The sequence below is a fragment of the Dama dama genome, chromosome 10, assembly GCF_033118175.1.
Source record: "Dama dama isolate Ldn47 chromosome 10, ASM3311817v1, whole genome shotgun sequence".
Lineage (NCBI taxonomy): Eukaryota > Metazoa > Chordata > Mammalia > Artiodactyla > Cervidae > Dama > Dama dama.
In genome coordinates this window covers 38,478,327-38,588,968 of record NC_083690.1, presented here as the reverse complement: position 1 = coordinate 38,588,968, position 110,642 = coordinate 38,478,327, and the positions used below count along the sequence as shown (strand labels likewise).

The following is a 110,642-nucleotide window of genomic DNA, read 5'->3' as shown; positions in this document are numbered from 1 at the left end:
AACCACTGGATCACCGGGGAAGTCCCTGAGCCTTTGCTGGTAGCATTAATTCCAGCTACCAGCTAATAGCTGAGAGGTCCCTATGACCCCAGGAACCTCTTCTAAATGGTTTAAAAACATTAACTCATTCACTATTTACAACAGGACTATGAAGTAGGTACAATTAATATTTCCATTTTACAGATTAGAAGTTAAATATGTCGCTTGTGATCTCACAGTTAAGTGTCAGAACATATATTCCCCAGCATTAAACTGTATATACATGGATTTACTGCAAGACCAGAAAAGGCTAGGGACATGGGATTTCCTAGGCAGATGGGGTAGCGTGTGCAAAAGCAGCAGTAAAAGAGAAGGAGGGAGATCTCAGTGTGTAGATTGTCTTAAAGCGCTGCTGGAGAAAATTCACAACTCTTTCTGAAAAATATCCCAGCTTACTACAATAAAGGAGGATTAAGGAAGTTTTGCTACCACCAGGGTGCTGTCTCTGACCTTGGTGTTGTAAGTGTCTGTGGCAGAATGAAGTCTCTTAGAAGAGTTGCTTCTAGGGCAATAAGGTAATACATACATCAGAGATAATAAAATAATACTAATACTTGTTATCATGGTATTATATGCCCAGTACATCTTCTGTATGTCTGAATTATATGTTAACTTATTTATTACATTCAGCAACACTATGAGGAAAGGATAATTAGATTTGCATTTTACAGGTTCCAACAAATACAAGGGAATGGCTAACAAACAGAAGTGTGAAAGATCTACTAGGCAAATAAAAGGAGTGTGGGGCACACTAGCATAAAAAGGTGGCAATGGTGGTCAGAAAGGGGGCCTCGTGGGCAATCATATTGCACAGGAGTACAAATCCACTCTTGCTGGAGAATCTGAAAATATTTTCACCTAAGTCAGTCATAGAAGCTTTGCATGTGAGTAATATATGAAATGCAGTAATGGGGGACTTCCCTGGTGGTCTCTTGGTTAAAACTCTCCATTCCAATGCAGGGGGCTCTGGTTTGATCCCTGGTCAGGGAACAAAGGTCCCACACGTCATGAGGTATGGCTAAAAATTAATAAAATAAAATGCAGTAATTAAAAAATTCTCAAAGTCACAGTATTGATTGATAAAGCAAGTTGTAGAACAATAATACAACATTCAGTAAGAATCCAGAAACTAAAGTCCAAAATATACATTTTTCTATGGGCACATGGCCAGGCACAGAAGTGAATAGAAAAAGATTTGGACAACGTGAAGAATGCTTAATTCCAGAAAGGGGAAAGAAGAGGGGACAAAATATAATGGCCAAATGGAACTTGACTCAAAAGGTTTTCTGGAAAAGTTTGCCTATTCTTTGTGCAGTACTATTAACAATAAAAATTTTGTTTTGCCAAAGATACAATTTTGTTTTAGCTTTCACTGTTACTCATCTACGCTAACCTCTAGAAGGCCAATGTCTGAATCCAGAAAAGAAATGCACCATTAAGGCATCGGTGAGTATAACAAAGAAAATGCCTTGAGGTAATTCCAAACGATAATAGACAAAATAATTTCAACAGTGTAAAATTTTAAAGGTTGGTTCTGGGATTCCCGGGCAGCAAATTTGTCAGCTCCCCGAGGAGCTAGTTTACAGCTGCTGGGAACAGGAAAGTATTAAATAATATTTAGTTTTCTTTCACAATTTTGTCTTTATGCCTTTATGTTTACAATCTTTGCTTACTAAGAGGAGTCATTCAAGACTTATTACAATGTTTTAAGTACTCATCTGAGCAATAAACTTATTCATTCACCCATTTAACTGCAGGGTCTTCCTTATGACGCAATGTGCAGACCATGGAGAAAAGAAATGATGGACCAGTTAGACATGAAGAGTTCTGCTTACTTGGGCAGGAAAGACCTAAATGGGGTCTGAGGGTCAGCGGAGGGCTTTAGCCTTCTCCAGGGCAGCGGGGAGAGGCTGCCGGGAGCGAAGGCTGCGATCAAGCGGGCGGGGGCGCACCCTGCCAGCCCAGCATTCCCGGCAGCCGCCCGAGGAGATGCCCACCTGGCCGCGAGCTCTAGAGGGGCATCCACGTTGGACCAACCCTGCCCGCCATATTCGACGGGTAGGGGCGGGGCTTCAGCCAGGGCCCGCCCCCGACAGCAGAGCGCGGGAGGCCGGGGCGGGACTTCCGCCTCGCAAGGTGCCATTTCCGGATCTGGTGGCGATAGCTGCCGGGTTAGTTTAGAGCCGCAATGCACTGGCGCGTGATTTGAGTTATGGCGCGCGTATCGCCGGGGATGTTGGGGCGCAGCTCGAGGCAGAAGGGCGAGGCAGTGGGCGACCTGGCGGGGACTGTGCCTGCGCCGCCTGCCATTGACTTCTCGGCTGAGAGCTCGGACCCCAAGCGTGATGGTGAGGGACGGGCCTGGGCATCTAGGTAGAAGGAGCAGCTCGTGGGTTTTGGAGAATGTGTGTCCAGTTCACTTCCGTTAACCTTTGAGTAGAAAAGCCATAACCGTCAGAAAATCCTCTCACCTTCACCAGGAAAAGAAGAGGTGTCAGAGGAAGACTCTCCCACCCGGTTCAGAGTTACTCTGGTTTGGAAAATGACGCTCAGCGCACGGCTCCTGGAGTCGTCTCCCAGGAGCCGAAACCGAAGGATCGAAGCTAACGGGAAAAAATAACGGCTTTGGGTTACAGTTACCAAGAGCTGCCCACAAATAGGTCAATTCATTTAATTCTCGTGTAACCCTGCAAGGTTGGGTGAAGTGGGATCTTTACAAATGAAGAACTGAGACAGGTTAAATAATTCGTTTAAAAATCATAGCTACTAGTGGTGGGACTCCGTGTAAACAAACTGGATACGATGTTACTTAGCGAGTTATTTGTAATATCGGAGACGCCTGTTTCTCCCTTAGCTGGAGGCATGGCCAAATTATGGACTATCAAGTTACAAAATACTATGTTACACTAAACATGGAAGTTGCCCAGGACATAGTTCGGAGTGGAAAACAAAATGCAAGTTTTGCAGAAAATGTGTTTTTAGCCATTGTTTTTGCAAAACCAAACCCTTTCAAAACAATGCTGTTCTATTGTAGTACACACTTATCTATGTAATTGAATAAAGACTGGAGTAATATACACTAAACCGACAGCTGTGTAGGGGAGGGAAGGGGGAGGCATAGGGATTTAAGAGAGTTATGGTAGAACAGAACTTTATTCTTACAAAGTTTAGTAATTTGAGAAAAAAATCTGCCTGATGGTGTGAGGATACAAGGGTTATGATAATATGGACATAAAAATAGAGGTTCTCAGGGGCCTCCAAAAGGACATTAAAAGTCATTTTTAACAGTGCAGTATTTCATTAGTCTCACGGAGCTTTGAAAAAAAAGAAAATTACCTCAAAACTGCCCTTGTTCTACATTACATGGCTTATATTGGATGGAAACTAAGAGGCGTTAAGTAAAATTAGATATCTTTTCAAATATGCATCCTGATATTTTCAGTTGAAATATTTTATAGCTTAACTTTATAAAATGGTGATTATCATTTATATAGTTATTCATTTTTAATATTAACAACTCACTGAAATCATATATCTGACTAGCCCTATATAAAAATTGTTAAAAACACTTAACATCTCTTGCATGTTGCACTGGGGTTGACGCCCCACAACTTAAAAGAGAGAAGTCCAGGGATTGAAATGGGAGTGACACATTCTTACTAGCCAGTATTCACGTTAAATCACCATTTCAGGTGTGTCTATTGACAAAAGGAATATCAAGAAACGATTTTGGCTTGAGGGTCCTTTAGTAATTGACCTTGTTTGGGGAAGTAAAGAGGAAAGCAGAAATAGATGTGCTTACCGGAAAAGTCTGTTCGTCTGGGACTTGTCGTCCCACATTGGCAAGACCAGATCGAGTGAGGGTTCTGATCCTGATGACATCACAGCTGTTGCCTGGTAGCCAGGCAGATCAACAGAATCTTCAGAAGGCATTACCTTAGGCTGTTCCTTACCCAGATAAGAGGCTGGAAATCTAGTTAAGCATGTGTATTTATTATTGCTGTGTAATAAATTACCCCCCAAGCAAGCATTTTTTTCCCCCAGTTTCTGAGGGTCAGGCATCTGAGCGCAGCAAAGCTTGGTGGTCCTAGCTCAGTCTCCCCTAAGGTTGCTGTCCAGCCATTGTCCTGCTGCAGACATTTTACGGTTGTAGGGAAGAAGACTCTGCTCTAAGCATACTTCCATGTTGGCAGGCTCGGATCCTCATCGCCTGGGCCTCACTCACAACATGGCATTGTGTTTCCCCCAGAAGGAGGGATGAGGGAGAGAAAGCAAGGTGGCAGTCCCAGCATCTTTTAAACTAATCTCAGACCCCTTAGACCATCAGTTCTCCATATGCTAACCATCATACAAACTAACCTTAGTACACCGTGAGTGGGAACTTGGAACGGGTGTGAAGACCAGTAGGCAGAGATCCGTGGGGGCCATCTGGAATGCTAGCTATCAAGGTGTCGTACCCTGGGTCAGACTCTCATGCTCCCTGAGCATCGCTAGATACCTACAGGTGGCTGGAGCTATGAGAGTGAAAATAGAGGAATTAGAGACAAACTAGAGAAGATTGGATCCCAGTGTGTCACTTGGACAATTCCTTACCATGAGATGAATAAATAGTTAGGAAAGATGATAAAATGGATCCAACCCCCAGTTTTACACAGTACACTAAGCACCTTATTAGTGACCTTATATACTTAAATATCTGTTTATTGATCCATCAAACAGTATCTTCTAACTCCCTATCATAGAGATGAGAAATTTATACCTTCTCCCATCTCATTACCTGCAAACATGCATGGATAGACCACTAATTCTATTAAGGTTTATAGCACTTTACCTTCTCTTCGGTAATCATCATTATTGATGTAACAGGATAATTGATAAATGTAGCTACTGGGGACATCCTCTGATGTTACTGCTGTGTCTTTCCCAATAGGTGACAAAATCCATGTGAATATCGATGTGAAGGTTTCACATTAGGGTGCTTAGTGATGGGGAAGGTGAGGGACTGGGTAGGCATTTGTGCATACACACCTGTACACACACATCCAGACACATACAAACACACGCATACTCTGCCAAAAAGAGGGGGCCTTCCTCAGGGATGCCAGCCCCCACTTTGAGATCCCCACCCCTGGCATGAAGAAATTTCCATCTCTTTAGAAAGTTTTGTCTTCGCTTCACCGAGAGGAAAAAGCTATACTGTACATGCAGTATACGTGGGGAAGGTGGGTGAAGACCCTTTGTGTAGCCAATGGCCACCAGTTGTTGAGTCACTAAGGTTTCTGTCCCGATCCTTGTGTGACTCTGTCCCTGCTCTGGAAGCTGTGACCTCAGCAACCATCGCTGCTCTGGCCCCCTCATGAACGCTGAAGTCATGAGTCTTAGTCATCTGTGTGGTCCCATAGACTGCTGCGAGAGTGATGAGTGAAGACCGCAAAGGAACCCTGGGGCAGCTCTTGAAAGGCCCTGTGGGCCTTACAGAGGAATCTAAATTTTGTTCTCACAAGGCCTGACCGGTTCTCCAGCCAGTCATGCTTCCTTTCTCTTCTCCTGGCCTCTTTCTTTCTTTGAAATGAACTAAATTCATTCCTACCCTGGGTGGTTGTACTTTGTCTCTGTCTCAGGATACCTCCTAGGTTTTAATATTGATGATTTTTTTTTTTTTTAAAGAAACATACGTTCAAAGTGTGCGTGTATGCTCAGTTGCTCAGTCACATCTGACTCTGCGACCCCATGGACTGTAGCCCACCAGGCTCCTCTGTCCATGGGATTCTCCAGACAAGAGTGGGTTGCCATGCCCTCCTCCAGGGGACCTTCCCAACCCAGGGATTGAACCTGCCTCTCCTGTGTTGCAGGTAGATTCTCTACTGCTGAGCCACTCAGCAGTAAAGCCTACAGGTACAGAGTAAGTACCCTTTATATTTTATTTCATTTTATTAAAAAAAATTTTTTTTTTATTTGGCTGTGCCAGGTCTTCATTGTGGCATGCAACTTTTACCTGTAACTAGTGAAATTTGTGCATCTTATCCTATGTTATGGGCCTTACCGGATTCCTTTTTGGTTACCCATATGTTTAGTATTGCATGTTTATCTGTATCATGTTTCTATTTTTTTTTTTTAATTAATTTGTAGGCAGCCTTGATATATTCTGGCCTCTCCTTGTGCCTCAACTGGTAAAGAATCTGCCTGCAATGCGGGAGACCTAGGTTTGATCCCTGGGTTGGGAAGATCCCCTGGAGAAGGGAAAGGCTACCCACTCCAGTATTCTGGCCTGGAGAATTCCTACAGTCCATGTGGTCGCAAAGAGTCAGACACGACTGAGTGACTTCCATTTTCACTTTAGATATATCCTGGATATGGAATAAAAATTGACTCATATTTTAGACTTGGACAAATGGGTGGATTATATGCTAATTTAAATAGATGGGGAAAAAAAATAGATGGAGAAGGAGAGTATAAAAGTGTTAGGAGGAACATTAAGAGTTCACTTTCAGACAAATTCGAGAAGCTTTTAAGCCATCTGAGAGAACAAGTCTGTGTTGCAGAGATACATTTGGGAGTTGTCAGGTTATTGGTGGTATGTAAACTGATAGTGATGCACGTGGTTATCTCCTGAGAATTCGGGGTGACATGACAAGAGCCCTACAAAATTACACATTTGGAGAAGGAGGATCCAGAAAGAGATACTGAGATGCTGCTGATGCTGCTGCTAAGTCGCTTCAGTCGTCTCTGACTCTGTGCGACCCCATAGACAGAAGCCCACCAGGCTCCCCCATCCCTGGGATGCTCCAGGCAAGAACAGGAGTGGGTTGCCATTTCCTTTGCCGATGAATGAAAGTGAAAAGTGAAAGGGAAGTCGCTCAGTTGTGTCCGACTCTTAGTGACCCCATGGACTGCAGCCTACCAGGCTCCTTCGTCCATGGGATTTTCCAGGCAAGAGTACTGGAGTGGGGTGCCATTGCCTTCTCCGGATACTAAGATGAAGGACCAGTAAAACAGAGAACTAGAATTGTGTGATATTGTGGAAGCCAAGAGAGGAACGTGTACCTCCCCCCCCACCCCAGATTTTTGCCTGTGTGTGGTTTCATTGCACGGTTGTAGCCTAACTGCTCTTCTATTTGGAATTTGGATTTCAATGCTTTTCTATTATAAACTATACCTTGGTGGAGATATATATATATATATATACACACACACACACACACACACACACACATATACATATATATATATACACACACACACACACACATACATATATATATATATATATATATTTGGCTTTTTTTTCTTTTGGTGGACATTCTTGTATTTATCTTTTTTTTAGCACTCTATTTGCTTTGGTTATACACCTATATATAGGTAGAAGTGTGTGCCTAATTAAAAGCTTTTAACTATAAATTTCATGTCATTTTCTTGAAAGGTTGCCTTCATTATATTCCCACCAGAATGAGTTTGGTTTTTTTCTCTATTCTGGTGGTGGTTGAAAAAAGTGGTGAGAATCAGATAATGCATACCAACATTTTTAATGGTTGCAAAGTGTGCCACTGTATTGATGTTCATCATTTATCTAACCAATTATATTGTCCTGTTTTGGGTGTCATAATTAGTGTTGCAATTAATACTTTTTAAGCTAAAACTTCTTGCTCAGTCTTAACCTGTTCCTTAGGATAAATTCCCAAAAGTGGAATTGATGAATCAGAAGTATTTGCATTTTTAAAGCTCTGCACATTTATTTATAGATAAATCACCCTCCTGAAAGGCTATGCCTGGTCCATCAGCAGGGCATGGAAAGGCTAATCCCTAGTCCCTGGGAGTTATTTGAAGAACTACATCCTTAATTGCTTCTACCAGGGTGAATACACCAGTAGCCTATAAGGAAGTCTTGTTCAAATACATTTTTTTTTTAAAGAGGTAGATTAAAAAGAATTCATGTGGGATCTTATTTCCCTGACCAGGAATCAAACCCTCACCCTGACACATTGGAAGGGTGGAGTCTTAACCACTGGACCGCCAGGGAAGTCCCTCAAATGCAATTCTTAAACAATACCATTTTTGCACATGGCACTGGGGTTGAGCACACAAATCTGAAGGGAATTTTTTTTGGCTGCGCCAGGCCCCTTGTGGAATCTTAGCTGCGACCAGGGATGGAATTCAGGCCACGGCAGTGAAAGCGCCAAGTCCTCAACCACTGGACCGCCGGGAAACGGCCTGACTGGCTTTTTATTCCAGCTGTGCCATCTGATCTGCGGTCTAAGAATTGACTTCCAACGGCATGGCGCCGGCGACCAAGTCATCAGAGACATCGGAGAGCAAAGAGGAGTTTTGCAGCCAGTGGCTTCAAACCACCTTTGTTGATCCGGTGTGGCCATGGGATCACTTCGAAAAGGCTGTCTAGGTTTGAAATTACCTCAGTTGAGAGTTGTCTCAAAACCAGCGGAAAATTCATTAGGCTGATTCACTCTGGAATCTAGCTGGCATTTCCCGTTTTGTGCTGATATAACGGTTCACCCAAACAGGTTCAGTTCTCGTTGAGACGAATCCTGTAGATGCTTCCGATTTTTCTAAAAAACAAAAACAATAAATGACAAAGTCACCGACGTGTCCGCAAAAAGTAAACATTTGGATCAGAGTCCCTGCAGACGCCGGATTCTTAGACTAGCACTGGAGTCCTGGCAGGAGGTGGGAGAGCGCTGACTAGCTGGGTGTTCAGGTCTCGAGGGCAGTGGAGCCGGACCGCCGGGAGCGCAGGCCTGGGTCAATCCCGGCGTAGCGGGGGGAATCCCGCCACCGCCACAGCCATGCGAGGACCAGCCCACCCGGCGCCGGCGCCGGACCAGCCCATGCTTGTCTCCACGGAAGCGGGGCAAGGCCCCGAGACGGGGCGTGGCCTGAGACGGCGTCGCTCGGGGCGGGGGCGAGACAGGTCTTCCGCCTTCCGAGGGGCTACTTCCGGATCCGGTGGCGACCGCTGCAAGGGCCGAGTGCCGCGACGCCAAGCTGCCTGGCGGGAGGGCTGGCTGACAGGCGTCCCGCGCGCGCGCGCCCGGCGATGCTGGGGGGCGTTTCTGGGGCCGCGGAGCGCGAGGCGGAGGGCGACGCGGCGGGGGCCGTACCCGCGCCGCCCGCCATCGACTTCCCCGCCGAGGGCTCGGACCCCAAGTATGATGGTGAGGAACACGGAATGCGGCGGCCTTCCCCGCCCCCGTCCACCTTCTTTCTCTGGGCCGGCAGGTGGCTGCGAGGTTCGGCCCAGGACCTGGACAAGTTGGGCTGGATCCGGGCCTGAACGCGGCCGAGCGGTGCAGTGTCGGGGGCGGGGGGGCGGGCGGGCAGTCTGGATTAGGAGAGCTCGTATTGAAATAGTTGTGTGCAACCCGCTCGATCGTTTCCCTTTCTGCTCCGCGGTTTTCCTCTGCGGCCTCGGGGCTACCGACGCGCCAGGCTGTTTTCTCTCTGGCTGTTTTCCAGCTCCAGAGCCCCGGGGCTCAGGTGATGCGCTTGAGCCTTGCAAACTAGTCGAATGCAACTTGGCAGACCCTATGCGCTGAGCAGGTTGGGTTGAGTTTTCATTGGTGGCTTCTCTTTGTCTTCTGCTTTACTTTCGCGTAGCTGAAGAGTTCTTATAGTGAAACAGTAAGGACATCATCCTCTTCTGTTAAGGAAGAAAGCGAAGTTTTCTGGAAGCTTTTGGTTACTAGGAGATAGGGCGTAAGTTCACCAAGTGGTTCATAAAGCGAGGGGTGCTTATAACATTGAGTCTAACCAGTTCAAAATACCTAATATGTTAATGAGAGTGCAGTAGGCTCTTCAGTGGTAGCCAGTTGTTTTGGCAGTTTTTTCTTTGTTCTTGAACATCGGGGTGATACCAGGAACTTTTCCAGAATTGCAGTTGGTGTCAGAAGGGAGGGTGGTTTTGTGTGGACTGTTTACGTTGTAACATTTGTAATTGCCTGAGCCCTTGCAGACATCAACAGAAGGATTTGTGGTGATCATGACAGCGGTATAATTTTGAGCAGAACTAAGATTAAATAGGGGCCCAAATGAAGCGTATGATAGGTAGTATTTGTTTGCTCTGCTTAGATATTGGATAATGATAAAAATAGTTAAATACTTTAAAAGTTTAATTTCCTCAGTAAATATATTGATGGTGATAGTATAGGTATCGCTATTCTGTAATCCAGTAGCAAAAAATACCCCAAGTGCTCAGAATGTATATTTTTTTAGTGAACACTTTGAAAAAAAATGAAGTATAGTTAATTTACAGTGTTGTGTTAATTTCAAGTGTACAGCAAAGTGGCTCAGCCATACACACACACACATATGTGTGTATATTCTTTTCCATTATAGGTTGTTACAAGATATTGAGTATAATTTCTCGTGCTGTAAAGTAGGTCCTTGTTTATATATAGTAGGGTTTATGGCCATTTTTTAAAATTGTGCCATAAATGAATGCATCATTGATTCAGGAAGGTTTTTACTTTGTGGTAGTTCAAATAGAGTGATTATAGAGAATATACGTTAAGTTGAAGCCTGAAACAAATATTAACATGTTGCAGGGGATTTAAAGGTGCAAGCTGAGTTGAAAAGGTCTCAATTTATTCCATAAATTCTTCAATTTTCACCCTTATTACTACCTACAATTCTTGATAAGGAGAAACGAAAGGAGACTGTGATAGTGATTTGGGTAGGCTCTTAGCATAGGACAGTTGTAAGATAATTATTTTTAAGGGAAAAACTGATTTTTTCCCACGTGTATTATATTCTGAGAGCTCGGTAATACATAAAGCGTTATGTCGAAGTCCTTGCTGTAAACAGGCAGGTCTGTTCTGTAACACTGTGATAAGGTTTTCTGCACACTGAAGATTATTCTTGAAGGGAGTGATCTTCGATAAGCTTCTAAAAATTTCCTTCTCCTTTGGTTACTCATGATACTGCTGTATTTACATATTGTCTTTTCTTTCACAGAGAAGAAAAGAGAAGCCCAGAGTGTCCAGACGTACACTGTCTTTTTATATGAAAGGTTAGATCTGTGAGAAATCCTAGTTTCATTTCTTTTTTTTTTTTTTTTTCCTAGTTTCATTTCTTGATGTAAAAACAGAATTGGTAGATGACTTCTCAGCGAGTGTCTGTGTTGATGTGAGGAGGTTACTGTGCCCAACAGTGGTAGCGTTAGAAAAGTCACAGTCTGTATGTAGCCAACGCCTGTGTCCTTTACAGCTCATCTAGTAGGGATTCTCCTCCAACCATCATCATCAGTCTTTGATCAAAGTTTTTGCATGTTTTTTCCCCACCCCTGTGGAAAAGCTCGCATTAGAAGGAGGGCCAACAGTAAGCCTATTGGCAGGCTCATTAATTTTTCTTCTCTCATCTGATACAGGTATTTCTGAATTTTTACCTCTGATTAACCCTTCACATTCTTTAATTTGGATCATACTTTCCTCAGGAGGTTGAATCAGATGATTCCTTTCCTGTTTGTCTTACTCCCCTCTTACTTGGCAGAATTCTAGAACTCTAATTCACACTGGGCCTGGATCTTATTTCTTCCTCTTTTATGGGAGAACTTGACCTCATCTTTCCTTTCAGCTCCTTACCTCTTTTCTCTGGACCGTAACTGTGAAGTGAGAGACTTTCAGCCTTCACCTTCATTTCCTGTCAGTTTTACTCCTTCCTGTGTTTGTGTGTCTGTTCATCATCTTTTTTTTTAATTTTTTACCATCTTCTTTTTAAAGTTGTCACTTTCTTATTAGGTTCAGTTGACTCTGATGAGCAACCATTTTTTTTGTTGTTTTTTATTAAAAAGTAGAATTTTCTTATCATAGAGGATAGGGATAAGGGTATATAGAAGCAGAAAACACTCCTAAAAAAAAAAAATCTCACCACTGTTGGCAATTCAGTACTTAAAAAATTTTTTTTCACATTATAGAGTATGTTGAAAAGGTAGAGAAGTCTGAAGAAGAAACTAAAAAAGCCATGATCTCATCCCCAGAGGTTACTGTTTGTAATTTCCATTTACAAGCAGTACGTTTTGGTTTAGCTAGGGACAACTTTTTGGGTGAATTTTGCATTTAAAATATTTGTCAAAGAAAGGTATTCTGAATAGATTAAAGATTTCTATCAGAATATGATAGAAACATTGTCTGAATAGGATAAAAATTTAGAGAAAGCATCAGAAAATTTAAAGGCATAATGGAAAGAGAGGGGAAGGTTCCCTTTACTCCCATCTCTGAGGAGACCTCACTGCTAAAAACTTGGTGTTTTTATTTGTAGTGTTTTCTGAAAGGTGCTATATACCAGGTAGATGCCTAGATACTAGTGGTCAAACAGGCAGACTATAAAACTGCTGCTCACTGTAATTTCACTCTAGTTTCTGTCGATGTGTCATTGAAAACACAGAGGGGCAGAGATTTTTGGCTGTTTTGATCTTTCTATTCTTTTTGTGTATATAGATCAATATAGCTATAAAATAAATATATTTTAAAATTGTGATCATAGTCTGATAAGCAGGTTGCTTTTTAAATGTGAACTTGTATTATCATTTTCTTGTGATAAATTAGCCTTTAAGAATGTTATTTTAAGATGATCACATTCTGTACTATCATTTATTTAATCTTTGCTGTTGTTGGAAAACAAGATTGTCTTTTTTTTTTTTTTTTAACCATCAGATATAATACAAGGTTTGACCTCTACTTGATATCTGTATTCATAAATCTTTGTTAATACATGATTATTTCTTTAGAAGAGATCTGTGGAAGTGGGGTTGGTTTGGTCAAAGAAAACATTTTTTTAAAAAGTTTTGATGTATTTTGCTAAAATGGTGACCAGAAAGGTTGTGTTGGTTTGTATGAAACTGTCTTGCCTCACCTTCATTAGCTTTACTAATATATGTAGCTAATAAATTAGTTACTAATTTATGTTCTGCTTCTTTTTGTTTTTTTTAAATTTTTATTTGAGTATAGTTGATTTACCAGGTTGTTTTAGTTTCAGGTGTACCACAAATGGACTCAGTTATACAGGTACAGATATTCATTCTTTCTCAGATTCTTTCCCCATATAGATTATTGCAGAATATTGAGTAGAGTTCCCTGTGCTATACCATAGGTCCTTGTTGCTTGGCCTACTTCTTTGACTTGCTACATTGTTATTTATGATTATCTTTCTGTATAGGATCATTTATTGATACAATAGCTACATAATATTCTATGTATATAACTTAACAAATTTTCAGTACTTTGAGGTGTTGCACAGATCACCTTGGACATATGTATTTGCTGTGCTTTCTTTATTTCCTTGGTTTATCTTTCCAAAAGTAGAATTGCTGGGTTAAGGTTTGCACATTTGAAATTCTACAGTGTATTGCCAAAGGTTGTAGACACTTACCCCCTTGGGTTTGAAGGTGTCAAGTTTTCTGTGCTCTTAACCATACCAAGGATTCCAGACTTTAATTACCAATCTGTGGTTGCCAAGGGGAAGGGTTTGTGGGAGGAATGAAGTGGTAGGTTTGGGTTAGCAGATAAGCTTTTACATATAGAATGAATAAACAAAGTCCTTCTGTATCACACAGAAGAACTGTATTCAATATGCTATAATAAACCATAATGAAAAAGAATGTTAAAGAAAATATATATGTATGTATAACTAAATCACTTTGTTGTATAGCAGTGATTAATCCAACATTGTAAATCAACTATACTTCAATAACAATAAATTTTTAAAAAGTTGTCAATCTGATGGCACTGTTTCCAAACTCTGGTACTGTGGTTATTTTACTGTTTATGTGTTACACATAATCTAAGGTCCTCCGTTTCATAATATGTATGTATTACTTACTAGCTATGTTAAGCCTTTTTGAATTTTAACTGTGCTTCATTTTCTTACTAGCGTGTAAGCGCTCTTTATAAATATTGTCGCCTTTTCTTTCTTGACACATACAGTACAGATTACTGTGTCTGATTTTGTGGTTCATGTTTTAACTTGAAGATACCTTTGTCTATGGAGATGTTTTTACATGGCACATTTTCCATTCTTTTTCTTTCTCATACTCAGATAATAATTATTCATTTAAAATGAATAGCACATCACCATTCACGCAGGTCTTTTTTGAGCCCACCTACAGGTCAGAGAGGAAATTGGTGAATGAACTCTCAATTTGAAAAACCTCGGCTCTTCCAGGACCTTCAGTGGTTTATAGAGAAGCTCGGAGCAGAGTGTGGAATGGGGACGCTTTTGTTAATAGAAGGTGTAGGGTACAATGGGCCCTTTTCTGCAGAGTATTTCCAGCTGACTGGGTCAGTAGCTTTTGAGAGTTTGAAGTGCCTCATCTTTCCTCCAGCAGCTCCTCTTACCAGGTTTCACTCTCATTAACCTCTCCTTCCCATTCCTAGTATTTGAATCCTGGCTAGTCCATTTCTTTCTTATCATCTCTGGGACTTGTTCTTTCCTCCATGTTTCTTCACTTAATTCCTCTACTAGGCTCCTCCTGACTTGGTGTTGATGTTTGCGTGTCTCCTTCCAGGCTCCCCGTCACGTGTCCGGAACAGTTTCCTCACTGTTTCCTGCATTGTGTTTTTGACCTATTAAATGATGTGTTTAATAAACGGTGCATGAGAACTTAGGACTTCCTGCTGTAAGTGCCAACTCAGCTGCCGGCTTGATCTTGTTTAGTAGAAGGAGGATAGGCTTGGGAGTCTGTCTGAGATGCCTGCTTACTTGTTCCTCAACCTCTCAATGCAGCGTCTGCATCTGTAAAATGGGAATGGTCACATAGGGTTTGTCCTCACATGAGGACTCACATGAGGATTAAATGAGATGTTGCATATAAAACACATGGTCCAAACGTATGTAGCACACATTCAGCATAAAGGTTCCATCCTTCCTCCCTTTCCTTTTCTTCACGGCCAGACTTCTGGTACCTCTGGTCGGAAGGAAGCCTGTTCCTGCTTGTTTGCTTGCTGAAATATTTATTTTCCATTTATTCATTTCTACCTTTGCACACATCATCACTAACCAAAACTTCCTCCTTGCCTGCAGTGGCATCTTTCTGCTAGTGCTTCCAGACTTGCAGATTTCAACTCAGCTCAATTCCAGATACTCTGTCTTGATTAACTCCAGTCACCTAATGTTATGCTTTTTATTTCCTTAAATTTAAGTAGAGTCTTTTACTAATTAGCATATGCTTTTTCTTTCATTGTGAGACATGCTTGTTGTTGTTCAGTCGGTAAGTTGTGTCCGACTTTGTGTGACCCCATGGACTGCAGCACACCAGGATTCCCTGTCCTTCGCTGTCTCCTGGAGTTTGTTCAAACTCATGTGCATCGAGTCGGTGATGCCATCCAACCGTCTCATCCTCTGTCGCCCCCTTCTCCTCCTGCCCTCAGTATTTTCCAACTTCAGGATCTTTTCCAACGAGTTGGCACTGGATGGTCTTCCCAACAGGTGGGCAGAGTGTTAGAGCTTCAGCTTCAGCATCAGTCCTTGCAGTGAATACTCAGGGTTGATTTCCTTTCGGATTGACAGGTTTACCATTTCTTAGATTTTTTTTCCTGTTTTCACTTGCAGAGTCTGATGTTCCCGCAGAACTCCAGGTGCTGAAAGGGCCCCTGCAGCAGCCCACCTTCCCTTTTGCAGTTGCCAACCAACTCTTGCTGGTTTCTCTGCTGGAGCACCTGAGCCATGTGCACGAGCCAAACCCACTTCGTTCCAGACAGGTGTTTAAATGTTAGTAAGAATGAATTAACTTTGCTAAATAAAACTTGTACAGATTCTATGTTGTTTAATGCCATGGGTCTGAGAGGCAGCCTGTGTATAAAAATTTGAAATAAACCTTAATAATACATCTTGTAAATTTATTTTGTATTTTCCTTTGGGTAATTCCTTATGAATGTCGTTGCTGGGAACCCCCAAAAAGATTAATCACCATAAAATTGTGTGTATCTGAATAAATAAAAGGTAGGTCTTTTTGATTTACAACGTGATAATTCATATAGTTTTTGAAGATCTGTTATGGTTTAGTTGGTGAGCAGATACATGAAAATCCCAGGTACTGATTCTGAACCTGTTCTTGACCAAAACCCTGAAACAGTTGTGACCAGTTGTCTTGACCCTCCAGCTGGGTGTCTTACAGTTCACTCCTGACACTGTTTCCCTGAAGTTCGAGTCAGCTCCCACAGTTGAAGGGCTTAGTCCACAAGACTGTCCTCACTTCAGATGCCAGTTGCAAGCAGGAGGTCCCTGGGTGCTTGGGTTACCCATGCTTGTGGCTGACTTGGTTCCAAATTGGGGGTTCCTGTTGCCCCTCAGGTTTGAGAATTTGCTGTGACAGCTCACAGCGCTCAGGGAGACATTTTATTGCTGGCCTTTCTAATGATTGTTTTCCATGTTCTTACAGTACTTTGTCAGACCTTTATCAAAATGGGGCTACTGTCGTCCTTCACCTGCAGTGATGAGTTCAGCTCGTTGCGGCTACATCACAACAGAGCTATTACGCATTTGATGAGGTCAGCTAAGGAGAGAGTTCGCCAGGTAAGCACTGAGAAATAAATGTACTCGGTGTGTGACAAAAAACATCCTAATTTTAAGAGAATTATATTTTAAAGCATTATGAAAACCTGATTATAACGTGTTTTTTTTAATATGTATGTAACAGGTTTAATATTAACTTTGTTTATTCAACAGGTATTTATTGAATGGCTATTGTGTGTTAGGCTATCTTATAGGAGCTGGGTTCAGGTAGTGAACAAAATCAAAGTCTCTGCCCTCAGGGAGCTTATGTTCTGATGAGGAGGCAGTAAACAATAGAAAGAGAAACACACGGGGTGTTAGTGGGTGGTGGTAAGGAGAAACACAAAGGAGTAGAGGGCTTAGAAAATGTTGGGAGGCGCTGTGTGAACTCTGCATAGCGTATTGGAGTGGGCATTGCTGAGATGAGAGGCAGGAGCTGCAGTTGAGGACTGAGCCATGCAGAGGGGTCTCAGCCTGGTCTTTGGGTGGCAAGAATATAGTTTATTCATGAGTGATCTTTCAGGGAGAAATCTTTAATTGCAAACTCTTAAGTGATATCGAAAAAGCCATTGGATGGGTGGGTGTATTTTTTTAAATGTTAATTTGAGCATTAGGGAGTAGTAATACAACATTGAATTTTGGTAGATTCCTTATTCCATGAAATTTTCAAAATGTTTTTTAAAAAAATAATTTTTTGGTTTTAGGGTCCTTGTGAGGATAATTCTCATATCCAGAAGATCAGGTATGTGTTGTATTGAGAAGTAATCCTGAGTTAATCAGAAATTAGTATTGGGATTAAAAATAATGTAGTTAGGGTAGTTCATGAAAGTTAAAAGCTTTGTAAGATTTCTCATTCTCTTTTTGACCCTCCCCCAATTCCTTAGGGATTCTGTAAGCTCCGCCCTTAATTCAGAGCACTGACATCCAGTCCCTGTTAGGGGAACACCACTGAATTTCAACTTCATGTAGGAAATGCTAGTTTAAAACCTGTAATTGTTCTGAATCATTAAGAAATTTAAGTAAATTTGTTGCTGAACTCAACTAATCAGCTGCTGCCTGTTAGTCATCTTTAGAATTCCTGTTTTAAAACAATAATAATTTCTAGTTGGAATACTAATTGCTGGTAAAATACTTAAAATTAGGTTAACGATCCCCTTGCTATCTCTGTTATGCTATTGATTTGCTTATTAGCAGATGCTTTCTTCATAGAGAATGAAGAATTTCATTTTAGCTCATCCTTTCCAAATCATTCCTGCTTAGTGATAAACGAGGTTTCCCAGGACAGTAATACAGTGAGCATGACCTATCTTAGAATGTTGTGGTTCTCTCATGTTTTGGCATTGATTGATTGGTTATGTTTAACTTTCAGAGCAAGGGAAGTAGCCTTTGAAGCACAGACCTCACGTTACTTAAATGAATTTGAAGAGCTAGCCGTCTTAGGAAAAGGTGGATATGGAAGAGTATACAAGGTGGTTTTCCACATATTTGTTCTGACTTCCTACTCTAAACAATGTATTGTATTTGAAGGTGTTTTCATTGTCATTTAAAGTGCTCAAAGGAAATTTCCGGAAATTGTGTATTTTTTTATTAAGATTTGTCATTTGTTAAGGATGTGGGCAGGTTTTAAGCTTCTCCTAACCATGTTGGTTATTTAGGGGGAGTCTGGGAACCTTTTGAGTTTTGTTCTATGGTTAATTTTTATTTAAAAATGTATTACTTGAAACAGTTATTTATGCTGCTGTGTTTTTCACAGAGCTTTTTTGCGAACATCCCCATTCTTCAAACATAGAGCTTCTAGGAGTTGGACTCTCCGTCCAACTCTCAGAACCACGACATTCTCAGTACTTGAAAAAACTTTTCGTCTGGCTGACTATGGCTGACTTCCCTAAATGTAGTTAAGAGGATTCATATCTGTAGTGTAATTTTATCTCTTTGACTAGTTTGGATTATCTAAGGTCAAGTTGAAAAGAACTGTCTTTATTCAGTTGGAATTTAATGGTATAGTTTACTTTGTCTTTTCATCTACTTTTTAGGTCAGGAATAAATTAGATGGTCAGTACTATGCAATTAAAAAAATCCTGATTAAGGGTGCAACTAAAACAGATTGCATGAAGGTATGATTTAAAACATTTACTTATTTTGAATAATTGAGTATTTAGGTCCTTTTGAAAGAGTTTGTGTGTGTGTGTGTGTATTTGGCAAATAGTAGGTTGTATGGATTAACAATTTACTAAGAATGCATTACAGTAAAATAAACATCAAGACTTAATTTTTTTATAGGCACTTCAGATTGACCACATTTCTGGGTCATTGCTGGGGAAGTTAATTTTTTAAGTAAACTATTTATATACAATATGTAACAGGTTTGTTAGGAAAAACACAGATGCTCAATTCAGGTCCAGCTCCTCCCTGACATGCTGGGTGGTCCTGAGCAAATGACCTAGTCCTCTAAGCCACTTCTGTCTCTTGCTCTTGAAATAGTGGTGACAAGTATGGTTTATTTACCTTGGAGGGCTGGACTTAACTTGTAGGAATGAAGTGAGAGAATGATTATGTATGAACCATGAGACGTGTAAAGTACCATATGCATGTAAGGTTTTTAGTTGCTAAACAACTGCATTTTTCTCCCACAAAACTATTCCCATCATTTTAAGATCGTTTAGATTCCTCGTACAGAGGGAACAAGTCATTTTACCCCATAAACATATAACAGATTTGTCAGTAGAAGTCAGCTCTGAGTATGTATCTTCTCCAGGTCCTGCGGGAGGTTAAGGTGCTGGCCGGTCTTCAGCATCCTAATATCGTTGGCTATCACACGGCCTGGATAGAACACGTTCACGTGGCCCACAGGCAAGGTGAGCGGCTTTAGAAGACACAGTTGAAGGGCTGGTGAATTTTGGCCTACGGGCCTGCCTCTCTTGCACATCCCACAAGCTGATATATATTTTTTTTAAAGAGTTAGAAGGAATCAAAGGAAGAATATTTTGTAAGGATTATGTGAAATTCAAATTTCTTTGCCAATAAGAAAAGTGTGTGAGAACCCAGCCTCACAGGAGTGCATCCGCCCCCGCTGCTTTGGCACTCCACAGCAGAGTGGCATGGGGCAGCGGAGCCCCCGGGGCCCACAGAGCCTGAAATGTTTACTGTGGGTCCTGGCCCGTGAGTTCACAGGGCCCTTGTATAGGTGAACAGCTCTGTGTTTATCTGTCCTAAAACCCACCAGTCATTTGACTAAGCTTGATGTATTTACATTTTACCAGAAGGTCATGACGTTTTTATCTTGTAGTCTCATTTGGTATTAGTTACATATCTTAGCACTGCCTTTGACTATAAATTAGAAAGTTGAGCAGCTTTGAAGACTTTTTTTCTCTTCAGCAGATAGACTTTCTCTCCAGTTGCCATCCCTGGAAGTGATCTCTGACCAGAAAGACCCCAGGTACGCGTGGGCTGCTGCATCTTTTCATGCAGTAGACGTTAACGTCCTGTCACCTCCTTGGGTTGCCTTTTGCAACCAAGGAGCTCAGGAGTGTTTTAGACTTTCTTCTTTTTTTTTCCTTCTTCTTATTTTTATTACAAAATGTTAAACTGTCTTCTTTCTCCTCTCAAGTGTTTCCTGTCAGTATTTTTTTTTTTTTTTAGTTGGAGGCTAATTACTTCACAACATTTCAGTGGGTTTTGTCATACATTGATATGAATCAGCCATGGATTTACACGTCTTCCCCATCCCAATCCCCGCTCCCACCTCCCTCTCCACCCAATTCCTCTCGAAACATCCCACCCTCGCCTTCTCCCACAGAGTTCAAAAGTCTGTTCTGTATTTCTGTGTCTCTTTTTCTGTTTTGCATATAGGGTTATCGTTACCATCTTTCTAAATTCCATATATATGTGTTAGTATGCTCTGTCAGTATTTTAAAGTAATTACTACTGCTAGACAGATTGGCTGTCTTTTTTTGTTAGTTTACCAGTAAGATATACATACAGCCTGGAAGGAACAGTTGAGGTAGTACTCGACCTTTTTTTACATTGATTTTTATCTTTACTTTTTTTTCCCTCTGCAGCACTCATTATGAGGTTAAAAGTGATGGAAGTAACAGCTCATCCATTATTTTTGCCGAATTGACCTCAGAAGAAGAAAAATCCTTACGAGAACCTGGTGTTGAAGACAATCAGAATAATGGATTGGTGAACTACAGCTCCAGTGTAGTCGCCAGAGATGCTGGTGACTTCGAATCCTCACTTGAGCTCCGTGAAAGTGATGTGACTGATGGGTCTTCCAGACCCATTGTTGGGCGTCGGCTGCCGCTTCGGCATAACTCTGACCCAGAGGAGAACTTCACATCCACTGAGGAATCTTCTGAAGAAAACCTCAACATGTTGGGGCAGACAGAGGTAGGTACCTTTCCCAGGAACTGCTGATCTGCTGTTTCCCGGTGGTGATGGCGTGGAGCCCTGTGGTTAGATCCGGCCGCCCCCTTCCGAGGCTGGCTCCCTCCTTGGCTTCTCCTCCCCATTTCTCCCGTAGCCCTCCTGTCCTCGTGGTCCGTGTCATTCCTCTTGTCCCCCCTAACCCGCGGCCCTGGTGTTTGGCCTCCCCTCCTTCCCGCAGTTAACGCGCGCCCTTTCCTGACCTCCTTGCCCAGGCCCGTTCCTTCTCTAGACGTTTCATATGTATACCTCGGGGTGGGAAGTATCACGCACACTCTGTTTTTGTGTTATGTTAGCTTCCTACTCTCAAAATGTATTTATGGAGAAAGATATTCTGTCTTTTGGAATCTGACTTTAGAAGACTGTCCTAGTGGGGTCACCTGGTCAGGGTCTTATTACACTAGTTAGGATTCCACTGACAATGCTTGTGAGACCCCCACGTGCTGTCACCTTCACTGAGTGACATTAACAGGGTCTACCCATAGTCTGTCGTGTTGGGATCATAAAACTTTAGACACCATCCATATATTCACGTAGAATTAATTCTGGCTGTCCAGGAACACGAGGCTCTGTGCATGTGTTTTCAACGAAGCACAAAATTTGGAGTAGGTCCCCCTGAATTTTTTTTTTTTTTTAACATTTAAAGATAATAGATTTATTTACTGAATCAATATCATATTTTGAACAATTCAAAATTTTTTCATGAGAGCTAATTCACCAAAAAATTATTCCAATTCTCCACAGTGTAGAGAGCTTTAATTATTGATTTTAGACATCACTGAGAAGTTAAGTCATGTAAAAAGATATTTACTAATACTTAAATGACGTAACAGTTTTCTTTAAATAACTTCCCCTGAATTTTAAAGGAGTTGAGTGTAAGGGACTTTTCATCAGAAATCCTTTCATTGCTCTGTAATACATTTGAAAGTCTTTCTGAATGGGCTGCAGTGAGCTTAATTGTTGCTTACTTTTTTCTTAGACAAATGGTTAATTTCCGTTCCACTGAAGTCAGACAAAGCGGGTGTACACTCTGGGGTATCCATAGAGTGGTGGAATACCATACAGTCAGTCCGATACTCTATCTTAGCTTTAAAAACTCTATCTTGAGAGCAGACTAAACAGCTTTGGGCCCACGGCCTCTGTTACATTTGAGAGCTTCTTCCGATTGCCACCTACCTAAGCCCAGCCGGGCCTACCCTCCGCCACTCGGTGATGACATCCCGTCTTCGGTATTGCTTTATTCCTCCCATCTCCTTCACTCGACCTCGGGCTTCTTGGGTAGGCCTGTCTGTCCGAGCGCTCTGCGCACAGCCCACAGCCCAGCGCTCAGCCCAGAGCAGGCGGGGAGCCTTTGGTGAGCGCATCTGCAGATGGGCGCCTGCTCTGTGTCGCCCCCTAGGTGCAGTACCGCCTGATGCTGCACATCCAGATGCAGCTCTGCGAGCTCTCGCTGTGGGACTGGATCGCCGAGAGAGACGGCCGGGGCCGGCAGAGTGCGGAGGAGTCCGCCTGTGAGTACCGCGGGTGTCCCAGGGCCTGGCCAGGAGAGACAGGCAGGCAGATCGTCAGCTCCAGATGCTTGAGATTGGGGGGAGAAAAGAAAATCACAGTTTTAAAAGCAAGTAGGTTGTTTGGAAGTTACTCAGACGATTAAGAATCTGCCTGCAATGCGGGAGACCCGGCTTTGATCCCTGGGTCAGGAGGATCCCCTGGAGAAGGAAATGGCAACCCACTCCAGTTTTCTTGCCTGGAGAATTCCATTGACAGATTAGCCTGGCGGGCCATAGTCCACAAGGTCGCCAAGAGTTGGACACGATGGAGGGAGTAACATTCACTGTCATAGATACATAGTTTGCTAATATTTAAGAGTAATACGGTGGCTCAGATGGTAGAGGATCCGCTTACAGTGCGGGAGACCTGGGTTTGATCCCTGAGTTGGGTGGATCCCCTGGAGAAGGGCATGGCAAACCACTTCAGTATTCTCGCCTGGACAGTCCCCATCGGCAGAGGAGCCTGGTGGGCTATAGCCCATGGGGTCACAGAGAGTCGGACACGACTGAGTGACTAAGCACACAGCACAGGAGTAATGTGCTAGAATTTAGGTTAGGGATTTTAGGTAGAAAAGGTCTTTAAAATGTTTTTAAGGGAAAAAATTTAAATATTTTATTTTAGCTTTTTAGCCTGAAAATGTGACACTTTTACAACAAGAGACCTTGAAAGAAACCCTTACAGAAGGGTATGTAGTCAGAAGTTTGTCTCCCTCAAGATCCAGAGCACCAGCCTCCCCCCCCCCCCCCCCCCGCCCCTGCAGTACTAGCATATCCTCTAGAAATAACTCCGTTAGGTTAATGTTTGTAAAATATTACCACACTGGTTCTCAACTTAGGCTGCACATTGAAATTACCTGGGGAACTTTTCAAAAACATGTCGATAAAAAAGAATAACTCTGCAGTGGGAAACCTGACAGACACCCTCTAAGCTGGTGGTCAAGGTCAACGTCAGCAGTGATAACTCATGTCGCTAGGATGTGCCCTTGAGAAGAGCTGAGGGGAAGGGCAGCGTATCTCTGTGGTCTTCCTCCCCAGAGCCCATAACCCCAGTCTAATCACGAGATAAACACAGACACATCCCAGTTGAAGGACTTTCTACAAAACACCTGACCAGTACTTCTCAAAACTGTCAAGGTCATCATAAACAGGAAAAGTCTGAGACCAGAGGACCCTCAAGAGGCATGACAACTAATTGTAATGTGGTGTCCTGGATGGAGTCCTGGAACAGAAAAAGGACATTAGGTAAAAACTAGGGAAGTCTGAATAACCCAGGGACTCTTAGCAGGATCAGTGCACTAACTGTGTCAAATGTACCAGACTGATGTAGGTGTTGACAGCAGGGAAGCTGGGTGTGGGGCAAGTGGGCACTGTCTCCTCAGTTTGTCCATCTAAGACTGTTTTTTCTTAAAAGTGAAATCCTTTTTAAAAAGAATGTTGTCTGAACCCACAGCAATAACTTTTATATAATTGGTCTTGGTTAGGGCTTGGCCTTTGGTCTATTTTGTGAAAATTCTCTTGTTGATTCTAACGTGTGGCCAAAGTTGAAATTCACTATTATAATAGATTATCAAAATAAGGGATGCGAACGACTTGATTTTAGGCAAAGACTCAACTAAGTATAATTAGTCATTTGCTGTTCACTCCTAATGACACCGGGATCCTTTACTTGGACTAAAACACAGGTTAGTTGGCCTACTCAGAATCTTAAGACTGGCTTCCAGCAGAGAGGAGGACATGCAGCGTCTCTCTCCAGTGGCTCCTCAGTGTCCCTGTTTCCCATGAAACTAGAACGTGCCAGACTCGGCTCAGTTCAGTCGTGGCCGGTGCTGCCCGGGGAATCCTGAGGGCCCCGCAGGAGTTGCGTGTGTTCTTGTCCTCTGCGTGTGCGTTGTAGTGCTGTGTGCTCATCTCTGTGGGAGGAGCGTGGCTCACCCCAGCCCTGTGAGCCGCTGATGTCACAGCTTCTGCTTGGGAAATGAGTCCTTAAGGAAGTGCTGAAAATCAGAATGTTGTATCAGTGTCACATGTTAATGTATTTGTAACCGCATTCATTACATTTTGATGTTAATGAGTGAAAAACTATTAGAAAAGTGAAACTTTTTTTTTTTTTTTTTAACTTCAAGGTCCTTATGTTATGGCCAGTGTTGCAACAAAAATTTTTCAGGAATTGGTGGAAGGTGTATTTTACATACATAACATGGGAATTGTACACAGAGATCTGAAGGTAAGAAGGGGAGATTCAACCATTGACAGCTGCTTACTGGGATGCCTTGGGTATCAGTTCACTGAATTAAATGAGACTGTGTACCTTTGTTCATTTACCTCAGAGGTTATCATTACATTTATATTACGTAAGTCCTCATTCCATAGGTCTGGAACATGAAAACTTGAAGTAAAATTTAAAAGGAATACTCTTTGGGCCTTTGAAAATTATAGCTCATTTCAGGTGTTAATACTGAGGGTGCTCTGAGTACTAATATAACTCATTTTGCTAAAGATATTTCATGCTGACAAAAATACTCATTTTTTTTCCACCTTGGAGGTAAAATCTGGTTCTATAATTATTCCTCTTAAAGGAAATTTAACATGGGAATTTTTTTTCCTGCTGTTTTAAAAAACTGCAGTAACTATGGCAATTTTTTATGAAAGACTGTCAAGAGAGAAAATGGAATTCACTGGTGGTACAGTGGTTAGGACTCCATGCTTTCACTGCCAGGGGCAAGGGTCCAGTCCCTGGTTGGGGAACTGAAATCTCACAAGCTGCTTGGCGCAGCCAGAAAAAGAGGAAAAAATATCTACTGCTTTGGGGTGCTTAGTTGCTCAGTCGTGTCTGACCCTTTTGCAGCCCCTTGGACTACATACAGCCCACTGGGCTCCTCCTCTCTCTCTGGGATTCCACAGGCAAGAATACCGGAGTGGGTAGCCATGTCCTCCACCAGGGGATCTTCCCGACCCAGGGCTCGAACCCCTGTCTCCTGTGTTTCCTGCATTGCAGGCAGCTTCTTTACCTGCTGAGCCATTGGAGAAGCCCTCCTTTTTCGGCAGAGAGTTTTAAACTAATTTACTTAGCTTTTGGGGGCAAAAGAGAAATCCTGGAAAATGCTCTTAAAAGACTTTTAGGAAGAAGAAGTTACTGTGCAAATCACTTTATTTTTTTGAAAAGCTTTAAGAACCAGTAGTTTGTACATTTGTATAAGGTGACGGTGTAGGTGTTTCTGGGTACATGTCTAGCCAAAAAGGGTAGTGAGTCACTGGAGCCCTGGCCCTGTGCAGCTTGGAGGTCTTATTTCAGGAGATGAGCTAAGTCGTGATAACCATAGACAGAATTCCAGATCTTCCCCGGGAGAAGTCGCTTTAAGAGCTGTTTGTGCTTCTCCCCGTAAATATTTCTGACACTTCTTTTACAGATGTCTTCCAGGGATAAGGGCTTCTGAGTTAGTTTTAGGAGGGTTTCCCTTAGGAGGTGGAATTTTGGGAGCAGGATTCCTGCAGGCAGGTTTCCTTGGTGGTTGGTCAGCCTCAGAGGGTAAGAGTGGAAGAGCAACCTGGCGAGAAGGGCCGTGTCTCGTATGTTGGAGCCACGCTGGAGGTACATGTATATCGGAGACTCCCCGTTTCTTGTTAAGATGTTCACGTTGGCTTCAAATTTGAGCAGGAGGTTGATGATCGCCTCCCTGCCTCCGAAACATGCCTCATGGATGGCGGCCTGACCGTCGTGGTCCTGGGCGTTGACCTGGGCCCCGTGGACCAGGAGCAGGCGAATGCAGCCGAGGCCTGCCGCCAGTAGCCGGCCGGCCTTGCTCGACGCGGTGCACACCGCCAGCTTCAGGGCCGTGTTGCCCGTGGAGGAGATGGCGCAGTTGACGTTGGCCCCCCAGGCAATCAGCGTTTCCATCATCTCCTTGTTGAGTTTGTCGGCAGCCATGTGCAGGGGCGTCATGCTGGACCCGTTCTGGGCGTTGACCTGGGCCCCGTTCTGCGCCAGGATGGGCAGGACCAGGTGGGTCCCGTACATGGTGGCCAGGTGCAGCGGGCAGTGCCTGTGGCCGCTGTCCACCTGCGCATTCACCTGGGCCCCATGCGCACACAGGATGCGGAGGCAGAGGACGGCGTTGCTCTGGATGTCCGTCAGCATCATCTGGATCCTGTCCCTCGGCTTCGTCCATGTGGTTGAGGTGATGGGCCAGTTCAGCAGCATCAGGTGCAGGGTGGTGAGGCCTTCCGTGTCCCTAGAATAGGCATTCGGGGCAGGTTACACTCAGCTCACAGTGGGGATGGCTTGGCGGGGAGAGCTACGGCTTATGAAGGAAATGATTACGATAGTCCCCTGTGATTACCTGAAAGATGGGTTTGACAGTCTGCATTGCTCTTTAGTTTCTTGGAGTATCGCACCATTCTGAGGGGACAGGGTGGTATGCCTCAGCACAGAGGGGCCCAGCTTCCTGTCACAGCTTGTGTCAGCTGCAACTCCTGCTAGATTCGTGGCCTCTTCCAGGCTGCATCTCAGTTACCTGTGTCCCAGCCCCTCCCCAGGGGAGTGTGCAAAGTTAGCAGCCAGTCAGTAAAACTGCCCAGACCCCTGCATGAGCCAGAGGTTCCCACCGAAGTGAGCCATGAAGGGCCAGGGCGCCCGCCGACTCAGTCAGGCCCGTGGTGGCCCCACGCCTGCTCCTCTAACCGGACATTTTCACCCACGTGTAGATGGCGGGGGCTGCCTCTGGAGTCACCCTCAGAACCTGCTCCACCCCAGGCCAAGCAAGGGTTTGACAACTCAGCCTTCATCTCTGTTACTGAAGTCTCTCATGATTGCCTTCAGAACTCCTTGATTTTGGCAGAGAAAGGGGAAGGTCTCTTAGGAACTTTCAGTTCACCTGTGTGGATTTAGCGTAAGCCCTGTGACAGGGAAGTGGGGAAATAGCAGCGTCCCCACCTTGCAGAGCTTCCAGTCAAATGTGGAAGGATCACGCCGACAGAGCTACTAAACAGGCTGGGGGCAGAGTTCTCCAGAGGTCTGCCGCCCCACCCAAGGCGAGGAAGGTGTACCCAGGAGTCCCGGTGGAGGGGTGGGGGAGCTGATGCTCCAGTCCTGGGAGGCCTGTGAGCGGTTCTGCAGACCCCGGTGGGGCTCATGGGGGAGGGTGACAGCGCGATGTCTTGGGGGCCCTTCTGGAGCACAGTCAGGATTTGGGGCTTTACTTTTCGTTTATACCGTGTACGTCTTCCATTCATTCAGATGGTATTTATAGGACACTTAGGAAGAATCAGCCTTGGTTTAGATGGTGAAGATATATTGGGAAGCAGGATAAACTTCTTTCCAAGAAAATCTCTGCCTATTTCTATTTTCTTGTCTCTCCTATCTAACTTAAGTCACTAAACTCCTTGAGGGCTGTGACCAGGGACTTCATTTTGCACAAACCATTGCTGAGCACTTAATACTTACGATGCTTTAAGTGGGCTGACTGAGTTGTGTTCTCACGTTATTTCCAGTTTTTCAGAGGCTCTCTAGTCAGTAAAGAAATTGATTTGTTCAAAACGTGGTAACCTGTAGTCCATCACTGGTGGAGAATGGATGAGTCCAGTCAGAAAGGACACTGAAATCCTGCGTGTCCTCGTTTATTCATATTTTCAGAACTGCGGCCTGCCGCGTTAACTTACCGGACTTCTGGGTCAGCCCCGTGCTCCAGCAAACAAAGCAGACTCTGTGCCTTGCGGTGTTTGGCTGCCAGGTGGATGGGGATGAAGGACAGCGTCTCCTTGGGGGGAGAAGTACGTTACAAGTAGCCCAGTGTAGTTGGAAATAACAGTTGTGTTAATCCCCCTCAAAGGGATTAATTATGTTTAGTATCTCTTTAATTCAGTATTTTTCTGCTATCTGCACTGGAATTATGCTTTTCTTTTGCTTGTTTTAAATGACCCCAAGCTAGTCAATTCTGTATTATAAAAATCTGTATTTACATTAATACAGATTTACCAAGGCAGCAGATACAATTTAAAGCTTTGAAAGTCGTTTCTTGTGATGAGCTCATTGTGTAGAATTAATGGTAATTGCTATCAAGTCCCTTTGAATTTAAATGAACCCAGAGGGTCATTGCCAAGTAGGTTCTGTGTTTTTTACGGCTTTGCCGTATCATTTTGGTATCATTAGTAAATTCTGCATTTTCAGGGTTTCCAAGTTAATGCCGCTTATGTTGTCTATGATTAGCAGAGCTGTTTACCCAAGTTCTTAAAAAAGATGTATGTAGTGGCCTTATAGCATGACTGCAAGATTAGGGCAGAGGGTGACTTTAAAAAAAAAGTGACAAAGGTAATACTCATTGTATAAAAATTTAGACAGTGAAAAAAGCATGTGCAAGAAAGGGAGACGTGACCCCGGCACACAGATGTAGCCTTGGCGCGCTTGAGAGGGTGACAGGAAGGCTCTTCCAGCTGGGCAAGCCCCGCCTCTGGTCACACCGCTTCCTGCGGGGTCCCTGGGAAGGGGGTGTTGCGACTCGGCAGAACACGGTCCGGGGCGCCCTGCGCGGCCCGGGGCATGCTGAGGGCGCTGAGCGAGCGGGCGGGGAGGCGAGTACCTGGTTGAGGTAGAGCCTGGAGTGGCCCATGCTACAACCCGTGGAGTCGACCGGGACGGTCACGGGCTGGTTGACGGGGTGGCTCCTCAGCAGGGCCCGGAGCGCGGCGCAGTCCTGCTGCATGATGGCCTCGCAGAGCCGGACGTGCACTGTGGCCGCCGTGCCGCCCCCCGGGGCCTGGGGCCCGTCGGCCGCCCGCCCCTTGCTGCCTCTCTTGGTTATGTTTCCCATGAGCACAGCTTCCAGTGGGGAGCCTGGGGATTCCGGGGAGGTGCAGGACGGAATCGTCACTCACACTCGCCGGGGTTCTTCCAGCTCAGTTCTAGAACTCACCTAGAACTGCTGAGAATCGTATCCATGAACACGACGCATTTTTACCTCAGAGTCCAACTTTTTCACCTGTTGTTCCTGTGTCTGTTGCGCCAATAGAAGCGCCATTTCCAGGACTTTCTCTTCAGTCATAAAAACGTATTCAGAATGTCATCTTGTACATAAAATTGTTTTTTTCTGTTTTCTCTTCCCATTCAGCTACTGTTAAAGAAAACTGATGAAGCTAAAATAGGGGAATTTATACATTCAAATAAAACTTTTTTTTTTTTTTGTCCAGGCCATGAGGCCTGTGGGATCTTTGTTTCCCAGTCAAGAGATTGAACCCGCGTCCCCTTCGGTGGAAGCTCGGAGTCCTAACCACTGAACCATCAGGGAAGCCTCCAAACAAATGACTGTGTGGAAATTAAGAAAACCTGACTTTTAACCTGAGCATTTTTCAGTTTTCAGTGGAATTCCTCCTGCCTCCAGCAGAGGGGTATTTTCGCACTGGTCTAGGGGTAGCTCCAAGGTAGACGTGTTGGATCTGCAGTGATTGCTTCGACAGAGCAAAATGTATATGTTCAGAGTGTGGCCTGGTCGTTCCCAGGCCTGGCTGACACAGAGGAGACATCTGGGAGCTGTAAAAAAAAGACCAGTTTTCTTTCTTTTTTTATTAAGAAAAGAAAAATCAACAGCTTTGACTTGTTGAAAGGATAGTAGTTTTTTAAAAGCTTCTCAGTGATTCTGAGGTCTCAGCAGGGCAGAGGTGCGCTTGTATACAAGCATGCTCTATGTTAGAAGCTGGGGACTTGAAACCAATGTCAGTGCCCATGCCCACCCCCCGGAATTCTGTCAGTCCAGGGAGCGGCTTGGACGCTGAGGTTTGTTTCAGGTTCCTCAGTGAAGTGCGGCCGAGTTTGAGAGCCACTGTTCTCATTGTTAATTCATGAAGGGCTGCTGACTCCTGAGTTGAGAAGTCTCAACATCTCATTTTCACTGTTCGTTTTAGAACACCAGGGAATTGACGTATTGTGTTTGTTTACAGCCCAGAAATATTTTCCTTCATGGCCCTGATCAGCAAGTAAAAATAGGAGACTTTGGCCTGGCCTGTGCAGACATCATCCAGAAGAGCACAGACTGGGGTGGTGCAGACGGGGCGAGTAAGTCTGTTTTGGTGGTGGTTTTTGTTGGTTTGTTTTTACATTAAAAAGAGAGACACGGTTGGACACTGTCAGTATTTAAAGAGAATCATAAAGACTTAATAGCAAAGGTGCGATTTTAAAAAGCAGCTTGGGAGCTGCAGTGTCTGCTCAGGGTCAGAGCAGACACTGGTCAGAGCAGGTCACGTGGACGGTGCTAACCCTGCCAGGCTTCATCTTTGACTTTTCAAATCACAGGGACGCCAACACACACCTCCAGAGTGGGTACGTGTCTGTACGCTTCCCCCGAACAACTGGAGGGATCCGAGTATGATGCCAAGGTAGGACTGGTTCCCTTTTACCCAGTTTGTGGGTTTACCCGTAGTCGGAAGTAACAGAAAGTACAGTAAATGGAGGGGAAGCTCTGACATCCAAGTGATTCTGGAGATGGTAGAGTGAGTTAGGTAGATTTTCTCTCACATCAAACAGCCATAGTGGGAAAGTCTCACTTTCTAACTGCATCGTTGGAAAAGACCCTGATGCTGGGAAAGATGGAGGGCAGGAGGGAAAGGGGGGTGACAGAGGGTGCGATGGTTGGATGGCATCATCGACTCAATGGACATGAGTTTGAGCAAGCTCCGGGAGACAGTGAAGGACACGGAAGCCTGGCGTGCTGCAGTTCATGGGGGCGCAGGGAGTTGGACATGACATAGCGAGTCAACAACTGTTTCGAAATCCACGGGTTTCACAGATGTCACGGTGTATCTCACTACTCAGTGACCGTCTCCCCTGTTTTCCAGTCAGATATGTATAGCTTGGGCGTGATCCTGCTGGAGCTCTTTCAGCCATTTGGGACAGAAATGGAGCGAGCACACGTTTTAACAGGTTTGAGGAGTGGACAGATCCCCGAGGCCCTCAGTAAAAGGTGTCCCGTCCAAGCCAAGTATATCCAGCACTTAACCAGAAAGAACTCAGCCCAGAGGCCATCCGCCATCCAGCTGCTGCAGAGCGAGCTCTTCCAAAACTCTGGAAACGTATGTACGACTTATTTAATACTGGGGAAAACAGGCAGTCCAACATGGAGTTGTTTTGTTTTTTCCCCATGGCAAAAACAAATTTATTGAAGAAAGAACAAAGAGTACCTCAAGGAAGAGGTGGGCCAAGCCAAGAGAGGCACTGGCCAGACGTGCTTTAAATTGTGAATCCCATTTTATGAAGAGCAGTTGAGCTTACAGTAAGGGTTACAGAAACGAAATATCTCAACCCATTCTCAGAGTTTCCAGTGGCGCACTTGTCAGGCAAGCCAGGTGACCGCTGCCAGCTGTCCATGCTGAAGGTGGTCACCTGGGGCTCCAGTTTCGAGCCTCATCCTGCTGTCAGAAGGTTTTGGTTTTCCTTTCCAGCCATGGTATGTGGCCTTTTATGAATTGTTAGAAAGTGTGTACTGGTAGAAGGACTTCCCAGGTGGCATAGTGATAAAGACTCCACTTGCTGTGCAGGAGACAGTGGTTCGATCCCTGGGTCAGGAAGACGGCCTGGAGGAGGAAATGGTAACCCTCTCCAGTAGTCTTGCCTGGAGAATCCCATGGACAGAGGAGCCTGGTGGGCTGCAGACCATGGGGCTGCAAAGAACCGGACACGACTGGGCGCACAGCAGAAAGGCGCACATACCAGGGGATCCAGGACAGCAGGGACGCCCAGGGGAGCCAGCCCGTCTGTGGCCGGGCCCTCCTTAACCAGCCTGAGAGAGCTCAGCGTTCGGGTGCGGGAGTCTGGCCCTCTCTCCCGTGAGCAGGTGTTGCCCCAGGCAGCCCCTCCCCGCCCTCCTTCCCAACTCGGTGTTTCACTACCGGGTATGAACAGAAACTTTCCAAGACTTAAAAAGTCTGCATTCAGAGAGAAACTCAGGTTCTCTGGTGCTTTGCTACTCAGAGTGGGTCTTCCGGCCAGCAGCAGCAGCCTCACCTGGGAGCTCGTTAGAAACAGGGGCTCCGGGGCTCTGCGCCCCCGACCTGTGTCGTAACGAGGTCTCCGAGGGCCTTCCCCCCAGCGTGTGGGCAGCAGTGTGCGAACGCGCTGCTTCCGGGGAGCAGTCTCCGGACCAGTGGGTAAAATCACCGCCAACTTCATAGAATTCTTGGAGCCCCTTCCCTCTCCCACTAGCCTGTTAAAAACGAAACCTGCGGGAGAAGGGGCTGCCATGAGTGCTTCCACAGGCTCTCCGAGGGGTTCTGAGGCTCACGAGTTGGGGACCCACTGGCAGCTGGTTAGTTAGTTTATCTCCTGTTTAAGGCTTATTTGTTTTTGAGTCAAAACAGGGAATTTTACTAGATTGAGTGGTAAATAGGCAGGTGTAGTGCCTTTCTCTGAGCCTCTGAAAAGAGCAGATGTGGTCGTTAACTTGATCTCCTCGTGTGGCAAGAATTTTCTAACTCCCCGTGAGGATGGTGAGTGGAGACCATCGTTACTTGGCATTAATGGTAAGGATTTCTCCTGGTAGCACTTTGCCACAGGAAGCCCCACACAGACACCTTTGTTTATACCCGTGGCCCTCACTCTGCACTCTGTATGCAGGGCTGCGAAGATGACCCGAGCTCACAGCGTATGAAAGGAGCTTAATTGTTGACGGGAAAAAGCCAGCAGTTACTCCTTGACCTTTAAAAATGTTTGTCAAAACATTTAAAACTCTCGCATCATCTAGTTACAGATGTATACGGACATGAAAAGTTATAAAACTACAACGGAGAGTTAAAGTGTTTCAGTAGTTTGAGCAGTGCCCGCCTTCATCTCGTCCCGTAATCTAGGATACAAGAGTGAGCACCTTTCACACGGTGACGGGCGACCCGGCTTGCCAAGTTTGCATCAGCTTCCGGCATTTTGTCTTGGGCACTTTTGATGCTGGGATCTGTCCCCAAGGGTTCTTTCTTGGGGACATCTGTGTCCTCTTCCTGTTTGATAAGCTGCCCTCACTCTGCGCTGGATGGTGGCACGATCTGCAGCCCCAGCATCAGCTGTTCTGTCTGGGACGCCGCGGGTTTGGTTTTCACTTCCAGCACCGTCCCTTCTCATAGCTCAGCTGTACTTTCATCTCTGTTGGCCGATTCCCTTTCAGAAAGGTCAGTGGGTTTATCACTGGGGGAGAGGAGGCAGCACGGCTGCGTGCACACTGCCGGTGCGTGAATTGACTCACACGCTCGGTGACCAGCCACCAGGGCTTTCGAGAGAATGAGCACTGTCCCCGATGAGGAGACGCGTGGTGGGTCACATCGCGTGCTGTGGACTTGCAGCGCTCAGGCAGTCACTCTACCCGGGTAACTGACGCGCGACCACGTGGCCGTGACGCGTAGTAAGCCGCGGGAACTGGAGTCCACGTGGGTCCGGACTGTGCAGAGAGGCAGCCTGTATGTTTCAAAGGAGAGAAAGAACCTGAGGCAGTGGAGCTTAAAATTTTCTCTCTTCACAGGTTAATCTCACCCTACAGATGAAGATACTCGAGCAAGAGAAAGAAATTCAGGAACTAAGGAAGCAGCTCAGTCTCCTGTCTCAGAACAAAGGGGTAAAGGGTGACAGGAGAGATGGGGGCGTGCCCATCTAGCCGCAAGGGCTCTATAAACGGGAAAAGTGGACTTGAACTCTGCTAACCGAAACAGTCAACTGGAGTGTGAATTTTCCATCTTTACTAGGACTTGAACTCTTCAATCTAAACAGTCAACTGGAGTGTAAATTTTCGATCTTTACTAGGGTGTAGCTGGTGTAACTCTAACTGTATGTAGAAATCCTCTACGGGACTCATCTGTAGAAATCCTCTACAGGACTCATCAAAGTGAGGTTCTGACAGTGCCTTCTAAGGCTGGCATTTTGCACGAAGACAGCTTCAGACGAACCCTGGTCTCGTCTTTCCCTTCTGCCCTGTGTGCTCCTTTCCCTGGATTTCTTACCTTAGTATCCCCATCCCTCCAGCCCTGACCGTGAAATGCAGGCCTGCTCCTCAGCACTTGTGAGCGCTGCCTGCTGACCACACCCTCCTCTAGAATGTTCTGCCGCAGAGACGCGGCATGCTCTGAACCTCTCTGCCGGAGCCCGGGCCCGTGTGCTCGCTGGGCTGTTGGGTGGACAGCTGCCGGCCCCCCCACCCTCCACACTACTGCCTGACTCACTACGAGATGTCAGCCGGCGGCATGGTGCACGTCACCCAGCCTGCTCCTGTTCTCTTCACCTTTGCACGGGCATCACCCCAAAACCCACCCCCTCAAAGCCCCCACACCATTGCCGGGCAGCTGTGCGCTCAGCGTCCCTGCCTTTGCCCTGCGTGGTTCCCACAGGCTTCCTCCTCACAGACCCGCGTCCCCCAAACCTACATTCCTCAAGGCAGAGACGTGACATTCATGTTTGCACCCCCACGTGCCCGCCGTGTTGCCGGCAGCTGTCATGGTATATCGCACACAGTGTCCATGGATTTTAAATAAAATGAAAGCCACAAGTTAATTATGTGATGCTTTTATTGATACTTGACCCTTGGCCTAAATAAAGGCTTTGATTTTAGTACGAGTCCCTTTACCAATAATAGGCACGAAGCAGCACCATTCTTAAGATCAAAACCCTTGAAGATCAGCGGCCGAGCTTCACTGAAGGAGCTTGAGGGCCGTGTGGAAAGCGGCCAGGTTTTCGCAGGCCCGCATCCACTTCTGCACGTTGGCTGGCACCGTCCCCCCACAGCCCCCCGTCTGCCGGAGCACAGACCACAGCACCACATCGGCCACCGTGAGCTCATCCCCCACTAGCCAGGGGGTCTTCCCGAGGGCAGAGTTCATGGAGCGGAACACGGCGGCCTTCTCTTTACTGCTGCCCTCTTTCAGCTGAAAAATAGCTATATCCACCCAGCTATCTATGAGGGTTAAGTTCACAGCATCCTGCTTCTGGCCAAAGAGCGAGAACAGGAAGCGGGCGATGTTCCCTTCCCCTTCAATGGGACACATCGTCTGAACGCTGAACTTCATCTGTGTCTTTGGCACTGAAAGGAATAAACACGAGACATCAGCAAGGGCGGCACCGCCGGAGGATCTGTTTGTGCAGCGTGGCATTGGGGTGTGGGGGGTGTGGGGGGACCCTGTCAGTCATGCACCCGGTACTTAAAAGGTTGATAATATTCAAGAAAGTTCAAACCAGGTTAGAGTGCCAACTATATTATCAAGTAACCATTTCTGGTATTTGATGATGACAGCATTCAAGCTGCAAGGACCTCCGACCGTCTGTTCCCACCCCTGTACCCCAGGATCTGGCGATGAGGACTGGGAACCAGGGGTCTCGTGTACCAGCGAGACCTCCTGCTGTCCTGGCCCTGACTCTTGGGCCTCACGGGATGAATGTGAGCTCACGTCCCTCTAGGAGCCTGACGGAGAGGCCCCTGCAGTGGGATACTGAACAAATGACACCCTGCCATCCTTTATCAGGTCACGTCTATTAGGAGAGAACGCCAGTTTGCATCACGACAGGCTTTGGAACGTGCCAGCGGCCACTCCCCTGCCCTGGCTGCGTAGACTGGCCTCCCCCCTGGACTGAGAGGACCTGCGCCTTCCCAGAGAATGGAGCGCATCTCTGGGGAAGGATGCCTCTGCCCCTGCAGAGCCCTCACGGGCTTCTTAGACTCAGGGAGGGTCAGACCTGAGGGCGGACGGCCGAGGACCGCCCCCCGCCCACTCACCGTCCTTCCAGATGAGGGTGAAGCCCAGCTGGTACTCGTGGCGGGGCCGCTGCCTCGTCTGCTCACCAAAGCACTGGAGGAGGTGGGCCGGCACGCCCCGGACGGCCGAGTGCGTGTGCACCGAGGACAGGACCCGGAAGTGGTCGCACAGCAGCCGGTGCAGCACGAGCAGGGACAGCGGCGGCCAGGCGGGGTTGGCGTTGATCACGATGTCCTTCAGCGCCCCGTGGTCCTGGGGAGCAGCAGACCGCCACGGGCAGGGACACCCACCGCGACGTGAGTCAGGACCCGACCGGGCTTAGCTCGCCTCCCGGAAGGCGCCACTGTCACCCCAGCCTCGGCGGAGGCGGGGAGGGGTCCCCGAGGGCTCCCAGCTTGGTGAGAACCGGGGACAGCAGCGACTCGAGTCCCTCCAGCTCTGCCCGGACGCTCCCACAAACAGAAGTGACTTTACCGTCAAGTCAGTACAACACGGTAGGAAAGACACTTCTGTTTTTCCCCAAGTTAAAAAAACAATTACACATGCAATTACTCCTTTTACTAAACTGAATGCCCAAAAGGATATAGTTTCTACAGCAATTTGGTTTATGTGCCAATGAGGAGCCCCTTGGGGCTTCCCAGGTGGCTTGTGGTAAAGAATCCACCTGCCAATGCAGGAGACTCAAGAGACATGGGTTCGACCCCTGGGTTGGAAAGATCCCTTGGAGTAGGAAATGGCAAACCCCTCCAGTATTCTCGTCTGGGAAATTTCACAGACAGAGGAGCCTGGTGGGCTACAGTCCATGGGTCGCACAGTTGGACACGACTGAGTGACCGAGCAGAGCACAGAAGAGCCCCTAGGAGAGGGTCTTGGCTGAGGGAGACTGTGAGTTAAAGTGCTGAAATACACTACCTTTTTGTTTTCTAAATTTAATTACAGTTGATTTATGACCTGCACTGCCCTTTTAGACGCAGACTATCTTGTTTCATAATGGATGAACTCGTCCGATACAGCAGAGGCCAAATGGCTTGGCTTTCTGTCCACAGCCCTGCCACAATCTGGCCTCTGGTCTGGTCTGGTCTGGCCAAGCCACTCCTGACTAATGCCCTTCACGTGGACCTAGGCTGGATGCGCTCCATTTCTCCAAATGTATCGTGTTACCTGACCCTGCCTTCTGCAGTATCAAGATTCATCTGAAGCAGCGTGCTTGGGGAGGCCCCTCCGGCCCTGGGACACCCAACACGGCTGTGCTCACCGATTTACCCCCTACGCAGACTGGCTCCCAGGGGACTGGCTGGGTGGAGTCTCATGCAAACGTGAACTGGGTGATGAAGAGACACGTGACTGCAGAGGGATGCATGTTTTCAAAAATAGCTCTGGGCCAGACACTGCAGCGCTGCTGCACTTGTTAGGTTTTCGAGCAGGACCATTTCTACCGTCAGTTCTAGGCGTGGTGCTAGCGGGGATTCTTGGGTCGAACCCTTTTGCACTCACTCGTTAATAAGACGTTCTTTCTCTGCGTATCAAATTATCACCTAAATCAGCTGCAGCAACTGAATTTTAACAGAGCAAATGGATTTAAGCAAAGTATGTCTGAGGTCTGAGACAGTGACTTGCTTTCAGCAACAAACTGCAGAAGGTTTGGTGAGATATCTGTGCCTGGGCAGCCAAAGCTCTGAAATTCAGGCCCCTCCCAAGGAAGAAAGGTTGACTCCGCTGAACCTCAGAGAAGCACAGATGAGCCACCCAAGAGCTGCTTCCCCAGGGCTCGGAGACTGCTCGGAGCTGCCACAAGTGGCAGGAAGAAGGGACTCCCGAGTCCCTCCTCTGCCTAAGGGTCCTCCCAGTCTCCTCTGCATCTGAGAATTGCAGAGCTGCATTAGCGCTTGCCTGGCTTCACTGACAGCTCATGCATCTGTTCCGTGCAGATACAATCAGAAGAGGAAAAAAGAAGGTGCTTTTTGCACCATCTTTGAAAACGTGGAAACCCAGGCTTCAGTCACACTAGCACGATCTGCCAGCACCAACCACCACCCAGCATCGTGATGTTCTTCGGCTTCCGGAATGAACTTACCTGTCCGAGCATGGTGTTTAAGTCCACCGCGCTGGTCGACAGAGCAGCTGGCTCGTCAGCCTGGATTATGTTGGTTACATCCAAGTCCGCATCTGGTGTCTGAATCATCTTGGACAGACCATCGACTGCAGCTTTCAACTCGTACAGACGTTTTAAAATATCATCTTGGCGGGACTCAAGAGCTTGAAGAGACGGGTCCGAGGCTTCCTAAACAGACCAACATCAGAACGTTCATTTCCTCTCATGGCAAAGCACTCTGTTTAAACTTGGCCACTTGCCTTCTACTTAGTTCCATGAATTCATCGAACTTCCTGCCTTTTGAAAGACGTCAAAATGAAGTAGCAGGATCATCTCATTTTCCCCAGTCCCAAAGGTCCTGAAATCAATCCCCAAATGCTATAAAACAAACATCGCTGCGACTGAGAACCACCTTGAAATTGTAAGCCTCCTACTTCAGGCACTTAAGTCTTTAAAAACAGAATGAGAAAAAAACAACACAGATTGTTCCTTCTGTCAAACTAGTCCAAAATACCTTACATAAATGAACAGAAGAAAGACGGGGTGGGGATGGCAATGAGAATGTGATCAATAATTTATACTAATAGAAGGAAAACAGGGGCACGCACAACTCAAAAAAAGTGTCTCGGTTTGGAGGTATATCCGGGGTGGGCAGGGTGGTGGTGGTAGTGTGTATGTGTGTCTCAGTGTGTGCGTGATCTGTGCCCCAAATCATTTTTGTGTCAGTACTAGCACTCCCTTATCTTAGAATTATCTAGAACTTCTTCACTGCTGAGATTATAACTTCATAAACAGGGAGTACTCACACCTTCATTCACTGAATCTCTGTATCTTTCTTGCTTGTTGGTGGACTGGTATACCTTAAGTAACTAGTAATGTTTGCTGAGGTCTTCCCTGGTGGCTCAGATGGTAAAGAATCTGCCTGCAGTGCAGGAGACCTGGGTTGGGAAGATCCCCTGGAGGCGGGAATGGAAACCCACTCCAGTATTCTTGCCTGGAGAATCCCCATGGACAGAGCCTGGCGGGCCACAGCCCATGGGGTCGCGAAGAGTTGGACTAACACAATATTTGCTGAGGAATGAATCTCTACGTACTTAAAAAGCAATCGTGAGAAACCTCCCAGGAGTAACAACATGCAGCCTATTTCCAGATTCTCAAGCTCGCACAAAAGATAACTCAGCTGAGTCAAGACAGCAAAGGACCCCTTAAGCATGAGTTAAGATGCTCACAAGGAGACAGAAGGGTCAACAGGCAATGACCTTGAGTCTACGGGAACATGGGCTCACTCTACAACGTGAGTGTGGGGAGCGCGCCTGCTCACATTGTCTGCTGGTGACTTTAAGGAACACTGTGTTCCTCCCCTCGTTGCTCATAACTGCCCTCCTCGAAGATCCCATTCATCACCAGCTACTGTCCATTTCCTGGAATCCAGTGGCTCATAAGCTGCCTCCATGGTCACCGCCTGAGTCCGAGACACCACTTTCCACCTGGCGTCCTTCCACCTGGCACCGTTCTGATCCATCCCTCCTGCCCATCCCCAGGATGGTGGCCAGAAAGCAAAACCACCTCTTAGGCTAAAAAGCACAGTCCTTAACCTGGCTTGATAAAGAGCTGGTACGGTTGGTCCTCTGGCTTCCTCCTCTCCCATCATTCTCCCCCTCGCTCTGTGAACAGGCCACACTGTCCTTTGGGTCCTAAAACGCTCAGGCCCCCACCTGCCCCAGGGTTTTTTCTCATCGAGTTCCCTCTGTAACACCCTTCCCCTGGCTCTCAGGTGGTTAATGCCTATTTACCCTACAGCTGGATCTCCACACTCTCAGCTCCCTTGCCTGCTGCTCTTGTTTAAGATCACACAGTGGAGAAATGCAAGATGACTGCGGTCTGGGTGGAATAAAGAAGAATAAAGAGTTCACTGTGCCAAGTACATAATGGGGTGCTGACCGGAAATAAGTCTGTACGCAAGGTGTGTGACCGGTGAGGCCACCACCTGTGAGATATCCTCAGGTTACTCAGTATTAGTCCTCCTGAGTAGTACTTCCAATCCTGTAATCCAGCCTGTATGTGTGCATCATCTGTGGGCAGCTTTGCTCATTTCTACACACGGCATGGACACCCCTGCCCGGCCAGGAGCGGAGTACCTACTGTATTCAAAACCCATCAACACTCACTGAAGACTGGACCCAGTACTACACGTGGAATGTGACCTGCGATCAAGAATCTAACAGCTTCATCTGAGGAACCTGAGATCTGCCTCACCTTTTTTTTTTAAGCCTTGCTGTGCGGCATTTGGGACCTCAGTTTCCCAACCAGGGGCTGAACCAGTACTCACTGCATTAGGAGGGCAGACTCTTAACCAGTGGACCCTCAGGAAGTCTCAAATCTACTGCTCTTTCCAACGCTGGCCTGTTTTGCTTGCTCGGGCTAGACTGTGACTTGGCGTGTTGTGTTTATCCATTTGTGTTATCTACATGTATTTAAAAGTCGTTCATTCTTTGTGTTGCTCACATTTCCCCTGGAGATGCTAGGTTTCTCATTATCTATCCACACTGCTATCATCTGCTAGGTTATTATCTTCTAGGTTGCAAGTTCACAGTTAAATGCCCAAAGGAAGTCAGGCAGCAGACTTTAAAAAAAGAAAAAAAAAAAGGACTTGGTCTCAAAAGAGATGTGACGCTCTCCACTCTGGGGTTTCCTTTCCAGTTCCAAGAGTCTGTCCAGTTGAGAGGCACTGGACCGTATGTCTCCATGGGGATCTTCAGGTGAAGAGACACTGGACCGTGCCTGCATTGTTGCCTTAGCTCTGCAGTGAGACAACACATGTGTTATTTGCTTTCAAACTAAACTAACCACCTCCCTTACAGTAGAGGCAGAAAACTCTTCAGACAAAGGATGACAGAGATAACGAGTCACAAAAGTTCTCTGTTCACTCATCTGAGTGAGAATGAACTAAAAGTTTCTCCCACAGGGAAATTAAGATGTTTGTAATTTATAAAAAAGTCAAAGCTGAGCAGTTACTTTACAAAGGAGAAAAAATCAAAACGCCCAATAAACATGAAAAGGTGAACTTATCTGGAGGTCTGGGAGATCTAAACTATATTAGGATGTCATTGTACTCCCACCAGCTTTGGGGAGAGTGTCAGCACCAGAAATTCACCTACCTCCAAAATTAAAAAATAAATACAACGGACTTCCCTGTCAGGACAGTGATTAAGACTCTGCACTTCTATTTCACCGGGCGAAGGTTCGAATCTGTTTGGGGAACTAAGATCCCGTGTGCTGCAGCACAGTCAAATGGTTTTTAAAAACAATTTTAAAAATCAATAGATAAAATGAATCTCTTAAAAAAGAAAAGTTCACCTACACTGCAGGGGACAGCATAAACTGGGATGACTGCTTTGAAAAGCAACCTAGTCCAGCTGAATATAGACCAGCCCACTGAGCCAGCAATCCCATGTCCATGTCATATACTCTATGCCTGCTCTTGTCCAAGAATATTCACTGCAGAACTGTTCATAACGGCCTAAAATAGAAAACCAGCGGACGCCCGTGGGCAGTGGGATGGATAAAGACGTGGCGGCACAGTTGCGTCAAGCAGCAGTAAGCCAGAGGATGAAAGCGAAGCTTTCTCATGCAGCAAAGCGATTCTTCCAATCACGTTTAGAAGGGGCAGCCAAACACCGCAGGGCACGCACTGCAGGCTCCCACTGACACCAAGACCCCACTGTCCAGGGACGCACACTCAGGGGACAAAGTAAGAGAGAAACGCAGGACACAATGACCGCGCAAGTTTTAAGTGGGGGCGCTGACAACGTGTTACCCTGAATGGGTGACCCTGGGATTCGCTTTACGATTCTCTAGAACTCGCCACTGATGTATTCCTCACTTTTCAGTGGGTAGAATTTGGTAATAAAAGTTTAAGCAGTCTTAAGCGCAGGGGAAAAAAAAAAAAAAGACGGGATAGATGTTCCAATGGGTAAAAGTTATGGTCACTCGGAGGCCGGAGGGCGCGTGAGGCTGGGGTAGGGATAGGCGATCGGGTCTAGTCGCCACGGTTTTGGTTCGACACAGTTCAGGTCGCACGGTCCCGACTTGGTGCGACCCGCTGACCCTAGACCCCAAATTCCGCCGACCAGCGCCGCAACGCCTGCGCACTGAGCAAGAGGGCGGCGGGTCGGCGACGCGGTGAGCCAGGGCGCCTGCGCACTGGACAGCCAAGGCGGTGGGACGGGGGCTTTCGCGCCTGCGCACTGAAATGGTGGGGGGCGGGGCAAGGGCCGCGCGTTACTACCTGCACGTGGTCGGCGGACGGCGCCGGGCTGCCGGTCCTGTCGTGCACGTTGGGGAGCCGGTACATGCAGGTGGGAAGCTCTACGCGGAGAGATCCGCTGCCCTCGTGATAGGGCTTTACCTGGTACATCGGCATCCTGGGAAGCAAAGGAGAGAGGGTGGCAGGTGAGAGACACGAACGCTCACAAACCGTCCAAGTCTACGACAGTCTGCTGCCACCTCCTTTCCGACCGGGCTGCGGGCTTTCGGGAAAGCGCAGTTCCTGTGCTCTAATTGGCCCCTGCTCTCTCGACGTCACGGACTCGACCTTTGACACCACCAATCAGCGAGAAGAAGCTGTGGGAAGCGTTCGCGGCTTTATCCGGAAGTGGGTGGGGCACTGTGTGGGAAGTAGCCAATGGGCGGCCCGGCGGCAGGGTGCCCGTGGGAGCGGCAGAGCGAACAGCTCCGAGTGCTGCCTCAGGCTCTGCATCCATGGAGCGAGCAGACGGGCCGAGGTGAGCCGAGCTTGCAGCGTTCTCTCGTGGTCCCCCTATCTAAGGCCCACGGCGTTCCAGCCCCTGGAACGGAGAGGAAAGTGACCGCGGCGCAGACCGAGCCGGCGACAGGGAGACCCCGGAGCGGGCTCCTTAGTGCGCCCCACACCTGCCGCCCTGTGGGTTCACTTTGAGGTCGGGGTCCGCGGGGATTTCCGCCCCCTGTCCGGACGCTGCTACTCATCCGCGGGCCTGAACCTGGAGCTTGAAATCCCAGTAGACAGAATTCTTCTCCTTTTTACCTGGTTGCGCGCGCTTTCTCTCTTTTTAAATTGAGGGTTGTTTTAGGGGCAGCTTCAAGACACATGCTAATTTGCATAGCCGCACAGTTTTAAAGGACGCAGTGCTTCTGTATCTCCTTGAGTATACGGTTACCCGCAGAGACACCGAATTCGGGGTTAGCAGATCTTCGGGTAGCATTGCTGCACAGTTGTCAGATTCGTGAACCCAGATTCTTTGTGTTTGTTTAAATGTTGTATCTCCACCTCTCCAAATGGCAAGGCTGGGCCCGTATAGGATGTCCTGCTAAGTCAACTTATTTTTAGAGGTACTTTTTTCCATTTTATGTGGTCTCGTCTGCAGTTTTTACATTTAATACAAACTTGAGTAGAATTTTTTGCAAGGTAAAATGAAGAGGAAGAATTTTTTTTTTTTTTTTTAAATAGGGGTCTACCGAGGATATGGGCTTCCCTGATGGTTCAGTTGCTAAAGAAGCTGCCTGTAATGCAGGAGACCCGGGTTTGATTCCTGGGTGGGGGGAGATCCCCCCTGGAGAAGGGATAGGCTACCCACTCCAGTATTCTTGGGCTTCCTTGACCGCTCAGCGGTTAAAGAATCCGCCTGCAATGAGGAAGGTCTGGGTTCGATTCCTGGGTCAGGAAGATCCCCTGGAGAATGGAAAGTCTACCCCCTCCAGTATTCTGGCTTGGAGAATTCCATGGACTGTGTAGTCCATGGGGTTGCAAAGAGTCGGACACGACTGAGTGACTTTCACTTTTGAGGATATACTATGTCCAGGTGACAAGTAGTGGTTAAAAAAAAAAAAATCTACCTGCCAGTGGAGGAGGCCTAAGAGGTGGTGGGTTTGATCCCTGGGTGAGGAGGATCCCCTGTGGGAGGAAATGGCAACCCAATATTTGGATAATTCTTGGAGAGAGGAGCCTGGTGGGCTACAGCCCATGGGGTTACAGAGTGAGACATGATAGCACACACACCTAGTAGACAGTGCGGTGCTAGTAAGTTCTTGAAAAAGTAAAATTGTTTGACCAGTTTTGTGGTTTCTAAAGTAACTCTGGTGGTATCATGGGGGATTAATTGAAGTAGAGAGAAAACAGAGACAAACCCTTTGGAAAATTCTGAAAGGAGGTAGAGTCAGGACTTTGAGGGCCTTTGCCAAGACAGGAGCTGACAGCCTGGATTCAGAGTGGGGATTTTTTTTTTTTTTTTTGGCTCCCTTTGGTCTTCATTGTGGCAGGCGGATCTTTTGTTGGGCATACAGACTCTCTAGTTATAGCTCTCAGGCTTAATTGCTCTGTGGGATGTGGGATCTTAGTTCCCCAACCAGGAATTGAACCTATGTCCCCTATTGCAAGGTGGATCCTTAATCGATGGATCACCAGGGAAGCCCCTGGAGTGGGTATTTGAAGGCAACCATAGGAATAGTTATCCAACTGGTACCTGATTTCTGAGATGGTTTTGATTTTGACATGAACACTGGATTTCCCAGCAAACTTTTGATTTTTCAAATTGTGGGGAAATGTTGCTTTCAGTTTTTAAGAAAGAAGGTCCTATTGTAAGTGTTTATTGACCCATAGCTTGGGGGGGGATATGTGTCTCCCCCAAGCAGATCCCAGTATAATTAGATTTTAAATATCTATTTTACTTGAAGTATCCATTCAGAAGATTTTTTGACATGTTTAAGGATTGTAGACCAACGTTTATATTTATGAATATAATTATTGGATATATTAATGTAATGGATGGATTAGACCATTCAGCTGTTAACAGAGATGAATTGTTTCCCACAGTTCAAACCAGGATGAAAATACATAATTGCCTACTTGCTTTGTCTCTTGTAACTGGTTTCTTTAGTTCAGAACTTGCTAAGGCCATCAAACCTATCGATCGGAAGTCAGTCCATCAGATTTGTTCTGGGCAAGTGGTACTTGGTCTAAGCACTGCTGTGAAAGAGTTGGTAGAAAATAGTGTGGATGCCGGTGCAACTAGTATTGGTAAGTCTGGGAGAGTTTTAAACCAGAAAAAATAATCAGGTTATGCTATTTTATTCAAGAAACAGTAAGATGATCATTGATATGCTGTGAAATTATTTTTTAAGCATAAAAAATAAGACTGTAGCAAGACAATCATTGATATGCTGAGAAAGTGTTATTTTTTTAAACGTAAATTTAGCACCTGTTATGTGCCTAGTACTTGGCTAGGTAGTAACCATAATAATAGCAGCTAACTTTTATTGTGTTCATACTATGTGCCAGGCAGGCATTGTGCTAAGAACTGTGTAGGTAACATTTAGTCTGCAGAGTAATGAGATTGGAAATTGCTATTGCAATAATTATTATCTCCATTTTACAAATGAGGAAATTAAGGCACAAGGAATTTGCCTTTTTTGAGCTTTAGCTAGTAAATCTGACCCCCGGGAGTCTGATTCCAGAACCTGTTCTTTTGAAGGCTGTGTTAAAGTTACCGTCTTGAAGGAAAGAGGAACGAAAAAAATAGAAATGAAACTACTTTATCGGGGCTAGTAAACAGCCAAGAAAGACTTTAAAGAATAAAATACACAAGATGACAGTAGTGTATTTAAATAAATATAGTTAGGACTCAGAGTTGCATTTTGTAAGTTATAACTATTGTCTTTCACTCTAAAGTCTTTTCATGTTGATCAATTTGAGAAGTCAGTACTTTAATCTTTTTAGATCTCAGGCTTAAAGACTATGGAGTGGAGCTCATTGAAGTTTCAGACAATGGATGTGGGGTAGAAGAAGAAAATTTTGAAGGCTTAAGTAAGTGGTATTTTGCTAATCCTATTTTAAAATATTTGGGCCCAATATTTGAGAATTTGGGGTAACACTGTTTTAGGAAACACAAAAACAGCTTTTAAAACCAGTCACTTGGGTGGGTACTCTGTGTGTTCATTGCTCTGTCGTTTTCGATATCTTGGACTTGGACTCTCCACCTCTCTCTCAGCTCTGAAACATCACACTTCGAAGATTCAGGAGTTTGCTGACCTCACTCAGGTTGAAACTTTTGGCTTTCGAGGGGAAGCTCTGAGCTCACTCTGTGCACTGAGGTGATGCAATGTTTTTATCCTCTAACTTGACCCCTTCTAAAAATCTCTCTGAAAATTTAGAAGTCTGATTAGAATTATTTTTTTTTACACTTTTCCATATGAATATTCTCAACTTCTAGCTTCTCTGTTCTGTCATACTGTCAACCTAAGTGGTAATATTTCTGAAATGTAAGCAATGGATGAATGAAATGAAGCAAATAGTGTATAATATTATAAAACAATTGTTATCCTTATTAAAGCAGAAACTTCTCAGTTTAAAAGTAACATAGCTAGGTTTCTCTGATAGTTCAGTTGGTAAAGAATCGCGCCTGCAATGCAGGAGACCCCAGTTCGATTCCTGGGTGGGGAAGATCCACTGGAGAAGGGATAGGCTACCCACTCCAGTATTCTGGCCTGGAGAGTTCCATAGACTGTGTAGTTCATGGGATTGCAAAGAGTTGGACACGACCGAGCGACTGTCAGATAGGGTCTTCCTTGGTGGTCTAGTGGTTGGGACTGGGTTCCATTTCTGGTCAGGGAACTAGATCTCACATCACTCAACTAAATATCCCACCTGCTGCAATGAAAGATCAAAGATCCCGAGTGCTGCAGCTATGACCTGGTGCCGCCAAATAAATTAATTAATTAATTTTAAAAAGTAACATATAGATAAATATAGATGCCATGTACTACTGATTTTAATTTATTTTGATGTTGAGGAAAAAATTTGCTAAACACTTATTTAATTGCACACATCTTCTAAAATCTTTGTTAGAGTAGTAGTATGATAGCTAAACAGAGAAATAAATCTTTATTGATGAATTCAGAAGTTTTACGATCTTTCATTTTTCAGTTTAACTAAAGCAAGTATCAAAGCTTTTCTCAAAGCGAAATAGTTACAGAACTCTCTCACTTTCTACTGGGGCCCAAGCTTTAGATTTTATGACGATTCCTCACCTCTTTAATCTCTCTTGATTATCTCGGAAGGATCAGCATCTTTTTAGGAGAGTTTTGAGAGAACGGAAGTGAGAAAACGAGCAGGTGACATCCACCACCTGGGCGTCTTTAGCTGACCGTGCTGTGCTGGCTTTTTCTTACAGCGATGTGACTATTTCTACCTGCCACACGTCTGTGAAGGTTGGGACTCGATTGGTGTTTGATCACAATGGAAAAATCCTCCAGAAAACCCCCTACCCACGACCCAGGGGGATGACAGTCAGCGTGCAGCAGCTATTTTATACGCTTCCTGTGCGCCATAAGGAGTTTCAAAGGAATATTAAGAAGGTACAGTAAGGGATGGTCCAGGGGCTGGGATGCCGCACCCCCAGCACCTGGGGAGGGGGGGGCGCCCAGGCTTGATCCCTGGTCAGGGAACTAGATCCCGCATGCTGCAGCTAAGAGATCACACACTGCAGCTAAAAGATCCTCATTGAAGATCCCGCATGCTGTAACTAAGACCCAGAGCAGCCAAAAAAAAAAAAAAAAGTACAATAAATCTAGAATCCCGACTTGCGAGAGCCTGGAGAGTGTAGTGACCAAACGTAGTTCAATCAGGTTGGTTTGCACATCTCTTCATTCTCTTCCTTTAATTTTTTAATATTTGGAGAGGTGCTTAGCTCATCTCGTTCCCTAAAAGACCCAACTTTTGGATGATTTATCCTTCTCTTTTCTTGGAATGAATCATCAAATTGTGTTTTAGAAGGTTTTCTAGTATGGGAAATGAGTCTTTTAAGACTATTTTCTGATCTTCTCTGTATTTTTCAAGAAGATAATTTTTCTTGGTTTCCTGAAAAGTGAATCAGTATAACTTTTATGAATTGGAATGAAAATGAAATAGCTGCATATTATATAACTGTTGTGTTTAAAAAGCAGTTAGAAATTGTCTATATATGTATATATGTGTATGTGTAAATATGTATGTATATAATCACATGTATGTAAGTTGTTTAGTTGCTAAGTTGTATCTGACTCTTTTGTGACCCCATGGACTGTAGCCTGCCAGGCTTCTGTGTCCATGGAATTTTCCAGGCAAGAATACTGGATTGGGTTGCCATTTCCTTTTCCATGGATGTATGTTTGTATATATATATATAGTCATATGTGTCTATGATTACAGTTTTATAAAAACAAAGCAACTGGCCTAAATCAGCATAGAAAAAAGGACTGGGAGAGTAGATGCATGAATGCTACCAGTGATTTTTCTTGGATCTGCTATAACTTTTGCTATCTTCCTTGAGCCTTTCCCTTTTGTATCTATGTTTTTTATAATCCAAAAAATTACTTAAACATATGCTGCTTAAAACTTTCTTTACCTCTAAAGCAATTTGTGCTAGTTAAAACTTTATAAAGTTTTGCAAAGTATAGAAAAACTTAAAAAATGTTTTCTTTTTTAATTTAAAAATTAAACATTTTTTGTACAGAGAAAACTTTTTTTTATTATTTTGTATTGTATGGTAAAAACATCTGTGCCTCAAAAACGTAGGCATAAGAGAACTTGTACTTGCCAGAGACGACTATGGTTAACAGTTTGGTTTGTCTTCCCAGTCTCCTCCTACTTTCATGTATTCATAAATCTTAGAAAAGTTTTCAAGATAAATATTAATATTAGGAAATCAAGTGATAGAAAATATGAAACATTTAAATCACATGGAATTGTGTGTGGCAGAAAGTTGATGCTGTTTCTGCTTGTCTTCCGGACTTTGGTTTGTATTCCTTAGACTTTAAATGCATACAAATGTTTCTACATATGTTTCTTTCTTTCTTTCTTTTTTTAACAATTCGGATCATATTATATACACTGTTCAATACCTTGACTTTTTATATAGTATATTGTAGATCTTTTTTGGTTGACTGGTACTGTATTATTCTATATCATGGTACCATTGTATGGATATACTGTAATTAATTAGCCCCTGCTTAGGTTGTTTTTAATTTCTCACAACTACAGATTGTCTCAGTAAACATTTTCATAATCTATTTTTGATCGTTTATGCCAGTGTTGTTTTTGCAAGGATAAATTTCCAGAGGGGAGATTCCAACGTCAAAGGGAACGTACGTCTCAATTTTTATAGCAGAAAACTTGAACATTTTGGAAAGGAAATGGCAACCCAATCTAGTATTCTTGCCTGGGAAATCCCTCGGACAGAAAAGCCTGGCGGGCTCCAGCGCACAGGGTCACAAAAAGAGTCGGATACGACTTAGTGACTCAACAACAACAAAAGTACCCATAAGAGTATTATTTCATTGGCTGGCACTGCACACACAAAAAAAGAACCTTATCCTCTGATTTCTCTTGGATACCATGTTGGGAGATTCAACTCATAAATTGTTTTGTCTTATTGGAAGATGATATGAGAACCTTGAGTTGGCTGTATAACTTGAATCATATGCTTCTTGTAAAACTGAAGTAACCTTGAGTCCTTGGGTTTGTGTTTTTTCAACAGGAGTTCGCCAAGATGGTTCAGGTGTTACAGGCATACTGCATCATTTCAGCGGGTGTCCGTATAAGTTGCACCAATCAGGTTGGGCAGGGTAAGCGGCAGCCTGTGGTGTGCACCAGCGGAAGCTCCAGCATGAAGGAAAACATCGGATTGGTGTTTGGGCAGAAGCAGGTAGTGGTGGGCGGTTGTATAAAACCATTTTCTCACTCTTGTGATTATTGGCAAGTTTCTTTTGTTCCTTTTCAATAGAATAGAGCATTGGAAAAGACCCCGATGCTGGGAACGTTTGAAGGCAAGAGGAGAAGGGGGTGGCAGAGGATGAGATGGTTACATAGCATCACTGACTGAAGGGAAATGAATTTGAGCAAACTCTGGGAGATAGTGAAGGACAGGAGAACCTGGTGTGCTGCCGTCCGTGGGGTCAGATACAACTTAGCGACTGAACAGCAATAACAAATAGAGAATAAAATCCAGTAATTGATTTTCTTTTAATTAGGCCCCTGTCACAAAAATTAATATTAAGAGCTATAAGTTTTAAAATAATCTTTTTTTAAAAAAAATAATAATAAAATAAAATAATCCTTTTACTCTCTAAAAAAATAGAAAGTTTTGTAGGCAGTGTATCTTTTTTTAAACATTTCTTTGGCTGTGTCAGATCTCAGTTGTGGCATGTGGGATCTCCCTTGTGTGGCCCACAGGCTCTCTAGTTACAGCGTTCTGGCTCAGTAGTTGTGGCTTGAATGCTCAGTTGCTCTGACGCATGTGCGATACTAGTTCCACGACCAGGGCTCGAACCCACATCCCCTGCATTGCAGGGCAGATTCTTAACCATTCCACCACCAGGGAAGTCCTTGTGGGCAATGTATTGATAATGGATAAGTAGGAGCCCCAAGTGTTTCACTTTGCTAATAAATCAAAATTACTCTAAAACTGCAGAAAGCCACTGTTGAGATTCTTTATTCTCTTAACATGGATAGCTTGACTATGAAGGAAAACACAGAACTCTCGTTATAGCTTCCTTTCTGAAGTTTGGAAGTTGAAGTTCTCACTTGGTGCTAAAATCACCATGAACCTTGATTTCTTTCAGTTGCAAAGCCTCATCCCTTTTGTGCAGCTGCCCCCTAGTGACTCCATCTGCGAAGAATATGGGCTGAGCTGTTCCCAGGCTCTGCATAACCTATTTTGGTAAGTAGATTGCTGCCCAGAAAATTACCATCAGTTTTTCTTTTTTTTTTGAGACTTTTTTTTCCCTTGATTTTGTTTTTAAAAATCGTGCTTTTAAAGTTTATAGTTTCTTATGTCCATCATAAAACTGTAGGCAGTATGATTGCTGAGGAAGCAGGTTTATATGAAGGAGTCAGGTACTAAATGCAAACAGTGTTCTGGGTAACTGGTACATTTTAGGGGGTTTCCTATTGAGTTAGCCCTTGTAGAAGAGGCTCTGTCTAGTGAACAAGTAGGATAACTCTTAAATTATGTATAGTGTTTCATTTTATTGGGATCTGGCAGAGATAGGTAGAGGCTGAGTTTATTTTCACTGGTGCCTTACTCAGAATCCAATCCAGCATCATCATCATTATTTTTTAAATAATGGTTTATCTACTTGGCTGTATTGGGGTCTTAGTTGTGGCATGCAGGATCTTTAATTGTGGCATGCCAGATCCTTTATTATTTATTCTTCGTTGCAGCATGTGAACTCTTAGTTGTGGCATGTGGGATCTAATTCCCCAACCAGGGATTGAACCCGGGCCTCTTGCAGTGGTCCGGTGGCTGAGACCCCACACTCTGGATCTTAGGGAAGTCCCCCAGCATCATTACTTTTAGTGTAAGAAAAATACAGACACTTTTCCATAAACAGGGTTGGCCTTGTGACAGCCCATATTGTTTACTATCTGTCCACTTGCCTTTGGCTTGTGCCTGAAATTAAAGATGAAGATTCACCTTTTTATGTTACAGTATCAGTCTTAAAGAAACTCAGATATCCCAGGGGTAGATCTCAGGTGAAATAAGCCCGTAACCAGTGCATTAGTTGATAGAAGTTTGCTGACTGAGAACAGATTTTAAAAGGGAGGAGAATGTGGGCAAAGAGCCTGGATTCAGGTCCCTGGGCTCCATGGACAGCTTGGTGGGGACTGCACAAAGGTTCTAGAATGTGAATGTGGGGTGAGATCTGCTCCTTATGTGGAGGCTGAGGACTTCATAGGGAAAGTGAGAGCCAGAATGAATCGGTTTTGAAATCACTGACCTACCCGTGGTGGATTTATCAATAACGGGATCTTGGGACACTCCAGAGGGTCTGTGTTCCTTTCATGCTTCACCAGAATGGAGCACACACATTACCTGAAATGTTAATACCTGTCAGCTTGTCACCGGGGATTATGTTTTTACTTTTCACTTTGAGAATGTGCTGAGTGATATGTGTCTGATCCTTTCCACTCTGGAATCCTGCGCTAATGGTATTAACATTGAACAGTATCTCAGGTTTTATTTCGCACTGTGCTCATGGCGTGGGAAGAAGTTCAACGGACAGACAGTTTTTCTTTATCAATCGGCGGCCTTGTGACCCAGCAAAGGTATTTCAAGATTTGGGGTGATTAGTTTTTTCCTTCTAGCCTTCACTTTTTATTTCTTATTAAATAACATTTTCTGACACAGGCAATTTACATGGAACTTGAAACTCTGATTCAAAAACATGAGTAAATCTTTTTTTTCATTCTTCTAATCAATTTTATTCTAAAAACATGTTTTTATGCAAATATATTATTTAAACCAACAATGCTATATTATTGTCATTTAAAAAATATTTTTAGAATGTCTCGCTATTAGTTTCTTTCTTTTTAAAAAGATTTTTATTTTACATTGGAGTGTAGTTGATTTGCAGTGTTGTGTTTTAGGTGTATAGCAGAGTGGTTCAGGTATACACATAACATATATCTATTCTTTTTCAAATTCTTTTCTCATTTAGATTGTTACAGAATATTGAGTAGAGTTCCCTGTGCTATATAGTAGGTCTTTGTTGGTTATGTATAAATCATCTTATTTTAGACCTTTAAAAATGTGTACCATACAGTGGTTTCAATTATACGTCTGTGTGTGTGTGTATACATATGGACATATGTTAATAACCAATATATTTATTATCATAAAAGTTATCACTATTAGAAGACAGTAAACATTTAAAATATCCACTATTATCTAGACTCTTTGGTGTAGAATGACACGTGTGCACGTGCCTCTGTATTTTCTTTTTATTTTAATGTGTTTTATCCATTTTCCAGGAAAATAAGGCCCAGATTGCTTCCGCTTCAAACTAAAACTGATCATCTTGATATGATGATAGTATTTTTTAATGGTCAGTTTTGATTTTACATCTTCAGCAGCGTTATCCCTCAGTCATGGTTTCTGTTTTCTGGTGATCATTCACAATCACTTCTTGGTTTGTTTTCTGCCATGCCACATGGCTGGGGGGGTCTTAGTTCCTCAACCAGGGACTGAACCCTGCACCCTCAGCAATGAAAGTAGGGTCTTAACCACCAGGCCGAGAATTCCTCCAAATTACTTCTGCCAACCAGATATGATTCAGCTTCTAAATTTTTAAACTATATTATAATGGGTGTGATTTTTATGACTTATCTGTAATGCCATTTGATAGTCTCATTATAAAGTCGTATAAATACACTTCTATGTACATGCAAATGTATTTTATGAGCATTTAAACTACATCACATTTTACTGACATCTCTTCAAGAGCATCTTCGTATTGGAAAAAGATTCAGTTTTATGAATCTGTGCTTAAAAATACCCCTTGGAGGGGCAAGAGGAAACCTTTTTGAGGTTATGGATATCTTCATTAGCTTGATTGTGGGGATGGGTTCGCGCGTGTATGTATATATCAGAACTTATCAAGTTGTACACTTTAAGTTCAGTTTGTTTTAGGCCAACTCTACCTCAAGAAAGCTGTTAAAAATGTATCCTTTTAATAGTTGATTAGAGTATTATTAGAACACTGGGGAAAGAAACATTTATTCTTTTCTAATCTTTGTTTCTTTGTGTAGGTTTCCAGACTTGTGAATGAGGTCTATCACATGTATAATAGACATCAGTACCCATTTGTTGTTCTTAATATTTCTGTTGATTCGGGTAAGTTCTGCTGAGGTTTCAGTAAAATTGGTGACTTACTCCTGAAAGAATAAAATGAAATTATAAAGCTCAGATATGACTGGAAAATTTTATACAACAGTTAATGGCTATATACATTTTTATAAACTAAAAAAATTTAAAAAGTATTTTATTTTAGACTTTTATTTTTTTTTAGACTTTTATTTTTTTATACAGGCTTTCCTGCTTTCTACTTGGAACTTTGTTGATTGTGTTATTAGGAAAATGTGATTTTTTCATGTCAGCCAAGGGAGAAAGTTGACTAAATGTTTTTCCTAATTTTGAAAATAATTCATTTCATGTAGGTATTTTTCTTCTGATAGCTGTTATTATGGTTTATTGTTATCCAGTGTTTTTTCTAGATGCTTAGAAATATATATTTGCACACCTTAAAATATATATATACCTAATGGCATGTGTGTGTATATATATATATATATATATATATACATATATATATATATATATATATACATATATATATATATCTCCATATTTTTTGGAACGGGAAAATAATTTTGGATAATTTTGTATTGTGCTCTTTAACCTTAGATGTAAACATTTCTTTTCAGAAACACGATTCTAATATTAATAGCTGTATTGTATTTCGTTGTGTGGATATATCTTGATTTGTGAACTTTTATGTTTGTGCTTATTTTAGTTGTTTTCAGCTTTTGGAAATTTAAATTCTTTTCTTCTAGATAAATCATTATCTATATCATTGATTGTTTCTTTAAGATAAACTCCTAAAAGTAGAATCATTGGGTCAGTGAATGTGATCCTGTTATACCAGTTTATACATCTATCAACAATGTACTAGGGATTGTAAGTTTTAAGCAGATTCAGTAGGTGATAAAAATGACGTTTTAGTTTGCAATTTTAACCTATCTTTTCATAGGTTTATTTGCTTTTTTTTCTTTTGCAATTTTCTTTTGCAATCAAGTGCTTGCGTAGTTCTTCTGTTTTGCTTAAGGTGGACTTAATCAGCATCTTTTCTATTTTGCTTTAGAATGTGTCGACATCAATGTTACTCCAGATAAAAGGCAAATTTTACTGCAAGAGGAGAAGCTTTTGTTGGCAGTTTTAAAGACGTCTTTGATAGGAATGTTCGAGAGTGATGTTAACAAACTCCAGGTCAGCCAGCAGCCGCTGCTGGATGTGGAAGGTAAGAAAAACACCAGCATGTAAACGGTTTCTATAGCCTGCAGCTGTCCTGGTACTGTCAGTTTTTTTGGAGGTAAAGTTTTTTTTGGCATGAAAGAAAATCTCCCTTTTTAGACAGAGAAGATTTGTCATCCTAGAAAGCATGTTGCTACAGATTTTAAGGTAATCTGGATAAAAAGAGACACGAGCTGCCTCTGTTATCATGCAGGGCTCCATTCTACCAAGACTCACCCCTTGTCTTTCAGTAAACATGTCCTGATTTTGGCAAGCCTTTTGTTAATTTCCAGAGTTCTGAACAAGTTGATTCTGATAATTTTTGCCATTTTCTCCTATTTCTTATGGAGTAGGGAATTTGGGGGGAGGTTCTTACTTTGCGATTTGCCTTCACATCCGCCGTGTGTTCATTGCTGAGTGGCACATTGAGATGAGACTTGGCCTAGAGAGTTTTACAAAGCGGTTGTACCAATGTCCCCACCACCAGCAGTATTTAAGCATCCCATTGGATCCTCAACCTTGTAAGCATTTTTTTTTTTTAATTTACCTGTTCTAAAGAGTATATAGCCGTATCACGTCGTGGTTTTAATTCGTGTCTCCTTCCTGGTTCATGTAGTACTGTGTTCATACCTTGGATCAGCCATACAGAGCTTCTCTTGTGCAAAGTGCATGTTCATGTAAAAATAGCCCCTTGTTCCATTTCTGCATGGGCTCCCCGGTGGCTCAGCGTTAAAGAATCCGCCTGCCCATGCAGGAGACTTGGGTTCAGGGCCCAGGTTGGGAAGATCCCCTGGAGGAGGGCATGGCGACCCAGTCTAGTATTCTTACCTGGAGAATCCCATGGACAGAGGAGCCTGGTGGGCTACAGTCCGTGGGGTTGCAAAAGTCGGACACGACTTAGCGACTAAACAACAATAATTCCATTTCTGCACAGCGTTTGATGCCCTTCTCTGTTTGCATCTACTTAGGTCACTTAATAAAAAGGCCTTCAGCAGAGATGGAGAATCCCGAGCCAGAAAAGCAGGATGATCCTGCTCCATTAAGGACTCACGGAGAAGAGAAAAGGGCAGTGACCATTTCTAGGCTGAGAGAGGCCTTTTCCCTTCGTCACTCGGCTGAGAACAAGTCCCGGGGTCCGAAGGCCACTGATCCGAGGCGTGTTTCTCTGAGGCAGAAAAGCAGTGCCCAGGTCCCTAGGGCTTCGGGGCCCCCCTGCTCCCAGAAGCACATCTCTGAACCTGGGGAGGAAGGGAGGACTTCTGCTCAGGGGCCCCATGACTTGATGGGCAGAGTGGAGATGGAGGAGGACTCGGGGCACGGCAGTGCATCTGCCAGCTCTGAGGAGATGTCCAGCACCCCTGAGACGAGCGGCCACGCCAGCACTGACCGGGCGGCAAGCTCCCCCGAAGGTAGGTTTTCCCAAGAAAATGTGGAGTCTCGGGAAAAGTTACCTGAAACTGACTGTCGTCTTTCAGGCACAAAGTGCCATTTAGACCAAGAAAGCGGCTCCACATCTAGAGTCTTGCCACAGCCCACGAAGCTCTCATCCCCAAACGCAAAGCGTTTTAAAAAAGAAGGAATTCCTTTAAACCCCGACGTCCTTCCAGAGTCGGTGAAAACCCAGAGTGCATCGGCGTCCGAGGTGGATGTAGCTGTGACAGTTAATAAGAAAATAGTGCCCCTTGATTTTTCCATGAGCTCTTTAGCCAAACGAATAAAGCAGTCGTGTCAGCAAGAACAGCAACGAGAAAGTCAACAGAATTATAGGAAGTTTCGGGCAAAGATTTGCCCTGGAGAAAATCAAGCAGCAGAAGACGAACTAAGAAAAGAGATCAGGTAACAATTTTTTTTAAAGAACTCTTACCATGCAATTCTGCAACCTGAAACCTTGCAATAATTTTTTTCCTTATATTTCATACAGATTTGGTCCAAATCAATCAAAGCCTTCTTGACTCCAATTTTATTCCTCTTCCTGGAGGTTTTCAGCCCATGGTATCTTCTCCCTGCATTGAATTCAGGACACCTTTGGGGAACATTATTGCTATTTTCCATCTTTCCATTTAATGAGGGAGAATTACCAAAGCTATGATTTCAAGAAGATGGTATCAGATAAGGTTAAGTAAAAAAGGCAATTTAAAGTAAAAAATCTGTATACAGATAATAATAAAAAACACTAGTCACTGCTACTTTCTTGACAATAATCATGTCTAACATTGTGATTCTTAAAAATGATGAATTCTCTTGAAATATTTAATTTTTAAAAAGACATTTGTTTGTTTTTGGCTGTGTTGGGTCTCCGTTGCCCTGTAGGCTCTCTCTCGTGGCAAGCAGGGGCTGCTCTAGTCGGAGTCCGCGGGCTTCCTTCTGTGTGGCTTCTTGTCGCAGAGCATGGGCTCTGGGGCGAGCAGGGTTCAGTAGTTGCAGCTCCCAGGCCCTGGAGCACAGACTCAGTTGCTCCAAGATATGTGCGACCTTCCTGGATCAGGGCTCAAACCTGTGTCTCCTGTACTGCCAGGAGGATTCTTCACCACTGAGCCACCAAGGAAGGCCAAAATATTTAACTTACACTTTTCTTATCATTTGTTTTAAAAATACTTGGACAGAGACAATTCTAGGGACAGAGGAGCCTGGCCAGCTACAGTTCATGGAGTCGCAAGGAGTCGGACGTGACTGAGTGACTGGGCACACAGCAAGCTGTAGAGCTTTGTTTCTTGAACCTAGATGCTCAGTTCTAGTTCTGGGTCGTGCCGGGAGATACACCTGCCAAAGACACGGAAAGACCAGGGTCTTCAGGCTGGCACAGGTTTTTCCTGTAGGGAATCTGCCTGGGGAACCAGAGCTGACTCAGACAGTTCCTGAAAGAGCAGTTAGATCCAAGGAGTTGGTATTTGTGCCATTTATATCAGTTTGTTGCCTCTCAGCTCCAAATCCACACTTCGCCCTGCTTTTGCAATCCTGATTGGTATTGGGTCGCAGTCCTGGAGGCTGGACCATAGGCGCCTTTCTCTTGGTGCACTGTTAGACATAACCAGCAGGGGGCGCTGGAGGGACTCTTCAAGGCCAAGTGGGAGCCGCGGCTTCCCCTCTTGCTTTCTGCCAGTCCCTGTCTTTTCCTACAACATCTGAGATGCCCTGTTAAGTGCTTGGAGCATGAAGGATTGATTCCATTTATTTTAAACAATGTACAGACAAAGGTCTGGAAGCATATGCACCAAATCATTAATGATTTAGTAACTAAGTCATGGGGGAGTTAGATGAATGCAGGAATAAGTAATGTTATCTTTAGACAGTGTGATTATTAGGGACTTTGTGTTTTTGTATTTTTTTTGTTTTTAATCAGAGAAAGAAACAGTATTTTATAATCAGAGAAAGAATCTTTTAAAATGTCTTCTAAAACGGGAATTCTCTAGCAGTCCAGGGGTTAGAACTCAGCCCCAGTTTAATCACTGGTGGGAGAACTAAGATCCCTCAAGCCGTGCAGTGTGGCAAAAACAAAAAACTTTTCTAATTGACATTTTCTACACACAGCAAAACGATGTTTGCAGAAATGGAAATCATTGGTCAGTTTAACTTGGGGTTTATCATCACCAAGCTGAATGCAGATATCTTCATAGTGGACCAGCATGCCACGGACGAGAAATACAACTTCGAGATGCTTCAGCAACACACTGTTCTCCAGGGTCAAAGGCTTATAGCGTAAGTGCATTTCAGTGCTCAGAATTCAGTGTCATTTCACATCCCAGACTTAGCGTATAGGTGTGTCTGTCTTTATCTCTGGCTTCCCTGGTGGCTCGGTGGTCCACCTGCCAATGCAGGAGGCTTGGGTTTGATCCCCGGTCTGGGAATATCCCCTGGAGGAGGAAATGGCAACCCACTCCAGTATGCTTGCCTGGAGAACCCCCTGGACAGAGGAGGCTGGCAGGCTACAGTCTATGGAGGGAGGTCATAGGGAGTCAGATACAACTTGGCAAACAGCAAATCTTTTGTCTATTTATCTATGTTTTTTGGTCCTAAATATCCTTAAAGCAGATTTCATACTTTTTGCATAATAATAGTCATACCTGCCCTTTATGTAGTGCTTATTTTGTGCTAGGCACTGTTGAAAATCTTGCATTTAATCCTCACAAACCTTTGAAATAGTTACTGTGTGTACCACCATCTCATGGGTGATAACACTGGACACACACACAGAGGTTAAATCACTTGCCCAAGGTTACACAGCTGATGGGTTCTTTAACGATCAAGCATTTTTAGCTATTCAAAAATGCCCATCACTGGTTGACCAGGAAATCCTTTTGATGAAGGACAGTTTATAGTATGTCTATTTAGAGTAGGTGGATCCCCCGGAGAAGGAAATGGCTACCCACTCCAGTATTCTTGCCTGGAAAATCCCATAGACAGAGGGGCCTGGTGGCCTGCAGTCCATGGGGTTGCACAGCGTCCGGCTCGACTGAGCGACTGACGCTGCACTTCACCTCCTGTGTTCAGAAGGTCAGCAGTGCCCGTGTGTCTGTCCTCAGCTATGGTAGAGCGATTCCAGTGATCAGTCACCACAGCATTTGGTATTTCTTTCTTTAGCCAAATTGAATGTTTTACAGTGACCACTCTACAAGGCAGTGTGGTGGTGTGGCATGTAAACCAGAAATCTTAAGTAGAGCCGTAAGGAGAGGTCATGGATTTTCATTCGGGAAATTATGTAATTAGCTCAGATCCCAACAGCAGCAGATCCCGTCATGAGGAAGTCACCGCTGAAACCGTCTCTCAGCTGGAACCCTTAACCTGGTTTATTTGCTGAGTACTCTGTTTCCTCTGTCTCCGGCAGAATGGTTTAATTACCTTTATTTCTAGTAGGAGTAGTAAAGACATTGAATGAGCCACTTTAGAATAATGAGTTACTCCTATCCCTCTCACAGAGGCCATTTATTTTTTAGCCATTTTGCATAATTACAGTCTTGTTTGTGGCATTTCAAGTTGACCTGGATAATCCCAGGCCACGGTGGGTTCCCAGTGGACCACACTTCGGGATGAAAGGGTAAAGACCACAGCTGCATCCTTTCCTACCAGGCCCTGCCTCGCTTGGCCCTGACGACCTCTTCAGCTGTCCTAAGCCCTCCTCTCCTCTTCTCTACACTTGAGCCACCCTGGCCATCCTTTGTTTTCCCTCAACAGGCCTGATGAATTCCTCCCTGGCCATCAAGCGGAAGGAAGCAGATCTGTGTGTGGCTCTGGGAACATCCGTGGTCCATCCTAAGGCCTTTATACAAACTATTGTCTCTGCCTAGAGCACTTGTTACCCCCATCCCCTGATAACTGCTTCTCACCCCCAGATCTCAGCCCAAAGGTCACTTCCTCAGAGAATCCCACTCTCCAGGCCAACTCTCACGTGCTGTGTGCTCCCAAGTCTCTGAGTGTCTCTTCTTCCTGATTCTCTGTGTAGTTTGTAATTAGAGTTTGTTTGCTTGACTGTTCATCAGTGTCTTTTTTCCCCACTGGACTGTTTGTTCCATGAGAGCAGAGAATGGGTCTGTGTTTGCTCACCTTAATAGCTCCTGTCTTTTAGCCGTTTCTGTAAACCGGTGGAGGGATGGGTGGATCGCTGGAAGGAGAGATGGGTGGATGAAGGATGCAGGCAGGAGGAGGAGCAGGATGGTGGCACAGATGTCATTTCCTCTGTTTTCAAATGTCTGTAATGACCGAAGCTGAGTTTTCAAATTCTCTTTATTGTGAGGAGGAAAAATAGCTTTTTTAGGTTATATTGTTATTGTTAAAAAAAAAAAAAGTCATTGGGGTGGGATGGCAGATTGAGGAAACAAACTACTTTTGGAGTTAACTCTAACTTCTAAGAAGATCTTTTAAAAAAAAAAAACAAAGTGAAAATTAAAAGGAAATGCTTAAGACTTCCCCAGCGGTCCAGTGGTTAGAACTCTGCACTTCCACTGCCAGGGGCACGGGGTTCAATCCTTTATTGGGGAACTAAGATCCCACATGCCTTGGCGTGGCCAGAAAAAATTGATTTTTTTAAAAAAGGAAATGGAGTTTTGTGACAGGTGAGGTTCACAGCTGAAAGCATGTTATTCATGTTTGAATAAATCACAAAATTGTTTTAATTTCATTTCTGTCTTCGAGCCTTCAAGATCTAGTTTGGCTCTCTGTTTTTCAGACCTCAGACTCTCAACCTAACAGCTGTCAATGAAGCGATTCTAATAGAAAATCTGGAAATATTCAGGAAGAATGGCTTTGACTTTGTTATCGACGAACACGGTAAGTTATTACTTAGAAGGTAGGGTTGCGTCCTCATAGAGCCGAGAATGATCTCCGAGGCCCTGCACAGTGTGTTTTTTAGAGGTGGACAGGCTTTCCCCCAGAGCGCTTGGCGTCCGCAGTGTCTTTCAGATGTTCCTGACAAGTAGCACCCAAATTAAATGCATTTTTTTTTTTTTTGAAATGCATTTTTCAAATGATGATGGCTTTCCCCCTGCATTGTCTTCTTTCAGCGCCAGTTACTGAAAGAGCCAAGCTGATTTCCTTGCCAACCAGTAAGAACTGGACCTTTGGACCCCAGGACATAGATGAGCTGCTCTTCATGCTGAGCGACAGCCCGGGGGTCATGTGCCGGCCCTCCCGCGTCCGGCAGATGTTCGCCTCCAGAGCCTGTCGCAAGTCTGTAAGTCAGGAGCGCTCGCCCGCAGGGTCCCCAGGGGTCTGCTCCAGCTCGAGAGTCCTCGGTTCAGCCCCTCGCAGCCCCGTTAAGTGTGGGCCGAGTACCTCACGGGTCCCGCCGTCCTCAGCCAGCGTAACCCTGAACCCTGCACGGCCGCTCTGACCCACGGTTACTGCGTCCCTGAGGCGGCGTCCTCCCGGCGCCTCCAGCGGTCCCTCGCAGTCCGCAGTTTGTCCCTGTTGTTCGTCTGTGGGCCTGATGGGTATTAATGATCCTGGTGGAAAAGGAGTAGGTGCTGCCAGTTCTTGACCCCGTGGGAGGTTGTCCGGAAGCCCGGCGGTCAGCGGGCGTTTTGCAGGGACCTCCAGGGCGGGCAGTATGTGTTTTCTGGTTGCCGCCCCCCGACGCTGGAGGGGCCCTGGTGCTGTCCCCACACAGCGCGCAGACTGGGGGCTGTCTCCTCTGCACCCAGGGGCCCATGTTCCTGCCCTTGGCTCTCGACATGCCAGCCATACCATCTCCTTCCTGCCGCAAGCCCTCTGCCTGGATGCCCTGCTCCACACGCCTTGCTCGCCCGCCCGGTTCCCTCCGGCCCTCCCTGAGCACCCAACTGAAGTAGCCTCCCCGCAGCGCTGCAGAGGACAGGCGGGCGCGCTGTTCCGCTGAGGGCAGGCAGGGACGTTTGAGCGGCAGCCTGAGGGAGAGGGGCCCTGAGACATGCAAACGCCTGCGGGAAGCGTGTGCCGGGGAGAGGGCGCGGCCAGTGGCAAAGGCCTGAGGCAGGTACTTCCTTCACGGGCTTGTGCAGGAGACCAGGGGGTGTCTGTGAGGCTGGAGTCGGGCGGGAAGGGCTGCTTGCTTGCAGATGTGGGTGCGAAGGCCGGTGAGCGCCACGTCACGTGGAGCACTTGGTCTTTTATACAGGTTGGGGCTGGCTGCGGGTTTTTTGTGTTTGGGTTGCTCCGGGTCTTCGTTGCTGTGTGCGGGCTCTCTGGCTGCGGAGAGCAGGGGCTCCTCGTTGCCCGGGGAGCTGTCGTGGCGCATGGCTGTCGGTGCCCGGGCTTCAGCACTTGCAGCAGGCCAGCTCCGTGGTTTTGGCTCGCTGGCTCTGGGCGCACAGGCTTCAGTAGCTGTGGCCCCCGGGCTCTAGTGCACAGGCCCACTCGTGGCATAGGGACTTGGTGGCCCTGTGGTATGTGGGATCTTCCTTGTCCAGGGATCGCACCCATGGCCCCTGCTTTGGCAGACGGACTCCTGTCCACTGCGCCCCGGGGGAGGCTCCTGACAGAGTTTTAAGAGGAATCGCCGGCCCTGAGTGGAGGATGGGTTGAAGAGATGACGGGGTTGGGGGAGCAGGGATACCTGTTAGGCCACTGCGATCGCCAAGGTGTGAGGTCACGGAGGTGGGGTTGTGAGTGCTGGTGGAGCTGGCGAGACTGGTTGGTCCTGGATGGGAGTGGGCCATGGCCCTCTCAACGATGTGCCACCATGAGGGAGCCACCGAGGGGCTGGGTTTCACAAAGGGGCCCGAGGGCTGGGGCCCTAGAAGGTGAGGTTCTTCCAGACAGGACTTTGCAGGGAACGCAAGACAAAGTCTTGCCCAGCCTCTCTGTAGAGAACACTGCTTCTGAAGAACGGCTGTGCTGTGCTTAGTCGCTCAGTTGTGTCTGACTCTTTGTGATCCCATGGACTGTATGTAGCCCGCCAGGCTCCTCTGCCCATGAGGGATTCTCCAGCAAGAATACTGGAGTGGGTTGCCATGCCCTCCTCCAGGGGATCTTCCCCACCCAGGGATCGAACCCAGGTCTCCCACATGGCAGGCAGATTCTTTACCGTCTGAGCTGCTAGGGAAGTCTGAAGTGTGGCTGTTCTAACCCAAACTAGTAAAGCTTTAACTGAAGCCATCGTGTCTCACACGCAGGTGATGATTGGAACTCCTCTAAACACAAGCGAGATGAAGAAACTCATCACGCACATGGGGGAGATGGACCATCCCTGGAACTGTCCCCATGGAAGGCCCACCATGAGACACATTGCCAACCTGGATGTCATTTCTCAGACCTGACGGCGCTTCTCGTTTTATAGAGCTGTTGATCGTATTGCAGGTTTTTCTGTTTTGCAAGGCAGGGCTTTAATGAGCCGTTTGGGGGGTGTGTTTCTAAATGCAACTGCTACTTCCAAAGGTATCAGATCCATTTAGAAATGATCTTGTGGATTTTTTTGATCCACGTGGAGCACTGCTTGCAACACTTTTTTTTGTTTTGCATTTAAACGCATGCCTGTGTGTATATAGAGGCAAGAGTATATTTTACAGAAATAGAGCTCTTTAGAAGTCACTGGGACCTCTGCTGTGGCCTGACGTATTTTGGTCTGTAACTTTCAGCCCTTAGTGATGATTAAGTCCCTAATGGTTTCACTTCATTAAGTTAACATTTACAGTTCTTTGGAGCTAGTCATTCTGAACCCTGATGCATATTAAATTTAGAAAAGAATCCTAGAAAACCCAAGGGGGTTTCTCTGTCCAGCTGGAAGAAGTCAAGCAGGTGGATTGGGGTCTCTCTTTTCTGTTTCTTTCTTTGTCGTTGTAATTTTTGTTTTGTTTTCGGCAGTGTCACGAGGATTTTGGGGATTGAACCTGGACCACCGTGGTGAAAGCCTAGGATCCTAACCACTGAACCGACAGGGAGCTCCCGGATCTCACTTTTTAAATGTTCCCGCTGCAGCCAGAATGGCAAAAACTGTTGTGGGTGCTCAGGTGCTCAGTTGTGTCTAACTCTTTGCGACCCCGTGGACTGTGGCCTGCCAGGCTCCTCTGTCCTTGGAATTTTCTAGGCAAGGATACTGGAGTGGGTTGCCTTATCCTTCTCCAGGAGATCTTCCCGACCCAAGGATCGAACTCAAGTCTTCTGCGTCTCCTGCTGGGCAGGTGGATTCTTTACCACTGAGACACCTGGGAAGCCCAAAGACTGTTGTAGGCAAGGGGAAATAAAAAATTCTGATTTTTCTCTACCTTTGATGCTGTGATTTGATTTCCTTGGAGTGTGGACTGCAAGATGCTTAGTTACTGACTGTACTGGAAGGAGAATCCCTAGTCTGTTGTCAGTTTTTCATAGAATCTCATCCCATTTGAACTCTGCCTGAAATGGAAGTAACCATGCCCTCTGCAGGGTCCAAATGGCGGTTGGTGGATGATAGCCATTGTGGACCTCCCACCCTAACCCTGCTCTCCACCTTTCTGCCCAGACAGTGGGCTTCCTTCCATTTACAGACTTAGAAGTCCTTAGGTGTGAGGAGACAGTCAAATAATAATTATAGTCACTCATGTAAGCGCTACGCTGGTGGACCTGAAAGATCTCATTTAATATTTGCAAGAATTCTGCAAATTGGGGTTCGAGAGGGAGGGAGGCCTTCCCCAGAGGCCCCCTGTGCTAATCCCAGAACCCCTGAATACTTGTTCTAGGTGGCCAAAGGGGCTCTGCAAGTTTAAGGGTGGGATGAGGGGGCGGGGGCGTGCCCTGGGTTGGTTCTGTGGCCCAGTCTAGCCCCTGTCTTCTTAAAAATGGAGAACTTCCCCCAGCTGTGCCAGAGAGAGAAATGATGCTGATTTCGCAGATGGAGGAAGGTGGCTTCTAGAAACCTGAAGATTGTCCCTGGAGCTGCCAAAGGAACCTGTTCCTTTTGGACTTCTCCTGAAACTGTGAGAGGATAAATCTGTGTTGCTTTAAGCCAGTAAGTTTGGGGTAACTTGTTTATGGCAGTAATGAAAAAGTAACACCTGAGTTCCTGAGTTAGTCTTGTGTTAAGGCGAAGATACAGCCTGAGAGAGGCCGCGGGGGCAATTAGCAGAGGAGGGAAAACCCAGGTGAGTTGGGTTCCAGATTGCTACCTGCTCTGAAGGGCAAAGCACGTGCCGCGGCCCCTTTAAGATCGGGGCAGGGCGGGGCCCGCGGTTGCCTGGAGACCGTCAGGGTCAGGACGCCGTGCTGCCTCCTTCCCGGCCGGATCCTCTGGGTCTCCACCGAAGTGAGTGTCTCCGGGGGTCCCGGGGTCCCAGGCGTGCGGCCCTGTCTGCGCCGCGGCTGGCTAGCGTGACGGCCAGGTCCGGCTCTTCCTCGGCCTCCGAGGACCCCGAGCAGGTGCGCGGTGGGCGGGGAGGGCGGAGGAAGGCACAGGACCGAGCTGGTAGCCTGGGCCCAGAGAATGCATGCCCCTCTCGAGCTAAGGAAAGTAAACGGTCCGTAATACAGCCTCAACTCAGGGAGAGCAGGCGATACACAGAAGTTGGTAAGAAGCAGGCCACGAGAAAAGAAGTTTGCTTTATTAGTAGTTCAGACTTCGGTGATGGAGGAGCGGAAAGCCTGTAGCAAAGACGAGTTTAGAAGCCTCAGCGGCTTGCTTCGCTGACAGTCCTGAGGTGGGGGTGCAGGGCTGGAAAGAGTGATGGGGTTTTGAAGGAAGAGGGGAGCAGGACCGTGTTGGTGAGAGCAGAGCCTGGGGGGTGGGGGGGAGTGAGCGGAAACCAGGCGGCCAGAGGATGCCAGGCAGGCAGAGGGCGTGGGGGTGGCCACTGCCCCCATCAGACACAGGAACAGGGGTCTTGCCTTGCCGTTCCGGACTCACCTCTGCCTCCTGCTTGATGTACTGGGATGTCTTCAGTGGGGCCAGTTTTGTGGGGCCACGAATACTATGGCTTTGGAGCCCCGCCCCTCAGCTCCGGGGCCTTGGGCAAATGATTAACACAAGGTTTCTTGTCTGACGTAGGAGGCCTCAATCTATTGTCATGCCGTCCCAGGGAGTAGGTAGCCGATGGCTTCAAGTTTGAAAATAGGAAAGTGACAGAATAGTTGATTTTGTGCATCATCTCATTTAATCCTTATAAGCAGACAAGTTACTATTATTCCTGTTTGACATCTGAAGCAGAAGGACAGTTGGGAAAGGGACAATGCAGAAGCCTGGGTTCAGCTCCTGAGCACTTTGCCAGGGGGACATACAGAGATGGGCTTTTACAGTATGAACTGGTGGTAGGTAAGATTTTAGAGGTTAGGTTGATATGTTTTCCCACAAAGGGTTGCCCTTCTTACTGGAACACTATTTGAAAAGAAATGATAGATGGTGGTTCCAATTTAAAAAATCTTAGGACAATGCAATATTGAAATTGTATTTTATAACCTGGTGATACTTGATCCTTGTAATTAATTTTTCAGGCTGTAGGAAGAGAATGACAATGACATTGGGGTTGTAAAACTAAAATTGTAGTGACTTTCTTGGTCCAGTGACGAGGACTCTGTGCTCCCAATGCCAGGGGCTCAGGTTCCATCCCTGGTTGGGGAAATGTATCTCATATGCCACAACTAAGACCTGACTCAGCCAAATACATAAATATAAATAACTTTTTAAAAAGACTAAAATTGTAGTTATGAGTGAAACCCTCAAGTATTCAGAGACATAATTTTTATTTTTCAGATAAAACTCCCCAACGCCTTGAAACGCACAGCTTTCAACTGAAGGAGTCACTTGATACTTATCGAAATAAAGTGAACCTTAGGTCTTCTAAAGGCCATGGTGAAAGAAAAGAAAAAAGCGGATAAAAAGGGGGACAAGTCTGCCCGTTCTCCCTCGTCTCCCTCCGATTATTCAGAGTTTGCCAAACAAGATGGCAACACCGCAAGGCAAGACGCGTCCCCGAGCACCGCGCCGCCACTGGACGTGCAGCTCAAGGACCCGGGAGTCAAGAGACAGGTCAAAAGCGACAGTCTGCCGAATGAAGATACCACCCAGTATGAAGAGCCCGTTCTGACCAAACTCATAGTAGAAAGGTGATTTTTCCTTTCTTTTAAGTATTTATTTATTTACTCGTTTGGCTGTGTGGGATCTTTGTTGCAGCATGTGGGATCTTAGTTGCAGCAAGTGGGGTCTAGTTCCCTGACTAGAGGCTGAACCCAGGGCCCCTGCGCTGGGAGCCTGTATGGAGTCTTAGCCACTGGACTACCAGGGGAGTCTTGACTTGTCTTTTTTCTTGAAAGGTGATTTAATGAGCTGCCTGTTCCACATTCCCTTGTCTCTGACTTCCATGCTGTCTGTTCTTTGTCTGTGGATGATCTCTTATTATAGCTTTACTTCCATCTCCCTAGATGACTATAAACATCTATGCCTTTAGCACCATTTTATCTCCGCAAGTTTTTGGTTCAAGTTTTTAATGCCCTACTAGACATCGTCCCCTGGACCTGCGTCCCAAAGCAAAGACTGCAGGACTTGAAATACCACAATCAATCAGGATTTGAGTCTTAGCTCTAGGATTTCAGCCCCATCGCTGATCCTTTTTGAGCCTCAGGTTCTTAATGGGGGAAAATAAATGAGAATTCGAACCTTAGAAGGTTTCTCTGGATTCTGCTGTTTCTCTCCCAGCTGGGGGTTCATCCCTTGGTCCCTGTTTCTCTTAGGGCATCACCATTTCCCTACATCCAGGCCTGAAGTCGTGGAACTAGTCTCCTCATCATAGGTTTTCTGATATTTTCTCGTCTCTGGATTCTTGGAATATGCCCACTGTGGTCATGGCTGTCACAGGTCCATTTGTTTTCCACCTCACTCGCCTCAGAGCCTGGAGGTGAGCAAGGTGATAACGTCACACGTTATCAGTTCGGAACTAAAAATCTGGGCACTGTTCTTGGCACCTCCCTTGCCCAAAGCCAGCATGTCAGCAAGCCCAATTGGTTCTACGTCCAGAATATATCTTTAAAAAAAAAAAACTTTTAAAATTATCATAGTGAAATATACATACTTTAAATCCTTTTACATGTAAATCGGAGGCATTAAGTACACTCTCCACATTATGCAGCCATCCCCACTGTCCATTTCCAGAATGTTTTCACACCCCAGATGGAAAACTGTCCGGAATATTCCAAACGCTTTCATCTCTCTCCTCGCCCACCGCTCCCTCCTGGCAGCTCACTGTCCACTCTGGCTGCTTCAGAGAACAGACTGGAGTGATCTTTTTAAGATGTAAATCTGATCCTGTCCAACCCAGTTCTGAAAACCCTCTCATGATTCCTTCTAGAGCTTTGTACTTGATGGCAAGTCTTTATCTCAGCCCACATGCCTGCCCACCCAGCTTCCTCCTCCCCTGGCCTCCCTCCCGTCACTCCCCTCCTCAGCGTGGTCCAGCCATGCAGCTGAACTTGAGTCGGCGGGCTCTTTCCTGCCTCAGAGCCCTTGCACCTGCAGTTCCCTCCTCCCAGGGACCCTCTTCTCAAGGTTCTTTGTTACCAGGTAACCTCCTCCTCATTCAGGATCACATTCCCCGATCATTTCTTTGACAAAAATTGAATGTGATCTGGAATTATCTTGTTCATTTGTTCCCTTTTTATTGTCTGTCTCGCCTCTTTGAACCATAAACTTCTGAGGGCAGGAACTTATTCACAGCCCAAGCCCCAGGTTTAGAAAGGAGCAGGCACACAGTGGTCCTGGGGCCGTGGGGGTGATGCTTGTTGAGGGAACGTGAGGTATCATTTGCACGTCTTCACTGATGTTCCTTTTGTATTTTAACCCCCAGTCACTGGGGTTTCCTCACATGATTCACTGCCTTGAGCTTTATTTCACTGCAGCTATGAAGGGGAAAAAGTCCGTGGACTGTATGAGGGAGAAGGGTTTGCCATCTTCCAAGGAGGCTGTACCTACCAGGTGAGTTACACGTTTTGGGACTGGGCAAGGCAGACAGTGTGGGGTGATCATCTTAGATTTGTGTCTTCAGAAACATCCTCTGATTCCAATTCCAGAAGGAATTGGAAATACTTAATGCTGATTTTATTGTGAACTCCAAGTACATATTTTAAGGCAAAAACATGACTCAGTACAATTGAAATAATCGTTTTAGATTTTTTTTCCTGATTTTTATTTATTGTACAAACAACATTAAGGTCATTAAAGTAAATAACAAAGAGTAAAATTAAAATCCCAACATCCTTTTGCCATAAATTTTTTCACTTTTCTATGTCCCTCTTATTTCCTGAATGGATGAATCAGTATTTTTACATGGACGTATTGATTTTGTAGATAACATCTTGAATCTTTTTTTACTTAGAACTATGTTGCTATATTGATGTATGCTTTTCATAAGTTAAAAGTTTGTGGTAAAATGTATATTAAATTTACCATTTAAGAAAAAAGATTTACTATTTTTTAGTGTAAATTTCAGTAATGTTGGGCTTCCCTGATAGCTCAGTTGGTAAAGAATCTGCTTGCAGTGCAGGAGACCCTGGTTCCATTCCTGGGTCAGGAAGATCCGCTGGAGAAGGGATAGACTATCCACTCCAGTATTCTTACCTGGTGGCTCAGCTGGTAAAGAATCCGCTTGCAACCCAGGAGACCTGGGTTCGATCCCTGGGTTGGGAAGATCCCCTAGAGAAGGGAACGGTGACCCACTCCAGTATTCTGGCCTGGAGAATTCCAAGAGGGGTTACAAAGAGTCGACGCGACTGAGCGACTTTCACTTCCGTAATGTTAAGTCTGTTCACATTCTTATGCAGCCATCGTCTCCAGAACTTTTTCATCCTCCCAAACTGAATCTCTATCCCCACTGAACACTAACTCCCCATTCCCTCTTCCATAATTATTATTTTAATTATAGCATAGTGCTCTGATTTAGCATTCAGAGCTATGCTACAATTGTTAGATACTTTGGGGGTATTTTGGGGGATTTTTTTGTGCGTGTTTATCCATGAGGCTACAGTGGAGGTATTCATTCATTCATGGAGATTATCTAAGAGATATGTGCTTATTATAGGAAAACAGATTTTTTTGTAGTTGAGGTCAAACGGCATGGGTTTCAATACCGATTTTTCCACTTAACATGTTTATTGTCCTGTGTAGTAAAAACTCTTAAAAATGCCATTTATGGGAATTCCCTTCCCATCTAGTGCTTAGGACTCCACAATTTCACTGCTGAAGGACCAGGTTCAGCCCCTGCTTGAGGAACTAAGATCCCATGAGCCAGGGAGTGAAGCCAAAAAAAAAAAAATCTATTTATTATGGTTGAATAGTATTCATTAAAATGTCCCATCTGGCCTTTGGGATACATACTTAGAATTTCCAATAAGAGAAAATAAAATGTGACACTGACAAATGTCATCATTTTTTATATCCAGATGATGGTTTTAATCAGCTCCGTCTAGTCTAGATGGAGCTTCCCAGGTGGTTCAGGGGTTAAAAATCTGCCTGCCAATGCAGGAAACACAAGAGACTTGGGTTTGATCCCAGGGTTGGGAAGATCCCCTGGAGAAGGAAATGGCAACCCACTCCAGTATTCTTGCCTGGAAAATTCCATGGGCAGAGGAGCCTGGCGGACTACAGTCCATGGGGTTGCAAAGAGTTGGACATGACTGAGCGACCGAGGACATCTGGTCTAAATAAGTTTCAAAAAAACCTTCAAAGTTTGAAATTCAAAGCTCAAAGCATATGAGTTCTTTTGAATGGTAGTTTTCCAATGCTCAGTTAGGAGTGGAAGGCCAGATTCAGAGTTCAGTTTAACAGCTGCTTAGCACCGCCTGGTGTCAGTTTTAGGGACCTGGGTTTTTCTGGACTCCTCAGATCCTTTTTAGAACCAGATGGACACCAGTGCAGTGCCAGCTCCCAGCTGAATGCTGGACCAGCATTTTGTGGAACACGGTTCTCTTTTAAGAGCTGAATCCCTGGGTAGCAGTTGTATGAAATCAAGATTGGGCCTAAGGCTTTGTTGTTCTGTTTTGAAGGGCATGTTCTCCGAAGGACTCATGCACGGACAGGGGACTTACATCTGGGCTGATGGACTGAAATACGAGGTAAAGCGTATAATATGCTGCAGTTCTAAACTAACTATGCAACTTAACAGTCAGGTTCCCACAGGTCCCCAGCTAGTATCAGGGTCTTCCCTGGGTGGTCCAGTGGTTAGGAATCTGCACTTCTACTGAAGGGGACCTGGGTTCGATCCCTTGTCGGGGAACTAAGATCTGGCCTGCTGCATGATGCAGCCAAAAGGAAAAAAAAAAGCTAGTTTCATAAAAATTGCTCAGCACATGGGTTAAAAAAAAATCCACAGACCCAAAGAATGGAGGTGACAAGTAAGTCGTTACTCTAGGGGCCCCTCTGTAATTTGTTACCAGTTTCCAGTTTGTATATTCTAGAGATATTCTTCAGCCTCTCCCACCTTTTTATAAACAGAGGTACTTTATTTACTTACTTATTATTTATTTGGCTGTACCGGGTCTTAGTTGCAGCCTTTGAGATCTAGTTCCCTGACCAGGGATAGAAACTGGGCCCCCTGCATTCAGAACTCAGAGTCTTAGCTATTAGGCCACCAGGGAAGTCCCAGAGATAGTTCATTATACCCTCTCTTCTGCCCCTGTATTTTTCTAGAGATCAAATCACATCCATTGACTAAGATCAATCAATTTTTACTGGCTGCTTACGTTCCGTGATATGGGTTTCACTTATCCCATCTTGCTGGACTGAGGGGAATATGTATTTTTAGACCAGTGTCTGCACAGTGTGGGTGGGCCTGAAACGCTGCTCTGAAAATCACAGTTGCAGAACTGCTAATGCCATGGTGTTTATAAGTCGTAATGAAAGTATTTAAAATAGAGGACAAAAAAAAAAAAAAATGGAGGACATAATGCACATATTCAAACAGCCAGGTTAGGGAAACAGGCATATGTGGGCCAGGTGGGCAGCTGAGTGGACTGGGCAGTGGGAGACGGGGCTGGGCAGAGAGAGGGGAGGGCATCCCCCTTCACCAGCATGGAGGGAAGAGAATACCGGAGGTCCAGGGTGGCCAGAGGATTGGATGCCAACTGCCATTTCAGGCCTGGCTTTCCCAGGAAACCCGTCTCTCCCCCAAACCCTGCCGCCTGGCCTGGCTTCCGGTTCATTTATCATCTCCAGAAGGTCAGGTGGGGCTGATTCCTGTAGATGTTGCCCCCTCCAACACACACACACCAGCCCAGTCAGGAGGGTTTACGGGCAGCATTCCTGCTCTCCCAGACGCATCCTCAGGAAGGTCCCTGGCCTCCTGGGACGTCTGGTGGTATCTCACCTCCAGAAGCTCACGTTCCTGGAGAAGAACCCGAAGCCTCCGGGCTGAGGTGTGCAGGACCTCGGGCTATGCACCCATCTGGGGCCCCGAGCACAGGGGATTATCTGGAAGGCGCCCCCAGGGCAGGTGGCTGGTTGACGTGACTGCAGAGTGTTAGGGTTTCCACCGGCCATCACTGAGCCTGGCTGATGGTCAACATCTCCTGGGAACCAGTGAATTAGCCTCCGTTGAGGCGGGTTGCAGAGTCCCGAGTTGCCAAGGCCAGGCTCGGGAGGCGCCCCTGTGCTGGCTTCCTGGTGCCCTGTTGGCACACGGCCTTCCCGGTCGCTCACTCCACCTGGGTTTCTGCTCCATGCCGGGACCCGGTAAGGGAGGCTGGGCTGTATGGGGATGGGAGGAGGGAGCTGGGGGCTCGGGGGGTACTCAGCTGTTGCCTTGGGAGGAGAGGCTGGCGTGGTCTCCGCGTCTCGAGCGGCCCACGAGGTGAGGGATCTCCCCACTGGCTTCTTTCTGATGGCCATGCTGCCACAGGGCGACTTTGTGAAGAACATCCCCATGAACCACGGCGTCTTCACGTGGCCAGATGGCAGCACCTATGAAGGAGAAGTGGTCAACGGCAAGAGGCACGGATTCGGCATGTTCAAGTGCAGCACGCAGCCCGTGTCCTACATCGGCCACTGGTGCCACGGCAAGAGGCATGGAAAGGTGGGTGAGGCTGCCACGCACTTGACCACATCCTCAATCACGGACCAGAAGCATGACCTGAATTTTATGCCTTACCGAAGATGTCGTAAGGATGACATCTTCCACATCCTTTAGATGCCCTAAAATCATGTGTTTTTATCTTTACCTTTTTAAAAAACCGGTTTTATGAGGTTTGATTTTTTTTTTTAATGGTATTCCTTGTTCTAGGGCTCCATTTATTATAATCAAGAGGGCACCTCTTGGTATGAAGGAGACTGGATACACAACGTCAGAGAGGGCTGGGGGATCAGATGGTAGGCATCCGCGGCCTCCTCCCCTCCCCTGCCCCACCGTGTTTCGGGTGCTAACGAGAAGCATTGGTGGGCCCAGATAGCTTTTCCCTAAGGCTCTTTATAGATAAGGTGCAGAACCTACAGAGAATACATTTGCTGTATAAGCAGGGTGGAGTATTTAGATTCAGCTGATGGAGGAAAATGTTTTAAGGATTAAAATATTTGAGGGCAAAAAAATAAAATATCTGGGGTCAAAATGTTAACCAATGTTTTGATTTTAATTATTTTAATTAAATATTTTAATTTTAGTATTAACCAAAATATTAACTGTAATAGTAGAGGGAATTGTTTTTAAAAGATTAAAAAAAAAACAAAACCCTATTCTTATCCACTTTGTCAGATAATTAAATGATCAAAAGGTTTTATACAGTGATCTATTCTCCCCCCACCCACCCTCCACAATCCCCACCCCTGGGAGAATTGCTTTTGCAAACCTCCTGCCTATCCACTGAATTTAAATACAGGGAAGATTGTATGGGCACAAGGGTTGGATTTCTTCAAAGGTGTTTAGGGAGAAAGTTTAAGATAAAGTCCTTAAAGGTGAATGAACATGAGGTAACTGGTTTTAATCGTTTGCTTTGTGGTCCTAGTTACAAGTCCGGGAACATATACGAGGGTCAGTGGGAGAACAACATGCGCCACGGGGAAGGCAGGATGAGGTGGCTGACGACTAACGAGGAGTACACCGGTCAGTGGGAGCACGGCGTCCAGGTACCAGCTGCTCGTCTCAGACCACGCCCAGAGGCGGGGCTTCCCTGGCGGCTCGGCGGTGAGGGGTCCGCCTGCAGTGCAGGAGACGTGAGTTCGATCCCTGGGCCAGGAAGATAACCTGGAGGAGGAAATAACAACCGACTCCAGTACTCTTGCCTAGGAATTCCCGTGGACAGAGGAGCCCGGCGGGCTGCAGTCCATGGGGTCGCAAAGAGCCAAGCGCAACTGCGCGACCGTGCCACAATAGCAGCCGCCCAGCGGCAGACGCTCTGCTGAATCTCAGCCCGTGAACTGCTTGTTGGGTGTTGTGTGGCAATCTGAAATCCAGGCAGTATTAAATCTAGAAACTCCCGTGATGATTACTCAACGAAATCAGCCTTTAAAAGTTTTTCAGTTTTCTTTTCCTTCTTCTCTTTTTTGGCCGTGCCACATGGCATATGGGGTCTTAGTTCACTGGGCAGGGATCGAACCCATACTCCCTGCAGTGGAAGTGTAGAGTCTTAACCACTGGCCTGCCAGGGAAGTCCCTAAAGCAGCACTTTTTAAAGAAAATTACTGAAGGATAGCTGATTGACAGCTTTGTGTTAATTTCTGCTGGGTAGCATGATTTAGTTATCTCTGTGTATATATTCTTTTTCATATTCTTCTCCATTGTGGTTTATCACTGATTACTGAATATAGTTCCCTGTGCACTGCAGTGGGAAGTTATTGTCTTTTCATTCTACATGTAGCAGTTTGCATCTGCTAATCCCAAACTCCCATTCTTCCCCTGCCCTAATCGCTCTTCCCCTCGGCAACCACAGGCCTGTTCTGTGAATCTGTTTTGTAGATACAGTCATTTGTGTTGTATTTTAGATTGCACATGTGATCTATATCCTACAGTATTTGTCTTTTTCTCTCTGACTTCAGCCCAGGTCCTGTCATCTCTGGGATCCATATTGCAACGTCCATCCATGTTGCTGCAATGGCATTATTACTCCATTCTGTCTATGGTTAAATCAGCCTTTTAAAAAGTGCTATTTTGTTAGCATTTCGTTTTCTCTAAAGGTCTCGCGCACCAGTTAGGTTCCTTGACTGGTAAATTCATCAGTCCCATGACTCCTGTGAGGACTGAGTCTGTGTGACCCCAATGTCCATGCTTTTTGCCCCTTCAAATGAGTCCCTGTATTTGATTCATACCTTATTTAAATAGATTCAGGTAAAAAGAGGAAATGTTTTGAGTATTTCTCACGGAAATTTGCCTTCTTTTCAGAACGGCCTTGGCACACACACATGGTTTCTAAAGAGAATCCCCTACTCCCAGTATCCTTTGAGAAATGAATATGTAGGAGACTTTGTGAACGGATACCGCCATGGCCATGGAAAGTTCTACTATGCCAGCGGGGCCACGTACGAGGGAGAATGGGTCTCCAATAAAAAGCACGGCATAGTAAGTACAGGCCTATGAAGGTTACATCTTAAAGATTGTGTAAAGGCATGACGTTCTCTACCTAGTAAACGGCATTAGCCATTTTGCATAGGCTGACTTACCGATTTGTTCAGATGATTGTGTGTGTGTGTGTGTGTGTGTGTTAGATGCTCAGTCATGTCCAACTCTTTGTGATCCCATGGACTGTAGGCCACCAGGCTCCTCTGTCCATGGAATTCTCCAGGCAAGAATACTGGAGTGGGTAGCCATTCCTTTCTCCAGGAGCTCTTCCCAACCCAGGGATTGAACCTGGGTCTTCTGCATTGCAGGCAGATTCTTTACCATCTGCTCCACCAGAGTAATTTCTAACATATCGTCACTTTCCTGTATATTAGAGTTTATTTAGTTAGTCTGTGGTGTATATGTGTGTTAGGGTGGTTTTGGTTACAAGTAACAGGAAATCTAGCTTAAATCTTTCTCTTCCATCCATCCATGTCTCTCCTACCATGTCAGCCTCATTATTATGTGGCTTCTCCCTCATGACTGCAAGATGGCTGCTGTGGTTCCAGGCTTCTCACCTACATACCCCACTAAGTAGAAGGAGAGAAGAAACTCCTTTTGCAGAAATTTTCCACACATGTCTTTAACTTTACTGAACTGGATTGGGTCATTTGCCCACCTCTGAGTCAGACCAACTATTGGCCTGGGTTCGACAAATATCAAGATAAGTCCCCATTCTGTGATAGGCACCTCTGCTGGTCATTATTTAATAAGCCACAGTCTGTGACCTAGGGGTGCTCAGGGTTATGGAGAGGTGGTGGGGGAGATACAGAGAGAGGAGAGGAAAAGGGGAGTTGGGAGAGAGGATCTACGTGGTGACTTGAGACTCTATGAGCCCGACTGCGTGTGAACTAAGTGCAGATCTTAACAAATGAAAGCCTCTGAACTGTTGAAAAGATATTGACGTAAATTTACCAATGGTTTTCTAAAAATCTTTCACTAAGCTGCAAAAAGCTGTCTTTCTCTCTGCAGGGTCGACTAACCTTCAAGAATGGGCGTGTGTATGATGGCCCATTTTCCAAGGATCACATAGCGCAGTTTCCGAATCTGGAAGGGGAAGTGATGAGCTACCTGGACTCGACTTCAGAATCTGCCCTCGGGAGCCAGTGGTGCAAGCCCTCCATCAGTGCCGGTAGGGAGTGTCCCCTTGCCAGCCGGAGGCAAATTGATGTGTAATATTGCATCAAACCTAAAGCGTTAGTCGCTCACTCGTGTCCGACTCTTCGTGAACCCATGGGCTATAGCCTGCCAGGCTCCTCTGTCCATGGAATTCTCCAGGCCAGAATACTGGAGTGGGTTGCCATTCCCTTCTCCAGGGGATCTTCCCAAACCAGGGTTTGAACCCTGGTCTCTTGCATTGCAGGCAGATTCTTTATCACTGATACCAAAAAATGTACCTAATATTTCAGAAGAAACACAAGTTTCCTGTGAGAAACTGCTGTCTTTTTAAAATATATATATATTTTAAAGATTTACTTATTTGGTTGTGAGGGGTCTTAGTTACAAACGCAGGGTCTTTTGTTAAATTGGGTCATATGGGATCTAATTCCCTGACCAGGGGTCAAACCCCAGGCCCCTGCATTGGGAGTGCAGAGTCTTAGCTGCTGGACTACCAGGGAAGTCCCCACAACTGCCTTCTTGAGGGTTTTTGAATACTCTTGTGTCACACTTTTGCAGAAAATCATTTTGACATAACATTTGAAACATTTTAATGTTGCTTTTCACAACTATCCCCTGTATTTGCCTTCATTTGCTAGAAATCATGAGAAAGCTTGATGGCAATGAAAGTAATTCCCTGTTAGGCTCAAGCCTTGAGCTGGATCTCAGTTTATTGCTGAAAATCTACCCTGAGAGAGACCAGTCAGAAGAAAAGCAGCAGGTAAAAACCTTGTTTGTTTAAAAAAAAAACAAAACCAAACCTTGTTTGTTAGAAATATATATATATATATGTGTGTATTTTGGGGGCTTAAATCTTAGCAGACTCTCCCAAGTCTAGGGAAGATACTGTTGATGACTGCTGTTCTGTATCAAGCATCTTTTATACACCTGGGAGTCACTTGGCTTAAATATCCTCTCGTTTAATTTCCCAGGATCCCATGTGAGTGAGCCGGCTTCCTGAGAAAAAGGAAGTTCGGATGGAAGGACCCCGTGAATTACCCAGAGCTTCCCTGGTGGCTCAGATGGTGAAGAATCTGCCTGCGATGCAGGAGACCTGGGTTTGATCCCAGGGTTGGGAAGACCCCCTACAGATGGATAGTGGCAACCTGCTCCGGTATTCTTGCCTGGAGAATCCCGTGGACCGAGGAGCCTGGCGGGCTACAGCCCACAGAGTCACAAAGAGCCGAACACAACTGAGCGACTGACACTTTCACTTTCACTTTTTCCCAAGGGTCAGTCAACCCGTCTGCCCCCCTGGCTTGGTCTGAAGGCCAAGGCTGTGGTCACCTCTCTCTGGAGGACATTCATTCTGCTGTGTGTTTTCATAGGCTGCTGGGATTCAAAAGAACTTCAGACCCTTAGAAATTATTCACAAAATACTTAGAGAAAAAATTATGTGTAGCTGGATCTTGTTTTGTGAGCATGTGTCTAACCCCAACCAGCTGTTTATACCTGAGGATTGTGGACCGTGAAGTCCGGCCCCCTCTTCAGTTCTCCAGGGCTCAGGTCAGGCACCGGCCCTCCAGGCAGCTCCGTCCTTGAATCCATCTCTTGTCCCTCCCTAGCTCTGTTCTGTAAGGAGACTTCCTTACTGTGTATGTGTCTTGTGATCTCAACTAGATTTTAAGCTTCCTGAAGAAAATTCCGTGTCCTTCTCTGGAGCAGTGTTTTCAATAGGGCCAACTCCACTTGTTTATCTAATTGAATTGAATTTTCAAAGGCAGGAGTTGATGCTGAGAGCGACACATGCCTGATGGAGCCGCCCAGCTGGGACTTCCCTGTCTCCATAGGGACCCCGAATTCCATTCTTCACATTTTCTGATTTTTTTTTTTTTTTTTTTAATTTCGGAGGGTGATGCATGAGACACAAGGTTTGGGGAAACAGGACACTGTGTAGGCTGCAGTTTTGTGGGTCTGAGGAGTCTGGGGGCAGCATAAGGGCACTGAGGGCCTGGGGAAAGCGATAGATGGTGAATGGGGACAGAGTGGGTGGTGAGTAAAGCAGTGAATGTGACTGTCGCCTATCTCAGGCTCTCGGCACTACGTGGGATGTTAATTGTATGTTTTTCTGTCTGCTGTTTGTCAGGTTAAGTAGTTCCTTTCTATTCCTAATTTGCTGAGGGTATTTATCATGAAAGGGTATTAAAATTTTTTGCCAAATGCGTTGGTATGATTATGTGGTAGGATGATTGAGTTTTCACACATTGAACCAGCCTAGCCATCGCAGGATAAACCCCACTTGGTACTGATGTATTATTCTTTTTTACATATTGCTACCTTCAGTTTGCTAATTTAAACAAAAATCTTTATATTTTTGGCCATGTGGCTTGCGGGACCTTGGTTCCCCAACCAGGGGTCGAACCCCTGTCCTTGGCAGTGGAGTATGGAGTCCTAACCACTGGACCACTAGGGAAGTCCCTGGCTTGCTGTTATTTTGATGAGGATTTATGTGCCTGTGTCCGTGAGGGATACTGATGTGTGTGTGTGTGTATGCACTCAGTTGCTCAGCTGTATCCGACTCTTTGCGACCCCATGGACTGTAGCCCGCCAGGCTCCTCTGTCTGTGGGATTCTCCAGGCAAAAATACTGGAGTGGGTTGCCATTTCCTCCTGCAGGGGCCTCTTCCTGACCCAGGGATCAAACCCACGTCTCTTGCATTGGCAGGCGGATCCTTTACCACTGAGCCATTGATCTGTAGACAAGAGACTTTTGTTGCTGCCATGGAGATGGGGTGAAACAAGGTAGAATAGGACAGAACAGCAGGAAAGTGTCAAGATAACAGCACGTCTTCACATTCTCACTCAGAAATTGCATTGTATTGACTTTGGAATGGTTAGGGAGACTCTACCATTCCCTGAGTTCTTACAGTGGTAAGAGCTGAATGCTACTGCATGTGTGACCTCGTTTAATTTAGAAAGCAAGTTTTCTTTTACCTTTGCTCTTATTGGGTCAGTTGGAGATTCGCGTGGTTTTCTCATTTCAGGTAGAATATGCTATCTTAAGAAACATTACGGAATTAAGAAGAATCTACAACTTCTATAGCAGCCTGGGCTGTGACCGTTCCCTGGATAATACCTTTCTGATGACAAAACTTCACTTCTGGAGGTTTCTCAAAGACTGCAAGTTCCATCACCATAACATAACCCTTGCTGATATGGACAGGGTGCTCGGTGGTGAGTATTCCAGGTCCTTCCCGTCTGGTCTAAAGGGTCGTATAACATCTCAGCACCCTGAAACCAGTTAGGAAATGTTTTGGGAGCGAGGAAGGCACATGTCTGGAGAGGTGTTCCAGAAAGCAACATGTGGGCTTGTTCCCAGCGTACTTAAAATGCAACCAAAGAGAGAATCTAGTGAACTAACAGCAGTAGTCAAAGACCATCCATAGCAGGGTCAGCAAAGTGGGTCCATGGGCAAAATCCAGCCCACTGTGTGTTCTTGTAAACAAAGTTTTATTGGAAAATAGCCATGTTCATTTGTTGATGTCTTGTCTATGACTGCTCTTGCACTGTAAAACCGGACCTGATTGGTTATGGCACAGACTCTCTGGCCCAGAAAGCCTACAATATTTACCATCTGCCTCTTTACAGAGTATACTATCTATACAGGTAGCATATAGGACATACATGGTAATGTCCTTTTCCATGTCGGTACCCACCAATCCCTGGACTGTTTTCTTGAAAACCCATCAAGCCTCAGTGACTCATAATTAAATATCTCTGTGACAGTCTGCTGTCCTATACAGTGTATGCTACCTCTGATCTATAGTTTTTATAAAAAAAAAAAAAAACCACCACCAAATTGTCAGGTCAGAAGTAGAGAAGATCAGGGAGGGCTTGGAATAGCCTAGAAAATGCTTTAGGTAATTTTATGTTGGGCTTGATTTCAGGTTAAAAACTTCGTGCAGTAAAATGAACAGTTTTGAAGGTTTTACTCCCTACAGCTGAATTGTGGGACGCAGGTTTGAAGGTCTCAAATTACCTACTTGATAGAGCTAATATCAACCCTAGTGGCTCAGGTGGTCAAGAATCTCCCTGCAATGTGGGAGACCCGGGTGTGATCCCTGGGCTGGGAAGATCCCCTGGAGGAGGAAATGGCAACCCACTCAAGTATTCCTGCCTGGGAAATGCCACAGACAGAGGCGCCTACAGGGCTACAGTCCATGGGGTCACAAAGAGTCAGACACGTTTGAGCGACTAATGCACATACGCCAAGCAGATCTGTGGGCGGCGTTTACCAACAGCGTTTGCTCACTTGGTGTTGTTTGTGTATGTAGCAACTATTTACTGCAAATTTTAGTTTTTGAAACATACTTCAAACCCGTTAAAAATTAGCAGCGTTAATCAGACCGTGACTCAAACCACTCTGACAAACACCAGGACGAGGTATCTTGTAAGGTTCTTGTAAAGTAACAGATAGAGATCTTTCATGTGGAACTTAATTTTTAGGTGAATGCCTATATGCTGTTCAGAGTGTTTTCTTGGGGAAAAAAGTACTCCGTGGTATTCAGTTCTTTGAGTTGTGTATTGGGAGCAAATAAGAGAGAAGTTTCTAGAAAATACCAGTCTGCTTAGTTGCTCAGTCACGTCTGACCCTTTGCAACCCTTTGGACTGCAGCCCACCAGGCTCCTCTGTCCAAGGGATTCTCCAGGCAAGAATCCTGTAGCGGGTTGCCGTTCTCCTCCTCCAGGGGATCTTCCTGACTCAGGGATTGAATCCACATCTCCTGCGTCTCCTGCACGGGCAGGTGGATTCTTTACCCTCTCAGCCGTCACATCCTCTCCAATTTTCTTATTTTAGCCAATAACGACATACCAGTGGAAGAAATTCACTCTCCATTTACAACATTACTTTTGAGGACATTTTTGAATTACCTCCTGCAGCTGGCTTACCACATTCATCACAAAGAATACCAGTAAGTTCTCCTTCTGGGCCCCCGTGATAGGATGAGGGCTGATCGAACTGTCCCGATTGTCGTAGTATTGTTCTTTTTTCTTTGATATTCATGGTTATTTTTCGTACTCTTGAAGGATTAGAAACAGAAGTTGCTTACAAACATTAGCCACCCCGACTATCAGAAGCAGAATTGAAAATTTTGAAAACCCTTCCAATGTGGGTCACGTTTCAGTTGTGTGAATAGCCCTCAAGTTTTTTACTCAGAAATAGTCACCACCAACTCCTCCTGAGAATTTCCTGTCTTTCTCAGAGCAAATTTGATAACTGTATCTTTTTCTTTTTTATTTTGAAATAATTGTGGACTTTCAAGAGTGTGGCCAAGTTAACACAGAGAATTGGTTTATACTCTGCATCCTGCTTCCCCAAATGATTGCGTCTTACAGAATCACGGTGCACTTCTTAAAATGAAGGACTTAGCGTTGCTACCACTTGATTAACTAAATTTCAGAGTTTATTAGGACTTCCTGAGTTTTTGCCTTTTCTGTTCCCAGACCGAATGCAGGATCCCACCTTGTGTTTTGTCGCCATACCTCCGTTGTTGTTGCTGTCCCGTCACCAAGCCATGTCCAGCTCTTTGCGACCCCATGGACTGCAGCACGCCAGGCTTCCCTGTCCTCCACTATCTCCCAGAGTTTGCTCAAATTCATGTCCATTGAGTCAGTGATGCTATCTGACCATCTCATCCTCTGCCTCCCCCTTCTCCTTGTCTTTAGTCTTTCCCAGGATGAGGGTGTTTTCCATTGACTTGGCTATTTAGTCCTCTACAACCGTGATAGATTTTTTTTTTTGGTCTTTTATGACCTTGACACTTTGGAAGAATATCGATCGGTCATTTTGTGAAATATCCCTCGATTTTGCTTTGCTGATGTTTTTCTGTCATCACCCTGAGGTTATGGGTTTGGGGGAAGAATACCGTCATGTCAGGGTTACATGACATCAATCTGTCTCATCACTGGCGATGCTACCTGTGATCACATGACCAAGCGCTGTCAGCCAGGTTTCTCTAGTGCAGACTTACTGCTTTCCCCTTCCTGTGCTCTGTCTACTTGTTAGAGAAGCCAGTTACGAGGTCCGCCCGCCCCTCCAGGAGCGGGGGATGAAGTTCCATCTCCTGGAGGGAGGAGTGATGATGGTTTCTTTTTAACCGCAGAGACCGAAGCCCATCGCTCTTCCTGTGTTTTAAAAAACTGATGAATGAGAACATTCTCCCCAATGCCTGCCATGTAAAAGGTAAATACAGAACCCATAGGATTATACGGACCCTAACTGTTTCCAGCATCGAGTTCTGTAATCATCTTTCTGAGTGCCGGTGTTCCCACTCCGTCTTCAGGCCATTTATTCTGTGAGGCCCAGCGGACCCTCTATTCAATGACTTACGTGGACAAGTGCTGGGAGATCTACACAGCGCACTGCAGACCAAACACGGCCCCTCCCCACGAGCTCACCATGAACATGAGACACTTCCTCTGGATGTTGAGGGTAACCACTCACGGTGGATCGTGGCTTTCTGTTTGTAGCCGTTTTTGATTTTAATTCAGGAAAGGCAAAATAGCCTAGCTGTGATGTGCAAGGAACAAGTGAGTGGTGTACCTGGGCTGTCCACCCACAGGCAGGACTGTGGCATGCTAAGGCTGATGGGAAACTCTGTGGACAAGCCGCACCGGTCCAGGATTGGGTTTCATTGTAGTGTAAGCAAGCCGGGATACCGCCCCAGCTCCCCCCTCACGCCCCCTCAGCCCACTGTCCATAGACCTCTTCTCCTGGATCTTCAGGTTTCCAAGGGAGGAGTTCTCCTAACTCCTCGTGATTGGGGGACATGAACCCGGCTTTCCGAGTTCTTAGGATGGAGTCTGGAGGGAAGGGTCAGTGTGGAGGGAGGGCCCTGCCTACATGCATTTTCCCCTCATCCTCGTTTTCAGCAGGACTGTGACATTTTAAAAAGTACATGTATATATAGCTGTTTGTAGTTAGCAGCCATTATGGTTTGATTGGCGGTTTCTCTTACAGAGCTTTAAGATGATAAATAAAGAATTGACAGCAACCAAGTTTGTGGAGGTCATAGCAGAGGATAATCCTTCCATGTATGATGGAATCGACAGTAACTTTGAACTTGAGGTTTGTAAAGAGGTGTCATGAACGGCCCAGATCCAATTCAGGCTGTTTGTTCTGCCTTGGGTACCAATCACCAAGATTCTGTCTCCAGCACGGTCATCTCTCTGAATCCAGGTCTGACCACCTGGTCACACCCACCAGACTCCTGCGTCCGAACATTTGTACTCGCTACACCCCTTCCCCCACTTTCTTTTTTTTTTTTGGCTTATATAAGCCATTTCTTGCCTGTAGTTCTGAAGGCTAGCATCAGAAAGGTGCTGGAGGGCCCGGTTCCTGCTGCGGACTGTGGCGAAGGGTCGGCTCCCGGCCCCTCTCCTTGGCCTGTCGTGGTCATCTTCTCTCCGTGTGCCTGTCTCGGGGCTGCAGTCTCCCGAGACACTGAACTGGGGCCCACCCTAGCGGCCTCAGTTTAGCTTGATTATCTATAGTAAATCTGAGGATACTGGGGCTTAGGACTCCCAACTCCTTTTCCAAGGAGGCGCAGTTCAAACCACAACAGTCTTCCTTTCCCGATCTACCCCTCACCGACTCACGTGCTTCCTCCGTGCAGAATATGGTCACCCCATCCCAGCGCCTCTTAGCCATTCCAGTGTCAGCTGTCACTGGCGCCACTTTCCTCGTTGTTCAGGAAAAGAGGAAACACTTCTTATAGTTACAGTCCTCAGTGAGTGAATATACAGTAACATGTTCCCATCAAATAGAAAAGTGACTTAGAGACCTAAGGCGAGAACATACATCCTCATAGATCTCTTAAAGGCTGTAGTTTTTACTGCAAACTGGTGTGCTCCCACGGCGCCCGAGTGTTGAGCAAGGTGGCGTTTCCTGGAGGATAGAGACAAACACCCAGAAGAGCTGCTGGCCCACCTCGAGTTGTGCGAGGATTGACCCCTTTATATTTTCTTTTATTTCAGCTGGTTTTCCTGGAGTTCTTTGAAGCTCTATTGGGCTTCGCCCTCATCTCTGTTCCTGAGCCAGCAACTAAATTCTGTTCAGATTTCCCAAACGATGACCTGTCTGTTAACAAAGCTGGAAGCACTTACCCAGTGACAGCTCAGGTAACAGATAATATCTTAGAATTGACAGAGTAAGGAAGGGCTTTATTCTGGAATGGCTAAACCGTCATCAGAACTCTCTTGGGGGTTTTGTAACCCTTCAGGAAAGAACTAGTGAAGTCTTAAAGTATTTATTAAAAAAAAAATTACTTATTTATTTGGCTGTTGCAGCATGTGGGATCTAGTTCCCCAGTCAGGGATCGAACCCAGGTCTCCTGTATTGGGAGCTCAAAGTCTTAGCCCCTGGGCCACGGGGGAAGGTCCCTTAACATTATTTATTTTGTAAGTTAGGGGAAATGTATTTCCTGGTCTTGACCCAGGAAGCAGACTCCTAGCCACGCTAGAGGAGCTCTGTCACAAGCATCAGAGTGCCTCCTGACGCCCTCGGGGGCAGGGAACATTGGCTGGACCACGAGGCTCACAGCATCTGGGGCAATGGGGACGTTCACTGTCCCAGGTGATGGGTTCACAGGTACAGACACACCCGCACTTATCATCACGGTGGGCCTTCGGTATCGTTTTTGGTGAGTCAGTTAACTGCATTAAAGGCCTGTGCGTCTCCTTGGAAACCAGAAGCCCTCTTTTTGTGTCTGTCATTGGTCAGAACACCCAGAACAGGAGTCCAAGCGCACTAACAAGCCAGGAGTCCGACATTCAGTTCAGCAGCACCAAGTCATCTTCGAGCAAGCTGGGAGTCCTGCTCGACATGAGCAAGATAAGGAAGTCAGAGGTGTGTATTGACAGGCAAGCGGGAAGACAGCCGAGGCTGCGGTCTCCGCCGTGGGCACACACTGGCTTGGGCGGTGAGGTTGCCTCGGGGGCCGGGGATCGTGCAGGAGTGGGAAGTGGGCTTCCCCTTCTGGGGAAGAGCGGGGCGTGGTGACACCAGGACAGGAAGAGGGGTCGCCCGCGGGGTGCTTAGCCGGTGCCACGCACTTGCCGGGGTCCTGCTCCTTCAAGGCGCAGACGCCCTGTAGGTGCTGCCATCAGCTCCAGGAGGGAGCTAAGGCTCAGAGAGGCAGTAACTCGCCCCGCGTCACAGAGCTGCTAGGCAGTGGAGCTGGGGCGGGTCCGCTGCAGGGTGCACGCCCGCTACCGCAGTGCTCCGCGGCATCCCACTCGGAGGGATCTGGGACGTGAGGGGAGGCGGGGCGGCGGAGGAGGCTGAGTGACGGGGCGGGCGGAAGGGAGGGTCTTGGGAGGAAGCGACCCCTGAGGTCAGAGGGGGGAGCCTGTCCCGCGTGGAGGCCCTGAGGCGGGAGTGCATCTGGGTGGCTGGGCCGGAAGGGTGGCGGCAGGTACAAACACCTCGGGGCGGCCCAGGAAGATGCACCGAGGAAGGCAGCGCCCGGCCAGGGGCAGCCGGCTGGGGAGAGACGGAGGCCCGCGAGCAGGGCGCTGGGTCGGCCCACGGTGGCCTAGCTGATGATAAACCCGTGAGGAGGCGCTTGGGGTTATCTGCGGGTGTTTTCTGAGTGGAGTTTGAGAGGGAAAGAGAAGGCAGGGAGGATTCTCGGATTTTTTTTGGCCTGAAGAACTGAAAGGATAGAGCTGCCGTTTATCATGAAGGGGAGGACCAGGGTTCGACGGGGAGAGGAGTTTCGGGGGAAACCTAAGGCGCTGGGTTTGGACACATGCTAAGGTAAGGTGCCTGAGGAGATATCCTAGTGGTGACAGCAATGGGCAGCTGGAGACCGTCTGGGGCTCAAGGGCGAGATCTACTGGAGGCAGAGATGTGGGTGTACAGAGCATGCGTGAGGTAACTACAGCCACCGAGAGATGGTTAATAAACATTCTCCCAACAGACCCAGGGTAGAGTGTCCAATCTCTGGTTTCTTGGGGGGGAGGAGCCTTCCGGTGGATACAGTAGCTCTGTTCTTCATTTCCGTAATAGGACAAATATTCAGGTTAAAAAGTCAAATGTTGTGCAGGCTAAAAACAGTCAAATTGGCATAAAGATGTCAGCCTCGTGAATACTTTTCTAATGATTTTTAGCATAGAAAATTAGTTTTAGTCCATAATAATGTGGAAGTCATATTTTGCTTTATGATTTCTTTTCTGAATTTAATTTTTTTTTTTAACACGTAAAAGCCCCACATCAAGAAATCTCTAAGTGACGGAAGAATTTCCAAAGTGAATTTTAAATCTGCAGGAAAAGGGCTGACCTTCCTTTTATCTCAAAATGGTGAGTATTTTGATTCTAGAACCTTGGTACTAGCAAGCGGTTGCTTATAAATGACATCAGGGTTATAAAAAGGTACAGCCATGTCACCGCCACGGGGCGCGCACGCGGGGAGCTGGCCTCGGGGTGGCGGTCGGTGCGGGTGAGGCGCCTGGAGCCCCGGGGGCGCCCGTGGGCCACCTGCTGCCCGCGACTCGCTGTCTCCACGGATGTGCCTTTCCTGGACACCCCGTTTAAATGGAATCGTACGTCTGTTACGCCTGCCTCCTTCACTCGCAGTTGTCTGGGGATCCACTCACGGGGTAGCGCGTCAGTGTCCTGTTCCTTTGTATGGCTGAGCAGTCGGCCCTCGGCCGGCTCCCAGTCTGGGCTGGCGTAAAGAATGCCGCTGTGGGCACTGGTGTGCCCGTCTTTGTGGCTGTGTTTTCGTGTCTCTTTGCCCGTGTAAACTCTGGCACTGGCATCCAGGCTCTACCCGTGTCGTCCACTCTCCGGGCCCTTCACAGTGGCCCCTGGGGTGGAGGCTGGTCTGGTCACAGAGCCCTGCGTTTCCACAGGACCTGTGCCCGCCCTCCGCTCCCATCCCCGCCATCAAAGAACACAGGAGCCCGAGCTATAGACACAGTCAAAAACCAAATGCTGTCCTGACAGATCCCCAGTCTTACTGATACTACAGAACGATCCAGCGCATTATCCTCCTGGAATCAACTATTTTAAACGCGTTCCAGAGTGGGTGTCTGCTGCCTTAGTAGACGTGACGCTATATTCCTTACCAAGGCAGTAATTTTACCTACCTTCTTACTCAATTTGGAGTTAAAATCCTTTAAAGTTTTTTTTTTTCTTAAAACTTAAAACCAAGAGGTTTTTTTTTTTTCCTTTCTCTGAAAACATGGGAATATTGTAAGTTTTCTAAGATTTTCATTTTAGAAAACCAAAATAGTTAAGCTATTTTAGAAAAAAATATAGGTTACCCAGAGACCTGAAGGAAGTGTTGACCATCAGAGATGCAGTCAGCTGATGCCACCCTTGTTCTGGGGGGTCCCTGAAGCATTTTGCAGTTCCCTTAATGCCCACAAGCCCACGAGGAGCATGGCGTCACCCTTATGGGGGGACGAGGACACTCAGCCCACCACAGGTAGTGACAGAACCGGGAACAGGGAGGCACACTCCCAACGTTACTGCAAGACTGTACCAATGCTCATTTCAATCAGCCTTTCTTACAGGGAAAAAAGAAAAATCCAAGGATGAACAAAAGGAAAAATTCAACACATGGATCAGTAATATGTACGTCTTTTTTGTGAACACTCTCTTCCAAGCACATAAACATGAAGAAACCGTCAAGGAGAAAGTAAAGGAAAATAGGCTATATAACGAAGCAATGGCCCTTCAGAGGAAGATGGAAAACGAGGAGCTGGAAGCAAGGTAACTTGGTAAAAACCGCTTGACCCCCTCCCTCCCTCCCTCCCTCCCTCCCTCCCAGGTTCTCGGTCATCTTTCTTTCTTGTCCTCTGTGGCCACCCCGAGCTTCAGGACCAAACACTTTCATTAAAAGGCTATGATGTCAGGGACTTTCCTGGTGGTCCAGTGGCTAAGCCTTCTCACTTCCAACGCAGGGGGCCTGGTTTCGATCCTTGGTCAGGGAACTCGATCCCACGTGCCACAACAAGGAGCTGGTGCAACCAAATAAATTAAACACACACACACACACACACACACACACACAGTCTACAACTTCCAAAGAGAGCTGGTGCAACCAAATAAATTAAACACACACACACACACACACACACACACACACACACACAGTCTACAACTTCCAAAGAGAGCTGGTGCAACCAAATAAACACACACACACACACACACACACACACACAGAGTCTACAACTTCCAAAGAGAGCTGGTGCAACCAAATAAATTAAACACACACAGTCTACAACTTCCAAAGAGCAGCAAGCCCTCGTGTGGGGCTGGGAACCCGTGGCTGCCTGTTCTGTCCTGGCTAAGGTGGCGATGACGCCCTTGTCCCCAGGCATCCACAGGGACACAGCGTGACATAGATCCAGACCGCCCCGGTTCAAATCCCAGCCCCTCCACTTACTACAGCTGGGTGACCTTGGGCAAGGTCCATCCCCGTGTGCCCATTTCTGCCCCTGTGGAGGTGGAGGTGGCCCCTCGCAGGACTGCTGTGAGGACTGAGGGAGCACGTGTTTCTGAAACATTGAGAACAGTGACTGGGGCGTGGTGAGCGTGCCGTCATGGCCGCACTGTCCAGGCTCAGTTCCGCACCCAGGTCAGTCTCGAGTGTGGATGCCCGTCCTCTGTGAAGGGCATCACGAGCCCGCTGGCCTGTGGAGGACAGCGTTAGACTTAGGAACGAACAGCCACACACAGCAGGACTTTAAAAAGGCTGCTTACTAGCTAAGTTGCTCCAGAGACAAGTACTTCACAAGTCACCTAAGATGTGTGCAAAGTCTGAACTGATGAGATGGCGATGGCGTGACCATTTCAGGCAGTGATGACACGCACTGTTGACATCCAGGTATGGACTTTACACCACATGGCAGCGTAAAACTGGTTTTGAAATTTCAAAGAAAAAAAAAAGATACTTTCTTGTGTTTTGCTTCTTGTTAGGCTAAACAGCTTGAGAGAGGAAGAGGCCAAAAGACAAGACTATGAGGTGGACATCACCGTGATCAAGGAACCGGTGGACGCCCCCTCCTCGAATTTCACACCGAGCCCCCCAAAAGAGGACACAGTGGTGTCCAGCAAGTCCATGACAAGCAAGAAAAAGAAAAAGTAGACATCACTGTGTTTGTAAACGAGCCACAAGAACAGGCAGGTGTGAAAGGAGGACACCTCGTCTTAAGTGTTTCTTGAAAACTGGGGTTTGGGCCCACTGGGTTGAGGGTTTCTTATGTGGTTGGGTCACCAAAAGGCCTATGTTTTGACAGCTGAGCTGAATGAAAATACACACATGGGGTATTGAGTGAGCATGTATTCATTATGGTTTTTTTTTAAAAATTAAATATAGCACTGGTGATTAAAATTAGAATCTGATAAAACCTACTAGAAGCAGTGGCGAGCAGATGAAGCCCTTTCTGCGTTTCTTCAGCCCCACCCTCTCCCGAGCCTGGCACACCTCCTCTGCCCTGGTCCTTCTCCACCTCTTCCCACAGCATAGCAACGCTGTGCGGACAAGAGACTGAACAACAAGGATGAAGAGCCAGCTGCAGTCGGAGGTTAACCGAAGACCCGAAGTCTCTGTTAGGAAAGTGTTACAGCTAATGGTCCTGTTAAATTTAAGAGGAACCACCCAAAGCCTAAGAATACACCTAAAGCTTCCAAACTAGCAAAAAGGAAGGGAACGATCATCCGAGGTAAGGTTGGGAAAAAGGGAAAAAAAAGGATGGAAACAGAAAACGCTGAATGTGGTGGGAAAGTCCAGATCTACTTGTCGTCCCCCAAGCAAACGGGTTGACTCACCTCTTCCTCCCCTTCAAAGTTCCGTGGTCTAGAAACCAGCAACCAGAGACTCAAGGCAAGACCAGGATTTTTACAAACTTTTTAACAATTTATTAGTCTTATTTTCCAGTAAAATATTCACATAATGTCAAAAGAATGGAATGACAGAGATGTAGCCAACTACCTTTAATTCCACATAAATATTTAAAATCTAAAAACCTCAGGAATCATCAGACTAAGTAGAAATTTGACTCTTCAGAGCAAGTATTGCTTTACTATTGTCATTAACCCAGTCAATAATATGACTGATAACCAGCCGTGGGAAACAGCACGCCTGCCGAGTTGTTTTTTTAAAGATGTTTCACAGAGCCCTTGTCAAGTCAGTCCAGGAAGAATATGTTATTGAATTGCGTTGCACAAAGCTTCTTGACCTCTTCTGCAAAAAGAACACAAAACAGGGACAGAAATTCTCACTTAAGAGGTTATAGGATATGTATCAGTACCTTATTCTGATAATTCTCTGGGAATAAAAGTTGAACATAAATAAAGGTCTTCACCGAATTTGACCTTAAATCTTAGAAGCCTTAATATGTTCGTAAGTCGAGAGAAAGATAAAAAGGCCTGACACACAGGCTACTTTACCACTATTTGACATCTCTTCTTTAGGCCTGAGAGAGCTCAAACCCAAAGTGCTTGAGACATCCATGAGTTGGGGGTTTGGAGTACAGCTTCTAAAATCTTGGGGAATCTGACACAAGCACAGAAAAGCTCTGGCGGCAGCCCTGAATTGAGGACCAGGAGCCCCACAGTGGCGTCCTTCTTTGGACCTTAAACTCAATTCCCATTTTCAATGAGGCGTGTGTTAACTGTCATTCCTAATGCATCAACTATTAATCCCAACCACTAGGCCGCCAGGGATCTCCCCAAACGCACATTTTTATACATGGTGTATAAAGCCACGGGATTTTTTTTTTTTTTTCTTCAGCATTAGAGAAAATAATTTTCTTCTGGCCTGTATCAAGTTTCCCAAGAAACAGGCAAGTTTTTCACATACTGTTTCAAGGAACTAAGTTATTGAAAAAGAGATCAAGTGATGGTTTCCTTTTAGCAACAGGGACCTCTGCTTAAGAATCTTAACAGTCGTGTTTGCTCTATGTACATGCTCCATAGTACACTGAAAAGACAGTTTGTGAAGTATCAGTAGCATTAAAATTCTGCTCAAACACCAAACCCTATTTACCATTGACTTCAATCAGGTTTGCATTTTTTTGATTCAAAATAACATACAGCTCCCTCTGGTCAGACTTCTTCCCAACAACCCAGTAATCACTCATGGCTTTCACGATGATTTCTTCATCCTCGTCCACTCTGCAAGACAGGAGTTTCAAGACGCAGTTGCTTATTTTGTATACAAACATTCTGAAATAAGGAATAGGAGACCTGAGCGACCTGAGAAGGTCAGGGAGTCCCCTGTGAGGGACCGGCCCACTCCTGGGCTTGATGGCATTCGCCCAAGAAGGCGTCAGGCCCTCTGAAGGGGCTGGGACCGTCTGGTTTTTGGAGCTGACACTCATGAGAGTAGACACCTAACTGGAGAGAGAGGTGGTGAGCATTACCTTGTGAAATCACTATTGATGTCACCCAGAATCTTCATCAGATCCGGATGGACAGATGTGAGTGACACGCTGGGTGTCTTCCTCATGTGAATTGTACTTTTTTCTGCTAAATTCATGTGGTTGAAGTAGATAAACTTAAACTGGGGTTCTTTTTCAGACCTGTGAATACATGTTATTCAGATGGTAACATTCTGAGAGAACAATTACACAGAAAAGATAGTTTCTGAAATATCATAGCATTACCCCAACTATACAGCCACAGTGTCAAAACCCTGTGTGTATAATGGCTCAGGTGGTGTTTCCAACGGCTAGGCCTTCAGTCAAGAACCTCAGTTAAGACATAACATGCGGCAGTAACTTCTTGGATGTCTGTGACATATTCAACATGACTGAATTTCCCAGTGAGCTCAAGTATGCGTTTTAAAAACCAAAAATATTTTAACTGTGATGACTTTCTTTCTTTTATAAATGAGAAGTCACTCAGTTATTTGCCGACTAAAGAAACACCCCCACTGACTCACGTCACAGCCAACTTCACTGGGAACACTTCTGCACAAGAGGCTGAGTGTGTTCTGTCCGTGCAAAGCAAAACCCTGATTACCACTGCCAGCATGGACGTCACAGCCTGGGCGGGTCACGTGGGGAGAGGTGCGCAAGGCCAAGACCACGGGTGAAGCTGGCACGCCTGACCCCACACGTTCACCCCGCCATCGGGGAGGGCAGGGGGGATGTGTTAACACCCAGCCCCAGCCCCAGCCCCCATCGTGGGGCAGAAAAACACAGGAGCAGCTCCCCAGGAAGCCCTTCAGACAGGGCCAAACAGCATGCATGTCATCTGGATTCAGGAAACACCATCCACGTCCTAAGTAAAAACCACCCTGATTCACCCAAAGCCAGCTAAATGCTTGAGAGCAACCAGGAAGCAGAGTACAAACCCAGATACTCTCTTGTTGATGTTAAACTGCTCACAGATGTCAGATGCCAGCACCGTGAGCTGGGGCCCCACAACGCTGTCCAGTCTTCGGCAGAAATCCAGTGTGGGCTGAATGGAGGCTACGGGTAATTGAAGCAATACCAGTGTCAGGGGGCCAGGGGTTAAAGAGCTCAATTTTCATTTCACTGTCTGAACAACAATATGCCAACTACTGATCTGGGAAATAAAACAATGAAATTATCAGAGCCCTTTCCCCTCCGAAACAAAAGAGACACAGAGGGCTCAAAATTAGTTATATTTAAGATGAAACAGAGGCAAAGACTCATCGCCCTGTAAATGTGGACTGAAGCACGCCCTGCGGGGTTGTATACTGACTGGCTAGCCTCAGTAAAAGGAAGGTCAAATACTTATTTAACAAACACTACAATAGCACTCATGGGCCCGGTACCGTTGGTCCATACAAATGTTACCTCTTTTTAATTCTAAAGCTCCTTTGAGATGGGTGCTCCCTGTGATCGCTTCATGGGCAAGAAGGCACAGAAGCAGCAAGCTGGGACTTTAACGATATTAGACGAGATCGGGCGCGTTCAGGGTGGTATGGCCGTAGACGACTTTAATGATGTTAGAAACAGCTAGTGACGAGGGCAGAGGCCCCCGACAGACAACAGGTCTTAATTCGGCCTCTGTGTTGCTACGACAACATATTTATCATTCAGGAATGGAAGGGAGCAAAGTGTAAAGAGACAAGGCTTAGACACATGTGTGTACCCACCATCAATCATAAAGCACACAGCTGCGCTCATCGCCTAGGATGAAAAGAAACCAAGATTAGGAAATGGTACAAAAAAAGGACGAAAATAACCAAATACAGTGGCCTTGTTTGAATCTTTTTTTAAACATATCAACTTTATAAAGACTTTCTTAAGTCAACTGAAGAACTCCAGATGGGGCTGGATATTAGATGATATTAAGGAAGTATTATTTATTTTGGTCAGGCATGATAATGGCAGGTGTGATGTTAAAACAGATGCCCTTAGTAGTAGTTAGAGATGCAAAATGAACTGTTTATGAGGGGAATGACAGGATGACTTAAAATGCTCTAAAAAAAAAAACAAAATGTGTAGAGACAAGAGATATTATTAGCATATTATTAATTAAGCTCTGTGATACGTACCTAGGTATTCATTATTCTATTTGTGTGTGTTTGATAATCTTCATTAATACAAGTCAAAAAAAAAACCCCCAGCAAGTCAATGTCACCTGTCTCGCTTTTTTATTATAGCAAATACTGCAGTTATGATAGGAGTAAGTAATGGGAACTTACGGCAAGCCAGATCATAAATAAAACAGCCAAAAAATGTTTAAATTTATCAAAGCCGTGTAATAGTGTTTAAAAAAAAAAAAAAGAAAGGTCAAAACAGAACATGTAGGCCTGAGACTTCCCTAGTGGTCCTGTGATTATGAATCTGCCTTCCAATGCAGGGGACAGGTTCAATCCCTGGTCAGGGGACTAGGATTCCACGTGCGTGGGGGCAACTGAGCCCACATGCTCTAGAGTCCGTGCTCTGCAACCAGAGAGGCCTGCATGCCACAACAAGAACTCAAGGCAGCCAAAAAAGAACATACAGGTTTGTGATCAAAGTGCAAAAGACTTCCTCCTCTGAGGCCTGCTCCCCCAGCACCACTGTGATCCTTCTAGATGACATGGCTACGGCACCATCACCTCTGGCTGTGACAGATGCGGCTCTTCAGCCACCCCCCACCCAGCCCGGTTTCCACTGTAGTTCCTCCGCTGGATACTGCTCACGCCTCACGCCCCCAGTCACAGCCACTCTTTAATGAGGACATGAACCTCCCTGTGTCCCCGCACCTCTCCCCACCTCCCCTTCTCAGACTTGTTCAGCTTTAACTTTATGTTTACGTGGTCAAAGTTAATGACATTTATGCTATTCTGTAACTGAATGGTAATTATTATTTGCCCATAAAGAGGCTGCAGACTGGGTGGCTTATAGGCCAGTTCCACCCAATACAGGTCTTTTTGTTTCAAGTCATTTTGACTTAGATGCCAACTAGTTTGCTACCAAAATCCCAATTTCCAGCCTCCCCCAGGCATCTAGAGACCTGGGATCACTGGTCTTCACTCTGGCCACCACCTGGTCTCCTTGGGACGTGGGCCACTCTGTGACACAGAGTCCCAAACCCCGATCCAGCTTGCCTCCCTTGTGTCTGCCATTGGACATTTGTGTGCCTGACCCTAGAGATTTATTTAAAGAAAAGAAAAGAAAACAAAAAAATGGCCCTTTTAAAGTCTATTTAAAAAGTTGAAGAATTTCAAATACATTAAAAATGTACATAGAAAGGTACACAAGCACCCCAAGGACCATCACTTTCTCAACAACCGTCAACTCATGGATAATCCTGCCCAATTCACTGCCCTGATCTACAATATTAATAATCTCTCTCCCTAGGAAAACATTGTAATTGGAGAAAAATATAAAAAACAGTCAAATCTCCAGAGGGAAATTTTCCTAAGGGCAGAGAGCAGATGGAGGAATGCTTATAAAAGACAATCTACTACAACTTAGTATTTTAGTCTTTTATTACAGCTGTGAACACATAATATTAAAAAAGAAGCAAGACCTCAAATCAGTAACAACCTTCCATCTTAAGACCTTGGAAAAAAGAGGCTCAAACTAACCACAAAGCAAGCAGAAGGAAGGATATGACGACTGGAGCGGAAATAAGCTGGAACAGAGAACAGAAAAGCAAGAAGAAAAAATGAAACCAAAAGATGATCCTCTGAAAAGATGAACAAAACTGAAAAACCTTTAGACGGCCCATGACTAGAAGGAATGAGAGGGGAGACTGCACTACTGACTTTAAAAGACAACAGTACAAGCCTATGTAATATTATGAAGAAACTGGACACCACCAACTTGAACAACCTAAAATGGACAAATTCCTAAAAAGATACAACTACTAAAACTGACTCAGAGGAAAAGAAAATCAGAAAAGACCTATAATAAGTAAAAAGACTAATTAATAATTTAAACACTCCCCAAAGACAAGTCCAGATGTAGGTGGCTTTACTGTGACCAAACATTTGACGAATTCACACCTATCCTTCAGAAAGCCTTCAAAAACAGGGTATCACCCTTATACCAAAACCAGACGAAGAGAAGACTTCAAAACGAAAGAGAATAGACTAGCTACCCTCATGGCCCTGAGCTCACGCAGGTCAGCTGGGCCTCTGGGAGGTCTCTGGGAGGTCAGCTACAGATAGTCAGCCATGAGGGTGGTCAGTGGGGCCTGCATCCAGTCTCTGGACGTCAAGGCTTGGGTGAGCCTCCCTGGAAGGCAACATGCCCTACACTCTGTCAGCTGTCACTGCTGGGAGAAACAGGCGCTGTGCCATCTGCACGACTGTCCACAGAGGCCAGCTGGAAGCCTGCGCCTGGTCACGAAGATCGAAGACCTGTGTGCCGCAACTAAGACCCGACGTAGCCAAATAAAAAAAAACCCAACCTAACATAAACATGGGGCTTCCCTGGTGGCTCAGTGGTAAAGAATCCGCCTGCAGTGCAGGAGACATGGGTTCAATCCCTGGGTCAGGAAGATCCCCTGGAGAAGGAAATGGCAACCCGCTCCAGCATTCTTGCCTGGGAAACCCCGTGGACAGAGGAGCCTGGCAGGCTACATTCCATGGGGTTGCCAAGAGTCAGAAACAACTTAGCGACCACACAACATAAACTTACATCCTGACAAGACAGTATCCTGATGGAAACTCAGACTATCTTCATGGAATTAGCAAGCCCACAGCTTTAAAATCAGAGCGGAGGCAGAATCCACGGACGGGTGGGCAGGCACCAAACAACAGGTGACAGTGGCCCTGATGGCCTGACTTGTCCACCTGCAGGCCTTGCGAGTCGTGGCCTCAGACAGTGACCCCCTCACAAGTCACGGGCTGTCCCCTGGGGATGAAATAAACCTCTTGCTCCAGAAAGCACCCACTCCCAGTTCTACAATGATCAGAACTTGCGAGGACACGGTTCCAAGGATCATGAGAGAGGCCTGCACACCGACTGCTGCACTTGGTGGAAGCTGTGCCAGAAAGAGCTACTTTAGCATCGATCCGTAACCCTGGAGTGAGACGACTGTTACCTTATAGACAATTAAGTGCAGCGCTTCGTAAGTGTCGTCTGTATTTACAAAAATTTTGGGGAATCTGCATTTTGCTTCTGGATCATTAAGGTTCAAGGGGCCAGTGAGAAATCTGAAAAGCAATCACAGAGATGAGTTGATTCAATCAGGCAGATATAAGCAGGAATATGTAAACAGTGCATTCCTATAAAGGGTGGTAATACACACACCCACTTTTTTGGGAAGCTAGACACTACTTAGAAAACACCACATCAGAAAATAAATTCTGATTTTTATTTTAAGTCATTGCAACCAAAAGGATTTCCTTTGCTGATTATTGTCAGCAAAGCAGCACAAAGGCAATTCAGTGTTTGTGATTTTATCTTTACCAGAAAAGATAATAAAATACAGTACTGTCTATCAGAGGGCAGAATTCCTACCTTCCATAGTGTTGGAGGTTTCCTGGCATTTCTGCCCTTATTGGAGAATCCCTTCCCGCCAACTGTAAACAGATTTAATATTGACAAGTGACTTCTTAGATTTTCTATATTCAAGGCTTTGAGAAACAGCATTCATATCTACTGGTTGACTCCATGCCATGTATCTGTACCAATTTCCCATATTCATCCCCACCAAAAGTGGGGGCGGGGGGTGGGGGGAGGAAGGATTATAGAGGTACAGAAAGAACTCACTGGTTTTAACCAGAATTTCACTGTACCCTAAGTTCCACATACGGACTTGACAGCAATAACTGAAGGCTGAGAAGTGCTAGGCAATGACGTCAATTACTTAATTTCATCTTGTTTCACCCCTGTGGGGAATGCCCTCTCCCAATTTTCCAGAAGCAGAAACTGAAGTTTGAAGAAGTTCACCAATGTGCCCAGCTCCTGAGTGGCGGGGCTGGGTAGCAAACCCGAGCCTGTCTGACCTCAAAGTCCCTGCCTTTGGTCATGACGCTATGCCTCCTTGTAGGTTTTTATTAATATCACATTCCTGGTTTCTTCTGCTGAAGATACGCTATTTCAATATGTGTAGGAAATGGAAAAAGAAAAAATCCAAATCTAACAGTCATGATAGCTAAAGTTAATTCTTCTAAAACTTTTTTGATGTTCTTCTATGTAAGAACATGTAAGCCTATGTAAGGTTTTAGCGTACAACTTGAAAGACCGAAAAACACTGTCAAATTTGAGAGTGAGAACACACAGCTAACTCTCACAGATGCAGCCTGCACTGAGAGACAAGTCCTTCCGCGTCCACGTTCCCGCTGCCCCGCTGCACGCTTCTGGTTTAGAAGTCTGGCTCTTCAGGTGTTTAATAAAGTAGCAAGAGAGTTTTCAGCCGTTACAACGGCACCGTCCCTCCACAGAAAAGTCTCCTGGAGGGTCCTTCCGAGGGTGTGGTTGAAAGCAGGTGTTTTAGTGTCAAGTGGACCCAGAGACCACGTCCTAGCTCTGTCGCCTACTAGCTGGGGGGCACTGGGTGAGTCATGGGAGCCCTCACGCCTGGGTCTCCTTTCTGCAAGATGGAGGTGAGGTCCCCAGCTCTAAGGACGTCACGAGATAATGCAAGTTTTCTGGGTGCGCATTCTGTGTCTGGCGTACAGCACGTACTCCAGCAACGTGAGAAGGGAAGGCAGGGCAGGACTGGGGCCTTCTCAAAACCTTGAGATTTCTTATCTAAAAGATATTTTCCTGTTATTTCAAGTCATGGTCTTAAAAAACAGAGCAAGGGAGAGTGTGTGTGCGCGCGCGTGCATGCACACGTGCACCTTTGGGTCAAAATGATAATTCCGTGGCTTATGAATACTTTACCTAATTAAAGCTAAAAACAGATGCTTTGGGGAAAGCACTGTGGTATTATTTACAGTTCTCTGTAGAAAAGTGGGAGAGTCAGTGCCAGAGTGGAAAAGCCAGGCAGGCAGCATAAAATCCACTCAGGACTAGATCTCCTGTTTGTAGGTGCAAAGACCACTGTTTTGTCCAAGATCGCGGGCATTCTGAGAGCTCCCAGAGAACCCAACATAAAGATCCAATTTTCCCTCTTACACCTCTGCAACTGCAATTGAACAAAATGAAGAAAAGCTGACATATGTGGTTCTCCGTGCTTAAGTGACACAAGAGGTTGCTACATCTGCGGATTCCACCTTAGTGGATTCCACCAACTGCAGGTTGAAAATAGTCAGGGAGGAAACGCTTGAAAGTTTCCAACAGCAAAACTTGAATTTGCCACATGCCACACCTACTTATGTAATGTGTACATCGTATCAGGGTTTTTCTTATTTTTTTGTATCAAGTATTATAAAAATCTAGAGCCCATTCAAAGTATAGGGGAGGATGTGCACGTGGGCAGCTTACATGCAAACACTAAGCCATTTTATTTTATTTCTTTTTGTTTTTTTTTTTTTTTTTAAAGCCATTTTATACAAGGAACTTGAGCACATGTGGGTATGGGTATCTGCAGGGGTCCTGGGAGCATTTCCCAGTGGATACTGACAGTCAACTCCATCACTGAACATCACACTAATAGTGTAAACTATGGATTAGAACTGCCGCCCCCCCCATGTTCCTCCACTCCCCAAATCTGTGTGTGTGTGTGTCTATGTATCTATTTATCCATCTGTCTCTCTAGAGATTAGTACCCCATCATACCTCAGGTTCGATATGCCTTGGAAACAGAGATGTGGTGAGGTATTTGTATAAAATTCTCATGTCGTCTTGTTCTAATCCACTCCTGCAACAACAGAAAAGTACTGTGTTAAAAGCCTGGAATTGGTCTTCCATCTTCCCACTGTTCTGTGATTAAAAACCATCTCTCACTCTTTACGTGAGATATCCAGGGAGCATCAGCAGCTGATAGCCACTCTGCTCCAGGCACCAGATTTCTGGGTTACGTGGTCACGCTTTCACCCACCATTCTGAATACACTGTACGCTGTGGGCAGGGAACTTGGTCCTGTTATGTCTCAGAAATGTATGTGGGTTTTAACTCTCTCAATTTCAGTGTAGGCAAAAAGCAGGCAGAGAAAAGAAACAAACTTTCGGGGAAACCATCCACTCTGAAAAGAGACAAGAATAGGTGGCATGTGGAACAGTGCAGAGAAACCAGCAGGAGTCCTTGGGCTTGATCCAAAATCAGTTTTTCAGGTAAGGATGTAAACAGTGAGTCTGTATCTGGGTTGTTGTTTTTTTTCCTATTAAATTGAAATCTCAACTTGATAGAAACCAAGCCTCTGCGTGACACCCCCGAGGCTCGCGAGGCCCTCTCATCTTTCCCAGGTAAGTCGTAGGTTATGTTAGAAGCCTGTCCTGGGTCACAGAGCACAAACTCTGTGCCTGAAACACAAACCCAAAAACGGAATGAATCTGAGCGGGAGGGCCTTCAGCTGGCCCCGCCCCCGCCCCAGGGCTCCGGCACATTCACACAGCTCTTCCCGGGTTTAGTCTTCGGTCACTGAGAACATCTAGTAACAGTGTATCTTTGCTTCTTGAGTTAACAACACTTTCATCAAAGAAATTATGTTTTTGTCCCTATGAGACAAGACCCAAATAAACCTTGAAGACAGCGGGTTAATTTCCTGGTTTATAGCACTTTTAACTTCTTGGATGTTTTTTAATACTAGCTTCTTTAAAAGAAACTATGAAAATCACATTTACTATGCTGGTTCTTTGAAGATGTTTTTGGACAAATACCAAAATAAAAATAGGATTCTTAAACCTAACATTTTCTCCATCTTTCATGGAACCAATTTTAAACTCCCCTGCTTGGTAATTTTAAACAAAATTACCCTAATTTTGGTTTAAACAATCACTGCCTTATTTTGACAATATCTAAAAAGACGCTTCCCTCCCCACCCTACCCCCACCCCTGGCTGTATTTCCAGTTTGACAACCTATCAATCGAATCACTGCTATTTTTATGATCCTAAAAGAGGGAGTACCTACCAGATGAGTTGATCATTATAGAGAAAGGCAGTGTACTTGACTATACTCAGGCTTTCTTCCACTCTGTTAATAAAGGACTGGATTTTCAAATAAGTCATTTTATCCAATGGGAAGAAGCTGATCCCACCAAATATGTCAAGTAGATCGCAGGACTGCAAATGTAATGTTTGCAAATACTGCAGGAAAAAAATAAGGCATAAAACTTACTAATAGCACATAGAAGCTAGTACTCTGGCAACTGAAAACAAAAGGCCTTAATTTGTGGTACAATTACATGCTAGCAAACAGCACACTTGCAAGACCAACATGGAGGTGAACCACAGGGAACTGGATACGGAATCAGTACCAATTTCAAAAAATTAAGTTCAAATGTGATCAGTGTCCTTTCAGCTTTGTGTTTTCTCTCTGTGAGGTGTTTAATTCCTTATTAGTGCTATTCAGATTAGACCGACCTCTGCACATGGTATTATGGACCATTTTATACTAAAATCACACTGGAAGGGCATGCAGTCAGTGATGATGGACAGGATAGGAATAAAGATGAGAACAGGAACCAGGGGACAGTCAGAGTCAATAATTACGGTCATTGAAGTGAAGAAACAAATAAGAAAAGTAATTCATAAAAACAAAATAATTCAAAAACAGACATTAAAGTAGTATAGGGAGAAAGATCAATTGAGACTCATTCCTCTAAGATAAACTGAATTTGACCAGGGATACTTCCCTGGTGGCTCAGACGGTAAAGAATCTGCCTGCAATGCAGGAGACTGGGGTTCAATCCCTGGGTTGGGAAGATCCCTGGAGAAGGGAATGGCTACCCACTCCAGTATTCTTGCCTGGAGAATTCCATGGACAAAGGAACCTGGTGGGCTACAGTCCATGCGGTTACAAAGAGTTGGACATGACTGAGTGACTAACACTTTCACTTTTTTCAAGGTAAAATATGCAAAATTGACACTGAAGGAGAAGGAGAACAATGTAGGGGGAAAAAGATCACACTCATGACCACTAAGGGAAAAAAATCTGTGCCATAGTCGCAAACTTCACCATAAGTCAGTACAGATGACACCTGATCCAATGAACACAATCGATCCATGAGAATGTGCGATTTTGCTAATTAACCAATCCACCCCAAGGAAGCTTGCTTTGCTTTGGAGTAAGCCCACACTGATAGACGCAGGTGGGTCAAGGATGAAGCCAGAAGAGATCTCCAAGGTGCTTTAAGGAGCTGTGCACAATGGGCAGGAAGCTCTGATTCGAACGCAAACCTAGGGACTCCCCTCGTGGTCCAGAGTTTGACTCTGGGTCTCCAATGCAGGGGGCGTGGGTCTGATCCCTGGTCAGGTATCTAAGGTCCCATTTGCCATGTGGCAAAATAAATAAAAAATAAAATAAAGGTTAGAGCTGGAAAAAAAAAAATCCAAATCTAACCTGTTTCCTCACTGGTCTGATTCTGTCCCACTATGCCTGAGTCTCCACGCTGACTCCAATTTCTAGGTTTGTTTGTATGTGAGAAGCAAACTTGTCTGTATTTCTCTAACAGTCAGTTTGATAACTACCAAGATTACAAAGAAAATTCCAAATACTTACTCGATGGAAGAATTTCTCTAATCTTTCTTTTAGGAGCTTGACACCTCCATCTTCCATGGCTCTCAGAAATGTACCATTAAAAAGCTAATGGTGTAAAAGATTAAGAAAAAAAAGTTTTGTTCTTCAATTTCCCAATATAACAAGTTCTTCTTTTTCTTTTACATTAATTCTGCTTATTTCATCCCGCAATTCTTTTTGAATATAGAAAATATTTACATTAGAACTTCTGATTTATAAGTCATGAAATATCAAAACACTGTTAAGGGATAATGTAATTTTTGTAAAATCACCCAATTGTTCTGGGCATTTTTAAAAAAAAATCTGAACTCACACCTAAGTTTCACTTTTTATAAATAATATTGCTGGACTTCTTAAATCATACAAATCTCTGCACCATCTGCTTTCCTTAAGAACATGGATTCTATCATTCACTGATGCAGATACACTCTTAGGACAAGTCAGGGAAGAGAAAAGGGCTCTGTAGTGCCTGAATCGGTGCAGGCATAAACCTCAATGCTGCTTCACAGGCCCCATTATTTCCTCCCCATAAAAACATAGTCACCTTACAGTCATGTAAAGAGTTAAGAATTATTTTAAATGATTAAAATAAACTGGGGTAATTGGCTAGACTCTCAACCTAGAAACATGCCGTGCTTACCTTGTACATGCTGTAGCACTGCTGGAGCACAGAACTATAAACCTTGTCCTGCAAACAGCACAGGAACACAGCACAGACCCCATTCAAGGGAAGACAAAAAATAATCAATTGCCCAGTAAAGGTATAGCGACTCTTGGTAAAGCAATATAATGTTCATACACATGGCCCTATAATAGTTGTGTGCTGAAACTACCAACTTAAACAGCATATTAAAAAGCAGAGACATTACTTTGCCAACAAAGGTCCATCTAGTCAAAGCTACGGTTTTTCCAGTAGTCATGTGAGGATGTGAGAGTTGAACCACAAAGAAAGCTGAGAGCCAAAGAATTGGTACTTCTGAACTGTGGTGTTGGAGAAGACTCTTGAGAGTCCCTTGGACTGCAAGGAGATCCAACCAGTCCATCCTAAAGGAAATCAGCCCTGAATATTCATTGGAAGGACTGATGATGAAGCTGAAACTCCAATACTTTGGGCACCTGATGTGAAGAACTGACTCACTGGAAAAGACCCTGACGCTGGGAAAGATTGAGGGCAGGAGGAGAAGGGGACGACAGAGAATGAGATGGTTGGATGGCATCACCGATGCGATGGACATGAGTTTGAGCAAGCTCTGGGAGTTGGTGATGGACAGGGAAGCCTGGTGTGCTGCAGTCCATGCACGGGGTCGCAAAGAGTCAGGCATGACTGAGCAAGTGAACTGAACTGAAGCCTAATTTGGCAATTCTCTCCAGTAATTCTTGGCTGGAAAATCCCATGGACAGAGGAGCCTGGCAGGCTACAGTCCATGGAGTTGCAAAGAGTTGGACACGACTAAGTAAACAAGTCTAATTTTTAGGAGGGCTTTAAACACAGATGAATAGAGGAAGGCAGAGGTAAGAGATGGCACATATACATTTTTATAAGATTGTACTAATGGAAACAACAAGCACAACATTCCCCTGTGCTAACCTTGAGAAACTTCTGCAAAAGTGACATAAGTTAAATCTTATGCACAAGTAAGTCACTCAAGATATTAACAATTCTTTTCCTAAAAATATGAAATAAAAAATGACTCATTACCAGCAACTCCTCCTCTTGGTATTCAACAACTGGTTTTCCATCTTTACTTTGCTTTTCAATGATAGGATTCCGAACAACCTACAAATTTTGATAAACTGAAATTACATAAGGAATCAATTATATGTGTTTTTAAATTTTCCCCTAACTTAAATAAACTTGAACACATCCCAACACCAAAACTTCTTAAAGGAGCCCCCAATAACAAATACACAAAATAGGAGTCTGATTTTTAAATTGCTACTGACTGTACTATAACTCTCCTCTGATGCAATGACCTGAATTGAATGACTTCCCTGAATTCCTAACGGTAAAGATCACCCATAACTGTATAATACAAATTCAGAAAAGTGTACTGTATATGTAAATACCATGACCATCCAGAAATTTTCTTCTGGTTCGTTGAAGAACTGTCTGTTCTTCTGTGTATGTAAAGATTTTGCAGGTTTTGATGGACTAAAGGTCCTAAAAAGGGTAAAAGAATATGTTAGCAACAATTCCCCACTGGAAGTTTTAAGAATTCACTGAGCTCTGCAAAAGCACATTGAAAGGCATTACCTTGTAAACTGTACAATAGCTTCACATAATCCAACGTTTCTAATTTTTTCATTCTTTTCTACTTCATTTGGATAATAAAACAAAATTTTATTTTCCTCCTAAAGTATGAAGAGAGAGAATCACAACATTGACATAAGCATTTTTTCTGTCTTAGCTGTCGACAATACTTAGTGTCAACCTCTCATGTCATATGCAGCTAGCTGGCAAGACAAAACAAAGGACCCTTTTAGAAAAACAAAGATTATCTTCTCTTCACGGGGTAACAGATGCCCACCTGCATGGAAGGCAATTGTGATATTTGGTAAGTCATATGCCATCTGAGCTAACATTAGACAACGATGCTGAAAACTCCATCTTTGGATTTTTCTCCATGCTAATTTGTAATACATCAACGCTTGTAAGAAATAAGTGTGTGTGCACATGCACAGACACACACCTCCCCACAAATTAAACCCAGCAGGTTCACAAGCATTTGGACTGGCAGCCTTTAAAAGGACCGTGATTTCCTGCCAACAAAACTTGGCGCCGGACATCCTTTGAGGAAGTTACCGTCCCACCTTAAAAAAGTAAAGATAAAAAATCAAAACAACAACAACAAAAACAAACAAACAAACAAAAAAAACCATCCGCTCCCATCCGACTTAACTTATTAATTCTGAAAAAAAAAACTTTCCGAAGATCCGCCAAGCCTGAATTACAGGACTACCATCTCCCACTCTTGTTCTACGCTTCTAGGCAGGGGACTTCCAGCAACAAAGACAAAAGCTCAACTTTAATCATCCAGGGTTGATGTCAAGAGAAGAGAGACTCCCACCTGTGTGATTAACCCGACGAACCTTCACTCAATACACAAGCACAGATCTGGGACCTGCAACCAGACCCTGCCCGCGTTGTCTGGGCCCTGCCGCACACCCAGCACAAAACAGTCCGGTAAAGGCCAATCGATAAGGGAGTTGACAAGCGACGACCCCAGACGCGCCCCGCGGCTGCCCGGGCCGGACCCCATCCGGCAGCCCCCCTACCCCGGGCCCTCTGCCGCCCACGGACGCCCGCGCGCGGCCCCGCTCCACTTACCTCTCCCTCGCGCGGCCCGAAGCGCGGGTTGTAGATGAAGAAGCTCAGCAGCGCCGGCGGGAACTGCTTCTCTTGGGCCGCTCCTGCTCCGGCCCCGGCCGCCGCTGCCGCCATCCCGGCCCGGCCCCCCAGCCTCGGGAGCCTCCCTCGGCCCGCCCAGAGACAGCTGCCGCCGGAAGACCGCACTTCCGCCTCGCTCACCGTCGCCCCGGAAGTGGTTTCCGCCGGCCCGGAAGAAGAATCCGCAGCCCAGCGTCCCCTTCTGGCGCACCCGTGTGGGTTCGTTCCCGTTTGTTTTCTGGGTAGGTGTTTCTTCTGTTGATACTGTAAGAGTTAAGTTGAAGTGAAACCGTTTTTGTCTTTTTTTTTTTAATCCTCAGATTTCTGCCTGGCTGAAGGCGAGGGTCGCGTGTTTCAAGAAAAATGAAATGGGCCTTGTTTTGTGTGAAAGGGATTGTGAAGGTGCAATGGAAGGCCCAACGTTTGGGGTGGTAGTGTGTTCAGTCAGGTAGCTTGCCCGTTTTCATCGTCCACAGGGTCCCACCACATATTTATTGGTCTTTTTAGATCCCCGTTTGAGAGATGTCAGGTGACTTTGTGCATCTTGCGACTTCTTTGCCTTCAGGGAGAAAGGTAGCTGCAGGTGGCGAGCATGATGTGTGGCGAAATGGGACCAGGGCGTGGCCCTCTCCCCACAGTGCCCGGTCCCAGGCCTTGGAACTCAGGGCATCGCCCTTGCCAGCCCTTGGGATTCACTAGGTTTGGAGGCCTGTGGGTTGTGGGAGCTGGAACCGCTCGTTACTTCTGATACTTGGAGTTCAAGCTCTTGCAGCAGACCGCACGGCCAAACTCAAGACTAGGGTTGTCTTATTTCTCACAGATTAGGTGTGAGAATAGGACCTCTTATCCAACTTAATAGAATAGACTTTCCTGTTTAGGGAGGCGGTGTTGGGATTTGGGCGTGAATGAACTGGGTACTCACTCTAGCTCTGTCACTCGCTGGGCGGGAGTCCTTGGACCCATTGTGTAAGGTCTCCAGTCTCTGTCTAATATGTAAAATAACTAATAGTAAATGCTTTTCTAGTAGGAATTTCACTTTAAGAATAAAATGAGTGGGAATTTTCTGGTGGTCCAGTGGTTAGGACTTGGTGTTTTCACTGCCTGGCCCCAGGTTCAATCCCTGTTCAGGGAATTAAGATCCTGCAATCTGTGCAGCAAAAAAAAAAAAAAAAGGAGTTAAATGGGACTGTGATTGTGTGTATAGTAGTCCCAGCCATTAATCGTTTTTCAACAAGATTGCTGTCATTACTTGCTCTTGAAAGATTCCCTCAACTGGCTTGCTTTAGTGTATGACAGTCTTTTGTTAGAAAGACATGTTTTGACATTACAGTAATAATTTTCAAAGAATTTTAAGGTAGCAAAATCTCCTTTCCCCCTTTTATTGCCCCAAAGTCCATGGGAACTTCTAAAAAATAGACACAGAGCTACCCTGGTTGAATGTGAGGCTGAGTGGTAGAAATGAGACCTAAGAAAACCTTCTGCTGGCCTTTTCCAAGAGCTGCCCCTCTTCCATCTCTATCTCCTTGAGGGACCCTAAAGCCCTTGTACAGGACCCTGGGGCTCCAGGGAGCATAATTTGAAAACTCCAGGTTAAAAAATTCCTTCCTTTGTCTCAGAGCAAATGCTTTTGGAAGAGTGGTAGAAAGAGCCTGGGGCTTAGGTTGGAAGAGCTGAATATTAGTTCTGATTTTGTCACTTGCCTTTTATATGATCTTTGATTAATCACTTAACTTCTTTGAGCTCAGTTTCTTCCTTTGAAAAATGAGATTAATACCTACCTCAAAGGAGAACTGCAAATATTACATTAGATGACACAAATGAAAGTACTTTGTAATGTACAAAGTACAATTGCAATAAAAATGTGGTGAGATAACATTTTATTGCATTTTCCCCAGCATGCTTTTACTTCCTTGTTTACTTTGCATTCTATGCCCCTGTCAGTCAGTTGCATTGATCGCCAGGGAGAGATGATACAAAAGCAAAAAACAAACAAAATCAGAAATCAAAATGCTTTTTAAGTTTCAAAAGATAAGGAAGCAAGAAAGCTTAGATAGTGATGCATCTTCCTTTTTCACAGTCTTAGGGTGTGCATGGGTGGGAGGTGGGTGGAGTAATGATGATAGACACTTAGATGTGTTTTGAGGTCTCAGAGGAGAGAGGGTGTAGATGTATACCTTGTTCCTTGTGGAATGGGGAAAGTGGCTGGTCTTGCAGAGTGCCCCTGTGTGTCAAGTGCGATGCATCAACAGTAGAATATCTGTGGCCACATGAGTGTCTAGGCATCTAGGCAGTAAGTGCTACTTGATGCAGGAAGCAACTAAAAGTTTTACTTGTACACAGAAGTAATTCAGAGAAAGCCAGACCTGAGAGGCTGTAGGATTAGAACAAAGAGAAACTAGCTGTGGCCTAGGTGGACCCACCACTGAAGTCCAGAGGACTGGAGAGGAATGAGGTTGACTCAGTGGTCACTTGTATGGACTAAGCACCAGATACTCCTTTCCCATGCAGGGCCTTGCATTACCCACCTCTTCTGTCAGCTTGGGAAATAAGGGTGAAGAGGAGGCTGAATTCTTGACACTGTCCTGAATTATGAGTCTGTCTCCCAGCAGGACGGGGATTCGAATCTATGTCCGGTAATAGAGATAGAAAATTAGATCCAAATCATTAAAAAAAAAAAAGGATAATTAGATCTTTTGCACAAAGAATTTGTGAACTCAGAAGCAGGGGACCAAGATGGAGATGTAGGAGGCTTCTGATCTTCTCTCCTTCCCCAAATGCAGTGAATGTACAGCTACAGACAGAGCAATTTCATCTGAGAGAAATCCAGAGACCAACTAAATGTGAGGTGAGACTCCTGTATGTGAGGTGAATGAGAAAATACCCACAGCAAAATGGATAGGAAAGTCTGAGCCGCACCCTCTGCACAGCACCATGCAACTGGGAGGGAATCTCCACCAGGGCTTCCCTGGTGACTCAGATGGTAAAAAAAAAAACCTGTCTGCAATACAGGAGACCTAGGTTCAATCCCTAGCTTGGGAAGAACCCCTGAAGAAGGGAATGGCAACCCTCTCCAGTATTCTTGCCTGGAGAATTCCATGGGTAGAGGAACCTGACTGGCTACAGTCCCTGGGGTCACAAAGATTTGTCCAGGACTGAGTGACTAACACCCCCCGCCCCGCCAAGGGAATGGGCCCCCACATTTCTTGGCTTTGATAGTCAACAGGGTTACTCACAAGTTCCACAGCACATAGTCAAAAAAAGTTTTTAAATAGGTTGGAGAGCACCCCTAGTGGGTGTATACCTGGACTCAGTGCCAAGGGAGTAGGCTGCTCTGATTGTATGAATATCACTGTCCTGTATCCTGAAAGAATATCATTAGGGTAACATTGGACTTAAACTGCATGTTAGATGAGATGACCCGAAAAGACATACAGAGAACATTCTATTCAACAGCAATAGAATGCTCATTCTGCTAAAACACACATAAAACATTTTCCAGGATAGATCATATATTCTACCATACCACGAAATAAGTTTTAATAAACTTATTGAAATCATATCAAGCATCTTTTCCACTGACAAATGATATGAAACTAGTTACATATGATGTGAAATCAGTTACAAGAAGAAAACTGGAAAATTCACAAATACGTGGAGATGAAACAGCATGCTTTTGAAGGACAAATAGGTCAAAGAAGAAATCAAAAGGGAAATAAAAAATCTTGAGACAAATGATGAAGGGAACATACTGTACCAAAACTTAATTGGATGCAGCAAAAGCAGTTCAAGAGGGAAGTTTATAGCAATAAATGCCTACAATCAGAACAAAGATTTCGAATAGACAACCTAACTTTAAATCTGAAGGAACTGAAAGAAAGCAAACTAATCTCAAATTTAATAGAGAGAAGGAAATAACAAAGGTCATACTGAAAATAAATGAGATAAATACTAAAAAGACAATAGAAAATATCAGTGAAACTAAGAGCTGGTTT

General features: G+C 45.4%; 6 protein-coding genes across 14 annotated transcripts; 3 read left to right on the top strand and 3 right to left on the bottom strand.

Moving 5' to 3' along the window:
- Positions 1 to 2,213: 2,213 nt before the first annotated feature.
- Positions 2,214 to 35,016, top strand: EIF2AK1 (eukaryotic translation initiation factor 2 alpha kinase 1). 6 transcript variants are annotated; one of them, XM_061153724.1, is made up of 18 exons: positions 9,024 to 9,206; positions 11,005 to 11,059; positions 13,018 to 13,052; positions 15,595 to 15,753; positions 16,424 to 16,557; positions 17,241 to 17,278; positions 17,906 to 18,005; positions 18,570 to 18,650; positions 19,292 to 19,391; positions 19,912 to 19,972; positions 20,595 to 20,925; positions 22,361 to 22,472; positions 23,646 to 23,753; positions 24,635 to 24,735; positions 30,438 to 30,552; positions 30,790 to 30,872; positions 31,332 to 31,565; positions 33,995 to 35,016. In XM_061153724.1, the coding sequence occupies exons 1-18, from the start codon at positions 9,089 to 9,091 to the stop codon at positions 34,124 to 34,126; spliced, it is 2,097 nt and encodes a 698-aa protein (XP_061009707.1). In that variant the 5' UTR covers positions 9,024 to 9,088; the 3' UTR covers positions 34,127 to 35,016. The 6 variants fall into 6 exon arrangements, with proteins under 6 accessions (XP_061009708.1, XP_061009707.1, XP_061009710.1 ...); XM_061153725.1 differs by lacking the exons at positions 9,024 to 9,206; positions 11,005 to 11,059; positions 13,018 to 13,052 and adding an exon at positions 2,214 to 2,387; XM_061153727.1 differs by lacking the exons at positions 11,005 to 11,059; positions 13,018 to 13,052 and having other exon boundaries at positions 9,026 to 9,206; positions 19,915 to 19,972.
- On the bottom strand, positions 24,743 to 29,859 carry ANKRD61 (ankyrin repeat domain 61). The gene is made up of 3 exons (XM_061153764.1): positions 29,084 to 29,859; positions 28,167 to 28,264; positions 24,743 to 26,740 (listed from the first exon to the last, which is right to left on the bottom strand). Exons 1-3 carry the CDS (start codon positions 29,312 to 29,314, stop codon positions 25,795 to 25,797), a joined length of 1,275 nt encoding a protein of 424 aa, XP_061009747.1. The 5' UTR covers positions 29,315 to 29,859; the 3' UTR covers positions 24,743 to 25,794.
- Positions 35,013 to 42,772, bottom strand: AIMP2 (aminoacyl tRNA synthetase complex interacting multifunctional protein 2). Its single transcript, XM_061153752.1, has 4 exons — positions 42,593 to 42,772; positions 38,287 to 38,493; positions 36,233 to 36,464; positions 35,013 to 35,542 (listed from the first exon to the last, which is right to left on the bottom strand). The coding sequence occupies exons 1-4, from the start codon at positions 42,725 to 42,727 to the stop codon at positions 35,154 to 35,156; spliced, it is 963 nt and encodes a 320-aa protein (XP_061009735.1). The 5' UTR covers positions 42,728 to 42,772; the 3' UTR covers positions 35,013 to 35,153.
- A 172-nt stretch (positions 42,773 to 42,944) lies between these two features.
- Positions 42,945 to 64,829, top strand: PMS2 (PMS1 homolog 2, mismatch repair system component). 4 transcript variants are annotated; one of them, XM_061153708.1, is made up of 16 exons: positions 42,948 to 43,088; positions 45,219 to 45,358; positions 46,058 to 46,144; positions 46,329 to 46,431; positions 47,511 to 47,694; positions 49,854 to 50,021; positions 50,938 to 51,035; positions 52,324 to 52,423; positions 53,906 to 53,990; positions 55,018 to 55,173; positions 56,135 to 57,002; positions 58,695 to 58,862; positions 61,327 to 61,427; positions 61,661 to 61,830; positions 63,749 to 63,932; positions 64,437 to 64,829. In XM_061153708.1, the coding sequence occupies exons 1-15, from the start codon at positions 43,066 to 43,068 to the stop codon at positions 63,890 to 63,892; spliced, it is 2,595 nt and encodes an 864-aa protein (XP_061009691.1). In that variant the 5' UTR covers positions 42,948 to 43,065; the 3' UTR covers positions 63,893 to 63,932; positions 64,437 to 64,829. The 4 variants fall into 4 exon arrangements, 3 of the variants coding, with proteins under 3 accessions (XP_061009691.1, XP_061009692.1, XP_061009693.1); XM_061153709.1 differs by lacking the exon at positions 45,219 to 45,358 and having other exon boundaries at positions 42,971 to 43,088; XM_061153710.1 differs by lacking the exons at positions 45,219 to 45,358; positions 46,329 to 46,431 and having other exon boundaries at positions 43,074 to 43,088.
- A 2,557-nt stretch (positions 64,830 to 67,386) lies between these two features.
- Positions 67,387 to 90,560, top strand: LOC133063868 (radial spoke head 10 homolog B). Its single transcript, XM_061153763.1, has 19 exons — positions 67,387 to 67,643; positions 69,429 to 69,504; positions 71,571 to 71,639; positions 73,421 to 73,594; positions 73,802 to 73,887; positions 74,517 to 74,637; positions 75,890 to 76,066; positions 77,078 to 77,237; positions 77,863 to 77,984; positions 80,247 to 80,436; positions 82,061 to 82,175; positions 83,367 to 83,446; positions 83,547 to 83,695; positions 84,224 to 84,331; positions 85,240 to 85,383; positions 85,985 to 86,110; positions 87,472 to 87,565; positions 88,786 to 88,984; positions 90,194 to 90,560. Exons 1-19 carry the CDS (start codon positions 67,387 to 67,389, stop codon positions 90,360 to 90,362), a joined length of 2,616 nt encoding a protein of 871 aa, XP_061009746.1. The 3' UTR covers positions 90,363 to 90,560.
- A 552-nt stretch (positions 90,561 to 91,112) lies between these two features.
- Positions 91,113 to 106,775, bottom strand: CCZ1 (CCZ1 homolog, vacuolar protein trafficking and biogenesis associated). Its single transcript, XM_061153742.1, has 15 exons — positions 106,591 to 106,775; positions 105,517 to 105,614; positions 105,330 to 105,423; positions 104,962 to 105,039; positions 103,903 to 103,950; positions 103,245 to 103,328; positions 101,655 to 101,830; positions 100,363 to 100,444; positions 98,155 to 98,216; positions 97,736 to 97,847; positions 94,347 to 94,380; positions 93,576 to 93,693; positions 92,641 to 92,799; positions 92,265 to 92,392; positions 91,113 to 91,460 (listed from the first exon to the last, which is right to left on the bottom strand). Exons 1-15 carry the CDS (start codon positions 106,702 to 106,704, stop codon positions 91,405 to 91,407), a joined length of 1,443 nt encoding a protein of 480 aa, XP_061009725.1. The 5' UTR covers positions 106,705 to 106,775; the 3' UTR covers positions 91,113 to 91,404.
- Positions 106,776 to 110,642: the final 3,867 nt, after the last annotated feature.

Bases quoted from the DNA above. Each gene is read 5' to 3' on its own strand.
- ANKRD61 (XM_061153764.1), bottom strand. From the start codon at position 29,314: ATGGGAAACATAACCAAGAGAGGCAGCAAGGGGCGGGCGGCCGACGGG. The intron at 28,265-29,083 runs GTACTCGCCTCC...TCTCCCCCCAAG, and splicing joins CCAGGCTCTACCTCAACCAG to GAGACGCTGTCCTTCATCCC. The intron at 26,741-28,166 runs GTAAGTTAACGC...TGCCTATTCTAG, and splicing joins GGGGCTGACCCAGAAGTCCG to GGACACGGAAGGCCTCACCA.
- LOC133063868 (XM_061153763.1), top strand. From the start codon at position 67,387: ATGGTGAAAGAAAAGAAAAAAGCGGATAAAAAGGGGGACAAGTCTGCC. The intron at 76,067-77,077 runs GTAAGTACAGGC...TTCTCTCTGCAG, and splicing joins CCAATAAAAAGCACGGCATA to GGTCGACTAACCTTCAAGAA. The intron at 77,985-80,246 runs GTAAAAACCTTG...TTCTCATTTCAG, and splicing joins AGTCAGAAGAAAAGCAGCAG to GTAGAATATGCTATCTTAAG.
- CCZ1 (XM_061153742.1), bottom strand. From the start codon at position 106,704: ATGGCGGCAGCGGCGGCCGGGGCCGGAGCAGGAGCGGCCCAAGAGAAG. The intron at 100,445-101,654 runs GTAGGTACTCCC...CTGTTGTTGCAG, and splicing joins TATAATGATCAACTCATCTG to GAGTGGATTAGAACAAGACG. The intron at 91,461-92,264 runs GTAAATAGGGTT...TTCTTTTTGCAG, and splicing joins AAACCTGATTGAAGTCAATG to AAGAGGTCAAGAAGCTTTGT.
- PMS2 (XM_061153708.1), top strand. From the start codon at position 43,066: ATGGAGCGAGCAGACGGGCCGAG. The intron at 47,695-49,853 runs GTACAGTAAGGG...TTTTTTCAACAG, and splicing joins TTCAAAGGAATATTAAGAAG to GAGTTCGCCAAGATGGTTCA. The intron at 58,863-61,326 runs GTAAGTGCATTT...TCTGTTTTTCAG, and splicing joins CAGGGTCAAAGGCTTATAGC to ACCTCAGACTCTCAACCTAA.
- EIF2AK1 (XM_061153724.1), top strand. From the start codon at position 9,089: ATGCTGGGGGGCGTTTCTGGGGCCGCGGAGCGCGAGGCGGAGGGCGAC. The intron at 13,053-15,594 runs GTACAGATATTC...TTTCACTTGCAG, and splicing joins AAATGGACTCAGTTATACAG to AGTCTGATGTTCCCGCAGAA. The intron at 18,006-18,569 runs GTGGTTTTCCAC...TCTACTTTTTAG, and splicing joins GATATGGAAGAGTATACAAG to GTCAGGAATAAATTAGATGG.
- AIMP2 (XM_061153752.1), bottom strand. From the start codon at position 42,727: ATGCCGATGTACCAGGTAAAGCCCTATCACGAGGGCAGCGGATCTCTC. The intron at 36,465-38,286 runs GTAAGTTCATTC...GCTGCTCCCCAG, and splicing joins TAAACACCATGCTCGGACAG to GACCACGGGGCGCTGAAGGA. The intron at 35,543-36,232 runs GTGAGTGGGCGG...TATTCCTTTCAG, and splicing joins CACCCTCATCTGGAAGGACG to TGCCAAAGACACAGATGAAG.